Source organism: Ranitomeya imitator, chromosome 4 (genome assembly GCF_032444005.1).
Source record: "Ranitomeya imitator isolate aRanImi1 chromosome 4, aRanImi1.pri, whole genome shotgun sequence".
NCBI lineage: Eukaryota > Metazoa > Chordata > Amphibia > Anura > Dendrobatidae > Ranitomeya > Ranitomeya imitator.
The window spans coordinates 639,034,731-639,178,909 of NC_091285.1; the positions used below are offsets into that span (position 1 = coordinate 639,034,731).

The window sequence follows — 144,179 nt, forward strand, 5'->3', positions numbered from 1 at the left end:
TGCAGTACTTTGCTCTGCAAATCGGTACGCCTGCGCAGGAGCCGCGGCATGAAGTAAGGAAGAGGATGTCATTGCATAAAGATGGGAGGCGCCTGATCCCGACCGCGACACCCATCGGACCTCCCCCCCCCAGGTGAGCATAATAAAACCTTTTTTTCTTATCTTTCAGGTTACATTGGGGGGCTTATCTACAGCATTACAGAATGCTGTAGATAAGTCCCTAATGGCGGTGGCAGCAGCTTATATGTGAAAAAGTAGGTGACAGGTTCCCTTTAAAGAGAGGTGAGACTAGTCCAGCTTCATTTCGGCCTGGTTCTTTCCACACTGCTTTAGTCGATTGACAGGTCTCTCCCTATGTACACCCGGGTGCTCTGTGATCGATCTTCACAGCTCCCTGTGGCTGCATCACCAGCGATCACACTGTGGGTCCAAAGTCAATGTGACTGATCTTCTCCAGTGAACCATTTTTAGTTAATCTCAAACTACAATCCATGTCATCATTTCGCAGTCTAATTTCCATTTGTGGACTTTTCTTCCACTGCAAAGAGAATACAAATGCCAAATAAATGTCAAACAGGAGAATGTTCAAGGGTTTTATAAAGTGATTGCTAGGATATTCCATCACTTTTTGATTGATGGTTGATCGCCAATCAATTAAGTAACTACAAAATGCTATTTCTTAGTGGTCAGAGACTGCTCCTGCCAGCAATTCTGCAGCCTCTGCTGAGGCCTCGTTAACAGAGCAACAGCTTCTTTTCCGCCCTTCTCTGTTGACGGGGCGTGACTACTGACATCATACTGATTGACAGCCCTCTCTCCCACTGCCTGACTGCGAGAAGCCCACTGCCAATCAGCAGTCACCCCTGATGATGGCGCAACCTGGAAGAGGAAGAAATGCTTTATTGACATGGAGCAGCTGAATCACTGGCAGGAGCGGTCAAAAATCAATTTTTAGGCACATAACAAAGCAAAAAACATCCTGGATAATCTCTTTAAGGCCACGTTCACACGTTCAGTATTTGGTCAGTATTTTACATCAGTATTTTTCAGCCCAAACCAGCTTACACCTATCTCTGACAGCAGCAATTGGCTCTATCTCTGATTGCTGGCATTTAACCACTTAAAAGCTGCTGTCAGTTTCCGACAGTGGCATTTAAGTGTTGTGATCCCAATAGGAAGCCCGCTTAGGCACCCATCGCCCCTTTGTGACATGATCGTGGAGAACCAATGGGTATCGTGGCAGCTCCGTGCCTACTGAAGATCCCCATTGCCGTCACTTTTGTATTCTTAGATTATGATCCTGACTATGTACAGTCTATAGTACATGTAATTAAACTATCACAAACTCAAGACTGAATGAAACAAATAAACAGAAAGTAATAGAAAAAAGCTTTAAAATAAATGACATAATTAAAAAATAAAACAAACTGATTTGATTCACACCTCACCTTTTCCCAAGACAAAAAATAGAGAAATTTAAAAAAATAAACATATCCTGCATCACTACATCCATAAAGAACCAATCTGCAAAGTATGAAACTGTTCAACCTCGTATAGCAACTATTGCAAAGACACCAGATTTCTTGTTTTTTCATCTCTGCAACTTTCCCCAAAAATGTAATAAAAAGGATCAAACAATATGTACCGCAAAATGATACAAATAAAAACTACATAAAAAAATCAAATCTTCACGCAACTCAAAAGATGGAAAAATAAACAAGTAGGTTATGGATTTTAAAAAATGGTAACACAAACCAATTTTTTTAGAATTGTTTTGTTTTTTTTTACATTTTTTCAGTGCATTATATGATAAAGTGAAGGGTGTCTTTCAAAACTACAACTCGTCGCTCCTCAAAAATACAGCCCTTTAGTGCAACAAATAAAAATTGTCCGCAGCAGTAAGATATTAAATAACATGGTTCCATTGACTGTTAAGTCAGAAAAGTAAATTTAGAAATCTGTTGGATCAGTCCACAAGCGGGCAGAGAATTTTTCGTCTCTTCCTGGTCACCGGATGTGGGATGTTTTCTGGCAGCCTCTTTTTCACCGCAGTCTTATGTGGTCACTACGGCTCTTAAATGGAGAGGGTTCCTTCTTTGGATTTTCTGGGACCACACATGATCAATGATTTTAAAGAGATTGCCCTCACTTTATCATTGATGAACTGTCCTTGGAGTAGGTCATCAATGTCTGATTGGTCGGGGTCCGACATGCAGCACCCCCGCTGATCCGCAGTTCTTGGTGTTGGCGTTGACTGCTCAGTCTTCTGCAAATGAGCATTTCTGCATGGCGTCCGAGAACAGCGGGGGTGTCGGGTGTCTAATCTTGACCAAGCAGATATTGATGACCTATCCCAAGGACAGGACATCAATGATAAAGTAGTCAACAACATCTTTAACATATGAATCTTATAATAACAGTAATATAATAACTCACCAGCACTGCCAGAAGAATGATGGAAAACACTATGGCCACTGGTATGGTAATCAAAGCAAAGTGATGACGACTTCTGTAACCTCCGGAGTGGGGATCATCCATCTTGTCTGTAAAATAAAGAGAAGTCATCACTTTCCAATATACGGATGCATTTGCAGGACAGGAAATCACATCACAGAGCAATAACTACATACAAGGTGCACCGCCCTGTTACCCAGTCACATAGTGTATGGAGGCCTTACGTGATACTTCCAATAGTTGGCATAATATGTACTAAGCACTATAGCCACAAGAATAGGGGTCACAAGGTCCAGTGTGAATAAAATACTGCATGTGTGGACACTAGTCCATTCACTTCTACGGGAGTAGAAGCGCTCATGTGGGACCACCGTTAAATTCACTTCATTGAGGTTGGTCGTGCGTATGCATGACCACCCCTCTATTCACATCTATGGCTTTGTAAGAGCAGTAATGCTCATGCATAACTTATACTCATTTCGTTTTTTTTTCTTTGAATCCGCATGCTCGACCGCCACTCCATTCACTTCTATGGGATATGTAGTGAAAATGTGTGACTACTCCTCTATTCACTACTACTGGTCCATAGTAGTGCCCATGCGCCACCATCGCTCCATTCGTTTCAGTAAATCAGAAGCAGGGAATGGTCCCCAAATGCACCAAGGGTACACCAAAACCCCGTCACTTGCATGCAAATTATAAGGTATTTTCTCATGCACCATACCAGTAATAGGTGCAGTGCTAGTGTGCTTGTTATAGGGGCTAAGTCCCCCACAGCACTGTATTGTCCACTTAAAATGCATTTTGGTGGTGACGGACTCCCTCTAAGGCGCTGTCACATAATCTGTAAACGAGCCTTCACAAGAACACTTGTTCCCGTCGTTCGGCTGCCACGTTCTTATGTAAATCTACACACCCCCAAGCCATGAAGAAGTTTTCATAATAAAGGAACCTGTGTGCGAAGATTGGTGAGTGCCGCTGTCATTATTCTCCTTCTTATTACTTGTTCCCAATTATTGACTTTTACGTTTCACCAGGAGGTGCAGACTAGATTTTGTATAGCCCAGTAAAGTGAACACCAAAGACCAGAAATATCACAAGCATCACATTCCTACCTGACGGGATCAGGACACATATGTTAGTGATGTTTCTTGGGAGAATCGGCGTGCCATTACCAGTATGGCCTTCACTTTCACCCCATATCACTTTGGCTGTATTCAGGCGCATTATTTGATCACAACGACCGTGTGTTCCATTAAGGTCTAGAGATGAAGCAGAAACAGAAAGACGTGTAACAATAAGGAAATAAAAGCCTGTAAAACAAATGGTATAATGGGAAGACGGGTGCCAGGGCACTGCCCTACATATATGGGTCTGTCCTTACAAACTAACATTGCCCCTACAAACTGGCACACTATGCTTGAGGCAGAGAATGGTAATGCCCAGATGTCAAATTATTAATACTTTTCCAGGAGAAGTAACAAGGGGGACAACAACACACTTGAAAATGGACTTATCTTAAATAATTTAACTCCTTAGTGACATCTGCCATAGCCCATTTCATATAGTGCAGATGGCGGATGTGTTATATAACTGGTATATGAGAGTAACTACTGAGAACAAAGCTAGTTTGGTCACCTTTTGGCTCCCCATGACACGACGTTGGGGGTGCAATGGTGTTGACTTTGCAACCTTGGATTTGCCTTGACCATCCGTTTGCCTAGCCCTTTTTGTCATGGTCTGCTATCATCTTGGAATTCTGACCTTGGACTACGTCTTTGTCTCACCGCTTTGTCTATGACATACCCTCCTGGCTTTTGACCTCAGACCACTTGACTACCCATCATTACGGCTTGGCCATGAGCAGTGACTAGCGACACACCTTTTGATATATTTTCTGTATTTAACCTCCAATGGAGAGACTTGACTGTGAAACCGTTACCAAGGAAAAGTCAGAGACCATAGCAATGACATGGCCTTCCTGAGGGTCATGGTGGAGTTCTTTATTGCCTTCAACACCTGATTCGACACCTTTTCTATCTTTTCCCTTGAAAGGTGACTGGGAAGATTTGGAGTCTCAAGGGAACCAGTCTCAACTTTTTCAGGGTGAAAAGCCAACCCAGATTTGTTAAGGGTGTTCTGATACCTTTTGTAACAATTCACGGAGTCATTGATAAACCAAAGGAAAGGGCCCTGAGCTGAAAATGCCTGATCCTCTCATTGGCTAGATCCATTCTTAGGAACTTCTGATCTTCTGTGTGGATTAGAATATGATAATATGCATCCTGTAAGACTAGAATGATAATATAACAGCCCGGAAAGCTTAATGGTCGATTTTATAGTTTCCATGTTGAAAGGACTGATTTTTAGGAACTTGTTTAGCTTTTTTCAGGCTGATAACAGTCCTGTAGGAGGTGTCAGGTTTGCTTATCAGTAAAAGAGGAGAATAGAATGGAATCCCTCTCCTTCCTCTTCTACTGGATCCTCTATAAGGACTGATTTTTTTTTTACCACTTCCTGAATTTCCATTTCCAGGATTAATTGTCCCTCCCCGACCTCCAAGGGCCAGTACCACAGAACTGGGGAGGAATGCCAGAGTCATCACTCTTTCGGCAGTCTTAAACTGCATTTAAATGCCAGACCAGCCTGAACATCACCTCCTACCCCAATGGCTGCCTCCTCCAGACCTCTCCCAGAAGGACTGATGTGTCGAATGTCACCAGGGCATGCCACTACAGTACGCCCTGTGCATGCACAGACCCAGGGCGACACGGTAGCCAGCAGACACGCAGAGATGCTGCCTCCGCTTGCACTCCAGCCAAGCCCCAAATGGAGCCCCTGCGGCGCTTACAGACCCCGTACAATGGCTCAGCAGACCTCATGACCTCCTAGGCCACTGGGCAGGACCTTTTCTTTGGTCCGCACCTGACACTCTTTGTATAGGTTCCCCGTCAAGGACAAGAAAACAACTGATGCAAGGGAGAAGCACCGTGCTTTTATTCTGTAGGTTTCTTGTCCTTGATGGGTGGATCCCTTCTTGATCAGGTGGTGCTGTCAAGCTTGTTAGGAAAATTTAAAACATACTCTTGGTAGAGCAGTGAAAAAAAGATGGTCTTTAAAAATTAAAGTAATATATTAAAAAATATTTAGAATTGAGAGTCCTCAGTGGTTGATACCATTTAATGGCTAACTGAAAAGATGGTAACAAATTGCAAGCTTTCGAGACTACACAGGTCTCTTCATCAGGCAAAGACTAAAACAAATTCTGAAGAATCACATATTTATGCACAACAGCATTCTGTTGTGATGACCCCACATGGTCTGAGGGGCAAGTTCCTTAGTTGATGTAAAAAGACATAAATCCTTGTTCCTGAGGAACTTGCCCCTCAGACCATGTGAGGTCATCACAACAGAACAAGACCCCAATAAAACAATCCTTATCTAAGAACTGGCCCAATATTTATGGACATACCTGTTTATCACCCATGGTAATTCTGCTTCATGTCACCTGTCTTATCCATGGTTTTTCCCTTTTTTTTTCTATGCTGTTGTGCATAAATATGTGATTCTTCAGAATTTGTTTTAGTCTTTGCCTGATGAAGAGACCTGTGTAGTCTCGAAAGCTTGCAATTTGTTACCATCTTTTCAGTTAGCCATTAAAAGGTATCAACCACTGAGGACTCTCAATTCTAAATATTTTTCTATCTACTGGCTAACACGGTACCCAGATATATTTCTTTCCTGTAGTAATATATTCATGCTTTTATCGTATGGAAGTTATACCTAGGCCTTACCCCTTATTGGAGTAATAGATTTTCTATCTGAACTGACTAGATTAGAGACAGAGACCATGATGTCTTGAGTATAATTGTATGGAATAGTCAGTGTCCGGTTATCAGGGCTCAGCCAGCGTCGGTCTAGCAAATCTCTTCCATTCACTGTCCAGTTGAATGCCCCTGGGTCTTCAACAGGGAACACAGTGAAGGATATGGTTCTTTCTGTGTCATTATGGTACAGTTCCGCGATCCAGACAGGATCTATAGGTGGAGAAAGTTTCTAATTAGATTTTTGTTATATTCGCATAATGAACATATTGTACTGGCATATATCTATATCCCACAATGCTATGCCGATCTAGAAAATGGCATAATAGGCATTAGCCCCGAAAAGCCATTAGGTCCTTTATTTAGCACCCTCCTTATTAAAAGGAATCTACTGGAAAATAAATGTTTCTACTTGCAGTAAGAAGAGGATTGCACATTGCTTGTGATATACCTCCACATCTGTGGACCAAGACTGTCCTACAAAATTCATTAAGTCCACAGACTGGGCCACAAAATCAATTCAGACCCAAGACCAGGCCCCTAAAAATCAATTAGGTCACCGGCTCATCCCACACCCTCCCAAAAAAAGGAAAGAAAAAAAGAGTTTGGACCCCAGACTGGGCCCAGAAAATGTATTCAGACCGCCGGCCAAGTACCATAATCAACTCAGACTCCAGACTGTGCCCCTAATAATCAAATAACGATTTACCATAAATGTCTACAATGTGGATTCCTTTGGGACACGCAGATTTCTTCAGAACTATGCCATATGTATGTGTCATGAGACAACCTATAGATCAGCAATGGGCACTTAATGAAGCATATGTGACCATTGTTCCATTAAGGCTCCAGCCGTGTAGGAGACTTTGGACCCCTGTTCTCATGATCATTGGAGTTCCCAGCAGTCAGGCCCCCAGCTATTACACATCTATTTTGTTTGTTGAAGACAGAATACAAGGGACTCTTAGTTAGGAGTCTGCTGTATTCATGAGCCATATGTTCAGCCTTGCAGAGTAAAAGCAGTTTCCCCACAGTAAGAAGAGAAGAGACTTGTTATAGTGATCTGTTGATTCTCACTTACCCAAAACCCGAACTGTCACCCCTGACAATTTTTCGTTTTTTCCATTTCTGTTAGTACGCACCAGTGTATAGTATCCTTCATCGCTCCTGGTCACATTGTGTAAGGTGATGGATCCGGTGGTTTTATTGATGTCTCTCCTGTCCTCCCACCTGTGTGGTATCTGGGGGCTAGAATCACAGGGGATGTGGGCGGTCACACCGCCATATTGGAGCTTAAATACGCTGTTGAGTTCACAGGGACCAAAATGAAATGTCACATCTGAGGACCTCGCTATGTACTCGATTTTTTGGCTTCTGGACAAATTGATGCAGGTAAAAAGGAGAAGCACTGCAAAATACAAAACAAATATATATATATATTAACACATGCAGAAAAATCAGCAAATATAATATGCGTGCCCTCAGAGTTTATGACCAAATTTCTGAACTATGACTAGCATTGAGCCTATCCCTGTACATCTACAAGACAATAAATCACTGGACTCATAACTTTCAGGCTGGGGCTATGCGTCAATTTCGGCTGGGGCCAAAGACCAATGGCTGTTGCTGCTACTTCACAATGCAATACAAATGAATGGGGCCACACTGCGAGCTCAACAGGCCAGTCGGAAAAATATCAGACAAGGTTGGACTTATTGCGAATTGATTATCACAGTCACAATACTCTTGGGATCACCAAGGAATTTTTAGTCATGAGATAGCTGTATTGGTATCATTTAAAAATTGCACAGGACAATGGCAAAGTAGACTATCCCCAGGAGTGCGCTGGAGCTAGAGGGGTACATGCCCCCCAGGGTGGTCCCCAATCAGCCGTATAGGCTGTCTGCTGCATGAGAGCATGTGAACACGTGCTGGTCTGGGGTTGGCCGCAGCACAGTATTGCACACAGGGCCGGCGTCAGCACCCGGCACAGCGGGCAAATGCCGGGGCCCTGGGGAGAGAGGGGGGCCCACTCATGCTGTGATAGATACAGCTGGGAGAGCAGAGCAGGAGATAACATGCTCTCTCCGCCTACAAAGTCACTGCTGGCTGCGTTCTCTTAACCCCTATGTGCCAGCTCTGACATAAGCATCTTATCACTCAGTGAGTGCAGCCAGGCAGGCACACATAGGGGTTAAGAGAAGGCAGCCAGCGTGACATTGTTTGTGGGGGGAGAGAGCATGTTCTCTGCTCTGATCTCCGCCCCTGGCTGGCTGCCGTGCTGCTGAACTTATGAGGCAGATTCAGGAGGAGCTCCTAGTCCTACCAGTGCATGAGTGAGTGGCGCTGCTATATACTATGTGGGCTGCGCTGCTATATAATACGTGGGCTGCTATATGCTACGTGGGCTGCTATATACTACATGGGCTGCTATATACTACGTGGGCAGTGTTATATACTACATGGCTGTGTTTATATGCGATCATGAATTGGGGCATGTGTTAAAGGGGGGGGCCCACTGAGACTCTTTCGCCCGCGGCCCTCAAAAACCTGGAGCCGGCCCTGATTGCACACTCCCACGCGGAACATTGTGTGCGGCCACGTCTGCTTAAGTAACGTCACAGACCTAATAAGTCCGGGGTAGGCTCCTGTATTGTCGGCGGCTGCTCTATCAGACCGGATAAAGCACAGTGCACCATGCTTTACTACACTTTGTGTGTCTGTCTATACCGATTTATTCTTCTTGTTCAGCCCTATAGGCCACTATAAAAATCATTTCTGTAGTATAGATTTTACTTTAGCTTTTTAAGAAATTAGTTTTATTTTATATATTAATAAAGTCTCCTCAGTGCACCCCTAGTGTGGCCAAAGGCTCATTGCACCATTCCCCCCTCAGCATGCTGCGTGCTTCACATTAGCTTAAGTGACAGCGCTCACCTCCCCTGAACGAACGCTGCCTGAATTAAACTACTTGCGCTGTGTTTGCGCAATAACACTGCAGGAGGCCGAGGGCTGACACTGTACATTGCAGGAGTCCAGCCACAGTGTCAGTGTGTATGCGCTCTCATCCCTCTCTTCTCTCCTCTTTCATTCCTCTGAATCAGTCGCCCACTACTGTGCAACCTGTATGTAGTGAGTGGGTCATATAGACAGAACAGAGCAAGTGAGGGGCCCACGCAGACATTGAGTGCAATGTCACTTGGCTAGTGCAGTTTCAGGAACGTGCAGGGCTGGTGATTCAGTTTTGCCAGTGGATCGCCCCTCAAGGGCTGTGGGGTACTCGGTACCGGGCCCTGCGGTTCACAGGGGGATGTCACGGTGGCTGACTCGGTCCGTGGCCCTGGGACGTCCGGGTAAAAGGGAAAGGTCTTTAAAGGGGAAATGTTCATGACGCCACCTGTGGTATTCGGTCAGGGTGACCGACGCTGCTTAGGGGTCCGCTCGGGTGATGTTATGGCAGCTAGATGGTATACCTTCCCACAGGTGAAGTGTATCCCCAGGGCTTCCCGGTGTGTAGATGGTGAATGATGAATGGCGCAGTGAAGAACGAGGACACAGGGTTGCAGTCTCTTTAGCTTTACTGAAGACTTCAGCATCCACAGTCCAGGGCACCAGATCACAGGGCACTCAGAGTCCGGCCGGTTTGGAGGCAAGTCCAGAGCGCCCTTATCCAGGGGGAAATCAGTAGCCTTCCCTTGCGCTGCGGTGGTGTTGTCGCTTACTGCCTATGGCTTCACATAAGGTCCTCACAGATGCGATGATTCACTCTCTCTGTCCCCCATATAGGATAGGACAATACCCATATGACTGGTGACTTGAGCCTGTTTACAGGGTCTCTTAGATAACCCGGCTCTGTAGGTGTCACCGTGCCTCCTGGGTGTAGGTGCGGACAGGTAACCTCCAATTAGCTGTCCTGCTGGTCTCTGAAATAAGGCGTAGAGGTCCTTACTCCCTCGGTGTTCCAGCTACCGGGATTTTGCGCCTCAGAAGGAGACAGCTTGAGCGGGGCTGGTCCCCTTCTGGTATCCTCTCCTTTGCTTTGACTTACTTCACGCTGGCTGCAATACAATTCTGCCTTTCAATGTCTCTTTCTGGAAGCTGCAGCTCTGAGGGCATGCACAGCTCCTTTAACCTTCCATCCTCCTCAGACCTTGGTCTGAAACTAACAGAACTCCTCTCGGGAGCTCTGCCAGGAACTGAACTCACTTTCCCTACAGACTACCAGTTATATATATATATATATATATATATATATATATATATATATATAGGGAGTGTCCTAATAAATAGGAGCAGAAGCTCCCCCTGGTGGCCTGGAGTGTGAACTGTGTTGCATGTTTGTGATACCTGGATGCAGTTATCCTTCTTTGCCTCCAAACATAGCATCACTCTTCCCGAGAAGAAAGCAATACCACTGCGACAACCAGGACCCTGGAGAGCTGCACCAGTGCTTGTCCTGATTTTATAGTGGCTAGGTCTCCTGCAGGACTGTGTAAGTAGTTTAAATTGAATTTTGATGGTGACAGACCCCCTATATGCCAGGTATACCTTTTTGTAGTGCATGCAGTGCTTGTCTACACTCTTAAAGCTAATTATACATAATATCAGGTGTACTACATACGACCACAGTGTTTGGCTCTGCAAAACAGTGACACAAGTTTTGGCATTTTAGCCATTTACCAAAACATATTCCAGATACAGTTATATAATCAATATGTGTTTAAAGCGCAGACTCTCAGCTTTATTTATTCACGTCTTAATTGACATAAGAGTCTAGGGATTACAGCTCCTAAGGCCTACATTTCACTTTCCTGTTTCCAGTACGTGTGGTATCCTTTTTTTTAAAGGATACCACTTATATCCATTATAACCTATGGTGCTATGCTCACGTTCAAATTTTTACATGGATAGTGTGCCCTTGCAGCAGACATGAAGGTATAAATCACACAGATCATACAATAGTAGTCATGTGCTTCAGTTGAATCAATTTATATGCCACTAGAAAGAAGCAACAGCAAAACGCGCGTCGGGGTGAGGGGAGACAGTGTGCAGCTTTGCATATGTCCTGTTAGCCACGGCGACTATGCTGCTCTTTATATTGAATCCTCAGTTTTATTACCTTGGTTTAATATGTATTATCTTTTGTTCTTTACAAGCAAGGTTAGACTTTAAATGCATAACTATAGGCTGCAATAACAATTATAGGGCATGTATATCATTTGTAATATACATGTTTTTTTCACTGTTCTCCCCTCTTGTTTTGGTTCGAGGCACCTTTTTAAGAAATCTATATGTATGATTTTTATGTGGAAATAATAAAATATTGAATTTTAATGATTCTGTTTAATAATAACACTTCTTGATCTGTGTATGACAGGGGTGTCAAACTGCATTTCAAGAGGGCTGCAAACAGGTCATGTTTTCAGGATTTCCTTCCATTGCACAGGTGATAATTTAATCACCTGCAGAGAATGATTCCAGCACCGTGTGCAATGCTAAGGAAATCTTGAAAACACTCATGGTTTGAGGCCCTCGAGGAATGCAGTTTGACACCCCTGGTCTATGATTCACTGATCGTATGATCTGTGTGATTTATCCTATTATGGGATGTTGGCCCGTCCTGTAGGTGAGAGAGGGTGGTTTGGGTAGTATGTTAAACACATGAAGATATGTCGGTTTTCTTATGGCAGCACGGATGACAAGGCCCAATAAAGACTATGACTCCGTGAAAAACATGTACAGCAAATGGATGTGTGCCATCCATGGGCTGTATGTCTTTAACACTGTAAAGTGTAGGAGAAGATTTGTAATAATTTCTTTCTTTATAAATACTGCAAAAAGACACTGATGACAGACTGATGGTAAAAATGAACACATTGATGACATCACTACCATTCAAAATTCACCGAACTTAAGATTTGCCAAACTCCCGAACTCAAGATTCGCCGAACTCGAGATTCGCCAAACTCGAGGTTCGCCGAAGTCAAGATTCGACCAACTCAAGATTCGACCAACTCAAGATTCGACCAACTCAAGATTCGCCCAACTCGAGATCTCAAGATTCGCCGAACTCTAGATTTGCCGAACTCGAGATTCGCCGAACTCGAGGTTCGCTGAACTTGAGATTCGCCGAACTTGAGATTTGCCGAACTCGAGGTTCGCCAAACTCGAAGTTTGCCGAACTCGAGATTCGCCAAACTTGGGGTTCACTGAACTCGAGAACTCAAGATTCGCCGAACTTAAGATTCGCCCAACTCATGATTCGCCCAACTCAAGATTCGCCCAACTCAAGATTCGCCCAACTCAAGATTCGCCCAACTCAAGATTCGCCCAACTCAAGATTCGCCCAACTCAAGATTCGCCCAACTCAAGATTCGCCCAACTCAAGATTCGCCCAACTCGAGGTTCGCCGAACTCGAGATTCGCCAAACTCGAGGTTCGCTGAACTCGAGATCTTAAGATTCGCCGAACTCGAGTTTCGCCGAACTCGAGGTTCGCCGAACTCGAGATTCGCTGAACTCGAGGTTCGCTGAACTTGAGATTTGCCAAACTCGAGGTTCGCCGAACTTGAAGTTTGCCGAACTTGAGATTCGCCGAACTCGGTGTTCACCGAACTCAAGATTCACCGAAATCGAGGTTCACTGAACTCGAGAACTTAAGATTCGCCCAACTCATGATTTGCCCAACTCAAGATTCACCGAACTCGAGGTTCGCCCAACTCGAAGTTTGCCAAACTTGGGGTTCACTGAACTCGAGAACTCAAGATTCGCCGAACTTAAGATTCGCCCAACTCATGATTCGCCCAACTCATGATTCTCCCAACTCATGATTCGCCCAACTCAAGATTCGCCCAACTCAAGATTCGCCCAACTCAAGATTCGCCCAACTCAAGATTCGCCCAACTCAAGATTCGCCCAACTCGAGGTTCGCCGAACTCGAGATTCGCCGAACTCGTGATTCGCCGAACTCGAGGTTCGCCGAACTTGAGATTCGCTGAACTCAAGTTTCGCCGCCGAACTCAAAAAGGATAAATGATCCTTTACCCTTTTAGAATTACAGCTATACAGTTTAATGCTACATACCTGTGGATACCAGTTGCATTCTGTAGTCTTCTCCACTCCACTCCTCTTTGTAAATGTGAAGATCACTGCCCTCAGTGCATAACTGCAGCTGGTTTTATTCTCAAAATATGCCCTCCCACTGCTGGTGTCATTGCCTGAAGGAAGTTGTAACAGTTTCCCAACAACTGGTGTAGTGTGTCTTTGTGTCTTCAGATAGCAAGAGAATTTGTTCTCTAGTGCCACCTCTTGGGAGTAGGAAGTCTTCTACTTCTACTTCAATTCTTTAATGAGCCTTCCCACATGACATGGAATAAGAACCCAAACCAGGCACTCTATTTGTAGTCACAAGTTTTCTTTAGTGCAAAACAATAGGTCTAATCTGCATTCCTCGAGGGCTGCAAACAGGTCATGTTTTCAGGATTTCCTTGCATTGCACAGGTGATAATTTAATCACCTGCAGAGAATGATTCCAGCACCGTGTGCAATGCTAAAGAAATCTTGAAAACACTCATGGTTTGAGGCCCTCGAGGAATGCAGTTTGACACCCCTGGTCTATGATTCACTGATCGTATGATCTGTGTGATTTATCCTATTATGGGATGTTGGCCCGCCCTTTAGGTGAGAGAGGGTGGTTTGGGTAGTATGTTAAACACATGAAGATTTGTCGGTTTTCTTATGGCAGCACGGATGACAAGGCCCAATAAAGACTATGACTCCGTGAAAAACATGTACAGCAAATGGATGTGTGCCATCCATGGGCTGTATGTCTTTAACACTGTAAAGTGTAGGAGAAGATTTGTAATAATTTTTTTCTTTATAAATACTGCAAAAAGACACTGATGACAGACTGATGGTAAAAATGAACACATTGATGACATCACTACCATTCAAAATTCACCGAACTTAAGATTTGCCAAACTCCCGAACTCAAGATTCGCCGATCTCGAGGCTCGCTGAAATCGAGAACTCAAGATTCGCCCAACTCGAGATTCGCCCAACTCGAGATTCGCCCAACTCGAGATTTTCCCAACTCGAGATTCGCCCAACTCGAGATTCGCCCAACTCGAGATTCGCCCAACTCGAGATTCGGCCAACTCGAGATTCGCCCAACTCGAGATTCGCCCAACTCGAGATTCGCCCAACTCGAGATTCGCCCAACTCAAGATTCGTCCAACTCAAGATTCGCCCAACTCAAGATTCGCCCAACTCAAGATTTGCGGAACCTAAGATTCGCCCAACTCAAGATTCACCGAACTCGAGATTCGCCGAACTTGAGATTCGCCCAACTCAAGATTCGCCCAACTCAAGATTCGCCCAACTCAAGATTCGCCCAACTCAAGATTCGCCCAACTCAAGATTCGCCCAACTCAAGATTCGCCCAACTCAAGATTCGCCCAACTCAAGATTCGCCCAACTCAAGATTCGCCCAACTCAAGATTTGCGGAACCTAAGATTCGCCCAACTCAAGATTCACTGAACTCGAGATTCGCCGAACTCGAGGTTCGCTGAATTCGAGAACTCAAGATTTGCCAAACTCGAGATTTGCCGAACTTGAGATTCTCCGAACTCGAGATTCGCCGAACTTAAGATTCGCCCAACTCATGATTTGCCCAACTCGAGGTTCGCCCAACTCAAGATTCGCCCAACTCAAGATTCGCCCAACTCAAGATTTGCGAACCTAAGATTCGCCCAACTCAAGATTCACTGAACTCGAGATTCGCCGAACTCGAGGTTCGCTGAATTCGAGAACTCAAGATTCGCCAAACTCGAGGTTCACTGAACTCGAGAACTCAAGATTCGCCAAACTCGAGATTCGCCGAACTTGAGATTCTCTGAACTCGAGATTCGCCGAACTCGAGATTCGCCGAACTCGAGGTTCACTGAATTCGAGAACTCAAGATTCGCCAAACTCGAGATTCGCCGAACTCATGATTTGCCCAACTCGAGGTTCGCCCAACTCGAGGTTCGCCCAACTCGAGATTTGCGGAACCTAAGATTCGCCCAACTCAAGATTCGCCGAACTCGAGGTTCGCCGAACTCGAGATTCGCCGAACTCGGGGTTCGCCGAACTCGAGGTTCGCTGAACTCGAGAACTCGAGGTTCGCCGAACTTGGGGTTCTCTGAAGTCGAGATTCGCCGAACTCGAGGTTCGCCGAACTCGAGATTCGCCGAACTCGGGGTTCGCCGAACTCGTGATTCGCCGAACTCGAGGTTCGCTGAACTCGTGATTCGCCGAACTCGAGGTTCGCTGAACTCGAGAACTCGAGGTTCGCCGAACTTGGGGTTTGCTGAACTCGAGATTCGCCGAACTCGAGGTTCGCCGAACTCGAGATTCGCCGAACTCGGGGTTCGCCGAACTTGAGATTCGCCGAACTCGAGATTCGCCGAACTCGAGATTTGCCGAACTCGGGGTTCACCGAACTTGAGATTCGCCGAACTCGAGATTCGTCGAACTCGAGGCTCGCCGAACTCGAGATTCACCGAACTTGAGATTCGCCAAACTCATGATTCGCCGAACTCAAGATTCGCCGAACCTAAGATTTGCCCAACTCAAGATTCGTCGAACTCAAGATTCGCCAAACTCGAGTTTCACTGAACTCGAGAACTCAAGATTCGCCGAACTCGAGGTTCGCTGAACTTGAGATTTGCCGAACTTGAGATTCGCCAAACTCAGGGTTCGCCAAACTCAGGGTTCGCCGAACTCAGGGTTCGCCGAACTCGAGAACTCAAAATTTGCCGAACTCGAGATTCGCTGAACTTAAGATTCGCCCAACTCATGATTCGCCGAACTCGGGGTTCGCCGAACTCGAGATTCGACGAACTCGAGATTCGCCAAACTCGGGGTTCACCGAACTCGAGATTCGACGAACTCGGGGTTCGCCAAACTCGGGGTTCGCCGAACTCGAGGTTCGCTGAACTTGGGGTTTGCCGAAGTCGAGATTCGCCGAACTCAAGGTTCGCCGAACTCGAGATTCGCCGAACTCGGGGTTCGCCGAACTCGAGATTCGCCGAACTCGAGGTTCGCCGAACTCGAGGTTCGCCGAACTCGGGGTTCGCCGAACTCGAGGTTCGCCGAACTCGAGGTTCGCCGAACTTGAGATTCGCTGAACTCAAGTTTCGCCGCCGAAATCAAAAAGGATAAATGATCCTTTACCCTTTTAGAATTACAGCTGTACAGTTTAATGCTACACACCTGTGGATACCAGTTGCATTCTGTAGTCTTCTCCACTCCACTCCTCTTTGTAAACGTGAAGATCACTGCCCTCAGTGCATAACTGCAGCTGGTTTTATTCTCAAAATATGCCCTCCCACTGCTGGTGTCATTGCCTGAAGGAAGTTGTAACAGTTTCCCAACAACTGGTGTAGTGTGTCTTTGTGTCTTCAGATAGCAAGAGAATTTGTTCTCTAGTGCCACCTCTTGGAAGTAGGAAGTCTTCTACTTCTACTTCAATTCTTTAATGAGCCTTCCCACATGACATGGAATAAGAACCCAAATCAGGCACTCTATTTGTAGTCACAAGTTTTCTTTAGAGCAAAACAATAGGTCTGATCTGCATTCCTCGAGGGCTGCAAACAGGTCATGTTTTCAGGATTTCCTTGCATTGCACAGGTGATAATTTAATCACCTGCAGAGAATGATTCCAGCACCGTGTGCAATGCTAAGGAAATCTTGAAAACACTCATGGTTTGAGGCCCTCGAGGAATGCAGTTTGACACCCCTGGTCTATGATTCACTGATCGTATGATCTGTGTGATTTATCCTATTATGGGATGTTGGCCCGTCCTGTAGGTGAGAGAGGGTGGTTTGGGTAGTATGTTAAACACATGAAGATATGTCGGTTTTCTTATGGCAGCACGGATGACAAGGCCCAATAAAGACTATGACTCCGTGAAAAACATGTACAGCAAATGGATGTGTGCCATCCATGGGCTGTATGTCTTTAACACTGTAAAGTGTAGGAGAAGATTTGTAATAATTTCTTTCTTTATAAATACTGCAAAAAGACACTGATGACAGACTGATGGTAAAAATGAACACATTGATGACATCACTACCATTCAAAATTCACCGAACTTAAGATTTGCCAAACTCCCGAACTCAAGATTCGCCGAACTCGAGATTCGCCAAACTCGAGGTTCGCCGAAGTCAAGATTCGACCAACTCAAGATTCGACCAACTCAAGATTCGACCAACTCAAGATTCGCCCAACTCGAGATCTCAAGATTCGCCGAACTCTAGATTTGCCGAACTCGAGATTCGCCGAACTCGAGGTTCGCTGAACTTGAGATTCGCCGAACTTGAGATTTGCCGAACTCGAGGTTCGCCAAACTCGAAGTTTGCCGAACTCGAGATTCGCCAAACTTGGGGTTCACTGAACTCGAGAACTCAAGATTCGCCGAACTTAAGATTCGCCCAACTCATGATTCGCCCAACTCAAGATTCGCCCAACTCAAGATTCGCCCAACTCAAGATTCGCCCAACTCAAGATTCGCCCAACTCAAGATTCGCCCAACTCAAGATTCGCCCAACTCAAGATTCGCCCAACTCAAGATTCGCCCAACTCGAGGTTCGCCGAACTCGAGATTCGCCAAACTCGAGGTTCGCTGAACTCGAGATCTTAAGATTCGCCGAACTCGAGTTTCGCCGAACTCGAGGTTCGCCGAACTCGAGATTCGCTGAACTCGAGGTTCGCTGAACTTGAGATTTGCCAAACTCGAGGTTCGCCGAACTTGAAGTTTGCCGAACTTGAGATTCGCCGAACTCGGTGTTCACCGAACTCAAGATTCACCGAAATCGAGGTTCACTGAACTCGAGAACTTAAGATTCGCCCAACTCATGATTTGCCCAACTCAAGATTCACCGAACTCGAGGTTCGCCCAACTCGAAGTTTGCCAAACTTGGGGTTCACTGAACTCGAGAACTCAAGATTCGCCGAACTTAAGATTCGCCCAACTCATGATTCGCCCAACTCATGATTCGCCCAACTCATGATTCGCCCAACTCAAGATTCGCCCAACTCAAGATTCGCCCAACTCAAGATTCGCCCAACTCAAGATTCGCCCAACTCAAGATTCGCCCAACTCGAGGTTCGCCGAACTCGAGATTCGCCGAACTCGTGATTCGCCGAACTCGAGGTTCGCCGAACTTGAGATTCGCTGAACTCAAGTTTCGCCGCCGAACTCAAAAAGGATAAATGATCCTTTACCCTTTTAGAATTACAGCTATACAGTTTAATGCTACATACCTGTGGATACCAGTTGCATTCTGTAGTCTTCTCCACTCCACTCCTCTTTGTAAATGTGAAGATCACTGCCCTCAGTGCATAACTGCAGCTGGTTTTATTCTCAAAATATGCCCTCCCACTGCTGGTGTCATTGCCTGAAGGAAGTTGTAACAGTTTCCCAACAACTGGTGTAGTGTGTCTTTGTGTCTTCAGATAGCAAGAGAATTTGTTCTCTAGTGCCACCTCTTGGGAGTAGGAAGTCTTCTACTTCTACTTCAATTCTTTAATGAGCCTTCCCACATGACATGGAATAAGAACCCAAACCAGGCACTCTATTTGTAGTCACAAGTTTTCTTTAGTGCAAAACAATAGGTCTAATCTGCATTCCTCGAGGGCTGCAAACAGGTCATGTTTTCAGGATTTCCTTGCATTGCACAGGTGATAATTTAATCACCTGCAGAGAATGATTCCAGCACCGTGTGCAATGCTAAAGAAATCTTGAAAACACTCATGGTTTGAGGCCCTCGAGGAATGCAGTTTGACACCCCTGGTCTATGATTCACTGATCGTATGATCTGTGTGATTTATCCTATTATGGGATGTTGGCCCGCCCTTTAGGTGAGAGAGGGTGGTTTGGGTAGTATGTTAAACACATGAAGATTTGTCGGTTTTCTTATGGCAGCACGGATGACAAGGCCCAATAAAGACTATGACTCCGTGAAAAACATGTACAGCAAATGGATGTGTGTCATCCATGGGCTGTATGTCTTTAACACTGTAAAGTGTAGGAGAAGATTTGTAATAATTTTTTTCTTTATAAATACTGCAAAAAGACACTGATGACAGACTGATGGTAAAAATGAACACATTGATGACATCACTACCATTCAAAATTCACCGAACTTAAGATTTGCCAAACTCCCGAACTCAAGATTCGCCGATCTCGAGGCTCGCTGAAATCGAGAACTCAAGATTCGCCCAACTCGAGATTCGCCCAACTCGAGATTCGCCCAACTCGAGATTTTCCCAACTCGAGATTCGCCCAACTCGAGATTCGCCCAACTCGAGATTCGCCCAACTCGAGATTCGGCCAACTCGAGATTCGCCCAACTCGAGATTCGCCCAACTCGAGATTCGCCCAACTCAAGATTCGTCCAACTCAAGATTCGCCCAACTCAAGATTCGCCCAACTCAAGATTTGCGGAACCTAAGATTCGCCCAACTCAAGATTCACCGAACTCGAGATTCGCCGAACTTGAGATTCGCCCAACTCAAGATTCGCCCAACTCAAGATTCGCCCAACTCAAGATTCGCCCAACTCAAGATTCGCCCAACTCAAGATTCGCCCAACTCAAGATTCGCCCAACTCAAGATTCGCCCAACTCAAGATTCGCCCAACTCAAGATTTGCGGAACCTAAGATTCGCCCAACTCAAGATTCACTGAACTCGAGATTCGCCGAACTCGAGGTTCGCTGAATTCGAGAACTCAAGATTTGCCAAACTCGAGATTTGCCGAACTTGAGATTCTCCGAACTCGAGATTCGCCGAACTTAAGATTCGCCCAACTCATGATTTGCCCAACTCGAGGTTCGCCCAACTCAAGATTCGCCCAACTCAAGATTCGCCCAACTCAAGATTTGCGAACCTAAGATTCGCCCAACTCAAGATTCACTGAACTCGAGATTCGCCGAACTCGAGGTTCGCTGAATTCGAGAACTCAAGATTCGCCAAACTCGAGGTTCACTGAACTCGAGAACTCAAGATTCGCCAAACTCGAGATTCGCCGAACTTGAGATTCTCTGAACTCGAGATTCGCCGAACTCGAGATTCGCCGAACTCGAGGTTCACTGAATTCGAGAACTCAAGATTCGCCAAACTCGAGATTCGCCGAACTCATGATTTGCCCAACTCGAGGTTCGCCCAACTCGAGGTTCGCCCAACTCGAGATTTGCGGAACCTAAGATTCGCCCAACTCAAGATTCGCCGAACTCGAGGTTCGCCGAACTCGAGATTCGCCGAACTCGGGGTTCGCCGAACTCGAGGTTCGCTGAACTCGAGAACTCGAGGTTCGCCGAACTTGGGGTTCTCTGAAGTCGAGATTCGCCGAACTCGAGGTTCGCCGAACTCGAGATTCGCCGAACTCGGGGTTCGCCGAACTCGTGATTCGCCGAACTCGAGGTTCGCTGAACTCGTGATTTGCCGAACTCGAGGTTCGCTGAACTCGAGAACTCGAGGTTCGCCGAACTTGGGGTTTGCTGAACTCGAGATTCGCCGAACTCGAGGTTCGCCGAACTCGAGATTCGCCGAACTCGGGGTTCGCCGAACTTGAGATTCGCCGAACTCGAGATTCGGCGAACTCGAGGTTCGCCGAACTCGAGGTTTGCCGAACTCGAGATTCGCCCAACTCGAGGTTCGCCCAACTCAAGATTCGCCCAACTCAAGATTCGCCCAACTCAAGATTTGCGGAACCTAAGATTCGCCCAACTCAAGATTCACTGAACTCGAGATTCGCCGAACTCGAGGTTCGCTGAATTCTAGAACTCAAGATTCGCCAAACTCGAGATTCGCCGAACTTGAGATTCTCCGAACTCGAGATTCGCCGAACTTGAGATTCGCCGAACTCGAGATACGCCGAATTCGAGATTCCCCGAACTCGAGATTCACTGAACTTGAGATTCGCCAAACTCAGGGTTCGCCGAACTCGAGATTCGCCGAACTCGAGGTTCGCTGAACTCAAGAACTCAAGATTCGCCGAACTCGAGATTCGCCGAACTCGAGGTTCGCTGAACTGAAGAACTCAAGATATGCCGAACTTGAGATTTGCCGAACTCGGGGTTCGCCGAACTCGAGGATCGCTGACCTCAAGAACTCAAGATTCGCCGAACTCGAGATTCGCCGAACTCGAGATTCGCCGAACTCGAGGTTCGCTGAATTCGAGAACTCAAGATTCGCCAAACTCGAGGTTCACTGAACTTAAGATTTACCGAAGTCGAGATTCGCCAAACTTAAGATTCGCCCAACTCAAGATTCGCCCAACTCAAGATTCGCCCAACTCAAGATTCGCGGAACCTAAGATTCGCCCAACGCAAGATTCACCGAACTCGAGATTTGCCGAACTCGAGGTTCGCTGAACTCGAGAACTCAAGATTCACCGAACTCGAGGTTCGCCCAACTCGAGATTCGCCCAACTCGAGATTCGCCCAACTCGAGATTCGCCCAACTCGAGATTCGCCCAACTCAAGATTCGCCCAACTCAAGATTCGCCCAACTCAAGATTCGCCCAACTCAAGATTCGCCCAACTCATGATTTGCCCAACTCAAGATTCGCCCAACTCGAGGTTCGCCCAACTCGAGATTCGCCCAACTCAAGATTCGCCCAACTCAAGATTCGCCCAACTCAAGATTCGCCCAACTCAAGATTCGCCCAACTCAAGATTCGCCCAACTCAAGATTCGCCCAACTCAAGATTTGCGGAACCTAAGATTCGCCCAACTCAAGATTCACCGAACTCGAGTTTCGCCGAACTCGAGGTTCGCCGAACTCGAGATTCGCTGAACTCGAGGTTCGCTGAACTTGAGCTTTGCCAAACTCGAGGTTCGCCGAACTTGAAGTTTGCCGAACTTGAGATTCGCCGAACTCGGGGTTCACCGAACTCAAGATTCACCGAAATCGAGGTTCACTGAACTCGAGAACTTAAGATTCGCCCAACTCATGATTTGCCCAACTCAAGATTCACCGAACTCGAGGTTCGCCCAACTCAAGATTCGCCCAACTCAAGATTCGCCCAACTCAAGATTCGCCCAACTCAAGATTCGCCCAACTCAAGATTCGCCCAACTCAAGATTCGCCCAACTCAAGATTCGCCCAACTCAAGATTCGCCCAACTCAAGATTCGCCCAACTCAAGATTCGCCCAACTCAAGATTCGCCCAACTCGAGGTTCGCCGAACTCGAGATTCGCCGAACTCGGGGTTCGCCGAACTCGAGATTCGCCGAACTCGAGATTCGCCGAACTTGAGGTTCGCCGAACTCGAGGTTCGCCGAACTTGGGGTTCGCCGAACTCGAGATTCGCCGAACTGGATGTTCGCCAAACTCAAGATTCGCGTAGAAGGACGTAGATCTGGGTATTTATTATGATGGAATATAGGCTGAACTGGATGGACAAATGTCTTTTTTTGGCCTTACTAACTATGTTACTATGTTACTATGTTACTATGAGATTCGCCGAACTTGGGGTTCGCCGAACTCGTGATTCGCCGAACTCGAGGTTAGCTGAACTCGAGAACTCAAGATTCGCCGAACTTGGGGTTCGCTGAAGTCGAGATTCACCGAACTCGAGGTTCGCCGAACTCGTGATTCGCCGAACTCGAGATTCTCCGAACTCGAGATTCGCCGAACTCGATATTCGCCGAACTCGGGGTTTGCCGAACTCGTGATTCGCCGAACTCGAGGTTCGCCGAACTTGAGATTCGCTGAACTCAAGTTTCGCCGCCGAACTCAAAAAGGATAAATGATCCTTTACCCTTTTAGAATTACAGCTATACAGTTTAATGCTACATACCTGTGGATACCAGTTGCATTCTGTAGTCTTCTCCACTCCACTCCTCTTTGTAAATGTGAAGATCACTGCCCTCAGTGCATAACTGCAGCTGGTTTTATTCTCAAAATATGCCCTCCCACTGCTGGTGTCATTGCCTGAAGGAAGTTGTAACAGTTTCCCAACAACTGGTGTAGTGTGTCTTTGTGTCTTCAGATAGCAAGAGAATTTGTTCTCTAGTGCCACCTCTTGGGAGTAGGAAGTCTTCTACTTCTACTTCAATTCTTTAATGAGCCTTCCCACATGACATGGAATAAGAACCCAAACCAGGCACTCTATTTGTAGTCACAAGTTTTCTTTAGTGCAAAACAATAGGTCTGATCTGCATTCCTCGAGGGCTGCAAACAGGTCATGTTTTCAGGATTTCCTTGCATTGCACAGGTGATAATTTAATCACCTGCAGAGAATGATTCCAGCACCGTGTGCAATGCTAAAGAAATCTTGAAAACACTCATGGTTTGAGGCCCTCGAGGAATGCAGTTTGACACCCCTGGTCTATGATTCACTGATCGTATGATCTGTGTGATTTATCCTATTATGGGATGTTGGCCCGCCCTTTAGGTGAGAGAGGGTGGTTTGGGTAGTATGTTAAACACATGAAGATTTGTCGGTTTTCTTATGGCAGCACGGATGACAAGGCCCAATAAAGACTATGACTCCGTGAAAAACATGTACAGCAAATGGATGTGTGCCATCCATGGGCTGTATGTCTTTAACACTGTAAAGTGTAGGAGAAGATTTGTAATAATTTCTTTCTTTATAAATACTGCAAAAAGACACTGATGACAGACTGATGGTAAAAATGAACACATTGATGACATCACTACCATTCAAAATTCACCGAACTTAAGATTTGCCAAACTCCCGAACTCAAGATTCGCCGATCTCGAGGCTCGCTGAAATCGAGAACTCAAGATTCGCCCAAATCGAGATTCGCCCAAATCGAGATTCGCCCAACTCGAGATTTTCCCAACTCGAGATTCGCCCAACTCGAGATTCGCCCAACTCGAGATTCGCCCAACTCAAGATTCGCCCAACTCAAGATTCACCGAACTCAAGATTCACCGAACTCAAGATTCGCCGAACTCAAGATTCGCCGAACTCGAGGTTCACTGAATTCGAGAACTCAAGATTCGCCAAACTCGAGGTTCACTGAACTCGAGAACTCAAGATTCGCCGAACTCGAGATTCGCCAAACTTAAGATTCGCCCAACTCATGATTTGCCCAACTCAAGATTCGCCCAACTCGAGGTTCGCCCAACTCAAGATTCGCCCAACTCAAGATTCGCCCAACTCAAGATTCGCCCAACTCAAGATTCGCCCAACTCAAGATTCGCCCAACTCAAGATTCGCCCAACTCAAGATTCGCCCAACTCAAGATTTGCGGAACCTAAGATTCGCCCAACTCAAGATTCACTGAACTCGAGATTCGCCGAACTCGAGGTTCGCTGAATTCGAGAACTCAAGATTCGCCAAACTCGAGATTCGCCGAACTTGAGATTATCCGAACTCGAGATTCGCCGAACTCGAGATTCACTGAACTTGAGATTCGCCAAACTCAGGGTTCGCCGAACTCGAGATTCGCCGAACTCGAGGTTCGCTGAACTCAAGAACTCAAGATTCGCCGAACTCGAGATTCGCCGAACTCGAGGTTCGCTGAACTGAAGAACTCAAGATATGCCGAACTTGAGATTTGCCGAACTCGGGGTTCGCCGAACTCGAGGATCGCTGACCTCAAGAACTCAAGATTCGCCAAACTCGAGGTTCGCTGAACTGAAGAACTCAAGATATGCCGAACTCGAGATATGCCGAACTTGAGATTTGCCGAACTCGAGATTCGCCGAACTCGAGGTTCGCTGAATTCGAGAACTCAAGATTCGCCAAACTCGAGGTTCACTGAACTCGAGAACTCAAGATTCGCCGAACTCGAGATTCGCCGAACTTAAGATTCACCGAACTGGAGGTTCGCCCAACTCAAGATTCACCGAACTCAAGATTTACCGAAGTCGAGATTCGCCCAACTCAAGATTCACCGAACTCGAGATTCGCCGAACTCGAGGTTCGCTGAACTCGAGAACTCAAGATTCACCGAACTCGAGATTCGCCAAACTCGAGGTTCGCTGAACTCGAGAACTCAAGATTCACCGAACTCGAGATTCGCCGAACTTAAGATTCGCCCAACTCATGATTTGCCCAACTCAAGATTCGCCCAACTCGAGGTTCGCCCAACTCGAGATTCGCCGAACTCAAGGTTCGCTGAACTGAACAACTCAAGATTCGCCGAACTCGAGATTCGCCGAACTTGAGGTTCGCTGAACTAGGGGTTCGCCGAACTCGAGGTTCGCTGACCTCAAGAACTCAAGATTCGCCGAACTCGAGATTCGCCGAACTTGAGATTCGCCGAACTCGGGGTTCGCCGAACTCGAGATTCGCCGAACTCGAGGTTCGCCGAACTCGAGGTTTGCCGAACTCGAGATTCACTGAACTTGAGATTCGCCAAACTCAGGGTTCGCCGAACTCGAGATTCGCCGAACTCAAGGTTCGCTGAACTGAACAACTCAAGATTCGCCGAACTTGAGATTCGCCCAACTCAGGGTTCGCCCAACTCAAGGTTCGCCCAACTCAAGATTCGACCAACTCAAGATTCGCCCAACTCGAGGTTCGCTGAACTCAAGAACTCAAGATTCGCCGAACTCAAGATTCGCCGAACTCAAGATTCGCCGAACTCAAGATTCGCCCAACTCAAGATTCGCCCAACTCAAGATTCGCCCAACTCAAGATTCGCCCAACTCAAGATTCGCCCAACTCAAGATTCGCCCAACTCAAGATTCGCCCAACTCAAGATTCGCCCAACTCAAGATTCGCCCAACTCAAGATTCGCCCAACTCAAGATTCGCCCAACTCAAGATTCGCCCAACTCAAGATTCGCCCAACTCAAGATTCGCCCAACTCAAGATTCGCCCAACTCAAGATTCGCCCAACTCAAGATTCGCCCAACTCAAGATTCGCCCAACTCAAGATTCGCCCAACTCAAGATTCGCCCAACTCAAGATTCGCCCAACTCAAGATTCGCCCAACTCAAGATTCGCCCAACTCAAGATTCGCCCAACTCGAGATTCGCCAAACTCGAGGTTCGCTGAACTCAAGAACTCAAGATTCGCCCAACTCAAGATTCGCCCAACTCAAGATTCGCCCAACTCAAGATTCGCCCAACTCAAGATTCGCCCAACTCAAGATTCGCCCAACTCGAGGTTCGCTGAACTGAACAACTCAAGATTCGCCGAACTCGAGATTCGCCGAACTTGAGATTCGCCGAACTCGGGGTTCGCCGAACTCGAGATTTGCCGAACTAGGGGTTCGCCGAATTCGAGGTTCGCTGACCTCAAGAACTCAAGATTCGCCGAACTCGAGATTCGCCGAACTCGAGATTCGCCGAACTCGAGGTTCGCCGAACTCGAGATTCACTGAACTTGAGATTCGCCGAACTTGAGATTCGCCAAACTCAGGGTTCGCTGAACTCTAGATTCGCCGAACTCGAGGTTCGCTGAGCTCAAGAACTCAAGATTCGCCGAACTCGAGGTTCGCTGAACTCAAGAACTCAAGATTCGCCCAACTCAAGATTCGCCCAACTCAAGATTCGCCCAACTCAAGATTCGCCCAACTCAAGATTCGCCCAACTCAAGATTCGCCCAACTCAAGATTCGCCCAACTCAAGATTCGCCGAACTCGAGGTTCGCTGAACTCGAGATCTCAAGATTCGCCGAACTCGAGATTCGCCGAACTCGAGATTCGCCAAACTCGAGATTCGCCAAACTCGAGATTTGCCAAACTCGAGGTTCGCCAAACTCGAGGTTCGCCAAACTCGAGGTTCGCTGAACTCGAGAACTCAAGATTCGCTGAACTCGAGAATCGCCGAACTCGAGGTTCGCTGAACTCGAGATCTCAAGATTCGCCGAACTCGAGAATCGCCGAACTCGAGATTCACTGAACTCGAGATCTCAAGATTCGCCGAACTCGAGATTCGCCGAACTCGAGATTCACTGAACTTGAGATTCGCCAAACTCAGGGTTCGCCGAACTCGAGATTCGCCGAACTCGAGGTTCGCTGAACTCAAGAACTCAAGATTCGCCGAACTCGAGATTCGCCGAACTCGAGGTTCGCTGAACTGAAGAACTCAAGATATGCCGAACTTGAGATTTGCCGAACTCGGGGTTCGCCGAACTCGAGGATCGCTGACCTCAAGAACTCAAGATTCGCCAAACTCGAGGTTCGCTGAACTGAAGAACTCAAGATATGCCGAACTCGAGATATGCCGAACTTGAGATTTGCCGAACTCGAGATTCGCCGAACTCGAGGTTCGCTGAATTCGAGAACTCAAGATTCGCCAAACTCGAGGTTCACTGAACTCGAGAACTCAAGATTCGCCGAACTCGAGATTCGCCGAACTTAAGATTCACCGAACTGGAGGTTCGCCCAACTCAAGATTCACCGAACTCAAGATTTACCGAAGTCGAGATTCGCCCAACTCAAGATTCACCGAACTCGAGATTCGCCGAACTCGAGGTTCGCTGAACTCGAGAACTCAAGATTCACCGAACTCGAGATTCGCCAAACTCGAGGTTCGCTGAACTCGAGAACTCAAGATTCACCGAACTCGAGATTCGCCGAACTTAAGATTCGCCCAACTCATGATTTGCCCAACTCAAGATTCGCCCAACTCGAGGTTCGCCCAACTCGAGATTCGCCGAACTCAAGGTTCGCTGAACTGAACAACTCAAGATTCGCCGAACTCGAGATTCGCCGAACTTGAGGTTCGCTGAACTAGGGGTTCGCCGAACTCGAGGTTCGCTGACCTCAAGAACTCAAGATTCGCCGAACTCGAGATTCGCCGAACTTGAGATTCGCCGAACTCGGGGTTCGCCGAACTCGAGATTCGCCGAACTCGAGGTTCGCCGAACTCGAGGTTTGCCGAACTCGAGATTCACTGAACTTGAGATTCGCCAAACTCAGGGTTCGCCGAACTCGAGATTCGCCGAACTCAAGGTTCGCTGAACTGAACAACTCAAGATTCGCCGAACTCAAGATTCGCCCAACTCGAGGTTCGCTGAACTCAAGAACTCAAGATTCGCCGAACTCAAGATTCGCCCAACTCAAGATTCGCCCAACTCAAGATTCGCCCAACTCAAGATTCGCCCAACTCAAGATTCGCCCAACTCAAGATTCGCCCAACTCAAGATTCGCCCAACTCAAGATTCGCCCAACTCAAGATTCGCCCAACTCAAGATTCGCCCAACTCAAGATTCGCCCAACTCAAGATTCGCCCAACTCAAGATTCGCCCAACTCAAGATTCGCCCAACTCAAGATTCGCCCAACTCAAGATTCGCCCAACTCAAGATTCGCCCAACTCAAGATTCGCCCAACTCAAGATTCGCCCAACTCAAGATTCGCCCAACTCAAGATTCGCCCAACTCAAGATTCGCCCAACTCGAGATTCGCCAAACTCGAGGTTCGCTGAACTCAAGAACTCAAGATTCGCCCAACTCAAGATTCGCCCAACTCAAGATTCGCCCAACTCAAGATTCGCCCAACTCAAGATTCGCCCAACTCGAGGTTCGCTGAACTGAACAACTCAAGATTCGCCGAACTCGAGATTCGCCGAACTTGAGATTCGCCGAACTCGGGGTTCGCCGAACTCGAGATTTGCCGAACTAGGGGTTCGCCGAATTCGAGGTTCGCTGACCTCAAGAACTCAAGATTCGCCGAACTCGAGATTCGCCGAACTCGAGATTCGCCGAACTCGAGATTCACTGAACTTGAGATTCGCCGAACTTGAGATTCGCCAAACTCAGGGTTCGCTGAACTCTAGATTCGCCGAACTCGAGGTTCGCTGAGCTCAAGAACTCAAGATTCGCCGAACTCGAGGTTCGCTGAACTCAAGAACTCAAGATTCGCCCAACTCAAGATTCGCCCAACTCAAGATTCGCCCAACTCAAGATTCGCCCAACTCAAGATTCGCCCAACTCAAGATTCGCCCAACTCAAGATTCGCCGAACTCGAGGTTCGCTGAACTCGAGATCTCAAGATTCGCCGAACTCGAGATTCGCCGAACTCGAGATTCGCCAAACTCGAGATTTGCCAAACTCGAGGTTCGCCAAACTCGAGGTTCGCCAAACTCGAGGTTCGCTGAACTCGAGAACTCAAGATTCGCTGAACTCGAGAATCGCCGAACTCGAGGTTCGCTGAACTCGAGATCTCAAGATTCGCCGAACTCGAGAATCGCCGAACTCGAGATTCACTGAACTCGAGATCTCAAGATTCGCCGAACTCGAGATTCGCCGAACTCGAGGTTCACTGAACTCGAGATCTCAAGATTCGCCGAACTCGAGATTCGGCGAACTCGAGATTTGCTGAACTCGAGAACTCAAGATTCGCTGAACTCGAGAATCGCCGAACTCGAGGTTCGCTGAACTCGAGATCTCAAGATTCGCCAAACTCGAGATTCGCCGAACTCGAGGTTCGCTGAACTCGAGAACTCAAGATTCGCCGAACTCGAGATTCGCCGAATTTGAGATTCGCCGAACTTGAGATTTGCCGAACTCGAGGTTCGCCGAACTCGAGGTTTGCCAAACTCGAGGTTCGCTGAAGTCGAGATCTCAAGATTCGCCGAACTCGAGATTCGCTGAACTCAAGATTCGCCCAACTCAAGATTCGCCCAACTCAAGATTCGCCCAACTCAAGATTCGCCCAACTCAAGATTCGCCCAACTCAAGATTCGCCCAACTCAAGATTCGCCGAACTCGAGATCTCAAGATTCGCCCAACTCAAGATTCGCCCAACTCAAGATTCGCCCAACTCAAGATTCGCCGAACTCAAGATTCGCCCAACTCAAGATTTGCCCATCTCAAGATTTGCCCAACTCAAGATTCGCCCAACTCAAGATTCGCCCAACTCAAGATTCGCCGAACTCGAGATCTCAAGATTCGCCCAACTCAAGATTCGCCCAACTCAAGATTCGCCCAACTCAAGATTCGCCCAACTCAAGATTCGCCCAACTCAAGATTCGCCCAACTCAAGATTCGCCCAACTCAAGATTCGCCCAACTCAAGATTCGCCCAACTCAAGATTCGCCCAACTCAAGATTCGCCCAACTCAAGATTCGCCCAACTCAAGATTCGCCCAACTCAAGATTCGCCCAACTCAAGATTCGCCCAACTCAAGATTCGCCCAACTCGAGATTCGCCAAACTCGAGGTTCGCTGAACTCAAGAACTCAAGATTCGCCCAACTCAAGATTCGCCCAACTCAAGATTCGCCCAACTCAAGATTCGCCCAACTCAAGATTCGCCCAACTCAAGATTCGCCCAACTCGAGGTTCGCTGAACTGAACAACTCAAGATTCGCCGAACTCGAGATTCGCCGAACTTGAGATTCGCCGAACTCGGGGTTCGCCGAACTCGAGATTTGCCGAACTAGGGGTTCGCCGAATTCGAGGTTCGCTGACCTCAAGAACTCAAGATTCGCCGAACTCGAGATTCGCCGAACTCGAGATTCGCCGAACTCGAGGTTCGCCGAACTCGAGATTCACTGAACTTGAGATTCGCCGAACTTGAGATTCGCCAAACTCAGGGTTCGCTGAACTCTAGATTAGCCGAACTCGAGGTTCGCTGAGCTCAAGAACTCAAGATTCGCCGAACTCGAGGTTCGCTGAACTCAAGAACTCAAGATTCGCCCAACTCAAGATTCGCCCAACTCAAGATTCGCCCAACTCAAGATTCGCCCAACTCAAGATTCGCCCAACTCAAGATTCGCCCAACTCAAGATTCGCCCAACTCAAGATTCGCCGAACTCGAGGTTCGCTGAACTCGAGATCTCAAGATTCGCCGAACTCGAGATTCGCCGAACTCGAGATTCGCCAAACTCGAGATTTGCCAAACTCGATGTTCGCCAAACTCGAGGTTCGCCAAACTCGAGGTTCGCTGAACTCGAGAACTCAAGATTCGCTGAACTCGAGAATCGCCGAACTCGAGGTTCGCTGAACTCGAGATCTCAAGATTCGCCGAACTCGAGAATCGCCGAACTCGAGATTCACTGAACTCGAGATCTCAAGATTCGCCGAACTCGAGATTCGCCGAACTCAAGATTTGCCGAACTCGAGGTTCGCCGAACTCGAGATTCGCCAAACTCGAGGTTCACCGAACTCGAGGTTCACCTAACTCAAGATTCGTCGAACTCGAGGTTCGCCGAACTCGAGATTCGCCAAACTCGAGGTTCACCGAACTCGAGGTTCACCTAACTCAAGATTCGTCGAACTCAAGATTCACCGAACTCGAGGTTCACCTAACTCAAGATTCGTCGAACTCAAGATTCACCGAACTCGAGGTTCACGTAACTCAAGATTCGTCGAACTCAAGATTCACCAAACTCGAAGTTCACCTAACTCAAGATTCGTCGAACTCAAGATTCACCGAACTCGAGGTTCGCTGAACTCGAGGTTCGCCGAACTTGAGATTCGCCGAACTTGAGATTTGCCGAACTCAAGGTTCGCCGAACTCGAGGTTTGCCAAACTTGAGATTCGCCGAACTCAAGATTCGCCAAACTCGAGTTTCGCTGAACTCGAGAACTCAAGATTCGCCGAACTCGAGGTTTGCTGAACTTGAGATTTGCCGAACTTGAGATTCGCCGTACTTGGGGTTTGCCGAACTTGAGATTCGTCGAACTTGAAATTCGCCAAACTCAGGGTTCGCCAAACTCGAGATTCGCTGAACTGAACAACTCAAGATTCGCCGAACTCGAGATTCGCCGAACTTGAGATTTGCCGAACTAGGGGTTCGCCGAATTCGAGGTTCGCTGACCTCAAGAACTCAAGATTCGCCGAACTCGAGATTCGCCGAACTCGAGATTCGCCGAACTCGAGGTTCGCCGAACTCGAGATTCACTGAACTTGAGATTCGCCGAACTTGAGATTCGCCAAACTCAGGGTTCGCTGAACTCTAGATTCGCCGAACTCGAGGTTCGCTGAGCTCAAGAACTCAAGATTCGCCGAACTCGAGGTTCGCTGAACTCAAGAACTCAAGATTCGCCCAACTCAAGATTCGCCCAACTCAAGATTCGCCCAACTCAAGATTCGCCCAACTCAAGATTCGCCCAACTCAAGATTCGCCCAACTCAAGATTCGCCCAACTCGAGATCTCAAGATTCGCCCAACTCAAGATTCGCCCAACTCAAGATTCGCCCAACTCAAGATTCGCCCATCTCAAGATTCGCCCATCTCAAGATTCGCCCAACTCAAGATTCGCCCAACTCAAGATTCGCCCAACTCAAGATTCGCCCAACTCAAGATTCGCCCAACTCAAGATTCGCCCAACTCAAGATTCGCCCAACTCAAGATTCGCCCAACTCGAGATCTCAAGATTCGCCGAACTCGAGATTCGCCGAACTCAAGATTTGCTGAAGTCGAGATCTCAAGATTCGCCGAACTCGAGATTCGCCGAACTCAAGATTTGCCGAACTCGAGGTTCGCCGAACTCGAGATTCGCCAAACTCGAGGTTCACCGAACTCGAGGTTCACCTAACTCAAGATTCGTCGAACTCAAGATTCACCGAACTCGAGGTTCACCTAACTCAAGATTCGTCGAACTCAAGATTCACCGAACTCGAGGTTCACGTAACTCAAGATTCGTCGAACTCAAGATTCACCAAACTCGAAGTTCACCTAACTCAAGATTCGTCGAACTCAAGATTCACCGAACTCGAGGTTCGCTGAACTCGAGGTTCGCCGAACTTGAGATTCGCCGAACTTGAGATTTGCCGAACTCGAGGTTCGCCGAACTCGAGGTTTGCCAAACTTGAGATTCGCCGAACTCAAGATTCGCCAAACTCGAGGTTTGCTGAACTTGAGATTTGCCGAACTTGAGATTCGCCGTACTTGGGGTTTGCCGAACTTGAGATTCGTCGAACTTGAAATTCGCCAAACTCAGGGTTCGCCAAACTCGAGATTCGCCGAACTCGAGGTTTGCTGAACTCGAGATCTCAAGATTCGCCCAACTCGTGATTCGCCGAACTCGAGGTTCGCTCAACTCGAGAACTCGAGGTTCGCCGAACTTGGGGTTTGCTGAAGTCGAGATTCGCCGAACTCGAGGTTCGCCGAACTCGAGATTCGCCCGAACTCGGGGTTCGCTGAACTCGAGATTCGCCGAACTCGAGATTCGCCAAACTCGAGATTCGCCGAACTCGAGATTCGCCGAACTCGAGAATCGCCGAACTCGAGGTTCGCCGAACTCGAGGTTCGCTCAACTCGAGAACTCGAGGTTCGCCGCACTTGGGGTTTGCTGAAGTCGAGATTCGCCGAACTCGAGGTTCGCCGAACTCGAGATTCGCCCGAACTCGGGGTTCGCCGAACTTGAGATTCGCCGAACTCGAGATTCGCCGAACTCGAGATTCGCTGAACTCGAGTTCTCAAGATTCGCCGAACTCGAGAATCGCCGAACTCGAGGTTCGCCGAACTCGAAGTTCACCGAACTCGAGATTCGCCGAACTCAAGATTCGCCAAACTCGAGGTTCGCTGAACTCGAGATCTCAAGATTCGCCGAACTCGAGATTCGCCGAACTCGAGGTTCACCGAACTCAAGATTCGCCAAACTCGAGGTTCGCCGAACTCGAGGTTTGCTGAACTTAAGATTTGCCGAACTTGAGATTCGCCGAACTTGGGGTTCACCGAACTTGAGATTCGTCGAACTTGAAATTCGCCAAACTCAGGGTTCGCCAAACTCGAGATTCGCCGAACTTGAGGTTCGCTGAACTCGAGAACTCAAAATTTGCCGAACTCGAGATTCGCTGAACTTAAGATTCGCCCAACTCATGATTCGCCGAACTCAAGATTCGCCGGACTCGAGATTCGCCGAACTCGGGGTTCGCCGAACTCGGGGTTCGCCGAACTCGAGATTCGCCGAACTTGAGATTCGCTGAACTCAAGTTTCGCCACCGAACTCAAAAAGGATAAATGATCCTTTACCCTTTTAGAATTACAGCTATACCGTTTAATGCTACATACCTGTGGATACCAGTTGCATTCTGTAGTCTTCTCCACTCCACTCCTCTTTGTAAATGTGAAGATCACTGCCCTCAGTGCATAACTGCAGCTGGTTTTATTCTCAAAATATGCCCTCCCACTGCTGGTGTCATTGCCTGAAGGAAGTTGTAACAGTTTCCCAACAACTGGTGTAGTGTGTCTTTGTGTCTTCAGATAGCAAGAGAATTTGTTCTCTAGTGCCACCTCTTGGAAGTAGGAAGTCTTCTACTTCTACTTCAATTCTTTAATGAGCCTTCCCACATGACATGGAATAAGAACCCAAACCAGGCACTCTATTTGTAGTCACAAGTTTTCATTAGTGCAAAACAATAGGTCTGATCTGCATTCCTCGAGGGCTGCAAACAGGTCATGTTTTCAGGATTTCCTTGCATTGCACAGGTGATAATTTAATCACCTGCAGAGAATGATTCCAGCACCGTGTGCAATGCTAAGGAAATCTTGAAAACACTCATGGTTTGAGGCCCTCGAGGAATGCAGTTTGACACCCCTGGTCTATGATTCACTGATCGTATGATCTGTGTGATTTATCCTATTATGGGATGTTGGCCCGCCGTGCAGGTGAGAGAGGGTAGTTTGGGTAGTATGTTAAACACATGAAGATATGTCGGTTTTCTTATGGCAGCACGGATGACAAGGCCCAATAAAGACTATGACTCCGTGAAAAACATGTACAGCAAATGGATGTGTGCCATCCATGGGCTGTATGTCTTTAACACTGTAAAGTGTAGGAGAAGATTTGTAATAATTTCTTTCTTTATAAATACTGCAAAAAGACACTGATGACAGACTGATGGTACTCCCGAACTCAAGATTCGCCGAACTCGAGGTTCACTGAACTCGAGAACTCAAGATTCGCCCAACTCAAGATTCGCCCAACTCAAGATTCGCCCAACTCAAGATTCGCCCAACTCAAGATTCGCCCAACTCAAGATTCGCCCAACTCAAGATTCGCCCAACTCAAGATTCGCCCAACTCGAGGTTCGCTGAACTCAAGATCTCAAGATTCGCCTAATCGAGATTCGCCGAACTCAAGATTTGCCGAACTCGAGGTTCGCCAAACTCGAGGTTCACCGAACTCAAGATTCGCCGAACCCAAGATTCGCCGAACTCGAGGTTCGCTGAACTCAAGATCTCAAGATTCGCCGAACTCGAGATTCGCGGAACTCAAGATTTGCCGAACTCGAGGTTCGCCAAACTCGAGGTTCACCGAACTCAAGATTCGCCGAACCCAAGATTCGCCGAACTCGAGATTCGCCGAAATCGAGGTTCGCTGAACTCGAGATCTCAAGATTTGCCGAACTCGAGAATCGCCGAACTCGAGGTTCGCCGAACTCGAGGTTCACCGAACTCAATATTCGCCGAACTCAATATTCGCCGAACTCGAGGTTCGCTGAACTCGAGATCTCAAGATTTGCCGAACTCGAGGTTCGCTGAACTCGAGAACTCAAGATTCGCCGAACTCGAAATTCACTGAACTTGAGATTCGCCAAACTTGAGATTTGCCGAACTCGAGGTTTGCCAAACTTGAGATTCGCCGAACTCGGGGTTCACCAAACTCAAGATTTGCCGAACTCGAGGTTTGCTGAACTCGAGATCTCAAGATTCGCCGAACTCGAGATTCGCGGAACTCAAGATTTGCCGAGCTCGAGGTTCGCCAAACTCGAGGTTCACCGAACTCAAGATTCGCCAAACTCGAGATTTGCCGAACTCGAGATTCGCCGAAATCGAGGTTCGCTGAACTCGAGATCTCAAGATTCGCCGAACTCGAGATTCGCCGAACTCGAGATTTGCCGAACTCGAGATTCGCCGAATTCGAGGTTCGCTGAACTCGAGATCTCAAGATTCGCCGAACTCAAGATTCGCTGAACTCAAAATTCGTCGAACTCGAGGTTCGCTGAACTCGAGGTTCGCCGAACTTGAGATTCGCCGAACTTGAGATTTGCTGAACTCGAGGTTTGCCAAACTTGAGATTCGCCGAACTCGGGGTTCACCGAACTCATGATTTGCCGAACTCAAGATTCGCTGAACTCAAAATTCGTCGAACTCGAGGTTCGCTGAACTCGAGGTTCGCCGAACTTGAGATTCGCCGAACTTGAGATTTGCTGAACTCCAGGTTTGCCAAACTTGAGATTCGCCGAACTCGGGGTTCACCGAACTCAAGATTCGCCGAACTCGAGATTCACCGAACTCGAGATTTGCCGAATTCGAGGTTCGCTGAACTCGAGATCTCAAGATTCGCCGAACTCAAGATTCGCTGAACTCAAGATTCGCCGAACTCGAGATTCACCGAACTCGAGATTTGCCGAATTCGAGGTTCGCAGAACTCGAGATCTCAAGATTCGCCGAACTCGAGAATCGCCGAACTCGAGGCTCGCCGAACTCGAGGTTCACCGAACTCAAGATTCGCCGAACTCAAAATTCGTCGAACTCGAGGTTCGCTGAACTCGAGGTTCGTCGAACTTGAGATTCGCCGAACTTGAGATTTGCTGAACTCGAGGTTTGCCAAACTTGAGATTCGCCGAACTCGGGGTTCACCGAACTCAAGATTTGCCGAACTCGAGGTTCACTGAATTCGAGATCTCAAGATTCGCCGAACTCAAGATTCGCCGAAGTCAAGATTCGCCGAACTCAAGATTCGCCGAACTCAAGATTTGCCGAACTCGAGGTTCGCTGAACTCGAGAACTCAAGATTCGCCGAACTCGAGATTCACCGAACTCGAGATTTGCCGAATTCGAGGTTCGCTGAACTCGAGATCTCAAGATTCGCCGAACTCAAGATTCGCCGAACTCAAGATTTGCCGAACTCGAGGTTCGCTGAACTCGAGAACTCAAGATTCGCCGAACTCGAGATTCACCGAACTCGAGATTTGCCGAATTCGAGGTTCGCTGAACTCGAGATCTCAAGATTCGCCGAACTCAAGATTCGCCGAACTCAAGATTCGCCGAACTCGAGGTTCGCTGAACTCGAGAACTCAAGATTCGCCGAACTCAAGATTCGCCAAACTCGAGGTTCGCTGAACTCGAGAACTCAAGATTCGCCGAACTCAAGATTCGCCAAACTCAAGATTCGCCAAACTCAAGATTCGCCAAACTCAAGATTCGCCAAACTCAAGATTCGCCAAACTCAAGATTCGCCAAACTCAAGATTCGCCAAACTCGAGGTTTGCTGAACTTGAGATTTGCCGAACTTGAGATTCGCCGTACTTGGGGTTCGCCGAACTTGAGATTCGCCGTACTTGGGGTTCGCCGAACTTGAGATTCGTCGAACTTGAAATTCGCCAAACTCAGGGTTCGCCAAACTCGAGATTTGCCGAACTCGAGATTTGCTGAACTCGAGATCTCAAGATTCGCCGAACTCGAGATTCGCCGAACTCAAGATTCGCCAAACTCGAGGTTCGCCAAACTCGAGGTTCGCCAAACTCAAGATTCGCCAAACTCAAGATTCGCCCAACTCAAGATTCGCCCAACTCAAGATTCGCCCAACTCGAGGTTCGCTGAACTCAAGATCTCAAGATTCGCCTAATCGAGATTCGCCGAACTCAAGATTTGCCGAACTCGAGGTTCGCCAAACTAGAGGTTCACCGAACTCAAGATTCGCCGAACCCAAGATTCGCCGAACTCGAGGTTCGCTGAACTCAAGATCTCAAGATTCGCCGAACTCGAGATTCGCGGAACTCAAGATTTGCCGAACTCGAGGTTCGCCAAACTCGAGGTTCACCGAACTCAAGATTCGCCGAACCCAAGATTCGCCGAACTCGAGATTCGCCGAAATCGAGGTTCGCTGAACTCGAGATCTCAAGATTTGCCGAACTCGAGAATCGCCGAACTCGAGGTTCGCCGAACTCGAGGTTCACCGAACTCAATATTCGCCGAACTCAATATTCGCCGAACTCGAGGTTCGCTGAACTCGAGATCTCAAGATTTGCCGAACTCGAGGTTCGCTGAACTCGAGAACTCAAGATTCGCCGAACTCGAAATTCACTGAACTTGAGATTCACCAAACTTGAGATTTGCCGAACTCGAGGTTTGCCAAACTTGAGATTCGCCGAACTCGGGGTTCACCAAACTCAAGATTTGCCGAACTCGAGGTTTGCTGAACTCGAGATCTCAAGATTCGCCGAACTCGAGATTCGCGGAACTCAAGATTTGCCGAGCTCGAGGTTCGCCAAACTCGAGGTTCACCGAACTCAAGATTCGCCAAACTCGAGATTTGCCGAACTCGAGATTCGCCGAAATCGAGGTTCGCTGAACTCGAGATCTCAAGATTCGCCGAACTCGAGATTCGCCGAACTCGAGATTTGCCGAACTCGAGATTCGCCGAATTCGAGGTTCGCTGAACTCGAGATCTCAAGATTCGCCGAACTCAAGATTCGCTGAACTCAAAATTCGTCGAACTCGAGGTTCGCTGAACTCGAGGTTCGCCGAACTTGAGATTCGCCGAACTTGAGATTTGCTGAACTCGAGGTTTGCCAAACTTGAGATTCGCCGAACTCGGGGTTCACCGAACTCATGATTTGCCGAACTCAAGATTCGCTGAACTCAAAATTCGTCGAACTCGAGGTTCGCTGAACTCGAGGTTCGCCGAACTTGAGATTCGCCGAACTTGAGATTTGCTGAACTCCAGGTTTGCCAAACTTGAGATTCGCCGAACTCGGGGTTCACCGAACTCAAGATTCGCCGAACTCGAGATTCACCGAACTCGAGATTTGCCGAATTCGAGGTTCGCTGAACTCGAGATCTCAAGATTCGCCGAACTCAAGATTCGCTGAACTCAAGATTCGCCGAACTCGAGATTCACCGAACTCGAGATTTGCCGAATTCGAGGTTCGCAGAACTCGAGATCTCAAGATTCGCCGAACTCGAGAATCGCCGAACTCGAGGCTCGCCGAACTCGAGGTTCACCGAACTCAAGATTCGCCGAACTCAAAATTCGTCGAACTCGAGGTTCGCTGAACTCGAGGTTCGTCGAACTTGAGATTCGCCGAACTCGAGGTTTGCTGAACTTGAGATTTGCCGAACTTGAGATTCGCCGTACTTGGGGTTCGCCGAACTTGAGATTCGCCGTACTTGGGGTTCGCCGAACTTGAGATTCGTCGAACTTGAAATTCGCCAAACTCAGGGTTCGCCAAACTCGAGATTTGCCGAACTCGAGATTTGCTGAACTCGAGATCTCAAGATTCGCCGAACTCGAGATTCGCCGAACTCAAGATTCGCCAAACTCGAGGTTCGCCAAACTCGAGGTTCGCCAAACTCAAGATTCGCCAAACTCAAGATTCGCCAAACTCAAGATTCGCCAAACTCAAGATTCGCCAAACTCAAGATTCGCCAAACTCGAGGTTCGCCGAACTCGAGGTTTGCTGAACTTGAGATTTGCCGAACTTGAGATTCGCAGAACTTGGGGTTCGCCGAACTTGAGATTCGTCGAACTTGAAATTCGCCAAACTCAGGGTTCGCCAAACTCGAGATTCGCCGAACTTGAGGTTCGCTGAACTCGAGAACTCAAAATTTGCCGAACTCGAGATTAGCTGAACTTAAGATTCGCCCAACTCATGATTCGCCGAACTCGAGATTCGCCGAACTTGGGGTTCGCTGAAGTCGAGATTCGCCGAACTCGAGGTTCGCTGAACTCGAGATCTCAAGATTCGCCGAACTCGAGATTCACCGAACTCAAGATTTGCCGAACTCGAGGTTCGCTGAACTCGAGAACTCAAGATTCGCCGAACTCGAGGTTCACCGAACTCAAGATTCGCCAAACTCAAGATTCGCCAAACTCAAGATTCGCCAAACTCAAGATTCGCCAAACTCAAGATTCGCCAAACTCGAGGTTCGCTGAACTTGAGATTTGCCGAACTTGAGATTCGCCGTACTTGGGGTTCGCCGAACTCAAGATTCGCCAAACTCAAGATTCGCCAAACTCAAGATTCGCCAAACTCGAGGTTCGCCGAACTCGAGGTTTGCTGAACTTGAGATTTGCCGAACTTGAGATTCGCCGTACTTGGGGTTCGCCGAACTCAAGATTCGCCAAACTCAAGACTCGCTGAACTTAAAATTTGCCGAACTCGAGGTTCGCTGAACTCGAGAACTCAAGATTCGCCGAACTCGAGATTCGCCGAACTCGAGGTTCGCCGAACTTGAGATTCGCCGAACTTGAGATTTGCCGAACTCGAGGTTCGCCGAACTCGAGGTTTGCCAAACTTGAGATTCGCTGAACTCGAGATCTCAAGATTCGCCGAACTCGAGATTCGCCGAACTCGAGGTTCGCCAAACTCGAGGTTCACTGAACTCAAGATTCGCCGAACTCAAGATTCGCCGAACTCAAGATTCGCCGAACTCAAGATTCGCCAAACTCAAGATTCGCCAAACTCAAGATTCGCCAAACTCAAGATTCGCCAAACTCAAGATTCGCCAAACTCAAGATTCGCCAAACTCAAGATTCGCCGAACTCAAGATCTCAAGATTCGCCGAACTCGAGATTCGCCGAACTCAAGATTTGCCGAACTGGAGGTTCGCTGAACTCGAGAACTCAAGATTCGCCGAACTCGAGATTCGCCGAACTCGAGGTTCACCGAACTCAAGATTCGCCAAACTCGAGGTTCGCCGAACTCGAGGTTTGCTGAACTTAAGATTTGCCGAACTTGAGATTCGCCGAACTTGGGGTTCGCCGAACTTGAGATTCGTCGAACTTGAAATTCGCCAAACTCAGGGTTCGCCAAACTCGAGATTCGCCGAACTTGAGGTTCGCTGAACTCGAGAACTCAAAATTTGCCGAACTCGAGATTCGCTGAACTTAAGATTCGCCCAACTCATGATTCGCCAAACTCGAGATTCGCCAAACTTGGGGTTCGCTGAAGTCGAGATTCGCCGAACTCGAGGTTCGCCGAACTCAGAGTTCGCCGAACTCAAGATTCACCGGACTCGAGATTCGCCGAACTCGAGATTCGCCGGACTCGAGATTCGCCGAACTCGTGGTTCTCCGAACTCAAGATTCGCTGAACTCAAGATTCGCCGAACTCGAGGTTCGCTGAACTCAAGATCTCAAGATTCGCCGAACTCGAGATTCGCCGAACTCAAGATTTGCCGAACTCAAGATTCGCCGAATTCGAGGTTCGCTGAACTCGAGATCTCAAGATTCGCCGAACTCGAGAATCGCCGAACTCGAGGTTCGCCGAACTCGAGGTTCGCCGAACTCGAGGTTCACCGAACTCGAGGTTCACCGAACTCGAGGTTCGCTGAACTCGAGATCTCAAGATTCGCCGAACTCGAGATTCGCCGAACTCAAGATTTGCCAAACTCGAGGTTCGCTGAACTCGAGAACTCAAGATTCGCCGAACTCGAGATTCACTGAACTTGAGATTCGCCAAACTTGAGATTTGCCGAACTCGAGGTTCGCCGAACTTGAGGTTTGCCAAACTTGAGATTCGCCGAACTCGGGGTTCACCAAACTCAAGATTTGCCGAACTCGAGGTTCGCTGAACTCGAGATCTCAAGATTCGCCAAACTCTAGGTTCACCTAACTCAAGATTCGCCGAACTCAAGATTCGCCGAACTCGAGATTCGCCGAACTCGAGAATCGCCGAACTCGAGGTTCGCCGAACTCGAGGTTCACCGAACTCGAGGTTCACCGAACTCAAGATTCGCCGAACTCAAGATTCGCCGAACTCAAGATTCGCTGAACTCGAGGTTCGCTGAACTCGAGATCTCAAGATTCGCCGAACTCGAGGTTCGCCGAACTCGAGGTTTGCTGAACTTGAGATTTGCCGAACTTGAGATTCGCCGAACTTGGGGTTTGCCGAACTTGAGATTCGTCGAACTTGAAATTCGCCAAACTCAGGGTTCGCCAAACTCGAGAACTCAAAATTTGCCGAACTCGAGATTCGCTGAACTTAAGATTCGCCCAACTCATGATTCGCCGAACTCAAGATTCGCCGGACTCGAGATTCGCCGAACTCGGGGTTCGCCGAACTCGGGGTTCGCCGAACTCGAGATTCGCCGAACTTGAGATTCGCTGAACTCAAGTTTCGCCACCGAACTCAAAAAGGATAAATGATCCTTTACCCTTTTAGAATTACAGCTATACCGTTTAATGCTACATACCTGTGGATACCAGTTGCATTCTGTAGTCTTCTCCACTCCACTCCTCTTTGTAAATGTGAAGATCACTGCCCTCAGTGCATAACTGCAGCTGGTTTTATTCTCAAAATATGCCCTCCCACTGCTGGTGTCATTGCCTGAAGGAAGTTGTAACAGTTTCCCAACAACTGGTGTAGTGTGTCTTTGTGTCTTCAGATAGCAAGAGAATTTGTTCTCTAGTGCCACCTCTTGGAAGTAGGAAGTCTTCTACTTCTACTTCAATTCTTTAATGAGCCTTCCCACATGACATGGAATAAGAACCCAAACCAGGCACTCTATTTGTAGTCACAAGTTTTCATTAGTGCAAAACAATAGGTCTGATCTGCATTCCTCGAGGGCTGCAAACAGGTCATGTTTTCAGGATTTCCTTGCATTGCACAGGTGATAATTTAATCACCTGCAGAGAATGATTCCAGCACCGTGTGCAATGCTAAGGAAATCTTGAAAACACTCATGGTTTGAGGCCCTCGAGGAATGCAGTTTGACACCCCTGGTCTATGATTCACTGATCGTATGATCTGTGTGATTTATCCTATTATGGGATGTTGGCCCGCCGTGCAGGTGAGAGAGGGTAGTTTGGGTAGTATGTTAAACACATGAAGATATGTCGGTTTTCTTATGGCAGCACGGATGACAAGGCCCAATAAAGACTATGACTCTGTGAAAAACATGTACAGCAAATGGATGTGTGCCATCCATGGGCTGTATGTCTTTAACACTGTAAAGTGTAGGAGAAGATTTGTAATAATTTCTTTCTTTATAAATACTGCAAAAAGACACTGATGACAGACTGATGGTACTCCCGAACTCAAAAGATTTGCCGAACTCGAGATTCGCTGAACTCAAGAACTCAAGATTCGCCGAACTCGAGATTCGCCGAACTTAAGATTCGCCCAACTCATGATTCGCCCAACTCAAGATTCACCGAACTCGAGGTTCACCCAACTCAAGATTCGCGCAACTCAAGATTCGCGCAACTCAAGATTCGCCCAACTCAAGATTCGCTGAACTCAAGATTTGCGGAACCTAAGATTCGCCCAACTCAAGATTCACCGAACTCGAGATTCGCTGAACTCGAGGTTCGCCGAACTTGAGATTTGCCGAACTTGAGATTCACCGAACTCGAGATTCGCCAAACTCGAGGTTCGCCGAACTCGAGATTCACTGAACTTGAGATTCGCCGAACTTGAGATTCGTTAAACTCAGGGTTCGCCAAACTCGAGATTCGCCCAACTCGAGATTCGCCCAACTCGAGATTCGCCCAACTCGAGATTCGCCCAACTCATGATTCGCCCATCACAAGATTCACCGAACTGGAGGTTCGCCCAACTCAAGATTCGACGAACTCAAGATTTACCGAACTCGAGATTCGCCAAACTTGAGGTTCGCCGAAGTCAAGATTCGGCGAACTCGAGGTTCACTGAACTCGAGAACTCAAGATTCGCTGAACTTAAGATTCGCCCAACTCATGATTCGCCCAACTCAAGATTCACCCAACTCGAGGTTCGCCCAACTCAAAATTCGCCCAACTCAAGATTCTCCGAACTCGAGATTTGCCGAACTCGAGTTTTGCTGAATTCGAGAACACAAGATTCGCCAAACTCGAGATTCGCCGAACTTGAGATTCGCCAAACTTGGGGTTCGCCGAACTCGAGATTCGCCGATCTCGAGATTCGCCGAACTCGAGGTTCGACAAATTCGAGATTCACTGAACTTGAGATTCGCCGAACTTGAGATTCGCCAAACTCAGGGTTCGCCGAACTCGAGATTCGCTAAACTCGAGAACTCAAGATTCGCCCAACTCGAGATTCGCCCAACTCGAGATTCGCCCAACTCGAGATTCGCCCAACTCGAGATTCGCCCAACTCGTGATTCGCCCAACTCAAGATTCACCGAACTCAAGATTCACCGAACTGGAGGTTCGCCCAACTCAAGATTCGACGAAATCAAGATTTACCGAACTCGAGATTCGCCAAACTTGAGGTTCGCCGAAGTCAAGATTCGCCGAACTCAAGATTCGCCAAACTCGAGGTTAGCTGAACACGAGATCTCAAGATTCGCCGAACTCGAGGTTCGATATTCGCCGAACTCAAGATTCGCCGAACTCGAGGTTCTCTGAACTCGAGAACTCAAAATTCGCCGAACTCGAGATTCGCCGAACTCGAGGTTCGCCGAACTTGAGATTCGCCGAACTCAAGATTCGCCGAACTCAAGATTCGCCGAACTCGAGGTTCGCTGAACTTGAGATATCAAGATTCGCCGAACTCGAGATTCGCCGAACTCGAGGTTCGCCGAACTCGAGGTTCGCCGAACTCGAGGTTCGCCGAACTCAAGATTCGCCGAACTCAAGATTCGCCGAACTCGAGGTTCGCCAAACTCGAGAACTCAAGATTCGCCGAACTCGAGAACTCAAGATTCGCCGAACTCAAGATTCGCCGAACTCCACATTCGCCGAACTCAAGATTCGCCAAACTCGAGAACTCAAGATTCGCCGAACTCGAGGTTCGCTGAACTCGAGATCTCAAGATTCGCCGAACTCGAGGTTCGCCGAACTCGAGGATCGCCGAACTCGAGATTTGCCGAACTCAAGATTCACCGAACTCGAGGTTCGCTGAACTCGAGAACTCAAGATTCGCCGACCTCGAGATTCGCCGAAGTCGAGGTTCGCCGAACTTGAGATTCGCCGAACTTGAGATTTGCCGAACTCGAGGTTCGCCGAACTCGAGGTTTGCCGAACTTGAGATTCGCCGAACTCGGGGTTCACCGAACTCAAGATTCGCCGAACTCGAGGTTCGCTGAACTCGAGATTCGCCAAACTTAAGATTCGCCCAACTCAAGATTCACTGAACTCGAGGTTCGCCCAAATCAAGATTTGCGCAACTCAAGATTCGCCGAACTCAAGATTCGCCCAACTCAATATTCACCGAACTCGAGATTCGCCAAACTCGAGATTCGCCGAACTCGAGATTCGCCGAACTCGAGATTCGTCGAACTTGAGATTCGCTGAACTCGGGGTCCGCCGAACTCGAGATTCGCCGAACTCGATTTTCGCTGAACTTGAGGTTCGCCGAACTCGAGATTCACTGAACTTGAGATTCGCCAAACGTGAGATTCGCCAAACTCAGGGTTCGCTAAACTCGAGATTCGCCGAACTCGAGAACTCAAGATTCGCCGCACTCGAGATTCGCCCAACTCGAGATTCGCCCACCTCGAGATTCGCCCACCTCGTGATTTGCCCAACTCAAGATTTACCGAACTCGAGATTTGCCAAACTTGAGGTTCGCCGAAGTCAAGAATCGGCGAACTCGAGGTTCGCTGAACTCGAGAACTCAAGATTCGCCGAACTTAAGATTCGCCCAACTCAAGATTCGCCCAACTCAAGATTCACCAAAATCAAGATTCACCGAAATCGAGATTCGCCGAACTCGAGATTCTCCGAACTCGAGGTTCGCCGAACTCAAGATTCGCCAAACTCGAGGTTTGCTGAACTCGAGATCTCAAGATTCGCCGAACTCGAGGTTCGCCGAACTTGAGATTCGCCGAACTTGAGATTTGCCGAACTCGAGGCTCGCCGAACTCGAGATTCGCCGAACTCGAGATTTGCCGAACTCGAGGTTCGCCGAACTTAAGATTCGCCCAACTCATGATTCGCCCAACTCAAGATTCACCGAACTCATGATTCGCCCAACTCAAGATTTGCGGAACCTAAGATTCGCCCAACTCAAGATTCACCGAATTCGAGATTCGCCGAACTCGAGGTTCGCTGAATTCGAGAACTCAAGATTCGCCAAACTCGAGATTCGCCGAACTCGAGATTCGCCGAACTTGAGATTCGCCAAACTTGATATTTGCCGAACTCGGGGTTTCGCCGAACTCGAGATTCGTCCGAACTCGAGATTCGCCGAACTCGAGGTTCGCCGAACTCGAGATTCACTGAACTTGAGATTCGCCAAACTTGAGATTCGCCAAACTCAGGGTTCGCCGAACTTGAGATTCGCCGAACTTGAGATTCGCCGAACTCGGGGTTCACCGAACTCAAGATTCGCCGAACTCGAGGTTCGCTGAACTCGAGAACTCAAGATTCACCGAACTCGAGGTTCACCCAACTCAAGATTCGCCCAACTCAAGATTCACCGAACTCGAGATTAGCCGAACTCAAGATTCGCCGAGCTCAAGATTCACCGAACTCGACATTCGCCGAACTCGAGGTTCACCGAACTCAACATTCGCTGAACTCAAGATTCGCCGAACTCGAGGTTCGCTGAACTCGAGAACTCAAGATTCGCCGAACTCGAGGTTCGCTGAACTCGAGATCTCAAGATTCGCCAAACTCGAGGTTCGCCGAACTCGAGGTTCGCCGAACTCGAGATTCGCCGAACTCAAGATTCGCCGAACTCGAGGTTCGCCGAACTCAAGATTCGCCGAACTCGAGATTCGCCGAACTTGAGATTTGCCGAACTCGAGGTTCGCTGAACTCGAGGTTTGCCGAACTTGAGATTTGCCGAACTCGGGGTTGACCGAACTCAAGATTCGCCGAACTCGAGGTTCGCCCAACTCATGATTCGCCCAACTCAAGATTCACCGAACTCGAGGTTCACCCAACTCAAGATTCGCCCAACTCAAGATTTGCCCAACTCAAGATTCGCCCAACTCAAGATTCGCCCAACTCAAGATTCGCCCAACTCAAGATTTGCCCAACTCAAGATTCGCCCAACTCAAGATTCGCCCAACTCAAGATTCGCCCAACTCAAGATTTGCCCAACTCAAGATTCGCCCAACTCAAGATTTGCGGAACCTAAGATTCGCCCAACTCAAGATTCACCGAACTCGAGATTCGCCGAACTCGAGTTTCGCTGAATTCGAGAACTCAAGATTCGCCAAACTCGAGAATTGCCAAACTCGAGATTTGCCGAACTTGAGATTCGCCGAACTTGAGATTCGCCAAACTCGGGGTTCGCCGAACTCGAGATTCGCCGAACTCGAGATTCGCCAAACTCGAGGTTCGCCGAACTCGAGATTCACTGAACTTGAGATTCGCCAAACTTGAGATTCGCCAAACTCAGGGTTCACCAAACTCGAGATTCGCCGAACTCGAGAACTCAAGATTCGCCGCACTCGAGATTCGCCCAACTCGAGATTCGCCCAACTCGAGATTCGCCCAACTCGTGATTCGCCCAACTCGTGATTCGCCCAACTCGAGGTTCGCTGAACTCGAGATCTCAAGATTTGCCGAACTCGAGGTTCGCCGAACTCGAGACTCGCCGAACTCGAGGTTCTCTGAACTCGAGAACTCAAGATTCGCCGAACTCGAGATTCGCCGAACTCGAGGTTCGCCGAACTTGAGATTCGCCAAACTTGAGATTTGCCGAACTCGAGGTTCGCCAAACTCAAGATTCGCCCAACTCAAGATTCGCCCACCTCAAGATTCTCCGAACACAAGATTTGCAGAACCTAAGATTCACCCAACTCAAGATTCATCGAACTCGAGATTCGCCGAACTCGAGGTTCGCTGAATTCGAGAACTCAAGATTCGCCAAACTCGAGATTCGCCGAACTCGAGATTCGCCGAACTTGAGATTCGCCGAACTTGAGATTCGCCGAACTCAGGGTTCGCCGAACTCGAGATTCGCCGAACTCGAGGTTCACCAATCTCGAGATTCACTGAACTCGAGAACTCAAGATTCGCCGCACTCGAGATTCGCCCAACTCGAGATTGGCCCAACTCAAGATTCACCGAACTGGAGGTTCGCCCAACTCAAAATTCGACGAACTCAAGATTCACCGAACTCAAGATTCACCGAACTCAAGATTTACCGAACTCAAGATTCGCCCAACTCAAGATTCGCCCAACTCAAGATTCGCCCAACTCAAGATTCGCCACACTCGAGGTTAGCTGAATTCGAGAACACAAGATTCGCCAAACTCGAGATTCGCCGAACTCGGGGTTCGCCGAACTCGAGATTCGCCGAACTCAAGATTCGCCGAACTCAAGATTCGCCGAACTCGAGGTTCGCTGAACTTGAGATATCAAGATTCGCCGAACTCGAGATTCGCCGAACTCGAGGTTCGCCGAACTCGAGGTTCGCCGAACTCAAGATTCGCCGAACTCGAGGTTCGCCAAACTCGAGAACTCAAGATTCGCCGAACTCGAGAACTCAAGATTCGCCGAACTCAAGATTCGCCGAACTCCACATTCGCCGAACTCAAGATTCGCCAAACTCGAGAACTCAAGATTCGCCGAACTCGAGGTTCGCTGAACTCGAGATCTCAAGATTCGCCGAACTCGAGGTTCGCCGAACTCGAGGATCGCCGAACTCGAGATTTGCCGAACTCAAGATTCACCGAACTCGAGGTTCGCTGAACTCGAGAACTCAAGATTCGCCGACCTCGAGATTCGCCGAAGTCGAGGTTCGCCGAACTTGAGATTCGCCGAACTTGAGATTTGCCGAACTCGAGGTTCGCCGAACTCGAGGTTTGCCGAACTTGAGATTCGCCGAACTCGGGGTTCACCGAACTCAAGATTCGCCGAACTCGAGGTTCGCTGAACTCGAGATTCGCCAAACTTAAGATTCGCCCAACTCAAGATTCACTGAACTCAAGGTTCGCCCAAATCAAGATTTGCGCAACTCAAGATTCGCCGAACTCAAGATTCGCCCAACTCAATATTCACCGAACTCGAGATTCGCCAAACTCGAGATTCGCCGAACTCGAGATTCGTCGAACTTGAGATTCGCTGAACTCGGGGTCCGCCGAACTCGAGATTCGCCGAACTCGATTTTCGCTGAACTTGAGGTTCGCCGAACTCGAGATTCACTGAACTTGAGATTCGCCAAACGTGAGATTCGCCAAACTCAGGGTTCGCTAAACTCGAGATTCGCCGAACTCGTGAACTCAAGATTCGCCGCACTCGAGATTCGCCCAACTCGAGATTCGCCCACCTCGAGATTCGCCCACCTCGTGATTTGCCCAACTCAAGATTTACCGAACTCGAGATTTGCCAAACTTGAGGTTCGCCGAAGTCAAGAATCGGCGAACTCGAGGTTCGCTGAACTCGAGAACTCAAGATTCGCCGAACTTAAGATTCGCCCAACTCAAGATTCGCCCAACTCAAGATTCACCAAAATCAAGATTCACCGAAATCGAGATTCGCCGAACTCGAGATTCTCCGAACTCGAGGTTCGCCGAACTCAAGATTCGCCAAACTCGAGGTTTGCTGAACTCGAGATCTCAAGATTCGCCGAACTCGAGGTTCGCCGAACTTGAGATTCGCCGAACTTGAGATTTGCCGAACTCGAGGCTCGCCGAACTCGAGATTCGCCGAACTCGAGATTTGCCGAACTCGAGGTTCGCCGAACTTAAGATTCGCCCAACTCATGATTCGCCCAACTCAAGATTCACCGAACTCATGATTCGCCCAACTCAAGATTTGCGGAACCTGAGATTCGCCCAACTCAAGATTCACCGAATTCGAGATTCGCCGAACTCGAGGTTCGCTGAATTCGAGAACTCAAGATTCGCCAAACTCGAGATTCGCCGAACTCGAGATTCGCCGAACTTGAGATTCGCCAAACTTGATATTTGCCGAACTCGGGGTTTCGCCGAACTCGAGATTCGTCCGAACTCGAGATTCGCCGAACTCGAGGTTCGCCGAACTCGAGATTCACTGAACTTGAGATTCGCCAAACTTGAGATTCGCCAAACTCAGGGTTCGCCGAACTTGAGATTCGCCGAACTTGAGATTCGCCGAACTCGGGGTTCACCGAACTCAAGATTCGCCGAACTCGAGGTTCGCTGAACTCGAGAACTCAAGATTCGCCGAACTCGAGATTCGCCCAACTCATGATTCGCCCAACTCAAGATTCACCGAACTCGAGGTTCACCCAACTCAAGATTCGCCCAACTCAAGATTCACCGAACTCGAGATTAGCCGAACTCAAGATTCGCCGAGCTCAAGATTCACCGAACTCGACATTCGCCGAACTCGAGGTTCACCGAACTCAACATTCGCTGAACTCAAGATTCGCCGAACTCGAGGTTCGCTGAACTCGAGAACTCAAGATTCGCCGAACTCGAGGTTCGCTGAACTCGAGATCTCAAGATTCGCCAAACTCGAGGTTCGCCGAACTCGAGGTTCGCCGAACTCGAGATTCGCCGAACTCAAGATTCGCCGAACTCGAGGTTCGCCGAACTCAAGATTCGCCGAACTCGAGATTCGCCGAACTTGAGATTTGCCGAACTCGAGGTTCGCTGAACTCGAGGTTTGCCGAACTTGAGATTTGCCGAACTCGGGGTTCACCGAACTCAAGATTCGCCGAACTCGAGGTTCGCCCAACTCATGATTCGCCCAACTCAAGATTCACCGAACTCGAGGTTCACCCAACTCAAGATTCGCCCAACTCAAGATTCGCCCAACTCAAGATTTGCCCAACTCAAGATTCGCCCAACTCAAGATTCGCCCAACTCAAGATTCGCCCAACTCAAGATTCGCCCAACTCAAGATTTGCCCAACTCAAGATTCGCCCAACTCAAGATTTGCCCAACTCAAGATTCGCCCAACTCAAGATTCGCCCAACTCAAGATTCGCCCAACTCAAGATTTGCGGAACCTAAGATTCGCCCAACTCAAGATTCACCGAACTCGAGATTCGCCGAACTCGAGTTTCGCTGAATTCGAGAACTCAAGATTCGCCAAACTCGAGAATTGCCAAACTCGAGATTTGCCGAACTTGAGATTCGCCGAACTTGAGATTCGCCAAACTCGGGGTTCGCCGAACTCGAGATTCGCCGAACTCGAGATTCGCCAAACTCGAGATTCGCCGAACTCGAGATTCACTGAACTTGAGATTCGCCAAACTTGAGATTCGCCAAACTCAGGGTTCACCAAACTCGAGATTCGCCGAACTCGAGAACTCAAGATTCGCCGCACTCGAGATTCGCCCAACTCGAGATTCGCCCAACTCGAGATTCGCCCAACTCGTGATTCGCCCAACTCGTGATTCGCCCAACTCGAGGTTCGCTGAACTCGAGATCTCAAGATTTGCCGAACTCGAGGTTCGCCGAACTCGAGACTCGCCGAACTCGAGGTTCTCTGAACTCGAGAACTCAAGATTCGCCGAACTCGAGATTCGCCGAACTCGAGGTTCGCCGAACTTGAGATTCGCCAAACTTGAGATTTGCCGAACTCGAGGTTCGCCAAACTCAAGATTCGCCCAACTCAAGATTCGCCCACCTCAAGATTCTCCGAACACAAGATTTGCAGAACCTAAGATTCACCCAACTCAAGATTCACCGAACTCGAGATTCGCCGAACTCGAGGTTCGCTGAATTCGAGAACTCAAGATTCGCCAAACTCGAGATTCGCCGAACTCGAGATTCGCCGAACTTGAGATTCACCGAACTTGAGATTCGCCGAACTCAGGGTTCGCCGAACTCGAGATTCGCCGAACTCGAGGTTCACCAATCTCGAGATTCACTGAACTCGAGAACTCAAGATTTGCCGCACTCGAGATTCGCCCAACTCGAGATTGGCCCAACTCAAGATTCACCGAACTGGAGGTTCGCCCAACTCAAAATTCGACGAACTCAAGATTCACCGAACTCAAGATTCACCGAACTCAAGATTTACCGAACTCAAGATTCGCCCAACTCAAGATTCGCCCAACTCAAGATTCGCCCAACTCAAGATTCGCCACACTCGAGGTTAGCTGAATTCGAGAACACAAGATTCGCCAAACTCGAGATTCGCCGAACTCGGGGTTCGCCGAACTCGAGATTCGCCGAACTCGAGGTTTGCCGAACTCGAGGTTCACCGAACTCGAGGTTCACCGAACTCAAGATTCGCCGAACTCAAGATTCGCCAAACTCGAAGTTCGCTGAACTCGAGATCTCAATATTCGCCGAACTCGAGATTCGCCGATCTCGAGATTCGCCGAACTCGAGGTTCGCCGAATTCGAGATTCACTGAACTTGAGATTCGCCGAACTTGAGATTCGCCTAACTCAGGGTTGGCCGAACTCGAGATTCGCTGAACTCGAGAACTCAAGATTCGCCCAACTCGAGATTCGCCCAACTCGAGATTCGCCCAACTCGAGATTCGCCCAACTCGAGATTCGCCCAACTCGAGATTCACTGAACTCGAGAACTCAAGATTCGCCGCACTCGAGATTCGCCCAACTCGAGATTGGCCCAACTCAAGATTCACCGAACTGGAGGTTCGCCCAACTCAAAATTCGACGAACTCAAGATTTACCGAACTCAAGATTCACCGAACTCAAGATTCACCGAACTCAAGATTCACCGAACTCAAGATTCACTGAACTCAAGATTCACCGAACTCAAGATTCGCCCAACTCAAGATTCGCCCAACTCAAGATTCGCCCAACTCAAGATTCGCCACACTCGAGGTTAGCTGAATTCGAGAACACAAGATTCGCCAAACTCGAGATTCGCCGAACTCGGGGTTCGCCGAACTCGAGATTCGCCGAACTCGAGGTTTGCCGAACTCGAGGTTCACCGAACTCAAGATTCGCCGAACTCAAGATTCGCCAAACTCGAGGTTCGCTGAACTCGAGATCTCAATATTCGCCGAACTCGAGATTCGCCGATCTCGAGATTCGCCGAACTCGAGGTTCGCCGAATTCGAGATTCACTGAACTTGAGATTCGCCGAACTTGAGATTCGCCTAACTCAGGGTTCGCCGAACTCGAGATTCGCTGAACTCGAGAACTCAAGATTCGCCCAACTCGAGATTCGCCCAACTCGAGATTCGCCCAACTCGAGATTCGCCCAACTCGAGATTCGCCCAACTCAAGATTCACCGAACTGGAGGTTCGCCCAACTCAAGATTCGACGAAATCAAGATTTACCGAACTCGAGATTCGCCAAACTCGAGGTTAGCTGAACACGAGATCTCAAGATTCGCCGAACTCGAGGTTCGCCGAACTCGATATTCGCCGAACTCGAGGTTCTCTGAACTCGAGAACTCAAAATTCGCCGAACTCGAGATTCACCGAACTCGAGGTTCGCCGAACTTGAGATTCGCCGAACTCGAGATTCGCCAAACTCAAGATTCGCCGAACTCAAGATTTGCCGAAATCGAGGTTCGCCGAACTCGAGGTTCGCCGAACTCGAGGTTCACCGAATTCGAGATTCGCTGAACTCAAGATTCGCCGAACTCAAGATTCGCCGAACTCGAGGTTCGCTGAACTCGAGAACTCAAGATTCGCCGACCTCGAGATTTGCTGAAGTCGAGGTTCGCCGAACTTGAGATTCGCCGAACTTGAGATTTGCCGAACTTGAGATTTGCCGAACTTGAGATTTGCCGAACTCGAGGTTCGCCGAACTCGAGGTTTGCCGAACTTGAGATTCGCCGAACTCGGGGTTCACTGAACTCAAGATTCGCCGAACTCGAGGTTCGCTGAACTCGAGAACTCAAGATTCGCCGAACTCGAGATTCGCCAAACTTAAGATTTGCCCAACTCATGATTCGCCCAACTCAAGATTCACCGAACTCGAGGTTCGCCCTACTCAAGATTTGCGCAACTCAATATTCACCGAACTCAAGATTCGCCGAACTCGAGGTTCGCTGAATTCGAGAACTCAAGATTCGCCAAACTCGAGATTCGCCGAACTCGAGATTCGTCGAACTTGAGATTCGCCGAACTTGAGATTCGCCAAACTCTGGGTTCGCCGAACTCGAGATTCGCCGAACTCGAGATTCGCTGAACTCGAGGTTCGCCGAACTCGAGGTTCGCTGAATTCGAGAACTCAAGATTCGCCGAACTCGGGATTCACTGAACTTGAGATTTGCCGAACTTGAGATTCACCAAACTCAGGGTTCGCCGAACTCGAAATTCGCCGAACTCGAGGTTCGCTGATCTCAAGAACTCAAGATTCGCCGAACTCGAGATTCGCCGAACTTGAGATTCGCCGAACTTGGGGTTCGCCGAACTCGAGGTTCGCTGAACTCAAGATTCACTGAACTTGACATTCGCCGAACTTGAGATTCGCCAAACTCGAGGTTCGCCGAACTCGAGATTCACTGAACTTGAGATTCGCTGAACTTGAGATTCGCCCAACTCAAGATTCGCCCAACTCAAGATTCGCCCAACTCAAGATTCGCCCAACTCAAGATTCGCCCAACTCAAGATTTGCCCAACTCAAGATTCGCCCAACTCAAGATTCGCTCAACTCAAGATTTGCCCAACTCAAGATTCGCCCAACTCAAGATTTGCGGAACCTAAGATTCGCCCAACTCAAGATTCACCAAACTCGAGATTCGCCGAACTCGAGGTTCGCTGAATTTGAGAACTCAAGATTCGCCAAACTCGAGATTCGCCCAACTCAAGATTCGCCCAACTCAAGATTTGCGGAACCTAAGATTCGCCCAACTCAAGATTCACCGAACTCGAGATTCGCCGAACTCGAGGTTCGCTGAATTTGAGAACTCAAGATTCGCCAAACTCGAGATTCGCCCAACTCAAGATTCGCCCAACTCAAGATTTGCGGAACCTAAGATTCGACCAACTCAAGATTCACCGAACTCGAGATTCGCCGAACTCGAGGTTCGCTGAATTTGAGAACTCAAGATTCGCCAAACTCGAGATTCGCCGAACTCGAGAATTGCCGACCTTGAGATTCGACGAACTCAGGGTTCGCCAAACTCGAGATTCGCCAAACTCGAGGTTCGCCGAACTCGAGATTCGCTGAACTCAAGAACTCAAGATTCGCCCATCTCGAGATTCGCCCAACTCGAGATTCGCCCAACTCGAGATTCGCCCAACTCGAGATTCACCGAACTGGAGGTTCGCCAAACTCAAGATTCGATGAACTCAAGATTTACCGAACTCGAGATTCGCCAAACTTGAGGTTCGCCCAACTCAAGATTCGCCCAACTCAAGATTCGCCGAACTCAAGATTCGCCGAACTCGAGGTTCGCTGAACTCAAGAACTCAAGATTCGCCGAACTCGAGATTCACTGAACTTGAGATTCGCCGAACTTGAGATTCGCCAAACTCAGGGTTCACCGAACTCGAGATTCGCCGAACTCGAGGTTCGCTGAACTCAAGAACTGAAGATTCGCCGAAATCAAGATTCGACGAACTCAAGATTTGCCCAACTCAAGATTCGCCGAACCTAAGATTCGCCCAACTCAGGATTCACCGAACTCGAGATTCGCCAATCTCGAGGTTCGCCAAACTCAAGATTTGCCCAACTCAACATTCACCAAACTCGAGGTTCGCCGAACTCAAGATTTGCCGAACTCAAGATTCGCCGAACTCAAGATTCGCCAAACTCGAGGTTCACTGAACTCGAGAACTCAAGATTCGCCGAACTCGAGGTTCGCCAAACTTGAGAATCGCCGAACTTGGGGTTCGCCGAACTCGAGATTCGCCGAACTTGAGATTCGCCAAACTCAGGGTTCACCAAACTCGAGATTCGCCGAACTTGAGGTTCACTGAACTCGAGAACTCAAGATTCGCCGAACTCGAGGTTTGCCAAACTTGAGAGTTGCCGAACTTGAGATTCGCCGAACTCGGGATTCGCCCAACTCAAGATTCGCCAAACTCAAGATTCGCCGAACTCGAGGTTTGCTGAACTCGAGAACTCAAGATTCGCCGAACTCGAAGTTCGCCGAACTTGAGGTTCGCCGAACTCGAGATTCGCCAAACTCGAGATTCGCCGAACTCGGGGTTCGCCGAACTCGAGATTCGCCGAACTCGGGGTTCGCCGAACTCGAGGTTCGCCGAACTTGGGGTTCGCCGAAGTCGAGATTCGCCGAACTCATGGTTCGCCGAACTCGGAGTTCGCCGAACTTGAGATTCGCCGAACTCGAGATTCGCCGAAATCGGGGTTCGCCGAACTCGAGGTTCGCCGATCTCGGGGTTCGCCGAACTCGAGATTCGCCGAACTGAAGGTTCGCCGAACTCGAGATTCACCGAACTCGAGATTCACCCAACTCATGATTCGCCGAACTTGAGATTCGCTGAACTCGGGGTTCGCCGAACTCGAGATTCGCTGAACTCGAGATTCGCCCAACTCAAGATTCACCGAACTCGAGATTCGCCGAACTCGAGGTTCGCTGAATTTGAGAACTCAAGATTCGCCAAACTCGAGATTCGCCGAACTCGAGAATTGCCGAACTTGAGATTCGACGAACTCGGGGTTCGCCAAACTCGAGATTCGCCAAACTCGAGGTTCGACGAACTCGAGATTCCCTGAACTCAAGAACTCAAGATTCGCCCATCTCGAGATTCGCCCAACTCGAGATTCGCCCAACTCGAGATTCACCGAACTGGAGGTTCGCCAAACTCAAGATTCGATGAACTCAAGATTTACCGAACTCGAGATTCGCCAAACTTGAGGTTCGCCCAACTCAAGATTCGCCCAACTCAAGATTCGCCGAACTCAAGATTCGCCGAACTCGAGGTTCGCTGAACTCAAGAACTCAAGATTCGCCGAACTCGTGATTCGCCGAACTTGAGATTCGCCGAACTTGGGGTTCGCCGAACTCGAGGTTCGCCGAACTCGAGATTCACTGAACTTGAGATTCGCCGAACTTGAGATTCGCCAAACTCAGGGTTCACCGAACTCGAGATTCGCCGAACTCGAGGTTCGCTGAACTCAAGAACTGAAGATTCGCTGAAATCAAGATTCGACGAACTCAAGATTTGCCCAACTCAAGATTCGCCGAACCTAAGATTCGCCCAACTCAGGATTCACCGAACTCAAGATTCGCCGAACTCGAGGTTCGCTGAACTCAAGAACTCAAGATTCGCCGAACTCGTGATTCGCCGAACTTGAGATTCGCCGAACTTGGGGTTCGCCGAACTCGAGGTTCGCCGAACTCGAGATTCACTGAACTTGAGATTCGCCGAACTTGAGATTCGCCAAACTCAGGGTTCACCGAACTCGAGATTCGCCGAACTCGAGGTTCGCTGAACTCAAGAACTGAAGATTCGCCGAAATCAAGATTCGACGAACTCAAGATTTGCCCAACTCAAGATTCGCCGAACCTAAGATTCGCCCAACTCAGGATTCACCGAACTCGAGATTCGCCAATCTCGAGGTTCGCCGAACTCAAGATTTGCCCAACTCAACATTCACCAAACTCGAGGTTCGCCGAACTCAAGATTTGCCGAACTCAAGATTCGCCGAACTCAAGATTCGCCAAACTCGAGGTTCACTGAACTCGAGAACTCAAGATTCGCCGAACTCGAGGTTCGCTAAACTTGAGAATCGCCGAACTTGGGGTTTGCCGAACTCGAGATTCGCCGAACTTGAGATTCGCCAAACTCAGGGTTCACCAAACTCGAGATTCGCCGAACTTGAGGTTCACTGAACTCGAGAACTCAAGATTCGCCGAACTCGAGGTTTGCCAAACTTGAGAGTTGCCGAACTTGAGATTCGCCGAACTCGGGATTCGCCCAACTCAAGATTTGCCAAACTCAAGATTCGCCGAACTCGAGGTTTGCTGAACTCGAGAACTCAAGATTCGCCGAACTCGAAGTTCGCCGAACTTGAGGTTCGCCGAACTCGAGATTCGCCAAACTCGAGATTCGCCGAACTCGGGGTTCGCCGAACTCGAGATTCGCCGAACTCGGGGTTCGCCGAACTCGAGGTTCGCCGAACTCGGGGTTCGCCGAAGTCGAGATTCGCCGAACTCAAGGTTCGCCGAACTCGGAGTTCGCCGAACTTGAGATTCGCCGAACTCGAGATTCGCCGAAATCGGGGTTCGCCGAACTCGAGGTTCGCCGATCTCGGGGTTCGCCGAACTCGAGATTCGCCGAACTGAAGGTTCGCCGAACTCGAGATTCACCGAACTCGAGATTCACCCAACTCATGATTCGCCGAACTTGAGATTCGCTGAACTCGGGGTTCGCCGAACTCGAGATTCGCTGAACTCGAGATTCGCCCAACTCGAGATTCACCGAACTCGGGGTTCGCCGTACTCGAGATTCGCTGAACTCGAGATTCGCCGAACTCTGGGTTCGCCGAACTCGAGGTTCGCCGATCTCGGGGTTCGCCGAATTCGAGATTCGCCGAACTCAAGGTTCGCCGAACTCGAGATTCGCCGAACTTGAGATTCGCTGAACTCAAGTTTCGCCGCCGAACTCAAAAAGGATAAATGATCCTTTACCCTTTTAGAATTACAGCTATACAGTTTAATGCTACATACCTGTGGATACCAGTTGCATTCTGTAGTCTTCTCCACTCCACTCCTCTTTGTAAATGTGAAGATCACTGCCCTCAGTGCATAACTGCAGCTGGTTTTATTCTCAAAATATGCCCTCCCACTGCTAGTGTCATTGCCTGAAGGAAGTTGTAACAGTTTCCCAACAACTGGTGTAGTGTGTCTTTGTGTCTTCAGATAGCAAGAGAATTTGTTCTCTAGTGCCACCTCTTGGAAGTAGGAAGTCTTCTACTTCTACTTCAATTCTTTAATGAGCCTTCCCACATGACATGGAATAAGAACCCAAACCAGACACTCTATTTGTAGTCACAAGTTTTCATTAGTGCAAAACAATAGGTCTGATCTGGCTAGGTGAGAGGTCTCGGACATGATCTCTAAGTCATCCTGTAGACAGGAGATAACTTTCACTGCACAATCCATAGACATGTTCAGTGCTTCATCGATTCTCCCGTGCATCTAAAATGTGGCAACTTGCCATATAGTTCTTATTCTATGCCTCCTTTTGTTCTGCGCCTACAGCTCTTATTCAGACCGGTATAATTAATGCTGTTGTGCATAAGCACTGATGATATACAGAAATTTCCGCTTTCTGTCTATCAGACAGGAATGATAGTATATTGTGCATGCGCAAAAATGCAGAATGCGCAGTGTGGTTATGTGTTGCTGGATTTGGGACAAAGCACATCCAAAAGATAAAACATGCATCGGTTACTAATCTAAAGCCGATTACCTATTATATATGTAGACACTCCTATGGTCTCTCTATTTTCCCCTGATGAAGCTGCAGCTAATAGCGATTCGCATGGGGCTCATATCCATGACATTATAACTTTGCTCTATTGATGCCTTTTTTAATACTCTTTCTGCTCTTTGGATATCACATAATTGGTTTTGCATGCTTTCTTTGCTATTCTTAGTTTATAATTTTGGCAATATAGTTAATCTCTCTTTATGAGTACTTAATATACCTTCATATTTACCAATACCACATGTATAGCGTCAATATATTTTATTATATTTCTGTACTTTATTACTGCACTTTATTATTCAGGCTTTTGTTAGTGTTTATTGGTTTATTACTTCATATTCCATTATACTCATAGTTTCTATATGAAGGCTCAAACTTTAGGGTATACAGTGGGTAGGGAAAGTATTCAGACCCCTTTTAAGTTTTTCACTCTGTTTCATTGCAGCCATTTGGTAAATTTAAAAAAGTTATTTTTTTCTCATTAATGTACACTCTGCACCCCATCTTGACTGAAAAAAAAACAGTAATGTAGTAATTTTTGCAAATTTCATAAAAAAGAAAAACTGAAATATCACATGGTCATAAGTATTCAGAGACCTGAACAGGGTCGGCGTCAGCACCCGGCGTACCCGGGCAAGTGCCGGGGCCCTGGCGAGACAGGGGGGCCCATTCAGGGCCGGCGTAAGGGGCAGGCAGCTGCCAGTGCCTAGGGCCCCCGCTCCCTCAGGGGCCCTCAGCTAGTGGCACATCATGCAGCTGCTATAGGGCCCCTGTGAAGCAGGGGGGGCCGCCTGTCGCAAGCGCCAACTCCCCCATCTGCCGGTAAAGTTCAAAGCAAATGATGGAGGAGAGAGCGTCAGCTGATGCTCCCTCTCCCATCATTCCCCACTCTGCTTCTGACACTGCCGCTGCAGGTGCGCGATGACGTCATCGCGCACTCGCTGTGTGTCAGGCAGTGCAGCGTTAGCCGCTGAGACCGGAGCAGGGAGGGAGCAGAGCGGCGCGCAAACGTTGAGAGGTGAGGAGTGTTTTTTTTCTTTCTGTAACTAACAGTGAGTACTGGACTATGGGGCCATTCTTGGGGGGAGGAGGGGGCTGTGCTGTATACTACATGTCTGTGTTATATACTACATGGCTGTTCTATATACTACGTGGGCTGTGTTATATATTACATGGCTGTGTTTATATGCGATCATGAATCGTGGTATGTGTTAAAGGTGGGGGGGCCCACTGAGACTCTTTCGCCCGGGGCCCTCAAAAACCTGGAGCTGGCCCTGGACCTGAATATGGCTGTCCACCAACGTTCACCATCCAACCTGACGGAACTGGAGAGGATCTGCAGGGAAGAATGGCAGAGGATCCTCAAATCCAGGTGTGAAAAACTTGTATCATTCCCAAGAAGACTCATGGCTGTACTAGCTCAAAGGGGGCTTCTACTCAATACTGAGCAAAGGGTCTGAATACTTATCACCATGTGATATTTCAGTTTTTCTTTTTCAATAAATTTGCAAAAATTTCTACATTTCAGTTTTTTTCAGTCAAGATGGGGTGCAGAGTGTACATTAATGAGAAAAAAATGAACTTTTTTAAATTTACCAAATGGCTGCAATGAAACAAAGAGTGAAAAATTTAAAGGGGTCTGAATATTTTCCGTACCCACTGTATATTCTCTTTATTAGAAAATATATATTTTTTCTACATTTTTACTAACTGAAACTGATCTATAAGTCTACATCAAACTCTCGTATTTCTCGTATTGAGATTATTCCAATTATCTTTTTAATGGTTGCACAGCACTTGTCTATATTCATCTATTTACAATAAAATTATAGAAACGTCATATAGATGTGCACACTGCAATGTTTATTGTCTTTTTAATTTTTTTTTAATATTTATTTTTAATACTTGTGTAGCACCCTAATGTGATCCGACTTTGCATCCTCTTCCTTTGTTCATGCCTGTACTGCTGCCATCTTTCTATGAGCCACCAGAGGGCAGTATTGCTCCTCTCAGTATCACAATAGTTGTGTCAGTCTTGACAATGAAGTCACTGCCACAATGAATTTTTTCTAGCGAACCATATGTAAATACTTTTATGCTCCAAAAGACAAAAGTAGGCTATGGTCACACGTTGCGTTCTTGCTGCATTTTTTTTCTGCAGGCAAAACCTACTCTCTTGACAGTAAAATAGCCGCTTACAAAAAGCAGGTTTTGCTGCGTTTTTGGCCATGCTACATTTGGCTCTTGTGCATGAGGTTTTTGCACCAAAAAGCAACAAAACATTACTCAAAATGGGTAAATAATCGCTGATAGAAGTGACATGCTGAAGTTTGCGAAAACGCAGCAGTTTTCCAAAATAGTCAAGAAGAAAAACAATGTGTGCATGAGATTTATGAGATCCCAGAGAATTTGCTGATAATGTAAAATGCAGCTTAAAATTTGCATTAAGGAAAGCAGCAAAAACTCAATGTGTGAACAGAGCCTACGAGTGAAACCTTTACTGGCTGCCCAGAAGAAAGACATCTGCAAGTTTCCCGAGCATAGAGGCGGCTTCATCAGAGAACTTTACAAGTGAATTGCTGAAAGAAGAGCACAACATTTACGCAAACCAAACACAAACACTATATAGGACTAACTGACCTAATTGCCCCCACTATATAGGACTAACTAACCTAATTGCCCCCACTATATGGGACTAACTGATCTAATTGCCCCCACTATATAGGACTAACTGACCTAATTGCCCCCACTATATAGGACTAACTAACCTAATTGCCCCCACTATATGGGACTAACTGATCTAATTGCCCCCACTATATAGGACTAACTGACCTAATTGCCCCCACTATATAGGACTAACTGACCTAATTGCCCCCACTATATAGGACTAACTAACCTAATTGCCCCCACTATATGGGACTAACTGACCTAATTGCCCCCACTATATAGGACTAACTGACCTAATTGCCCCCACTATATAGGACTAACTAACCTAATTGCCCCCACTATATGGGACTAACTGATCTAATTGCCCCCACTATATAGGACTAACCGATCTAATTACCCTCATTATATGGGACTAACTGATCTAATTGCCCCACTATATGGGACTAACTGACCTAATTGCCCCCACTATAAAGGACTAACTAACCTAATTGCCCTCACTATATGTGACTAACTGATCTAATTGCCCCCACTATATGGGAGTAACTGATCTAATTACCCTCACTATATGGGACTAACTGATCTAATTGCCCCCACTATATGGGAGTAACTGATCTAATTGCCCCACTATATAGGACTAACCGATCTAATTGCCCCCACTATATAGGACTAACCGATCTAATTGCCCCCACTATATAGGACTAACCAATCTAATTGCCCCCACTATATAGGACTAACCTATATAATTGCCCCCACTATATATGACTAACCGATCTAATTGCCCCCACTATATAGGACTAACCTATATAATTGCCCCCACTATATAGGACTAACCGATCTAATTGCCCCCACTATATAGGACTAACTGATCTAATTGCCCCCACTATATGGGACTAACTGATCTAATTGCCCCCACTATATGGGAGTAACTGATCTAATTGCCCCCACTATATGGGAGTAACTGATCTAATTGCCCCCACTATATGGGACTAATTGATCTAATTGCCATCACTATATGGGACTAACTGATCTAATTGCCCCCGCTATATGGGAGTAACTGATCTAATTGTCCCCGCTATATGGGAGTAACTGATCTAATTGCCCCCACTATATGGGACTAACAGGACTAACTGATCTAATTGCCCCCACTATATGGGACTAACTGATCTAATTGCCCCCACTATATAGGACTAACTGATCTAATTGCCCCCACTATATGGGACTAACTGATCTAATTGCCCCCATTATATAGGACTAACTGATCTAATTGCCCCCACTCTATGGGACTAACTGATATAATTGCCCCCACTATATGGGACTAACTGATATAATTGCCCTCACTATATGGGACTAACTGATCTAATTACCCCCACTATATGGGACTAACTGATCTAATTGCCCCCACTATATAGGACTAACGGATCTAATTGCCCCCACTATATAGGACTAACGGATCTAATTGCCCCCACTATATGGGACTAACTGATCTAATTGCCCCCACTATATAGGACTAACTGCTCTAATTGCCCCCACTATATAGGAGTAACTGATCTAATTGCCCCCACTATATGGGACTAACTGATCTAATTGCCCCCACTATATGGGACTAACGGATCTAATTGCCCCCACTATATAGGACTAACGGATCTAATTGCCCCCACTATATGGGACTAACTGATCTAATTGCCCCCACTATATAGGACTAACTGCTCTAATTGCCCCCACTATATGGGAGTAACTGATCTAATTGCCCCCACTATATGGGAGTAACTGATCTAATTGCCCCCACTATATAGGACTAACTGATCTAATTGCCCCCACTATATAGGACTAACCGATCTAATTGCCCCTACTATATTGGACTAACTGATCTAATTACCCCCACTATATGGGAGTAACTGATCTAATTGCCCCACTATATGCGACTAACTGATCTAATTGCCCCCACTATATAGGACTAACCGATCTAATTGCCACCACTATATGGGACTAACTGATCTAATTACCCCCACTATATGGGAGTAACTGATCTAATTGCCCCATTATATGGGACTAACTGATCTAATTGCCCCCACTATATAGGACTAACGGATCTAATTGCCCCCACTATATAGGACTAACGGATCTAATTGCCCCCACTATATGGGACTAACGGATCTAATTGCCCCCACTATATAGGACTAACTGATCTAATTGCCCCACGATATAGGACTAACTGATCTAATTGCCCCCACTATATGGGAGTAACTGATCTAATTGCCCCCACTGTATAGGACTAACGGATCTAATTGCCCCCACTATATAGGACTAACTGATCTAATTGCCCCCACTATATGGGACTGATATAATTGCCCCCACTATATAGGACTAACTGATCTAATTGCCCCCACTATATGGGACTAACTGATATAATTGCCCCCACTATATGGGACTAACTGATCTAATTGCCCCCACTATAAAGGACTAACTGATCTAATTGCCCCCACTATATGGGACTAACTGATCTAATTGCCCCCACTATAAAGGACTAACTGATATAATTGCCCTCACTATATGGGACTAACTGATCTAATTACCCCCACTATATGGGAGTAACTGATCTAATTGCCCCACTATATGGGACTAACTGATCTAATTGCCCCCACTATATAGGACTAACGGATCTAATTGCCCCCACTATATAGGACTAACGGATCTAATTGCCCCCACTATATGGGACTAACTTATCTAATTGCCCCCACTATATAGGACTAACTGCTCTAATTGCCCCCACTATATAGGAGTAACTGATCTAATTGCCCCACTATATGGGAGTAACTGATCTAATTGCCCCACTATATGGGACTAACTGATCTAATTACCCCCACTATATGGGAGTAACTGATCTAATTGCCCCACTATATGGGACTAACTGATCTAATTGCCCCCACTATATGGGACTAACGGATCTAATTGCCCCCACTATATAGGACTAACGGATCTAATTGCCCCCACTATATGGGACTAACCGATCTAATTGCCCCCACTATATAGGACTAACTGCTCTAATTGCCCCCACTATATAGGAGTAACTGATCTAATTGCCCCCACTATATGGGAGTAACTGATCTAATTGCCCCCACTATATAGGACTAACCGATCTAATTGCCCCCACTATATAGGACTAACCGATCTAATTGCCCCCACTATATTGGACTAACTGATCTAATTACCCCCACTATATGGGAGTAACTGATCTAATTGCCCCACTATACGGGACTAACCGATCTAATTGCCCCCACTATATGGGACTAACTGATCTAGTTTCCCCCACTATATGGGAGTAACTGATCTAATTGCCCCACTATATGGGACTAACTGATCTAATTGCCCCCACTATATAGGACTAACGGATCTAATTGCCCCCACTATATAGGACTAACGGATCTAATTGCCCCCACTATATGGGACTAACGGATCGAATTGCCCCCACTATGTAGGACTAACTGATCTAATTGCCCCCACTATATAGGACTAACTGATCTAATTGCCCCCACTATATGGGAGTAACTGATCTAATTGCCCCCACTATATAGGACTAACGGATCTAATTGCCCCCACTATATAGGACAAACTGATCTAATTGCCCCCACTATATAGGACTAACCGATCTAATTGCCACCACTATATGGGACTAACTGATCTAATTACCCCCACTATATGGGAGTAACTGATCTAATTGCCCCATTATATGGGACTAACTGATCTAATTGCCCCCACTATATAGGACTAACGGATCTAATTGCCCCCACTATATAGGACTAACGGATCTAATTGCCCCCACTATATGGGACTAACGGATCTAATTGCCCCCACTATATAGGACTAACTGATCTAATTGCCCCACGATATAGGACTAACTGATCTAATTGCCCCCACTATATGGGAGTAACTGATCTAATTGCCCCCACTGTATAGGACTAACGGATCTAATTGCCCCCACTATATAGGACTAACTGATCTAATTGCCCCCACTATATGGGACTGATATAATTGCCCCCACTATATAGGACTAACTGATCTAATTGCCCCCACTATATGGGACTAACTGATATAATTGCCCCCACTATATGGGACTAACTGATCTAATTGCCCCCACTATAAAGGACTAACTGATCTAATTGCCCCCACTATATGGGACTAACTGATCTAATTGCCCCCACTATAAAGGACTAACTGATATAATTGCCCTCACTATATGGGACTAACTGATCTAATTACCCCCACTATATGGGAGTAACTGATCTAATTGCCCCACTATATGGGACTAACTGATCTAATTGCCCCCACTATATAGGACTAACGGATCTAATTGCCCCCACTATATAGGACTAACGGATCTAATTGCCCCCACTATATGGGACTAACTTATCTAATTGCCCCCACTATATAGGACTAACTGCTCTAATTGCCCCCACTATATAGGAGTAACTGATCTAATTGCCCCACTATATGGGAGTAACTGATCTAATTGCCCCACTATATGGGACTAACTGATCTAATTACCCCCACTATATGGGAGTAACTGATCTAATTGCCCCACTATATGGGACTAACTGATCTAATTGCCCCCACTATATGGGACTAACGGATCTAATTGCCCCCACTATATAGGACTAACGGATCTAATTGCCCCCACTATATGGGACTAACCGATCTAATTGCCCCCACTATATAGGACTAACTGCTCTAATTGCCCCCACTATATAGGAGTAACTGATCTAATTGCCCCCACTATATGGGAGTAACTGATCTAATTGCCCCCACTATATAGGACTAACCGATCTAATTGCCCCCACTATATAGGACTAACCGATCTAATTGCCCCCACTATATTGGACTAACTGATCTAATTACCCCCACTATATGGGAGTAACTGATCTAATTGCCCCACTATACGGGACTAACCGATCTAATTGCCCCCACTATATGGGACTAACTGATCTAGTTTCCCCCACTATATGGGAGTAACTGATCTAATTGCCCCACTATATGGGACTAACTGATCTAATTGCCCCCACTATATAGGACTAACGGATCTAATTGCCCCCACTATATAGGACTAACGGATCTAATTGCCCCCACTATATGGGACTAACGGATCGAATTGCCCCCACTATGTAGGACTAACTGATCTAATTGCCCCCACTATATAGGACTAACTGATCTAATTGCCCCCACTATATGGGAGTAACTGATCTAATTGCCCCCACTATATAGGACTAACGGATCTAATTGCCCCCACTATATAGGACAAACTGATCTAATTGCCCCCACTATATAGGACTAACTGATCTAATTGCCCCCACTATATGGGACTAACTGATATAATTGCCCCCACTATATGGGACTAACTGATATAATTGCCCCCACTATATTGGATTGATCTAATTGCCCCCACTATATGGGACTAACTGATATAATTGCCCCCACTATATAGGACTAACTGATCTAATTGCCCCCACTATATAGGACTAACTGATCTAATTGCCCCCACTATATAGGACTAACTGATCTAATTGCCCCCACTATATGGGACTAACTGATATAATTGCCCCCACTATATGGGACTAACTGATATAATTGCCCCCACTATATTGGATTGATCTAATTGCCCCCACTATATGGGACTAACTGATATAATTGCCCCCACTATATGGGACTAACCTATATAATTGCCCCCACTATATAGGACTAACCTATATAATTGCCCCCACTATATAGGACTAACCAATCTAATTGTCCCCACTATATAGGACTAACCTATATAATTGCCCCCACTATATAGGACTAACCGATCTAATTGCCCCCACTATATAGGACTAACCGATCTAATTGCCCCCACTATATAGGACTAACCAATCTAATTGCCCCCACTATATAGGACTAACTGATCTAATTGCCCCCACTATATGAGACTAACTGATCTAATTGCCCAAACTATAAAGGACTAACTGATGTAATTGCCCCCACTACAAGGGACTAATTGATCTAATTGCCCCCACTATATAGGACTAACTGATCTAATTGCCCCCACTATATAGGACTAACTGATCTAATTGCCCCCACTATAAGGGACTAACTGATATAATTGCCCCCACTATATGGGACTAACTGATATAATTGCCCTCACTATATAGGACTAACTGATCTAATTGCCCCCACTATATATTACTAACCGATCTAATTGCCCCACTATATAGGACTAACCGATCTAATTGCCCCCACTATATAGGACAAACCAATCTAACTGCCCCCACTATATAGGACTAACCTGTATTATTGTCCCCACTATATAGGACTAACCGATCTAATTGCCCCCACTATATAGGACTAACCTATATAATTGTCCCCACTATATAGGACTAACTGATCTAATTGCCCCCACTATATGGGACTAACTGATCTAATTGCCCCCACTATATGGGAGTAACTGATCTAATTGCCCCCACTATATGGGAGTAACTGATCTAATTGCCCCCACTATATAGGACTAACTGATCTAATTGCCCCCACTATATGGGACTAACTGATCTAATTGCCCCCACTATATGGGACTAACTGATCTAATTGCCCCCACTCTATGGGACTAACTGATCTAGTTGCCCCCACTATATGGGACTAACTGATCTAATTGCCCCCACTATATAGGACTAACTGATCTAATTGCCCCCACTATATGGGACTAACTGATCTAATTGCCCCCACTATATAGGACTAACTAATCTAATTGCCCCCACTCTATGGGACTAACTGATCTAATTGCCCCCACTATATGGGACCGATCTAATTGCCCCCACTATATGGGACTAACTGATATAATTGCCCCCACTATACCAGACTAACTGATCTAATTGCCCCCACTATGTGGGACTGATCTAATTGCCCCCACTATACAGGACTGATCTAATTGCCCCCACTATGTGGGACTGATCTAACTGCCCCCACTATACAGGACTGATATAATTGCCCCCACTACTTTACCTACATTCACTGAATGCTCTCTGCTTGAATTCTCAGGATCATTAATCAACTCAACTAAATTGTAACTTAGGGCAAAAGAAGATTTCCAATAGAAACTTGTGTTTTTAATATCAAACATCATTTTATTGAGTTAATAAATAAAGTTTGTATTTTATTCACAATAGAATCTTTAGTTGGGGATTATTTGTCTTATTTGAATACCAGCTTGGGGTAGATAAAATGTTTTTATTGCCCTTTATTGCATTTTATTACAATGTTGCGGCTACTGAAAAATATAATTCTGGCGTTTTGATTTTTTTTCTCATTATGCCGTTTACCAATCAGATTAATTTATTTTATTACTTGGCAATACTAAAAAAAATTTGTTTTATTTTTATGGGGCAAAGTGAGGTGATTTGAACTTTTATTTATTTATTTTTTTAAAACTTTTTTCTATCACTTTTTACTTACTTCAATAGTCTCCTTAGGTGACTTGAAGCTACATTCCTTACGATCGCCTGTGCTATACATAGCAGGGCTTCTGCAAAAGAAACAAATCCGGGGGCGCCACCCGGTAATCCGACGCCAAGGAAAGTGCAATACTGATCCTTTTGAACAGGTCCTCTAATCCAGGGGTCCCCAACTCCAGTCCTCAAGGCCCACCAACATGTCATGTTTTCAGGATTTCCTTAGTCTTGCCCAGGCATCACCTGTGCAATGCAAAGGAAATCCTGAAAACATGACCTGTTGGTGGGCCTTGAGGACTGGAGTTGGGGACCCCTGCTCTAATCCAGCAGGGTATCTAAGGTGGGTGACAATACTACGTGGCAGATGATCTCCAGTTCCTAATTCTCCGTCCAGTCTGTAAGAAAATGCCAACGGAGGTGTAATTACATTATGGTCCATAGAGACCGGCTGAGGTGACATATTGATACATTCATAATTTTTTATTAAAAATTAGAACGTTAATATGAAAAAAAAAAACAACAATCACCATTGTACATGAAAAAGACTAGGCAGAAGAGTCAGTGACTGGTAGGAGGGAGGAGTGTACAGGGTTGGTTAGGCACAGATATATCTCTCAGAGGGTGCAGGTTTGAAAAAGAGAAGTGTAAGTGTAATTTCTCACCTTCTGGAAATTTCCCCTGGTTTCGCCGAACTGATCTTTTTGTTTGCAGACTGTAAAAACTCTGTACAAACTCTGTGGAAGTCCGAGTTCTAAAAACTCCGCCCCCATTCCGCAATGTATCACTGGCTGACAGCCAATCCGGAGGGACATCCTGTTTGCTCAACACTCAGTACACTCCTTTCAGTTGGGCCATATTTTTTTAATCAGACAACACACAAACCTCCAAGATCGTTCTTTTCTGACTCTCAACATAGGATCAGTATAGGACATACTCTGCGTTTCACCAATCTCATTCCTGTAGAGCCCCAAAATCCGCCAGGCAATTAACCCAAATCCAAACATAAAGGGGAGGTACCAAGATATACAGTATATCTTCCTATTCTAAGTTCACATATATGCTAGCCACCTTAAGGAGAGACCCAAGTTGGGCTAAATGTAGCGGGACGAAAGAGACCGAAAAGCCCTCTACTTAAAGGAAATACATAGTGGATGCTTTCCTGAAACGGAAATTACTTGCAAGCAGCATAATACAAAGAATAGCAGGTTTACCCAGAATCCTTTGCAGTAGTTCAGTCATTTTCAAATATGTGTGAATGGATGTGTGAGACTCTAAGGCTGTGTGCACACGTTGCGTTTTTTTTTGCGGTTTTTCCCGATAAAAAACGCTATAAAACCGCACAAAAAACGCATACAATAAGCATCCCATCATTTAGAATGAATTCTGCATATTTTGTGCACATGATGCGTTTTTTTTCCGTGAAAAAAACGCATCGCGGTAAAAACCGCAGCATGTTCATTAATTTTGCGGGGTTTTTTTGCGGATTTCACACTCCAAAATGCATTGGGAAGTGTCCGGAAGAAAACGCGGCAAAAACGCGGCAAAATCGCGGCAAAAACGCATGCGGTTTTCTTGCGGATTTCTTGCAGAAAATGTCCGGAATTCTCAGGAATTTTCTGCGAGAAATCCTGAACGTGTGCACATAGCCTAAGGGTATGTGCATACGTCAGGATTTTTTCCTGACAAAATCCGGAGAATTCTGCCAGAAATCCGCGTGCTTTTTCCGCGCGGATTTCTCGCAGAATTTGCGCGTTTTTGACGCGCTTTTTGTGCGGATTTTTTGCAGAATTTTTGCGGATTTTTCCGGAATGTCCATTTTGATAGGAAATCCGCAGAAAATCCGCAAAAAGATAGAGCATGTCCGGATTTTTTGCAGTATGCGTTTTTTTTTTGCTGAAAAAACCGCTAACATATGCACAAAAATGCGGAATGCATTCTAAATGATAGGATGCATAATGTTAGCGTTTTTTAGCGGATTTATGGCGAAATTCCGCAAAAAAAACGCTAAAAATCTGGACGTGTGCACATACCCTAAGGGTCCAAGTACTGTCCGATAAGAAATCAGACAGTACTTGGACATTTCACACAGATGTGTGAGTCTGTACAACATGTGATACGAGCCCATACATTGCAGATAACTGCATAAAAGCTTATTTAGCTGACAGCTATCTTTTGACACCTTTATTAGAGATTCTGTTTATTCGGATATTCATGAAGTTGCTCCAAAATTATATATGGACTTTTGATTTATAAAAATTCTCATAGACAATGAGTGAAGTGCTGAGGGTCCACGCTCTTCATTCTCGGGATCAGTGAGTGTCCCAGCGGTCAGGATATTACCTTGCCAAGTTTGGACAACTGTTAAAGATTGTATTGTGTTTTATGAATATAACAAAGTATGACACTTATTACACAACTTCAGTACTTTAGTAGGAATCATGTTACAGCAAACGTAAAAGAAAACAATGACAGATATAACATGAGCACAGAATACAAAAATTAGGACTAGAAAGTGAAAAAATCAATAAAAGAAGTGGATGGTGTAGGTAAGAGGGGGATAAGGGAAGGATGTTGCACACTGAAAATGAGAAGGAAGGAACCGGGAGTGGCAGATATAATGTATTATGGTCAAGAAATGATTCTTTCGTTTCTGCTGCCTGAGGTGAGAATTGAAATAACGCACCTCCCCGAAGTGCAATATAAGGCTGGGGTCACACACAGCGAGATACGGCCGAGTCTCGCAGGTTAAAACCAAGCTCTGGCACCGGCACTCCGGAGCGGAGCGTGCGGCCGCACAGCAATACATGGAGCCGCACGTTCTGCTCCGGAGTGCCGGTGCCAGAGCTGGGTTTTAACCTGCGAGACGCGGCCGTATTTCGCTGTAGTGTGACTCCGGCCTACGAGTATGCACACACATCTGCTTGTAAAAATGACATTGCTCTGCATATGTTCAGTCTTTTTTTTTTTTACATCTTTTAACACCTTCAGGGCTCAGAAAATGTGAAACAGTTAACATGGTCATTCTTCAGGAGGCTTTTTTTGAAAGCCACGTGCTCCTTATAGTTGAATGTACAGAGAAAAGATGCAGGTGGTGGAGCCACCACAAAAAAATGATGGCAAGACCACCACAAAGCCTTTAGAGGAAAAACAGCTCTGGCATTTTCCTGAAGTGTCTTTGCTTTGGAAAACTTGGCAGATACGCCATCAGCTTGAAGACACCGTAGGCGCAAACCCGAAGCCTGCAGTGAATAAACAGAAAGTCATTCTCCTTTGAGAGTACAGGAACCACAGACTGATTTAGATGTAGTCACAAATAAATGTGATGTTTTCTCTTATTGGAATCATTTCTTTTCTATCTTGTCCAATCCCATGATGGCTTTTTACCTACATGGCTCATCTCTGCAGACTTCTCTCTTTTCCAGTCTTCTGTAGCACATCCGAACATGGTACCGTTAAACAATCGTGCCATCATAATGCCCCTTGTATAAAAAATATCTGCCTATACTGGGTGCTGAATAAACAATGGACATTTACTGCGCTTTCTGCACAAAATATGACCCCCACCCTGTCCCTCTTATGGTACATGACCTCCACATTGTCCTCTCCTATAAAATATTGTGTCCACATTTTCTGCTTTAATGAACTATAACTGCAGCACTGTGTGCCCATATGAATTATAACTGCAATACCGTGTGCCCATATGAACTATAGCTGCAACACTGTGTGTCCATATTATTATTATTATTTATTTCTATAGCACCATTGATTCCATCAGTGGCGTATCCAGGGGGGGGCAGCCGGGGCATGTGCCTCGGGCGCAGCCGACAGGGGGGCGCCAGCGGGCCGCCTGATGATGCGGCGGCCCAAGGAGGCGCCTCGTCGAGTCATACTCAGGGTCGGCAGGGGAGGGGGAGCGGGGGCTGTCTAATTATACTCACCTGCTCCTGGCGCGGTCCCTGGCTCCCGGGCGCCCCAGCTTCTTCCTGCACTGAGCGGTCACATGGTACCGCTCATTACAGTAATGAATATGCGGCTCCACCTCCCATAGGGTGGAGCCGCATATTCATTACTGTAATGAGCGGTAACGGTGACCACTCAGTACAGGAAGAAGCTGTCGGCGCCGGGGAAGCAGGGACTACACCGCGCCAGGAGCAGGTGAGTATAACGGGGAGGAGAGTGCTGCGCTGAGCGATATTCACCTGCTCTTCGTTCTGCCGCTCCGCTCTGTCTTCAGCATCTTCTGCAGTGACGCTCAGGTCAGAGGGCGCTGTGACGTGGTTAGTGCGCGCCCTCTACCTGAAAGTCAGTGCAGAAGACGCTGAAGATGGAGCGGTGGCTGGAACGAGGAGCAGGTGAATATTGAAAGTGCTGGGGGCCTGAGCGACGAGAGGCGAGTATGTGATTTTTATTTTATCGCAGCAACAGCAAATGGGGCAAGTGTCTGTATGGGGCATCTTATGAGACGATAACGTTTGTGCAGCACTATAACAGGGCAAATATCTGTATGGGGCATCTTATGGGGCCATAACATTTGTGCAGCACTATATTGGGCAAGTGTCTGTATAGAGCATCTTATGGGGCCATAACGTTTGTGCAGCACTATATTGGGCAAGTGTCTGTATAGAGCATCTTATGGGGCCATAACGTTTGTGCAGCACTATATGGCGCAAGTGTCTGTATAGAGCATCTTATGGGGCCATAACGTTTGTGCAGCACTATCTTGGGCAAGTGTCTGTATAGAGCATCTTATGGGGCCATAACGTTTGTGCAGCACTATATGGGGCAAGTGTCTGTATAGAGCATCTTATGAGACAATAACGTTTGTGCAGCACTATAACGGGGCAAATATCTGTATGGGGCATCTTATGGGGCCATAACATTTGTGCAGCACTATATTGGGCAAGTGTCTGTATAGAGCATCTTATGGGGCCATAACGTTTGTGCAGCACTATATGGGGCAAGTGTCTGTATAGAGCATCTTATGGGGCCATAACGTTTGTGCAGCACTATATTGGGCAAGTGTCTGTATAGAGCATCTTATGGGGCCATAACGTTTGTGCAGCACTATATGGCGCAAGTGTCTGTATAGAGCATCTTATGGGGCCATAACGTTTGTGCAGCACTATATTGGGCAAGTGTCTGTATGGAGCATCTTATGGGGCCATAACGTTTGTGCAGCACTATATGGCGCAAGTGTCTGTATAGAGCATCTTATGGGGCCATAACGTTTGTGCAGCACTATATGGGGCAAGTGTCTGTATAGAGCATCTTATGGGGCCATAACATTTGTGCAGCACTATAACGGGGTAAGTGTCTGTATAGAGCATCTTATGGGGCCATAACGTTTGTGCAGCACTATATGGGGCAAGTGTCTGTATGGAGCATCTTATGGGGCCATAATTAATGTTTGTGCAGCACTATATGGGGCAAATATGTTTATAGAGCATCTTCTGGGGCCATAATCAATGTTTCTGCAGCACTATATGGGGCAAATGTGTCTATGGAGCATCTTATGGGGCCATTATTAACCTTTACGCAGGATTATATGGGGCTCCTGATTCAATATGGATATTCAAAAACACTTAACCTACTGATATCTCAATTAATTTTACTTTTAGTGGTATCTATTTTAATATTATGGGGAATCAGGAATGTACCTTGGCTTGGCCATACAGTTTCAATAGAGTTAATGTTCAAATGGGGGAGGTTTGGGGGGGGGGGCAAACTGATCCTTTGCCCCGGGTGCAGGAAAGGCTAGATACACCTCTGGATTCCATGGTGCTGTACATGAGAAGGGGTTACATACAAGTTACAGATATCACTTACAGTAAGCAACCTAACAATTACAGACTGATACAGAGGGGCGAGGACCCTGCCCTTGCGGACTTACATTCTACAGGATGGTGGGGATGGAGACAATAGGTTCAGGGTTGTAGGAGCTCCGGTGTTGGTGAGGCCGTAGCTTCAGTATGAACTATAACTGCAACACTGTGTGCCAATATGAATTATATATGCAACACTTTGCTCTAGTGAGCTGTAAGTACCACACAGTATTCTCTAATGAGCTGCGGCCTGAATAGGTCTGTGGATCAAATTAACCCAGTCTCCTTGACCTGCTTAAAAGGTACAAAAACTGGGCAATGCCCCCCCACCATTATTTTTTACCAAAATGTATACATTTTAAGGGAAGCGACAGTTTAATAAAGATACACAAGTCTCATTTAGGAGCCTTTAAAAGCCAGCAATGGTCTTTGTCCAGCACCGGACAATGTAAAGTGCTAACAAATATGTCTTCCCTATCTAACAATTTTGGAAGAGACATATATGTTGGCAAGGGAGAACTGAACGCTGCGCTGAAACAACAAACTGGACGTGGTTGCTGACTGTTGAGTCTGTGCTACTGCAGGTTGTGGGCAAGAGGCATCAGCGCCTTCTTACTGGACAGCAGATTGGGAAGGACGTAATACAGGTGAAGGACCAGTGGTTTCACACTCAGTCACAAATTTTGTACACAGGCATTCTGCTCACCCACTGGGGTGCTGCGTATGTCAGTAGTATATGGCATATGCTAACAGAGGTATAATGTCGAATTTCCCTTTATAATAGAATGTGTGGGTAAGATTTTCTAACTAGTAGCGCATATATAGACCAGGTTTCATTATATTACTTATATTATCATTCTGTGTAAGGCTGACACCTGAAGAAGTGTATGGAGCATATTAATGCTTTGATGTTCCACAATGTCCAAGTGCAGACCCAAAAATCAACATCAGGCTACCGATTAAAAAGACCGTGAGAAGGGCAACACAATAAAAAAAATCGTAATAGAATATATAGAGATTGAGAGTATAAAATTGACCATTGCACAATAGAAAGAGACCGTAATGGGGACCTCACAATACATTATTATTATTATTATTATTTATTGTTATAGCGCCATTTATTCCATGGCGCTTTACATGTAAGGAGGGGTATACATAATAAAAACAAGTACAATAATCTTAAACAATACAAGTCATAACTGCTACAGGAGGAGTGAGGACCCTGCCCGCGAGGGCTCACAATCTGCAAGGGATGGGTGAGGATACAGTAGGTGAGGATAGAGCTGGTTATGCAGCGGTTTGGTCAATCGGTGGTTACTGCAGGTTGTAGGCTTGTCGGAAGAGGTGGGTCTTTAGGCTCTTTTTGAAGGTTTCGATGGTAGGCGAGAGTCTGATGTGTTGTGGTAGAGGGTTCCAGAGTAGGGGTGATACGCGAGATAAATCTTGTATACGATTGTGGGAAAAGGAGATAAGAGGGGAGTAGAGAAGGAGATCTTGTGAGGATCGGAGGTTGCGTGTAGGTAAGTACCGGGAGACGAGGTCACAGATGTATGGAGGAGACAGGTTGTGGATGGCTTTGTACGTCATGGTTAGGGTTTTGTACTGGAGTCTCTGGGCAATGGGAAGCCATTGAAGGGATTGACAGAGAAGAGGCCAGGGAATAGAATGGGGACAGGTGGATTAGTCGGGCAGCAGAGTTTGGAATAGATTGGAGGGGTGTGAGAGTGTTAGAGGGGATGCCACAGAGCAGGAGGTTGCAGTAGTCAAGGCGAGAGATGATGAGGGCATGGACTAGGGTTTTTGCAGATTCTTGGTTGAGGAATGAACGGATTTGTGAAATACTTTTGAGTTGAAGTCGGCAGGAAGTGGAAAGGGCTTGGATATGTGGTTTGAAGGAGAGATCAGCGTTAAGGACTACCCCAAGGCAGCTAGCTTGTGGGACTGGGGAGAGTGGGCAGCCATTTACTGTAATGGATAGGTTCGTTGGGGGGGTCGCGTGAGATGGGGGAAAGATGATGAATTCTGTTTTGTCCATGTTAAGTTTCAGAAATCTAGCAGAGAAGAAGGATGAAATAGCGGATAGACATTGAGGGATTCTGGTTAGTAGGGAGGTGATATCTGGTCCAGAGATGTAGATCTGTGTGTCATCAGCATAGAGGTGATACTGAAAGCCATGAGACTCTATGAGCTGTCCCAGGCCAAAGGTGTAAATGGAGAAGAGCAGGGGCCCTAGGACTGAACCTTATGGGACTTCGACAGATAGGAGGTGAGGTGAGGAGATGGTGTGCGAGTGGAAAACGCTTAATGTCCGGTCTGTTAGGTATGATGAGATCCAGGATAGGGCCAAGTCTGTGATGCCAAGGGATGAGAGAGTCTGTAGTAATAGGGAATGGTCCACTGTGTCAAAGGCAGCCGACAGGTCGAGGAGGACAGAGTAGTGTCGCTTGCTTTTGGTGGTTAAGAGGTCATTGGTGACCTTAGTTAGGGTAGTTTCAGTGGAATGGTGTGACCAGAAGCCAGATTGTAAGCGGTCAAAGAGGGAGCAAGAAGAGAGATGGGAGGACAGTTCAAGGTAGACGTGTTGTTCCAGTAGTTTGAAGACATAGGAGAGAAGTGATATAGGGCGGTAGCTAGATACAGAGGATGGGTCAAGAAAAGGCTGTTTGAGGATAGGTGTGATGGAGGCATGTTTAAAGCTTGAGGGGAAAACACCAGTTGTTAGTGATAGGTTGAAGAGATGGGTTAGGGTTGGGGTGAAGACTGTGGTGAGGTTTGGGATGAAGTGGGATGGGAGCGGGTCAAGTGCACAGGTGGTGAGATGCGATCTTGAGAGTAGAGTGGAGAGTTGATCTTCTGTAATGGTGGAGAAGTGGGTTTTGGAGGTGGAGGGCTGAGAAGTCGGGAGGAAGGGCTCTGGGAGTTGTTGACCAAAACTCTCTCTGATGTTATCAATCTTCTGCTTGAAATATAAGGCAAAGTCTTCAGCTGGGATAAGTGGGGAGGGAGGAGGTGCTGGGGGACGGAGGAGAGAATTGAAGGTGTTGAATAACTGTTTAGGGTTGTGAGATAGGGAGGATATGAGAGATGAGAAGTAGGTTTGTTTAGCTGTGGCAAGTGTGGTCTTGAAAGTAGTGAGGGACTGTTTGAATGCGATGAAGTGTTCGTTGGAGAGGGATCTTTTCCATCTGCGCTCAGCAGCCCTGGAAGCTCGCCTCAGTTCTTTGGTCAGGCTGGTGGGCCAGGGCTGTCTGTTGATTTTGCGAGCTTTGGTATGTGTAAGTGGGGCAGCAGATTCCAAAGCTACAGCTGCATTTTGCAGTTATTATCATTGCCAGAGATAGGGAATACAAGCAGGGGCGGATTATCAGAGGGTCAATATGGGCGGTAGCCCAGGGCCCAGTGGTCTGGGGGGGCCCTGGGCTACCGCACAGATTGACCCTCTGATGATCATCTGTGAATGCCGCTGCCGGCGGCCGCCGCCGCCGGCATTTATGTGCCCCTGCCGTACCCGGTGGGCAGAGAGAGGGGGCCCGCATCGGGCCCCTTCTCATCTGCTCACCGGGCCCCTTCCGGCGCTGCGGCGGTTTCCTATTGATGTGCGGGCGTGCGCCCGCACGTCAATAGTTAACAACAGCCGCCAGCCAATTGGAGGCTGGCGGCTGATGTCGGCTGCAGGCGCACACGTCGCCGGCGTCTGACGTCATTGTCAGTTGCCGGCGAGTGTGCTCTGTTGGAGGGAGCTCGTCGCTGGAGCGAGGACAGGTGAGGAGACTTTGTTTTTTTTTGTTTTTTTTATAACGGTGGACACACTGAGGGCAATGCTGGAGGACACTGGGGCAGATTGCTGGAGGACACTGGGGCAGATTGCTGGAGGACACTGGGGCAGATTGCTGGAGGACACGGGCAGATTGCTGGAGGACACTGGGGCGGATTGCTGGAGGACACTGGGGCACTGCTGGAGGACACTGGGGCAGATTGCTGGAGGACACTGGGGCAATACTGGAGGACACTGGGGCAGATTGCTGGAGGACACTGGGGCAGATTGCTGGAGGACACTGGGGCAGATTGCTGGAGGACACTGGGGCAGATTGCTGGAGGACACTGGGGCAGATTGCTGGAGGACACTGGGGCAGATTGCTGGAGGACACGGGCAATGCTGGAGGACACTGGGGCAGATTGCTGGAGGACACTGGGGCAGATTGCTGGAGGACACTGGGGCAATGCTGGAGGACACTGGGGCAATGCTGGAGGACACTGGGGCAATGCTGGAGGACACTGGGGCAGATGGCTGGAGGACACTGGGGCAGATGGCTGGAGGACACTGGGGCAGATGACTGGAGGACACTGGGGCAGATGGCTGGAGGACACTGGGGCAATGCTGGAGGACACTGGGGCAATGCTGGAGGACACTGGGGCAATGCTGGAGGACACTGGGGCAGATGGCTGGAGGACACTGGGGCAGATGGCTGGAGGACACTGGGGCAGATGGCTGGAGAACACTGGGGCAGATGGCTGGAGGACACTGGGGCAGATGGCTGGAGGACACTGGGGCAGATTGCTGGAGGACACTGGGGCAATGCTGGAGGACACTGGGGCAGATTGCTGGATGACACTGGGGCAGATTGCTGGAGGACACTGGGGCAATGCTGGAGGACACTGGGGCAATGCTGGAGGACACTGGGGCAGATTGCTGGAGGACACTGGGGCAATGCTGGAGACACTGGGGGAAATGCTGGACATACTGGGGGAAATGCTGGACATACTGGGGCAGATTGCTGGACACACTGGTGGTAATATTCTGGACACACTGTCTGGGGGCAATGCTGGACGCACTGGGGCAGATTGCTGGACACACTGTCTGGGGGCAATATGCTGGACACACTGGGGGTAATATGCTGGACACACTGGGGCAGATTGCTGGGCACACTGGGGCAGATTGCTGGACACACTGTCTGGGGGCAATGCTGGACACACTGGGGGCAATATGCTGGAGACACTGGGGCAGATTGCTGGACACTGGGGCAATATGCTGGACATACTGGGTCAGATTGCTGGACACAATGGGGGCAGGACTGGAGGCATGGGTAGAATGTAGACACGGGGCATGATTGGAGACACGGGGCAGAATTAAAGACATGGGGCAGGATTGGATCATGGGGCAGGATGGATACGATGGAGACATATGGGGCAGGATGTGGAGATCATATGGGGTAGAATGGATACTCATGAGGGCAGGATGCGAGAACATATGGCTGGAGCCAGGAATGAGACACACGGGGCCAGGATGTGGAATATTATTACCATAGGGGCTAATTAAGGGATATTATTACTGCAGTGATGTGTTTATTTTATTTTTTGAGTATACTGTTTTAAATGGGGGTCGGTCCTGTTACTGTGCAGAGTGACACTATATCGCCTTTTTTTCTTCATGTGGTGTAATGTAGAAGTTGTGAAAAATTAAGTAATGTGTTCTGCAAGCGGAGCTCGAGATAACTGTGTTATTTCCTGCAGAAACGAGTCCTGGCTGGAAGAAATGATGGCGGTCTGTGCTGGCTGAAAGATGAAGGACTTCACCTAGAGACGTCACTGGTGAGTCAGTGTTACCTATACACTGACACTATACACTGTATACTATATAGAGCTCCTGTGTATAATACCACCAGTGATCTCTGTATTACCTCTACACAGACACTGCATACTAAGTACAGATCTCCTGTGAATACTGGCACTTATGGTGATAGTATTGTGTTGTTGTTTATTACTGATCAGTATTGTAGTATTCAGTAACTATGTGGTGGTAATATGTGGTCTGGAAATGGTGTTGTGGTATTTGTCCCTTGTATGTGATATTTGGTCACCAAGTGGTGGTAATATGTGGTCTTGACATGGTGCGGTGGTATTTGTTCCTTGTATGTGATATTATTCGATCACTGTGGTTGTAATTTGTGGTCTGGTCATGGTGCGGTGGTATTTGTTCCTTGTATGTGATATTATTCGATCACTGTGGTTGTAATTTGTGGTCTGGTCATGGTGCGGTGGTATTTGTTCCTTGTATGTGATATTATTGGTCAAAATATACCTAAATTGTATTGCAGATTCTAACAAATATTTAATAGGTTACAGTAGAGTAGGGCCCGGCCATTTTTCTGGAATAATCTGGTTCGGGTATATCATGACCCCCGTCACATGACCCCCGTCACATGACCGGGGTGGGGGGGCCCACAGTGTCTGAACAGCCCAGGGCCCTGGCTACCCTTAATCCACCCCTGGTGTCTAGAATCTGTGCAGGGTACAATGAAATCTCAAGACTATCAAGGGATTCTAGAGAGAAATGTGCTGCTTGGTCTCAGTCACAGACCATGGGTCTTGCAACTTTATAATGACCCAAAACACACATCTAAAAACACCCAAGAATGGCTAAGAGTAAAACATTGGGCTATTCTGAAGTGGCCTTCTATGAGACCTGACCTAAATCCTATTGAGCATCTATGGAAAGAGCTGAAACATGCCGTCTGGAAAAGGCAATCTTCAAACATGAGACAACTGGAGCAGTTTGCTCTTGAGGAGTGGGCCAAAATACCTGTCAAGAGGTGCAGAAGTCTCATTGACAGTTACATGAATCATTTGATTGCAGTGATTGCCTCAAAAGGTTGTGCAACAAAATATTAAGTTAAGGGTACCATCATTTCTGTCCAGGCCTATTTCATGAGTTTTATTTTATTTATTTTTTAATTCTGTGGAAGCATGGCTGAAAAGCAATGTTTGACTTTCATTTGTTCATTTTCATAGATTTTTTATTTATTATTACTTTTGTCAGATTCAAGTTATTTCTGTGACCACTGACGGTATTTCTGCAATTAACCAAGGGGAACCAACAATTTTGACCACGAGTGTATGTCAGTGATCCACACCCACTCGACAGTTATGTGTGGGGCTACTCTGACGGGTACTGAGAAGCTGGAATTCAGTCACTACCCTCTTCTGCTCACTAAGCCTTGCCAACATATGAAAGGTTGAATTCCAGCATGTGGTTGTGGACAGGAGGCAACAGCACCTGCTTCCTGGACAGCAGATTGGGAAGGCCATAACACAAGGGAAGTGGCAGTGGTTTCACCCTCAGATATAGATTTTGTAACAAGGCGTTCCACACACCTACTGGAGTGCTTGGCTGCCATGTGCTTCTGCATTCTGGTGGTGCTCAGGCTGGCAATCTTCTTGTCTCTACTCAGCTTGGTATGGCAGATGCTGCAAATTACAGTTGCTTTGTCTGAAGGACTTTCAGAAAAACTGCCATACTGGGGAACAAGGCACGCTTGGCCTGTTATCAATCTGAGAGTGGGGGAGCTCTGTGGAACAGTTGACTGAGTTCTCCCTCTGGTCAAACGACCACCTCTTCTTGCCTGTTTTCGTGCTATGGATCCATCCCTCTCTGCAGTGCTGTGTTCGCTAGATGTGCCACCATGCCAGGTTGGATCAGTGGCCTCATCAACGACCACATCGTCTTCCAATTCATCAATCTGATCCTCCTTCTGAGTTGCAATTTCAGGCTGACCTGATGGCAACTGTGCGTCATGATTATCCTCCACTTCTGCAGACATAAATTAACCTTCCCCAAAGTGGCTTTCTCCTGGCCGTGGGTGCTCAAATGTTTGTGCTGCACTCCACCTCCTCCTGATACTCTTTAATTGTGCACATGGAGAGGCCTGAATAATTACAAGGGAACATAAACAGTTCCTCAGAGTGGCCAGTGCTGATATCATATATCTACTGGGACTCTTGATGGGGGTGGGGGGGAGAAAGGAGGGCCAGGTTCAGGATTCTGAGGCCCAGCCTCTTGGCTACTGAGACTGACTGGACTGTGTGGAAGACTTTATGGTGCTGCTTGTCAATACACTGGAGCCTTTGTCTGCTATCCAACCCACATCCTTGCACTTGTCTGGGTTCGACAGTGGTGTAATGCACTGACCGAATTTTAACAGGAAGCTAGAACGAGATACAGTCACCTTCTGATCTGTCACATGGCCTTGGCGGGCACACCACATCCACATTCCTTAACATCACCCTTTCACATATTGAATGTGTTATGAAAAAAAAAATTCTGGCTTTATTTTTTCACAAGTACCCTCACAGAGGTGTTATGTACAAATTCACTGTTTCTAGCAATGTGTGGGTATTTTTTCAGATATCACTGTTATTACACAAGGCAACAGCAGACTCAGGAAAATTACAGGAAAATAGTCACGTTTGCATATCTCGTATGCTTTGCGTCAGTCGCACAACTGCTAGATAAAGAGACGCTATTTAACCAATAGCAGAGTAATTTTTTGTTCAATCCCCTTTATGACACATGTCAACAGCAGAGTAAGAAAAATTATTGGCACTGGTAAATAATGACATTTGCATATCTATGCAGGCTTTGCGCCAGTCGCACAACTGCCAGTTAAAGATACGCCACTTATTTAACTAATAGCAAAGCAATTTTTTGTTTAATTGCCTTTATGACACATGCCAACAGCAGAGTTAGGAAATTGATTGGCACTGGTTAATAGTGACATTTGCATATCTATGCAGGCTTTGCGCCAGTCGCACAACTGCTAGATAAATATACACTATTTATTTAACCAATAGAATTTTTTTATATCGCCTTTATGACACATGCCAACAACAGACTCAGGAAAATTACTAGTAAATAGTGACAATTGCGTATCTGCAGATTTTGCGCCAGTCGCTCAAATGCTAGATAAATATTAGCTATTTCAGCAATAGGAGAGAAATATTATTTAGCAATTTTTAAAAAAGAAGTTTACTGTATGCTAGCACTGATGAATATTATTTAGCTGTAAAAAAAAAAAAGCATTTTTTTTATAATGCTGGTATACAGGAATATTATGCAGGTAAAAAAAAAAATTGGTTTGGTATAACCTGGAACTTAGTAATATTATTTCACTCTAAAAAGAGCTGTTTGTATATTATGGGAGTGGATGAAACCCTGCCTATCTCTCCCTAATCCCACAGTCTGTGCCTACACTATTACAACAAATTGGAACTAGCAGAGATCTGCAGCATGTATTTGCAATGATAACACCTAGGTGCCTGCCTTTTTCTCTCCCTCGTATTAAATCTCTTTTTCCGCTTTGTATATTATGGGAGTGGATGAAACCCTGCCTATCTCTCCCTAATCCCACAGTCTGTGCCTACACTATTTCAACAAATTGGAACTAGCAGAGATCTGCAGCATGTATTTGCAATGATAACACCTAGGTGCCTGCCTTTTTCTCTCCCTCGTATTAAATCTCTTTTTCCGCTTTGTATATTATGGGAGTGGATGAAACCCTGCCTATCTCTCCCTAATCCCACAGTCTCTTACTGCACTATACAACACCATTCTCTGCAGCATGTGTGAAGGGTTAAACTAAGAAAAATGAAAGCAGGCTTCATTTTGTGCTTTTCGACTCTATCTTGCTGTTTTAAGATAAATTTTGTTACTAGGTAAAGTTCACAGCTGTTATGAGACCTTGATTGTTTCAACCTGGACAGGACATGAGACTGAAGGTGTATTGTTCTACGAGACTTTGACGTACAGACTGTTCCTGCATTCTTATAAGTTAAGAACTGTGAGCATGTTCTTATGCTGATTGGTTGAAGTATAATTTCTATGATTATGAAAAGTGATACACAATAAATGGGGGCCAGAGATCTGCTCGATCTTCCCAAACAGAGACACACGTCTCCGTCTGGTCATTTTCAGTTGCCGGCAATGGCCTGTTAATTAATTTCAAAATCACTAGGTCAACCATGAAGGGTCACTTTAGATTCTCCCTCAACACATGTACTTTCAATGATAACACCCAGATGCCTGCCTTTCCCTCTCCCTCATATTAAATCTCTCTCTATGCTATCTCCACCTAACAGGGAACTAATCAACACTCTCAGTAGCTCTTAAAAGAGCTTTTTGTAATCAGAAACTCTCCCGATATTCTGTTTTCAGTCTCCCTACTCTTATACTATGCTCTCACCACGCTGTTTCCAGCTGAATTTTGTGCAAGATGGTGCCAGCAGGGATTAAATATCCCCTATGATGCTGTAAAGGTACCGTCACACATAACTATATCGTTAACGATATCGTTGCTTTTTGTGACGTAGCAACGATATCGTTAATGAAATCGTTATGCGTGACAGCGACCAACGATCAGGCCCCTGCTGGGAGATCGTTGGTCGCTGGGGAAAGTCCAGGACTTTATTTCGTCGCTGGATCTCCCGCTGACATCGCTGAATTGGCGTGTGTGATGCCGATTCAGCGATGTCTTCACTGGTAACCAGGGTAAACATCGGGTTACTAAGCGCAGGGCCGCGCTTAGTAACCCGATGTTTACCCTGGTTACCATTGTAAATGTAAAAAAAAAACCACTACATACTTACATTCCGGTGTCTGGTCACGTCCCTCGCCTTCAGCTTCCCACACTGACTGAGTGCCGGCCGGCCGTAAAGCAGAGCACAGCGGTGACGTCACCGCTCTGCTTTACGGCCGGCGCTCACAGTCAGTGCGGGAAGCTGAAGGCGAGGGACGTGACCAGACACCGGAATGTAAGTATGTAGTGTTTTTTTTTTTACATTTACAATGGTAACCATCGGGTTACTAAGCGCGGCCCTGCGCTTAGTAACCCGATGTTTACCCTGGTTACCCGGGGACCTCGGCATCGTTGGTCGCTGGAGATCTGTCTGTGTGACAGCTCTCTAGCAACCAAACAGCGACGCTGCAGCGATCGACATCGTTGTCTATATCGCTGCAGCGTCGCTTAATGTGACGGGACCTTAAGGCCAGCTAATCACAATAATGCCACACTAAAGATGACGACAGCATTACTGTGATTGGCAATCAATCCCAGCATGTTAATTGGTTGCAACTAAAAAGCCAAACATGTTGCAAATTAATCGCCATATAACGAATAGCCCGAATACCAAACTATTCGTGTGAGTAATGAATAGTGCTGAATGTATTAGCTCATGACTCATTATAATGTTACTTCCTTTTTCTTTATGTGATGCCCACTTTTGTTCGCTGCCGAAGTTTGTTGTGCAAGAATCAACGTGTCATGGGGCAACATATTCACTACAAAGTTTTTGTTACTTTGTTTACCCCGATTAAAACATGTTTACAGGTTCACATGCAAAGTTTCTCAATATACGCATGTGATGTAAAACTCCTATAATTCTACTAGTGTTGTGCACTAGTCCCTACCCCTTAAATCTTTGATGTGGAAGAAAAGGGCTAATTCTGACATCGACAGATTAGTGACCAGTAGTCTACACACAGCATGCTCTGGGTATGATATTTTTCTCCAGGACCCATAAAATTAAGTGCTATTTGTTGCTAGCACCTATATCAGTATCGTGATTTCCTCATAAGACCTAAATCTCCTGTTCAAATGAAGAACACAGAATTGGCAGAACTTAATAGAGAAATAATATGTACTTCAAAAATTGTTCAATCAACAAATACAACTCATCTTAAATAAAGAGCCCCAAAATGTTTGTCAGGAAAAAAATATGGCTTTAGGTAGGCTCGGACTGGCTCACGGGAGAACAGGTAAATCCTTTGGTGGACCCCCCCATCAATCTATATGAGGAGTAGTTTGCACAATATATTGGATTCACTATGTACAGACAAAAGCTACAACTCTTAAATTGTTTAACAAACCGCCCAGTTTATTATTATGTAGAAGAGTAGATAAACTTGTGACTGAGGGTGACGTATTATTTCCAAATAGCTGAACAGTGGTATCCCAGAGTCATTTTTACTGGTGGGCCCTTCACACCTTATTCATTCATTGCCTATAGGAATATCTAAAAGCTATACACCACTACACCACCTGAAGTGAGTTTCTGTCCAGACGCTGACTAATGTAAGGCGGGACTTTGACATATACTGTTTTTATAGGGTCCATCTTACTATAAGACGCATCACAGGTTTGAATATTGGAAAATTGGAAAAAAATGTTACCTACTGACTAAAACTTGCCTGATTTTATAAGTAACTAGAGAGGTCAAAATCACTAATGGTCATACTCTAAGTCAGAATGGGGAAATATTAGTCAGTGATTCTGTGCACTTGAGTGCCTGTTTCTGTGCTACGGATCCATCCCTCTCTGCACTGCTGTGCTCGCTAGGCATGCCACCGTGCCAGGTTGGATCAGTGACCTCATCATTGACTATGTAGTCTTCCAATTCATCAATCTGATCCTCCATCTGAGTTGCAATTGTAGGCTGACCTGATGGAGACTGTGTGTCATGATTATCCTTCATCTCTTCAGACATGAATTGACCTTTCCCAAAGTGGCTTTCTCCTGACCGTGGGTGCTCAAATGTTTCTGCATCACTGCACTCCACCTCCTCATGACTCTCTTTAAGGGTGCACATTGAAATGCCTGAATAATTACAAGGGAACATAAACAGTTCCTTAGAGTGACCAGAGTTGGGGTCATATGTCGCCTGGGACTCTTGATGGGGTGGAGAAAGAAGGACCAGGTTGAGGATTCTGAGGCCCAGCTTCTTGGCTACTGAGACAGGACTGTGTGGACGACTTGGTAGTGCTGCTTGTCAACATACTGGTGTCTTTGTCTGCCATCCAACCCATATCCTCGAACTTGTCTGGGTTCGACATTAGAGTAGCCTGCTGACCAAATTTTAACAGGAAGCTAGAACGAGATACAGTCACCTTCTGATCTGTCACATGGCCTTGGCGGGCACCACCACATCCATGTCCCCGTTCCCTAACATCACCCATTCCCATATTGAATGCGTTATGAAAACAAAAATATCCTGGCTTTATTTTTCACAAGTGCCCTCACAGAGGTGTTATGTACAAATTCACTGTTTCTAGTAATGTGTGGGTATTTTTTTTCAGATATCACCTTTGTTATGCAAGGCAACAGCAGACTCAGGAAAATTATAGGTAAATTGTCACGTTTGCGTATATCAGTAGACTTTGCGCCAGTCGTACAACAGCCAGTTAAAGATACGCCACTTATTTAACTAATAGCAAAGCAATTTTTTGTTCAATTGCCTTTATGACACATGCCAACAGCATAGTTAGGAAATTGATTGGCACTGGTAAATAGTGACATTTGTGTATCTCTGCAGGCTTTGCGCAAGTTGCACAACTGCTAGATAAAGATACGCTATTTATTTAACCTATAGAAATATTTTTTTATATCGCCTTTATGACACATGCCAACAGCAGACTCAGGGAAATTACTGGTAAGTAGTGAGGGAAATTACTGGTAAGTAGTGACATTTGCGTTTCTCAGCAGGTTTTGCACCAGTCGCACAACTGCTAGATAAATATTAGTTATTTTTGCAATAGGCGAGGAATATTATTTAGCAATTAGCTTTTTAAAAAAAATGTTTACTGTATGCTGGCACCGATGAATATTATTTAGCTGTAAAACAAAGTGGGTTTTTTTTTTATATCAAGGAAAATAGAAAAAAATGGAGTCTGGCTCAACAAGACTGGATTTTCCTTTTCTTTTTCTTTTTCAAAAGAAAATATAGTGCATACAAAAGAAAAATGTACATGGTCGACATGACCCAGTTGACGCGCTTCGACTGCACTAGGCAGTCTTACTCATGACTCATGTTTTTTTATATGCTGGTATGCAGGAATATTATGCAGCTCCAAAAAATGGTTTAGTGTATGCTAGCACTGAGTAATATTTATTTGTCTCTAAAAAGAGCTGCTTTGTATATCATGGGAGTGGATGAAACCCTGCTTATATCGCCCTAATCCCACAGTCTGTTCTTACACTATACAACACAATGCAAACTAGCAGAGATCTGCAGCATGTACTTGCAATGATAACACCCAGGTGCCTGCCTCTCTCTTGTACTACATCTCTCCCTACGCTATCTCCACCTAACAGAGAACTAATCATCACTCTCAGTGGTTCTTAAAAGAGCTTTTTATAATCACAAACTCTCCCTATACTCTGCTTTCACTCTCCCTAAGCTCACACTATGCCCTCACTAAGCTGTTTCCGGCTGTAATGTGCGCAAGATGATGCCGGTAGATATTAAATATCCCCTATGATGCTGTAAGGCCAGCTAATCACAGTAATGCCACACCAAAGATGGCACCATGGCATCATGCTGGGCGGGTCACTCGAATATACCGAGGTGAATAGCAGATTACTCCCCAAGTAAGGAATAGACCGAATACCAAACTATTTGTGAACGTAATGAATAGTGCCGAATGGATTAGCTCATGGCTCGTTATAATGTTACTTCCTTTTTCTTTATGTGACGCCCACTTTTGTTCGCTGCCGAAGTCTGTTGTGCAAGAATCAACTTGGCATGGGGCAACATATTCACTGTAAAGTTTTTGCTACTTTGTTTAACCCATTGAAAACAGTTGAAAACATGTTTACAGGTTCACATGCAAAGTATCTCAATATACGCATGTGATGTAAAACTCCTATGATTCCTCTAGTGTTGTGCACTAGTCCCTACCCCTTACATCTTTGATGTGGAAGGAAAGGGTTAATTCTAACATCGACAGATTAGTGACCAGTGATCTACACACAGCATGCTCTGGGTATGATATTTTTCTCCAGGACCCATAAAATTAAGTGCTATTTTTTACTACCATCTGTCTCAGTATCGTGATTTCCTCACAAGACCTAAATCTCCTGTTCAAATGAAGAACACAGAATTAGCAGAAGTTAATCGAGAAATAATATGTACCTCAAAATTGTTCAATCGACAAATAGAACTCATCTTAAAAAAAGAGCCCCAAAATGTTTGCCAGCGAAAAAATATATTAACAAACCGCCCAGTTTATCATTATGTAGAAGTACAGATAAACTTGTGACTGAGGGTGACGTATTATTTGCATGTAGCTGAACAGTGGTATCCCAGAGTCATTTTTACTGGTGGGCCCTTCACACCTTATTCCATCATTGCCTATAAGAATATCTAAAAGCTATACACCACTACACCACCTGAAGTGAGTTTCTGTCCAGACGCTGATAATGTAAGGCGGGACTTTGACATATACTGTTTTTATAGGGTACATCTTACTATAAGACGCATCACAGGTTTGGATATTGGAAAATTGAAAAAAATGTTACCTACTGACTAAAACTTGCCTGATTTTATAAGTAACTGGAGAGGTCAATATCACTAATGGTCATACTCTAAGTCAGAATAGGGAAATAATAGTCAGTGATTCTGTGCACTTGAGTGCCTGTTTCTGTGCTACGGATCCATCCCTCTCTGCACTGCTGTGCTCGCTAGGCATGCCACCGTGCCAGGTTGGATTAGTGACCGAATCATCGACCATGTAGTCTTCCAATTCATCAATCTGATCCTAATGATGAGTTGCAATTTTAGGCTGACCTGATGGCGACTGTGTGTCATGATTATCCTTCATCTCTTCAGACATGTATTGACCTCTCCCAAAGTGGCTTTCTCCTGACCGTGGGTGCTCAAATGTTTCTGCATCACTGTACTCCTCCTCCTCATGACTCTCTTTAATGATGCACATTGAAATGCCTGAATAATTACAAGGGAACATAAACAGTTCCTTAGAGTGACCAGAGTTGGGGTCATATGTCGCCTGGGACTCTTGATGGGGTGGAGAAAGAATGACCAGGTTGAGGATTCTGAGGCCCAGCTTCTTGGCTACTGAGACAGGACTGTGTGGACGACTTGGTAGTGCTGCTTGTCAACATCCTGGTGTCTTTGTCTGCCATCCAACCCATATCCTCGAACTTGTCTGGGTTCGACATTAGAGTAGCCTGCTGACCAAATTTTAACAGGAAGCTAGAACGAGATACAGTCACCTTCTGATCTGTCACATGGCCTTGACGGGCACCACCACATCCATGTCCCCGTTCCCTAACATCACCCCTTCCCATATTGAATGCGTTATGAAAACAAAAATATCCTGGCTATATTTTTCACAGAGGTGTTATGTACAAATTCACTGTTTCTAGCAATATGTGAGTATTTTTTTCAGATATCACCTTTATTAAGCAAGGCAACAGCAGACTCAGGAAAATTATAGGTAAATTGTCATGTTTGCTTATATCAGTAGACTTTGCGCCAGTCGCACAACAGCTAGTTAAATATACGCTACTTATTTAACCAATAGCAGAGCAATTTTTTGTTCAATTGCCTTTATGACACATACCAAGAGCAGAGTTAGGAAATTGATTGGCTCTGGTAAATAGTGACATTTGTGTATCTCTGCAGGCTTTGCGCAAGTCGCACAACTGCTAGATAAAGATACGCTATTTATTTAACCTATAGAAATATTTTTTTATATCGCCTCTATGACACATACCAACAGCAGACTCAGGGAAATTACTGGTAAATAGTGACATTTGCGTTTCTCAGCAGGTTTTGAGACAGTCGCACAACTGCTAGATAAATATTAGCTATTTCAGCAATAGGCAAGGAATATTATTTAGCAATTAGCTTTGAAAAAAAATGTTTACTGTATGCTGGCTGTTGTGAATTCTGTTGTCGGGCTCCCTCCTGTGGTCATGAATGGTACTTCGGCTGGTTCTGTCCATGGACTTCCTCTGGTGGGTGTTTCTGAGTTTCCTTTCACAGGTGACGAGGTTAATTCGTTAGCTGCTGCTCTATTTAACTCCACTTAGATCTTTGCTCCACGCCACTTGTCAATGTTTCAGTATTGGTCTAGTTCACTCCTGGATCGTTCTTGTGACCTGTCTTCCCATCAGAAGCTAAGTTCCAGCTTGTATTTCTTTGGTTTGCTATTTTTCTGTCCAGCTTGCTATTTAATTTGTTGTCTTGCTTGCTGGAAGCTCTGGAACGCAGAGGGAGCGCCTCCGCACCGTGAGTCGGTGCGGAGGGTCTTTTTGCGCCCTCTGCGTGGTATTTTTGTAGGTTTTTGTGCTGACCACAAAGTAACCTTTCCTATCCTCGGTCTGTTCAGTAAGTCGGGCCTCACTTTGCTTAATCTATTTCATCTCTGTGTTTGTATTTTCATCTTTACTCACAGTCATTATATGTGGGGGGCTGCCTTTTCCTTTGGGGAATTTCTCTGAGGCAAGGTAGGCTTTATTTTCCTATCTTCAGGGCTAGCTAGTTTCTTAGGCTGTGCCGAGTTGCATAGGGAGCGTTAGGCGCAATCCACGGCTATTTCTAGTGTGGTTGATAGGTTTAGGGATTGCGGTCAGCAGAGTTCCCACGTCCCAGAGCTCGTCTTTTATTATCAGTAACTATCAGGTCATTCCTTGTGCTCTTAACCACCAGGTCCATTATTGTCTTGACCACCAGGTCATAACAGTACAGGTGGCCCAAAGTACTAATGCATCTCAATAGAGGGATAAGAGAAGTTCTGAGACCATTTTTTTTTCTTTGCAGTGTGTTTTGTCTCAATTTTCCCCTTTACCTCTGGGTGGTTCAGGACACTGGTGTAAACATGGACATTCAAGGTCTGTCCTCTTGGATGGATAATCTCACTACAAGGATACAAAACATTCAAGATTTTGTGGTTCAGAATCCGATGTCAGAGCCTAAGATTCCTATTCCTGATTTGTTTTTTGGTGATAGATCTAAGTTCTTGAATTTCAAAAATAATTGTAAATTGTTTCTTGCCTTGAAACCTCGCTCCTCAGGTGACCCTGTTCAACAAGTAAAGATCATTATTTCTTTGTTACGTGGAGACCCTCAAGACTGGGCATTTTCCCTTGCGCCAGGAGATCCGGCATTGCGTGATGTTGATGCGTTTTTCCTGGCGCTTGGATTGCTTTATGACGAACCTAATTCAGTGGATCAGGCAGAGAAAATCTTGCTGGCTCTGTGTCAGGGTCAGGATGAAGTGGAGATATATTGTCAGAAGTTTAGAAAGTGGTCTGTGTTCACTCAGTGGAATGAATGCGCCCTGGCAGCAATCTTCAGAAAGGGTCTCTCTGAAGCCCTTAAGGATGTCATGGTGGGGTTTCCCATGCCTGCTGGTCTGAATGAGTCTATGTCCTTGGCCATTCAGATCGATCGACGCTTGCGTGAGCGTAAAGCTGTGCACCATTTGGCGGTACTATCTGAGCATGGGCCTGAGCCTATGCAATGTGATAGGACTTTGACCAGAGCTGAACGGCAAGAACACAGACGTCGGAATGGGCTGTGTTTTTACTGTGGTGAATCCACTCATGCTATCTCCGATTGTCATAAGCGCACTAAGCGGTTCGCTAGGTCTGCCACCATTAGTACTGTACAGTCTAAATTTCTATTGTCTGTTACTCTGATTTGCTCTTTGTCATCCTATTCTGTTATGGCATTTGTGGATTCAGGCGCTGCCCTGAATTTGATGGACTTGGAGTATGCTAGGCGCTGTGGTTTTTTCTTGGAGCCCTTGCAGTATCCTATTCCATTGAGAGGAATTGATGCTACGCCTTTGGCCAAGAATAAGCCTCAGTATTGGACCCAATTGACCATGTGCATGGCTCCTGCACATCAGGAGGATATCCGCTTTCTGGTGTTGCATAATCTGCATGATGTGGTCGTTTTGGGGTTGCCATGGCTACAGGTTCATAATCCAGTATTGGACTGGAAATCTATGTCTGTGTCCAGCTGGGGTTGCCAGGGGGTACATGGTGATGTTCCATTTTTGTCTATTTCGTCTTCCACTCCTTCTGAAGTTCCAGAGTTTTTGTCAGATTATCAGGATGTATTTGATGAGCCCAAAGCCAGTGCCCTACCTCCTCATAGGGATTGCGATTGTGCAATTAATTTGATTCCTGGTAGTAAGTTTCCTAAGGGCCGATTGTTCAATTTATCTGTGCCAGAACACGCCGCTATGCGGAGTTATATAAAGGAATCCTTGGAGAAAGGCCATATTCGCCCGTCGTCATCACCGTTAGGAGCAGGGTTCTTTTTTGTGGCTAAGAAGGATGGTTCTTTGAGACCTTGCATTGATTACCGCCTTCTTAATAAAATTACAGTCAAATTTCAGTATCCTTTGCCGTTGCTCTCTGATTTGTTTGCTCGTATTAAAGGGGCTAGTTGGTTCACCAAGATAGATCTTCGAGGGGCGTATAATCTTGTGCGTATTAAACAAGGCGATGAATGGAAAATAGCATTTAATACGCCCGAGGGCCATTTTGAGTACCTGGTTATGCCATTCGGGCTTTCCAATGGTCCATCAGTATTTCAGTCCTTTATGCATGACATCTTCCGAGAGTACCTGGATAAATTCCTGATTGTGTATTTGGATGATATTTTGGTCTTTTCGGATGATTGGGAGTCTCATGTGAAGCAGGTCAGAATGGTGTTCCAGGTCCTTTGTGCGAATTCCTTGTTTGTGAAGGGGTCAAAGTGTCTCTTTGGAGTTCAGAAGGTTTCATTTTTGGGGTTCATTTTTTCCCCTTCTACTATCGAGATGGACCCTGTTAAAGTCCAGGCCATTTACGATTGGACTCAACCGACATCTGTGAAGAGCCTGCAGAAGTTCCTGGGCTTTGCTAATTTTTATCGGCGCTTCATCGCTAATTTTTCTACTGTTGCTAAACCGTTGACTGATTTGACCAAGAAGGGTGCTGATGTGGTCAATTGGTCTTCTGCGGCTGTAGAGGGTTTTCAGGAGTTGAAGCGTCGTTTTTCTTCTGCCTCTGTGTTGTGCCAGCCAGATGTTTCGCTTCCGTTTCAGGTTGAGGTTGATGCTTCTGAGATTGGAGCAGGGGCTGTTTTGTCGCAAAGAAGTTCTGATGGCTCGGTGATGAAGCCATGTGCTTTCTTTTCTAGAAAGTTTTCGCCTGTTGAGCGTAACTATGATGTTGGTAATCGTGAATTGTTGGCCATGAAGTGGGAATTCGAGGAGTGGTGTCATTGGCTGGAAGGAGCCAAGCATCGCGTGGTGGTCTTGACAGATCACAAGAATTTGACTTATCTTGAGTCTGCCAAACGGTTGAATCCGAGACAGGCTCGATGGTCGTTATTGTTCTCCCGTTTTGATTTTGTGGTTTCGTACCTTCCGGGCTCTAAGAATGTGAAGGCTGATGCCCTGTCAAGGAGTTTGGTGCCTGACTCTCCGGGTGTTCCTGAGCCGGCGGGTATTCTCAAAGAGGGGGTAATTTTGTCTGCCATCTCCCCTGATTTGCGGCGGGTGCTGCAAAAATTTCAGGCTGATAGACCTGACCGTTGCCCAGCGGAGAAACTGTTTGTCCCTGATAGATGGACTAGTAGAGTTATCTCTGAGATTCATTGTTCTGTGTTGGCTGGGCATCCTGGAATCTTTGGTACCAGAGATTTGGTGGCTAGATCCTTCTGGTGGCCGTCTTTGTCACGGGATGTGCGTTCTTTTGTGCAGTCCTGTGGGACATGTGCTCGGGCTAAGCCCTGCTATTCTCGTGCCAGTGGGTTGCTTTTGCCCTTGCCGGTCCTGAAGAGGCCCTGGACGCATATTTCTATGGATTTTATTTCGGATCTCCCCGTCTCTCAAAAGATGTAGGTCATTTGGGTGGTTTGTGATCGCTTTTCTAAGATGGTCCATTTGGTACCTTTGACTAAATTGCCTTCCTCCTCTGAATTGGTGCCATTATTTTTCCAGCATGTGGTTCGTTTACATGGTATCCCGGAGAACATCGTTTCTGACAGAGGTTCCCAGTTTGTTTCGAGGTTTTGGCGATCCTTTTGTGCTAGGATGGGCATTGATTTGTCTTTTTCCTCGGCTTTCCATCCTCAGACAAATGGCCAAACCGAACGAACTAATCAAACTTTGGAAACATATCTGAGATGCTTTGTTTCTGCTGATCAGGATGATTGGGTGTCCTTTTTGCCGTTGGCTGAGTTCGCCCTTAATAATCGGGCCAGCTCGGCTACTTTGGTTTCGCCGTTTTTCTGCAATTCTGGTTTCCATCCTCGTTTCTCTTCAGGGCAGGTTGAGTCTTCAGACTGTCCTGTTGTAGATACTGTGGTGGATAGGTTGCAGCAGATTTGGACTCATGTGGTGGACAATTTGACATTGTCCCAGGAGAAGGCTCAACGTTTCGCTAACCGCCGGCGCTGTGTGGGTCCCCGACTTCGTGTTGGGGATTTGGTTTGGTTGTCGTCTCGTTATGTTCCTATGAAGGTTTCCTCTCCTAAGTTTAAGCCTCGTTTCATTGGTCTGTATAAGATTTCTGAGGTTATCAATCCTGTGTCATTTCGTTTGGCCCTTCCTATCTTCTTTTGCCATCCATAATGTGTTCCATAGGTCGTTATTGCGGAGATACGTGGCGCCTGTGGTTCCATCCGTTGATCCTCCTGCCCCGGTGTTAGTTGAGGGGGAGTTGGAGTATGTGGTGGAGAAGATTTTGGATTCTCGTGTTTCGAGACGGAAACTCCAGTACCTGGTTAAGTGGAAGGGTTATGGTCAGGAAGATAATTCCTGGGTTTTTGCCTCTGATGTTCATGCTGCCGATCTGGTTCGTGCCTTTCATTTGGCTCATCCTGGTCGGCCTGGGGGCTCTGGTGAGGGTTCGGTGACCCCTCCTCAAGGGGGGGGTACTGTTGTGAATTCTGTTGTCGGGCTCCCTCCTGTGGTCATGAATGGTACTTCGGCTGGTTCTGTCCATGGACTTCCTCTGGTGGGTGTTTCTGAGTTTCCTTTCACAGGTGACGAGGTTAATTCGTTAGCTGCTGCTCTATTTAACTCCACTTAGATCTTTGCTCCACGCCACCTGTCAATGTTTCAGTATTGGTCTAGTTCACTCCTGGATCGTTCTTGTGACCTGTCTTCCCATCAGAAGCTAAGTTCCAGCTTGTATTTCTTTGGTTTGCTATTTTTCTGTCCAGCTTCCTATTTAATTTGTTGTCTTGCTTACTGGAAGCTCTGGGACGCATAGGGAGCGCCTCCGCACCGTGAGTCGGTGCGGAGGGTCTTTTTGCGCCCTCTGCGTGGTCTTTTTGTAGGTTTTTGTGCTGACCACAAAGTAACCTTTCCTATCCTCGGTCTGTTCAGTAAGTCGGGCCTCACTTTGCTTAATCTATTTAATCTCTGTGTTTGTATTTTCATCTTTACTCACAGTCATTATATGTGGGGGACTGCCTTTTCCTTTGGGGAATTTCTCTGAGGCAAGGTAGGCTTTATTTTCCTATCTTCAGGGCTAGCTAGCTTCTTAGGCTGTGCCGAGTTGCATAGGGAGCGTTAGGCGCAATCCACGGCTATTTCTAGTGTGGTTGATAGGTTTAGGGATTGCGGTCAGCAGAGTTCCCACGTCCCAGAGCTCGTCCTTTATTATCAGTAACTATCAGGTCATTCCTTGTGCTCTTAACCACCAGGTCCATTATTGTCTTGACCACCATGTCATAACAGCTGGCACTGATGAATATTATTTAGCTGTAAAACAAAGTGGGTTTTTTTATATCAAGGAAAATAGAAAAAATTGGAGTCTGGATCAACAGGACTGGATTTTCCTTTTCTTTTTCAAAAGAAAATATAGTGCATACAAAAGAAAAATTTCCATGGTCGACATGACCCAGTCAACGCGTTTCGACTGCACTAGGCAGTCTTACTCATGACTCTTGTTTTTTTTATATGCTGGTATGCAGGAATATTATGTAGCTCCAAAAAAATTGCTTTAGTATATGCTAGCACTGAGTAATATTTATTTGGCTCTAAAAAGAGCTGCTCTGTATATTATGGGAGTGGATGAAACCCTGCTTATGTCGCCCTAATCCCACAGTCTGTTCTTACACTAAACAACACAATGCAAAGTAGCAGAGATCTGCAGCATGTACTTGTAATGATAACACCCAGGTGCCTGCCTCTCCCTTGTACTACATCTCTCCCTAAGCTATCTCCACCTAACAGAGAACTAATCATCACTCTCAGTGGCTCTTAAAAGAGCTTTTTATAATCGCAAACTCTCCCTACGCTCACACTATGCCCTCACTACGCTGTTTCCGGCTGTAATGTGCGAAAGATGATGCCGGTAGATATTAAATATCCCCTATGATGCTGTAAGGCCAGCTAATCACAGTAATGCCACACCAAAGATGGCGCCATGGCATCATGCTGGGCGGGTTACTCGAATATACCGAGGTGAATAGCAGATTACTCCTCGAGTAAGGAATAGACCGAATACCAAACTATTTGTGAACGTAATGAATAGTGCCGAATGGATTAGCTCATCACTCGTTATAATGTTACTTCCTTTTTCTTTATGTGACGCCCACTTTTGTTCGCTGCCGAAGTCTGTTGTGCAAGAATCAACTTGGCATGGGGCAACATATTCACTACAAAGTTTTTGTTACTTTGTTTAACCCGTTGAAAACAGTTGAAAACATGTTACAGGTTCACATGCAAAGTATCTCAATATACGCATGTGATGTAAAACTCCTATGATTCCTCTAGTGTTGTGCAGTAGTCGCTACCCCTTACAACTTTGATGTGGAAGGAAAGGGTTAATTCTAACAACGACATGTTAGTGACCAGTGGTCTACTCACAGCATGCTCTAGGTATGATATTTTTCTCCAGGACTCATAAAACTAAGCGCTATTTTTTTACTAGCATCTGTCTAAGTATTGTGGTTTCCTTGCGAGACCTAAATCTCATGTTCAAATGAAGAACACAAAATTAGCAGAAATTAATCGAGAAATTATATATACCGTACCTCAAAATTGTTCAATCGACAAATACAACTCATCTTAAAAAAAGAGCCCCAAAATGTTTGCCAGCAAAAAAAAAAATATGGCTTTAGGTAGGCTCGGACTGCCTCATGGCAGAATAGGTAAATCCTCTGGTGGGCCACCCCATCAATCTATATGAGGAGTAGTTTGGACAATACATTGGATTCACTATGTACAGACAAAAGCAGCAACTCTTTTTCATTTAACAAACCGCCCAGTTTATTACTATGTAGAAGTATAGGTAAACTTGTGACTGAGGGTGACGTATTATTTCCATGTAGCTGAACAGTGGTCTCCCAGAGTCATTATTAATGGTGGGCCCTTCACACCTTGTTTCTTCTTTGCCTATAGGAATGAATGTCTAAAAGCTATACACCAGTACACCACCTGAAGTGAGTTTCTGTCCAGACGCTGATAATGTAAGGCGGGACTTTGACATATACTGTTTTTGTAGGGTCCATCTTACTATAAGACGCATCACAGGTTTGGATATTGGAAAATTGAAAAAAAATGTTACCTACTGACTAAAACTTGCCTGATTTTATAAGAAACTGGAGAGGTCAATATCACTAATGGTCATACTCTAAGTCAGAATAGGGAAATAATAGTCAGTGATTCTGTGCACTTGAGTGCCTGTTTCTGTGCTACGGATCCATCCCTCTCTGCACTGCTGTGCTCGCTAGGCATGCCACCGTGCCAGGTTGGATCAGTGACCTCATCATTGACTATGTAGTCTTCCAATTCATAAATCTGATCCTCCTTCTGAGTTGCAATTGTAGGCTGACCTGATGGCAACTGTGTTTCATGATTATCCTCCACCTCTGCAGACATAAATTGACCTTTCCCAATGTGGTTTTCTCCTGGCGGTGGGTGCTTAAATGTTTCTGCATCACTGCACTCCTCCTCCTCATGGCCCTCTTTAATGGTGCACATTGAAATGCCTGAATAATTACAAGGGAACATAAACAGTTCCTCAGAGTGGCCAGAGTTGGGGTCACATGTCGCCTGGGACTCTTGAATGGGGAGAGAAAGGAGGTATATATGAAGCCAGGAGAAACCTACTAAATCTAAAACATAACCTTTAATGGCAACCTTCACCTCATCATAGTCCACACCCAAAGCCAGGTGCACTGGACACATAGGAGCTACCTGCCAATGCTGGGGCTCTATCTTTCTAAATAGAATATTCCATCATATCTATACCCCCGTTTTTTTCGTTCCCCTGATGAATCTCCCCTATGGGAGAGGAAACGCGTAGGGAAGTTGACTTGGTTGTGGTGGGTACAACAATTTAGCCTGACTTGGGGACTGCCCTTGTCAGGGCGGGAGCAACACAGGGGCACGACTGGGTAGCATAGTTACTATTTGTTTCCATTCCCCCTAAGAATATATCAGGACGCTCCCGTGAGAAAAACAACTTATTTGGTGAGATCAAACCATTTTTTTATTGAGCACTGTTGTTTTGGAGAACTATATATGCACTTTATCACTGTTCGGTCCATGGAAATTGCTTTTAGAAGGTTGCCATTAAAGGTTATGTTTTAGATTTAGTAGGTTTCTCCTGGCTTCATATATACTTTCTATTAGAGAACCTTATAGGGGTACCAGATGTGGTTACACCTTAAGTAATTGGCTATTATTCGGAGAGAAAGGAGGACCAGGTCGAGGATTCTGAGGCCCAGCCTCTTGGATACTGAGATTGGACTGTGTGGAAGACTTGGTAGTGCTGCTTATCAACACACTGGAGCCTTTGTCTGCCATCCAACCCATATCCTTACACTTGTCTGGGTTCAACAGTGGTGTAGCGCGCTGACCAAATTTTAACAGGAAGCTAGAACGAGATAGTCACCTTCTGATCTGTCACATGGCCTTGGCAGGCACCACCACATCCCCATTCCCTAACATCACCCCTTCCCATATTGAATATGTTATGACAACAAAAATATCCTGGCTTTATTTTTCACAAGTACCCTCACAGAGGTGTTATGTACAAATTCACTGTTTCTAGCAATGTGTGAGTATTTTTTTCAGATATCACCTTTATTAAGCAAGGCAACATCGGACTCAGGAAAATTATAGGTAAACTAGATGGTGGCCCGATTCTAACACATCGGGTATTCTAGAATATGCATGTCCACATAGTATATAGCACAGCCACATAGTATATTGCACAGCCCACGTAGTATATTGCCCAGCCACGTAGTATATTGCCCAGTTACGTAGTATATTGCCCAGTGACGTAGTATACAGCACAGAGCCACATAGTATATTGCACAGCCCACGTAGAATATTGCCCAGCCATGTAGTATATTGCCCAGTGACATAGTATATTGCCCATTCACGTAGTATATTGCCCAGCCACGTAGTATATTGCCCAGCGATGTAGTATACAGCAGAGCATATTGCCCAGCCACGTAGTATATTGCCCAGTGACGTAGTATACAGCACAGAGCCACGTAGTATATTGCACAGCGACGTAGTATACAGCACAGAGCCACATAGCATATTGCCCAGCCACGTATGTCACAGGTTAAAAAATAAAAAATAAACATACTCACCTTCCAATCCGAGGGCCCCTTGTAGTTCTGTCGGCAGCTTCCGGTCCCAGGGTGTAATGACGTCGCGGTCACATGACCGTGACGTCATGGCAGGTCCTTCTCCCATACCTGTTATGACCTGGTGGTTAGGACAATAATGGACCTGGTGGTTAAGAGCACACGGAAGGCCCTGATAGTTACAATAATGCAGGACAAGCTCTGGGACGTGGGAACTCTGCTGACCGCAATCCCTAATCCTATCACACACACTAGAAATAGCCGTGGATTGCTCCTAGCGCTCCCTATGCAACTTGTCACAGCCTAAGAACTAGCTAACCCTACAGATAGAAAAATAAAGCCTACCTTGCCTCAGAGAAATTCCCCAAAGGAAAAGGCAGCCCCCCACATATAATGACTGTGAGTTAAGATGAAAATCACAAACACAGAGATGAAATAGATTTTAGCAAAGAGAGGCCCGACTTACTGAACAGACAGAGGATAGGAAAGGTAACTTTGCGGTCAGCACAAAAACTACAAAAAACCACGCAGAGGGCGCAAAAAGACCCTCCGCACCGACTCACGGTGCTCAGGCGTCCCTCTGCATCCCAGAGCTTCCAGCAAGCAAGACAAAAATCAAAATAGCAAGCTGGACAGAAAAATAGCAAACAAGAGAAAAACAAGCAGGAACTTAGCTTCTGCTGGAGAATACAGGTCACCAGAACGATCCAGGAGCGAACTAGACCAATACTAGAACATTGACAGGTGGCATGGAGCAATGATCTAAGTGGAGTTAAATAGAGCAGCCAGCTAACGAATTAACCTCGTCACCTGTGGAAGGAAACTCAGAAGCCGCAGCCCCACTCACAACCACCAGAGGAAGCCCATGGACAGAACCAGCCGAAGTACCATTCATGACCACAGGAGGGAGCTTGACAACAGAATTCACAACACATACCATCGTTGGCACCGGAACTTGCCGCTTGCATGGAGCGGTTACCGGAGTGTGGCGAGGAGCGGGAAAGGTGGCGGAAGGTGAGTATATAATGATTTTTTATTTTTTTAAATTATTTTTAACATAAGACCCTTTTACTATTGACGCTGCATAGGCAGTATCAATAGTAAAAACTTGGTCACACACGGTTAACAGCGGCGGTAATGGAGTGAGTTACCCGCGGCATAACGCGGTCCGTTACCGCCGGCATTAACCCTGTGTGAGCAGTGACCGGAGGGGAGTATGCGGGCGCCGGGCGCTGACTGCGGGGAGTAAGGAGTGGCCATTTTCTTCCGGACTGTGCCCGTCGCTGATTGGTCGTGGCTGTTTTGCCGCGACCAATCAGCGATTTGGATTTCCTTGACAGACAGAGGCCACGACCAATGAATATCCGTGACAGACAGAAGGACAGACAGACGAAAGTGACCCTTAGACAATTATATAGTAGATTGTCACGTATGCTTATATCAGTAGACTTTGCGCCAGTCGCACAACAGCTAGTTAAATATACGCTACTTATTTAACCAATAGCAGAGCAATTTTTTGTTCAATAGCCTTTATGACACATACCAACAGCAAAGTTAGGAAATTGATTGGCTCTGGTAAATAGTGACATTTGTGTATCTCTGCAGGCTTTGCGCAAGTCGCACAACTGCTAGATAAAGATACGCTATTTATTTAACCTACAGAAATATTTTTTTATATCGCCTCTATGACATATGCCAACAGCAGACTCAGGGAAATTACTGGTAAATAGTGACATTTGCGTTTCTCAGCAGGTTTTGAGACAGTCGCACAACTGCTAGATAAATATTAGCTATTTCAGCAATAGGCAAGGAATATTATTTAGCAATTAGCTTTTAAAAAAATATTTACTGTATGCTGGCACTGATGAATATTATTTAGCTGTAAAATAAAGTGTTTTTTTGTTTATATCAAGGAAAATAGAAAAAATTGGAGACCGGCTCAACAGGACTGGATTTTCCTTTTCTTTTTCTTTTTCAAAAGAAAATATAGTGCATAGAAAAGAAAAATGTACATGGTCGACATGACGCAGTCGACGCGTTTCGACTGCACTAGGCAGTCTTTCTCATGACTCATGTTTTTTTTATATGCTGGTATGCAGGAATATTATGTAGCTCCAAAAAAATTGCTTTAGTATATGCTAGCACTGAGTAATATTTATTTGGCTCTAAAAAGAGCTGCTTTGTATATTATGGGAGTGGATGAAACCCTGCTTATATCGCCCTAATCCCACAGTCTGTTCTTACACTATACAACACAATGCAAACTAGCAGCGATCTGCAACATGTACTTGCAATGATAACACCCAGGTGCCTGCCTCTCCCTTGTACTACATCTCTCCCTACGCTATCTCAACCTAACAGAGAACTAATCATCACTCTCAGTGGCTCTTAAAAGAGCTTTTTATAATCGCAAACTCTCCCTACGCTCACACTATGCCTTCACTACGCTGTTTCCGGCTGTAATGTGCGCAAGATGGTGCCGGTAGAGATTAAATATTCCCTATGATGCTGTAAGGCCAGCTAATCACAGTAATGCCACACCAAAGATGGCACCATGGCATCATGCTGGGCGGGTTACTCGAATATACCGAGGTGAATAGCAGATTACTCCCCGAGTAAGGAATAGACCGAATACCAAACTATTTGTGAACGTAATGAATAGTGCCGAATGGATTTGTTCATCGCTCCTTATAATGTTACTTCCTTTTTCTTTATGTGACGCCCACTTTTGTTCGCTGCCGAAGTCTGTTGTGCAAGAATCAACTTGGCATGGGGCAACATATTCACTGTAAAGTTTTTGTTACTTTGTTTAATCCATTGAAAACAGATGAAAACATGTTACAGGTTCACATGCAAAGTATCTCAATATACGCATGTGATGTAAAACTCCTATGATTCCTCTAGTGTTGTGCACTAGTCCCTACCCCTTACAACTTTGATGTGGAAGGAAAGGGTTAATTCTAACAACGACATGTTAGTGACCATTGGTCTACTCACAATATGCTCTAGGTACAGTGGGGCAAAAAAGTATTTAGTCAGTGAGCAATAGTGCAAGTTCCACCACTTAAAAAGATGAGAGGCGTCTGTAATTTACATCATAGGTAGACCTCAACTATGGGAGACAAACTGAGAAAAAAAAATCCAGAAAATCACATTGTCTGTTTTTTTAACAATTTATTTGCATATTATGGTGGAAAATAAGTATTTGGTCAGAAACAAAATTTCATCTCAACACTTTGTAATATATCCTTTGTTGGCAATGACAGAGGTCAAACGTTTTCTGTAAGTCTTCACAAGGTTGCCACACACTGTTGTTGGTATGTTGGCCCATTCCTCCATGCAGATCTCCTCTAGAGCAGTGATGTTTTTGGCTTTTCGCTTGGCAACACGGACTTTCAACTCCCTCCAAAGGTTTTCTATAGGGTTGAGATCTGGAGACTGGCTAGGCCACTCCAGGACCTTGAAATGCTTCTTGCGAAGCCACTCCTTCATTGCCCTGGTGGTGTGCTTTGGATCATTGTCATGTTGAAAGACCCAGCCACGTTTCATCTTCAATGCCCTTGCTGATGGAAGGAGGTTTGCACTCAAAATCTCACGATACATGGCCCCATTCATTCTTTCATGTACCCGGATCAGTCGTCCTGGCCCCTTTGCAGAGAAACAGCCCCAAAGCATAATGTTTCCACCACCATGCTTTACAGTAGGTATGGTGTTTGATGGATGCAACTCAGTATTCTTTTTCCTCCAAACACGACAAGTTGTGTTTCTACCAAACAGTTCCAGTTTGGTTTCATCAGACCATAGGACATTCTCCCAAAACTCCTCTGGATCATCCAAATGCTCTCTAGCAAACTTCAGACGGGCCCGGACATGTACTGGCTTAAGCAGTGGGACATGTCTGGCACTGCAGGATCTGAGTCCATGGTGGCGTAGTGTGTTACTTATGGTAGGCCTTGTTACATTGGTCCCAGCTCTCTGCAGTTCATTCACTAGGTCCCCCCGCGGGGTTCTGGGATTTTTGCTCACCGTTCTTGTGATCATTCTGACCCCACGGGGTGGGATTTTGCGTGGAGCCCCAGATCGAGGGAGATTATCAGTGGTCTTGTATGTCTTCCATTTTCTAATTATTGCTCCCACTGTTGATTTCTTCACTCCAAGCTGGTTGGCTATTGCAGATTCAGTCTTCCCAGCCTGGTGCAGGGCTACAATTTTGTTTCTGGTGTCCTTTGACAGCTCTTTAGTCTTCACCATAGTGGAGCTTGGAGTCAGACTGTTTGAGGGTGTGCACAGGTGTATTTTTATACTGATAACAAGTTTAAACAGGTGCCATTACTACAGGTAATGAGTGGAGGAAAGAGGAGACTCTTAAAGAAGAAGTTACAGGTCTGTAAGAGCCAGAAATCTTGATTGTTTGTTTCTGACCAAATACTTATTTTCCACCATAATATGCAAATAAATTGTTAAAAAAACAGACAATGTGATTTTCTGGATTTTTTTTCTCAGTTTGTCTCCCATAGTTGAGGTCTACCTATGATGTAAATTACAGACGCCTCTCATCTTTTTAAGTGGTGGAACTTGCACTATTGCTGACTGACTAAATACTTTTTAGCCCCACTGTATGTTATTTTTCTCCAGGACCCATAAAACTAAGCGCTATTTTTTTACTAGCATCTGTCTAAGTATTGTGGTTTCCTTGCGAGACCTACATCTCATGTTCAAATGAAGAACACAAAATTAGCAGAAGTTAATCGAGAAATTATATATACCGTACCTCAAAATTGTTCAATCGACAAATACAACTCATCTTAAAAAAAGAGCCCCAAAATGTTTGCCAGCAAAAAAAAAATATGGCTTTAGGTAGGCTCGGACTGCCTCATGTGTCATGATCCCAATGGCAGGGGACCACAAAAGAACAAGCGCAAAAAACAAGACGAGCTCTAGGGTGATGGAAACTGAGCTGACCGCGATCCTGAACCTAAACACACAACTAGCAGTAGCCGGGGAACGTGCCTACGATGATTCCTAGACGTCTCGCGCCAGCCGAAGGATTAACTTCCCCTATTAGAAGAAACACAGACCTCTCTTGCCTCCAGAGAAACACCCCACAGAAATAGCAGCCCCCCACATGTAATGACGGTGAAATGAGAGGAAAGCACATACGTAGATATGAAAACAGATTCAGCAAAATGAGGCCCGCTAAAGCTAGATAGCAGAGGATACAAAAGTGAACTGCGCGGTCAGCGAAAAACCCTACAAAAAACCATCCTGAAATTACTTGAACTCATGTGCCAACTCATGGAACATGAGGAGTAATATCAGCCCACTAGAGCAACCAGCAAAAAGGAATCACATATCTGCAAGCTGGACTAAGACTAAAATTAAGCAAAACGTGAAATAGAAAAATCAAAACTTAGCTTGTCCGGAAGATAACAGAAGCGGGACGCAGAGGTAACAAGACACACTGATTACATTGATCGCCGGCGAGGAAATGACAAGAAGGCCAGGTTAAATAGGAAACTCCCATATCCTGATAGAACAGGTGGACACCAGAGACAGCAGAGAACACAAGTCACCCAGTACCATCTGTAACCACCAGAGGGAGCCCAAAAACAGAATCCACAACAGTACCCCCCCCTTGAGGAGGGGTCACCGAACCCTCACGAGAACCACCAGGGCGACCAGGATGAGCCCTATGAAATGCACGGACCAAATCAGCAGCATGAACATCAGAGGCAACCACCCAAGAATTATCCTCCTGACCATAACCCTTCCACTTGACCAAATATTGGAGTTTCTGTCTGGAAACACGAGAATCCAAGATCTTCTCCACAACATACTCCAATTCTCCCTCCACCAGCACCGGAGCAGGAGGCTCAAGCGAAGGAACAACAGGTACCTCATACTTCCGCAACAACGACCGATGGAACACATTATGAATAGCAAACGATGGCGGGAGATCCAAACGAAACGACACAGGGTTAAGAATTTCCAAGAACCTATAGGGACCGATGAACCGAGGCTTGAGCTTAGGAGAAGAGACCTTCATAGGAACAAAACGAGAAGACAACCACACCAAGTCCCCAACACGAAGTCGAGGACCCACGCGGCGACGGCGATTAGCAAACTGCTGAGCCCTCTCCTGGGACAACTTCAAATTGTCCACCACATGACTCCAAATCTGATGCAACCTATCCACCACCATGTCCACTCCAGGACAATCAGAAGGCTCCACCTGACCAGAGGAAAAACGAGGATGAAACCCCGAATTACAAAAGAAAGGAGAAACCAAGGTAGCAGAACTAGCCCGATTATTAAGGGCAAACTCGGCAAGCGGCAAAAAGGTAACCCAGTCATCTTGATCAGCAGAAACAAAACACCTTAAATAAGTTTCTAAGGTCTGATTAGTTCGTTCCGTCTGGCCATTCGTCTGAGGATGGAATGCAGACGAAAAGGACAAATCAATGCCCATTTTAGCACAGAACGTCCGCCAAAATCTAGACACAAACTGGGATCCCCTATCAGAAACGATGTTCTCCGGAATCCCATGCAAACGAACCACGTTCTGAAAAAACAGAGGGACCAACTCAGAGGAGGAAGGTAACTTAGGCAAGGGTACCAGATGAACCATCTTAGAAAAGCGGTCACACACAACCCAGATGACGGACATCTTTTGAGAGACAGGGAGATCCGAAATAAAGTCCATGGAAATGTGCATTCAAGGCCTCTTCGGGATAGGCAAAGGTGACAACAATCCACTGGCCCGAGAACAGCAAGGCTTAGCCCGAGCGCAAACTTCACAAGACTGCACAAAAGAACGCACATCCCTCGACAAGGAAGGCCACCAAAAAGACCTGGCCACCAAGTCTCTAGTACCAATGGACCTCGGAGATGACTCTACTGGTCCAATTATCCGTAACAAACAGTCTTTCAGGCGGACAACGATCAGGTTTATCCACCTGAAACTCCTGCAAAGCACGTCGCAAGTCTGGGGAGACAGCCGACAAAATCACCCCATCCCTAAGGATACCAGTGGGCTCAGAATTTCCAGGGGAGTCAGGCACAAAACTCCTAGAAAGAGCATCCGCCTTCACATTCTTTGAACCTGGCAGGTATGAAACCACAAAATCGAAACGGGAGAAAAACAGTGACCAACGAGCCTGTCTAGGATTCAGACGCTTGGCAGACTCAAGGTAAATCAGATTTTTGTGATCAGTCAAGACCACCACACGATGTCTAGCACCCTCAAGCCAATGACGCCACTCCTCAAATGCCCACTTCACGGCCAAAAGCTCCCGATTACCAACATCATAATTCCGCTCAGTGGGCGAAAACTTTCTAGAAAAGAACGCACATGGCTTCATCACTGAGCTATCGGAGCTTCTCTGTGACAAAACCGCCCCCGCTCCAATCTCGGAAGCATCAACCTCAACCTGAAAAGGAAGCGAAACATCTGGCTGACGCAACACAGGAGCAGAAGAAAACCGGCGCTTAAGTTCCTGAAAGGCCTCCACAGCCGCAGGAGACCAATCAGCAACATCAGCACCCTTCTTAGTCAAATCCGTCAAAGGCTTAACAACACTAGAAAAATTAGTTATGAAACGACGATAAAAATTAGCAAAGCCCAAGAACTTCTGTAGACTCTTAAGAGATGTAGGCTGCGTCCAGTCACAAATAGCCTGAACCTTGACGGGATCTGTTGTGAATTCTGTGGCTGAATTCACTCATGTGGTCACAAGTGGTACTGCGGCTTCTGAGCTTCCTCCCTCAGGTGTTCTGGTGAGCTCGTTGGCTTCTTTGTTATTTAACTCCGCCTGATTCTGTCTTCCTTGCTCCTTGTCAATGTTCCAGTGTTGGATCTGAGCTCCTGGATTTTTCCTGTGGCCTGCAGCTCTGCTTAGATAAGTGCTTCTTTGCTTTTGTTGCTACTTTTTCTGTCCAGCTTGTCTATTCGTTTTGCTGGAAGCTCTGAGACGCAAAGGGTGTACCGCCGTGCCGTTAGTTCGGCACGGTGGGTCTTTTTGCCCCCTTTGCGTGGTTTTTTGCTTTAGGGTTTTTTGTAGACTGCAAAGTTCTCTTTGCTATCCTCGCACTATCTAGAATATCGGGCTTCACTTTGCTGAATCTATTTCATCCCTACGTTTGTCTTTTCATCTTGCTAACAGTCATTATATGTGAGGGGCTGTCTTTTCCTTTGGGGTATTTCTCTGAGGCAAGTCAGGCTTGTGTTTCTATCTTCAGGCTAGTCAGCTCCTCAGGCTGTGCCGAGTTGCATAGGTAGTGTCAGGCGCAATCCACAGCCACCTTTAGTTGTGTTTAGGATAGGTTCAGGTTTGCAGTCTACAGAGATTCCACGTCTCAGAGCTCGTTCTATTGTTTTTTGGTTATTGTCTGATCACTGTATGTGCTCTGATTTCTGGCACACTGTGTCACTGGATTGCCTTCATAACAGGGATCCATCTCAATAGTAGAAGGGGAAAAAAGAGACACTTTGAACCTTTTACAAACAAAGAATTGGCCCGCAGAACCTGAAACACCTTCCTGACCTGCTGAACATGGGACTCCCAGTCATCAGAAAAAACCAAAACATCATCCAAATACACAATCATAAATTTATCCAGATATTCACGGAAAATATCGTGCATAAAGGACTGGAAGACAGAAGGAGCATTAGAAAGACCAAAAGGCATCACCAAATACTCAAAATGGCCCTCAGGCGTATTAAATGCGGTTTTCCACTCATCACCCTGCTTTATCCGCACAAGATTATACGCACCCCGAAGATCAATCTTAGTGAACCATTTAGCCCCCTTAATGCGAGCGAACAAATCAGTCAACAATGGCAAAGGATACTGATATTTGACTGTAATCTTATTCAAAAGACGGTAATCTATACAAGGCCTCAAGGAACCATCTTTTTTGGCCACGAAAAAAAAAAAAAACCTGCTCCCAAAGGGGACGAAGATGGACGGATATGTCCCTTTTCCAAGGACTCCTTAACATAATCCCGCATAGCAGTATGCTCTGGCACTGACAGATTGAACAAACGACCTTTAGGAAATTTACTGCCAGGAATCAAATCTATAGCACAATCGCAATCCCTGTAAGGAGGAAGCGAATTGAGCTTAGGCTCCTCAAAAACATCCCGATAATCAGACAAAAATACAGGAACCTCAGAAGGAGTAGATGAAGCGATAGAAATCGGAGGTGCATCATCATGAACCCCCTGACATCCCCAGCATAACACAGACATTGTTTTCCAGTCCAAGACTGGGTTATGAGTTTGTAACCATGGCAGACCAAGCACTAAGACATCATGTAAATTATACAGTACCAGGAAGCGAATCACCTCCTGATGAACGGGAGACATACGCATGGTCACTTGTGTCCAGTACTGAGGTTTATTCATAGCCAAAGGTGTAGAGTCAATTCCTTTCAAAGGAATAGGGACTTTCAGAGGCTCCAGACTAAACCCACAGCGGTTGGCAAATGACCAATCCATAAGACTCAGGGCAGCGCCTGAATCCACATAGGCATCGACGGAAATGGCTGATAATGAACAAATCAGAGTCACCGACAGAATGAACTTAGACTGTAAAGTACTAATGGCTACAGACTTATCAACCTTTTTTGTGCGTTTAGAGCATGCTGATATAACATGAGCTGAATCACCACAATAAAAACACAACCCATTTTTCCACCTATAGTTTTGCCGTTCACTTCTGGACTGAATTCTATCACATTGCATTGTCTCAGGTGCCTGTTCAGAAGACATCGCCAAATGGTGCACAGGTTTGCACTCCCGTAAACGCCGATCAATCTGAATAGCCATAGTCATAGACTCATTCAGACCTGTAGGCGCAGGGAACCCCACCATAACATCTTTAATGGCCTCAGAAAGGCCATCTCTGAATTTTGCAGCCAGGGCGCACTCATTCCACTGAGTAAGCACCGACCATTTCCGAAATTTCTGACAATCTATTTCTGCTTCATCTTGCCCCTGAGAGAGAGCCAATAAAGCTTTTTCAGCCTGAATCTCTAGGTTAGGTTCCTCATAGAGCAAACCCAATGCCAGAAAAAATGCATCCACATTGAGCAACGCAGGATCCCCTGGTGCCAATGCAAATGCCCAATTTTGAGGGTCACCCCGCAGGAAAGATATAACAATCTTGACCTGCTGAGCAGGGTCTCCAGAGGAACGAGATTTCAAAGAAAGAAACAACTTCCAATTGTTCCTAAAATTCAGAAAACTAGATCTATCTCCAGAAAAAAAACTCTGGGATAGGAATTCTAGGTTCAAACATAGGAGCATGTACAACAAAATCTTGTATATTTTGAACCTTAGCAGCAAGATTATTCAGGCTGGAAGCCAAACTCTGGATGTCCATGATAAACAGCTGAGGTCAGAGCCATTCAAGGATTAAGAGGAGGTAAGAAGCAGCCAGGCTGCAATTAAGGCTAGGCAGCAAACACTGAGGGAAAAAAAAAAAAAACTTCCTCAGACTACTTTTCGTCCTACTTCAGCCAATACGATTACCACATTTTGGGCCGGCGATACTGTCATGATCCCAATGGCAGGGGACCACAAAAGAACAAGCGCAAAAAACAAGATGAGCTCTAGGGTGATAGAAACTGAGCTGACCGCGATCCTGAACCTAAACACACAACTAGCAGTAGCCGGGGAACGTGCCTACGATGATTCCTAGACGTCTCGCGCCAGCCGAAGGATTAACTTCCCCTATTAGAAGAAACACAGACCTCTCTTGCCTCCAGAGAAACACCCCACAGAAATAGCAGCCCCCCACATGTAATGACGGTGAAATGAGAGGAAAGCACATACGTAGATATGAAAACAGATTCAGCAAAATGAGGCCCGCTAAAGCTAGATAGCAGAGGATACAAAAGTGAACTGCGCGGTCAGCGAAAAACCCTACAAAAAACCATCCTGAAATTACTTGAACTCATGTGCCAACTCATGGAACATGAGGAGTAATATCAGCCCACTAGAGCAACCAGCAAAAAGGAATCACATATCTGCAAGCTGGACTAAGACTAAAATTAAGCAAAACGTGAAATAGAAAAATCTAAACTTAGCTTGTCTTGAAGATAACAGAAGCGGGACGCAGAGGTAACAAGACACACTGATTACATTGATCGCCGGCGAGGAAATGACAAGAAGGCCAGGTTAAATAGGAAACTCCCATATCCTGATAGAACAGGTGGACACCAGAGACAGCAGAGAACACAAGTCACCCAGTACCATCTGTAACCACCAGAGGGAGCCCAAAAACAGAATCCACAACACTCATGGCAGAATAGGTAAATCCTCTGGTGGGCCACCCCATCAATCTATATGAGGAGTAGTTTGGACAATACATTGGATTCACTATGTACAGACAAAAGCAGCAACTCTTTTTCATTTAACAAACCGCCCAGTTTATTACTATGTAGAAGTATAGGTAAACTTGTGACTGAGGGTGATGTATTATTTCCATGTAGCTGAACAGTGGTCTCCCAGAGTCATTATTAATGGTGGGCCCTTCACACCTTGTTTCTTCTTTGCCTATAGGAATGAATGTCTAAAAGCTATACACCAGTACATCACCTGAAGTGAGTTTCTGTCCAGACGCTGACTAATGTAAGGCAGGACTTTGACATATACTGTTTTTGTAGGGTCCATCTTACAATAAGACACACCACAGGTTTGGATATTGAAAAATTGGAAAAAAATGTTACCTACTGACTAAAACTTGCCTGATTTTATAAGTAACTGGAGAGCTCAATATCACTAATGGTCATACTCTAAGTCAGAATAGGGAAGTAAGGGTATGTGCACACGTCAGGATTTCTAGCAGAAATTTCCTGACAAAAACCAGACATTTCTGCCAGAAATCCGCATGCGATTTTTTTGCGTTTTTTAAGCGTTTTTGACGCGTTTTTTGCACGTGTTTTTTTTTTGCGTTTTTTTCCAAATGCATAAAGTAGCGGGAAAAATGCAAAAAAATCTGCAAAATTAATGAACATGTTGCTTTGCGAAAAAAACGCAAAAAAACCTGAACGTGTGCACATATCCTAATAGTCAGTGATTCTGTGCACTTGAGTGCATTATACACACTGAGCATTCACATTGCGTCCACAAACTTTGCACCGCACATATACACACAACACTTCTGCACACATAGTCTGCTGCCTGGCCAATACACACAAAACTGCAAAAATAGGTAAAGACTGACCAGCAGTTAAAGCAGATAAAACTGAACTGTAAAAAAATATAGTTTCCTCTAACAAATCACGTAGCATCCAAAAGAGGAAAACAAAAAGCTTTACCAGCATCTGTAAAGTGCAGCAAATAAGCTTTAACTGGGAGTCACATCAGGTCACCATGTATCGGCCCACACCAGGGCTTTTCTCAAGGTGCTATCCAAAAACACACCTAGGGCAGGACCGGCCTTCCGGCAAATCTGACAAATGCCAGATGGGAAGGTCTGGCCTGGGCCGCACTGACTGTGACACTGTAAAAAGCATCCACAGTATGCCCCTACTGTTAGCAGCTGTGGTGGAGCACGCAGCCATCATCTGTGTGCTCCATCACTTTTGCCAGCATGGATGCGCAACCTACGATTTGCGTGAGTCCACGAAACGCAGGAAATGCCAGATAGCCAGCATTCATTATTATGGGGGTTTGTGGTAACCAGCAGACATTAAGGGGGCCTTTGTGGAGACCACCAAACTCTTTGGGTGATTGCGTGGAGACTATCATACTCTATGGAGACCTGTGGTTGGCATCACACTATATTAGGAGCTTTGGTGGATATCTTCCTGTGTGGGTGTGGGGGGCTGTGGTGACCATCTTACTGTGTGGGTGTGGGGGGGCTGTGGTGACCATCTTACTGTGTGGGTGTGGGGGGCTGTGGTGACCATCTTACTGTGTGGGTGTGGGGGGCTGTGGTGACCATCTTACTGTGTGGGTGTGGGGGGCTGTGGTGACCATCTTACTGTGTGGGGGGTACTTTTGGGCTTTAACCCCTCTGTGACCTTAGACGTACTATCCCGTCGAGGTGCCCTGGGCTTATCTGACCCTGGACGGGATAGTACGTCATAGCCGATCGGCCGCGCTCACGGGGGGAGCGCGGCCGATCGCGGCCGGGTGTCAGCTGCTTATCGCAGCTGACATCCGGCACTATGTGCCAGGAGCGGTCACGGACCGCCCCCGGCACATTAACCCCTGGCACACCGCGATCAAACATGATCGCGATGTGCCGGCGGTGCAGGGAAGCATCGCGCAGGGAGGGGGCTCCCTGCGGGCTTCCCTGAGACCCCCGGAGCAATGCGATGTGATCGCGTTGCTGCGAGGGTCTCACCTCCCTCCCTGCTCCCTCCAGCCCCGGATCCAAGATGGCCGCGGATCCGGGTCCTGCAGGGAGGGAGGTGGCTTCACAGAGCCTGCTCAGAGCAGGCACTGTGAAGGCTGCAGCGCTGCATGTCAGATCAGTGATCTGACAGAGTGCTGTGCAAACTGTCAGATCACTGATCTGTGATGTCCCCCCCTGGGACAAAGTAAAAAAGTAAAAAAAAAATTTTCCAAATGTGTAAAAAAAAAAAAAAAAAAATATTCCAAAATAATGAAAAAAAAAAAAAAATATTATTCCCATAAATACATTTCTTCATCTAAATAAAAAAAAAAACAATAAAAGTACACATATTTAGTATTGCCGCGTCCGTAACGACCCGACCTATAAAACTGTCCCACTAGTTAACCCCTTCAGTAAACACCGTAAGGAAAAAAAAAAAAAACGAGGCAAAAAACAACGCTTTATTATCATACCGCCGAACAAAAAGTGGAATAACACGCGATCAAAAAGACAGATATAAATAACCATGGTACCGCTGAAAGCGTCATCTTGTCCCGCGAAAAAGGAGCCGCCATACAGCATCATCAGCAAAAAAATAAAAAAGTTATAGTCCTGAGAATAAAGCGATGCAAAAATAATTATTTTTTCTGTAAAATAGTTTTTATCGTATAAAAGGGCCAAACCATAAAAAAATGATATAAATGAGGTATCGCTGTAATCGTACTGACCCGAAGAATAAAACTGATTTATCAATTTTACCAAACGCGGAACGGTATAAACGCCTCCCCCAATAGAAATTCATGAATAGCTGGTTTTTGGTCATTCTTCCTCACAAAAATCGGAATAAAAAGCGATCAAAAAATGTCACGTGCCCGAAAATGTTTTCAGTAAAAACATCAACTCGTCCCGCAAAAAACAAGACCTCACATGACTCTGTGGACCAAAATATGGAAAAATTATAGCTCTCAAAATGTGGTATTGCAAAAAATATTTTTTGCAATAAAAAGCGTCTTTCAGTGTGTGACGGCTGCCAATCATAAAAATCCGCTAAAAAACTCGCTATAAAAGTAAATCAAACCCCCCTTCATCACCCCCTTAGTTAGGGAAAAATAAAAAAAAAATGTATTTATTTCCATTTTCCCATTAGGGTTAGGGCTAGGGCTAGGGTTAGGGCTAGGGTTAGGGTTAGGGCTAGGGTTAGGGTTAGGGCTAGGGTTAGGGTTAGGGCTAGGGTTAGGGCTAGGGTTAGGGCTAGGGTTAGGGCTAGGGTTAGAGCTAGGGTTAGGGTTAGGGCTAGGGTTAGGGTTAGGGCTAGGGTTAGGGCTAGGGCTAGGGTTAGGGCTAGGGTTAGGGTTGGGGCTACAGTTAGGGTTGGGGCTAAAGTTAGGGTTAGGGTTTAGATTACATTTACAGTTGGGAATAGGGTTGGGATTAGGGTTAGGGGTGTGTCAGGGTTAGGAGGTGTGGTTAGGGTTACCGTTGGAATTAGGGTTAGGGGTGTGTTTAGATTAGGGTTTCAGTTATAATTGGGGGGTTTCCACTGTTTCGGCACATCAGGGGCTCTCCAAACACGACATGGCGTCCGATCTCAATTCCAGCCAATTCTGCGTTGAAAAAGTAAAACAGTGCTCCTTCCCTTCCGAGCTCTCCCGTGTGCCCAAACAGGGGTTTACCCTCACATATGAGGTATCAGCGTACTCAGGACAAATTGGACAACAACTTTTGTGGACCAATTTCTCCTGCTAACCTTGGAAAAATACAAAACTGGGGGCTAAAAAATAATTTTTGTGGGAAAAAAATTTTGTTTTATTTTTATGGCTCTGCATTATAAACTTCTGTGAAGCCCTTGGTGGGTCAAAGTGCTCACCACACATCCAGATAAGTTCCTTAGGGGGTCTACTTTCCAAAATGGTGTCACTTGTGGGGGGTTTCAATGTTTAGGAACATCAGTGGCTCTCCAAACGCAACATGGCGTCCCATCTCAATTCCTGTCAATTTTGCATTGAAAAGTCAAACGGCGCTCCTTCCCTTCCGAGCTCTCCCATGCGCCCAAACAGTGGTTTACTGCCACATATGGGGTATCAGCGTACTCAGGACAAATTGGACAACAACTTTTGAGGTCCAATTTCTTCTCTTACCCTTGGAAAAATAAAAAATTGGGGGCAAAAATATAATTTTTGTGAAAAAATATGATTTTTTATTTTTACGGTTCTGCATTATAAACTTCTGTGAAGCACTTGGTGGGTCAAAGTGCTCACCACACATCCAGATAAGTTCTTTAGGGGGTCTACTTTCCAAAATGGTGTCACTTGTGGGGGGTTTCAATGTTTAGGCACATCAGTGGCTCTCCAAACGCAACATGACGTCCCATCTCAATTCCTGTCAATTTTGCATTGAAAAGTCAAACGGCGCTCCTTCGCTTCCGAGCTCTCCCATGCGCCCAAACAGTGGTTTACTGCCACATATGGGGTATCAGCGTACTCAGGACAAATTGGACAACAACTTTTGGGGTCCATTTTCTCCTGTTACCCTTGGTAAAATAAAACAAATTGGAGCTGAAGTAAATTTTTTGTGTAAAAAAGTTAAATGTTAATTTTAATTTAAACATTCCAAAAATTCCTATTAAACACCTGAAGGGTTAATAAACTTCTTGAATGTGGTTTTGAGCACCTTGAGGGGTGCAGTTTTTAGAATGGTGACACACGGGCATTTTCTATCATATAGACCCCTCAAAATGACTTCAAATGAGACGTGGTCCCTAAAAAAAAAATGGTGTTGTAAAAATGAGAAATTGCTGGTCAACTTTTAACCCTTATAACTCCCTAACAAAAAAAAAATTTGGTTCCAAAATTATGCTGATGTAAAGGAGACATGTGGGAAATGTTACTTATTAAGTATTTTGTGTGACATATCTCTGTGATTTAATTGCATAAAAATTCAAAGTTTGAAAATTGCAAAATTATCAAAATTTTCGCCAAATTTCCGTTTTTTTCACAAATAAACGCAGGTACTATCAAAGAAATTTTACCACTATCATGAAGTACAATATGTCACGAGAAAACAATGTCAGAATCACCAGGATCCGTTGAAGCGTTTTGGAGTTATAACCTCATAAAGGGACAGTGGTCAGAATTGTAAAAATTGGCCTGGTCATTGACGTGCAAACCACCCTTGGGGGTAAAGGGGTTAAGGTGAAATGATAAGGTGTAGGAATGAGGGGACATCATACTGTGTGGAGGCATTTTTAGGTGCTCCACACTCTATGGGGGCCATGGAAGAATTGTGAGAACAGTAAAGGTTTTGAGAAGGAGCAAAATAACTTTGTAAGTGCCACAATACATATCCCTCTCCGTATTTTGAAAGGTTGGGAAGTATGTCTGTCTGTGACTGTGCCTATGGGCTTCTTGTCCAGGAGAGGTGTCATATAAGGACAGGAACCCAACAGTGAAGGACGCCTAGACATTGGCTATTGGGCTCACATATATTAGGACAACCAAAAAGAAACGCAATATCCTAAAAGAATACTTTATTAATAATATCTAAAAATCTCGTAGACAATTAAATATACTTAAATGTATGCTACCAACATCAACCACCTGGGTTCGGGTAGGGTAGGAAAAATTCAGGAAATAGTAACAAATGTATTCCTGACACAGTCCCTGTAAGGTTGCCCTATAGTAGCTTTCGCCTACCTAACAGCGGAGGTTGGCACCCTAAATTTCGATGTGGCGCCCCCGCTCCACGTTGACTGTCCCTTCTTGCCCTACTAGGCTCTACCAACTACCCACGCCCAGGTCCCCACACACATACACACAAATTGACCAAAAGGTCACACTAACCAAAAACGTGAAAAAAAGTGTAAAAAAGAAGTGAAAAAGGTGTAACAAAACATACTAAAAACAACGCGGCAAAAAATACTGCTGCGTAAAAGTCCACTAAATTACATGTACCCCATAGGCTATATCAGCAAATGGTATAGATATTGCTCAATGAAAATGTTCTTATAGTATAAATAATGGTACACAAGTAATAATCAAGAACCAAAATTTTGGGGTACAATAGAGCACAGATATATTGTGCTCATAAATACTCAGAGGTCATAAAAAATACGAACCTCTAGTATGTATACCAATGTGTCACTGTCTTTGTTAGCACATCATGACCTACATGTCATTAGAGGCAGACCTATACATAAGACTTATACAAAAAGTAGATACCTCGACAGGGTGTCTCAAATCCGGAATAGCAGATACACAGGCTCACTCAGTAGGTGTTCATATGTGCATGCCCTCAAAGTCATATATAGAACAGTTCAAATGCATGCTATACAATTACAAAAAACAGTGGCAATGCTAATTATTCGTTGTTATATTTCACATGAAGCCGTCTGCTAACTCAGAGTGTCATGTGTGGTGTGTTTCCCACATAGTTAGTCAGTACAATTAATCCACCTGATGTCGATGCCTCATTATTGTGCGATACCTGATCCAAAGTATCTCTTATGAGAGCTCGTTTGTATGGGTGATATATACGTTTACACCCTAGATACCATACGGGTTCAGCATCAGGTATCAGAGATAAAAAATAAGCAAAATATTCAACAAAACAAGAAAAAAAAAATAAAACACAAATGAAAAAATGTCTGCTATATCAGGTATCGCATATAATGTCTCTCATTTAGATTGGGCCAATGCATATAAGAGCCCAAAACAGCTGAGGCCAATCCCTCATTACTTTCTTATAGATAAGTGCTATGCTTGGTCTGCCGTGACAAATAAAAAGAAAACTTATCTGAGTATGTGAAGTGATATCCACTTCCTAAGCCATTGCTGCTATACCCTAATTTATCCCCTGATGAGCCCCTATACTGGGAAGGGGCGAAACGCGTAGGGATGGCGAGATGGGACGAACTACGTCACATACTCAGATAAGTTTTCTTTTTATTTGTCTTTTTATTACTAAGAGAACTAAGTAATGTAATAGATAAACCATTATTTCTTATTTTTAGTGACTCTATAGCGACAGGGTCTGTTCCGCAGGACTGGCGCATAGCAAATGTGGTGCCAATATTCAAAAAGGGCTCTAAAAGTGAACCTGGAAATTATAGGCCAGTAAGTCTAACCTCTATTGTTGGTAAAATATTTGAAGGGTTTCTGAGGGATGTTATTCTGGATTATCTCAATGAGAATAACTGTTTAACTCCATATCAGCATGGGTTTATGAGAAATCGCTCCTGTCAAACCAATCTAATCAGTTTTTATGAAGAGGTAAGCTATAGACTGGACCACGGTGAGTCATTGGACGTGGTATATCTCGATTTTTCCAAAGCGTTTGATACCGTGCCGCACAAGAGGTTGGTACACAAAATGAGAATGCTTGGTCTGGGGGAAAATGTGTGTAAATGGGTTAGTAACTGGCTTAGTGATAGAAAGCAGAGGGTGGTTATAAATGGTATAGTCTCTAACTGGGTCGCTGTGACCAGTGGGGTACCGCAGGGGTCAGTATTGGGACCTGTTCTCTTCAACATATTCATTAATGATCTGGTAGAAGGTTTACACAGTAAAATATCGATATTTGCAGATGATACAAAACTATGTAAAGCAGTTAATACAAGAGAAGATAGTATTCTGCTACAGATGGATCTGGATAAGTTGGAAACTTGGGCTGAAAGGTGGCAGATGAGGTTTAACAATGATAAATGTAAGGTTATACACATGGGAAGAGGGAATCAATATCACCATTACACACTGAACGGGAAACCACTGGGTAAATCTGACAGGGAGAAGGACTTGGGGATCCTAGTTAATGATAAACTTACCTGGAGCAGCCAGTGCCAGGCAGCAGCTGCCAAGGCAAACAGGATCATGGGGTGCATTAAAAGAGGTCTGGATACACATGATGAGAGCATTATACTGCCTCTGTACAAATCCCTAGTTAGACCGCACATGGAGTACTGTGTCCAGTTTTGGGCACCGGTGCTCAGGAAGGATATAATGGAACTAGAGAGAGTACAAAGGAGGGCAACAAAATTAATAAAGGGGATGGGAGAACTACAATACCCAGATAGATTAGCGAAATTAGGATTATTTAGTCTAGAAAAAAGACGACTGAGGGGCGATCTAATAACCATGTATAAGTATATAAGGGGACAATACAAATATCTTGCTGAGGATCTGTTTATACCAAGGAAGGTGACGGGCACAAGGGGGCATTCTTTGCGTCTGGAGGAGAGAAGGTTTTTCCACCAACACAGAAGAGGATTCTTTACTGTTAGGGCAGTGAGAATCTGGAATTGCTTGCCTGAGGAGGTGGTGATGGCGAACTCAGTCGAGGGGTTCAAGAGAGGCCTGGATGTCTTCCTGGAGCAGAACAATATTGTATCATACAATTATTAGGTTCTGTAGAAGGACGTAGATCTGGGTATTTATTATGATGGAATATAGGCTGAACTGGATGGACAAATGTCTTTTTTCGGCCTTACTAACTATGTTACTATGTTACTATGTCATGGCAGACCGAGCATTTAAGTATATTTAATTGTCTACGAGATTTTTAGATATTATTAATAAAGTATTCTTTTAGGATATTGCGTTTCTTTTTGGTTGTCCAATTAAGTATATCCTTACATTATTCTAGTTGGTTGTTTGCTCACATATATTAGACAGTCTATGCACTAAGTACCTTCTTTTTTACTGGAATTTTTCATAACATTTTTGCTTTTTTTTTCCAATATTCCATGTCTATATTTGCCCCGTACTCACATGTAAAGCGCCATGGAATAAATGTCGCTATAAAAATGTATAATAATAATAATGTACAAATATGTACATTTTATGAAATATGAAAAAAACAAACAAATAACTTAGATTTACTCAAGAAAAATGTTAAGAACACCCCATAAAAAAACCAAAAAGGCAGTGTGATTAATGGTAAGTCACACAATGGCATAATATTGTGTTAATTATAGGACTATAAATTATACCAATAAAGCAGTAAGGGTACAGTAGAAATGGACAACTTAAACAAACGTGACACAGAAGTTTACAGATCCGTGATCATAATAAATTTCAACAGACTCAATGCAAAAAATGTAGAAATCCATGATTGGAATATGAGTAGATGAATACCTGAAATCAACACATCAAACAATAATATTAAATGGATCGACCGTCATGGAACAGCACCAGGACAAAGGAGGGGGGTATCATAAACAAGGATCCTACATTAAAAGTACATTTCTGAAACACAGAGTATCCAGATGCTGCACACTTTCCACCCAAACCACCTTAACCCCTTAATCCCATATGACGTACTATCCCGTCCAGGTGACCTGGGACTTAATTCCCATGGACGGGATAGTACGTCATATGCGATCGGCCGCGCTCACGGGGGGAGCGCGGCCGATCGCGGCCGGGTGTCAGCTGCCTATCGCAGCTGACATCCGGCACTATGTGCCAGGAGCGGTCACGGACCGCTCCCGACACATTAACCCCCGGCACACCGCGATCAAAGATGATCGCGGTGTGCCGGCGGTGCAGGGAAGCATCGCGCAGGGAGGGGGCTCCCTGCGGGCTTCCCTGAGACGATCGGTACACGGTGATGTGCTCACCGTGTACCGAGCGTCTTCTCCCTGCAGTCCCCGGATCCAAAATGGCCGCCGGGCTGCATCCGGGTCCTGCAGGGAGCACTTCCGGGTCAGGATCAGGCTGCAGCTGCAGCTCTAATCCTGCCCGGCTGTATGTTAGATCACCGATCTAACAGAGTGCTGTGCACACTGTCAGATCGGTGATCTGTGATGTCCCCCCCTGGGACAAAGTGAAAAAGTAAAAAAAAAAATTTCCACACTTGTAAAAAAAAAAATAAAAAAAAAATTCCTAAATAAAGCAGAAAAAAAAAAAATATTATTCCCATAAATACATTTCTTTACATAAAAAAAAAACAAAAAAACAATAAAAGTACACATATTTAGTATCGCCGCGTCCGTAACGACCCGACCTATAAAACTGGCCCACTAGTTAACCCCTTCAGTGAACACCGTAAGAAAAAAAAAAAAAAAACGAGCCAAAAAACAACGCTTTATTATCATAACGCTGAACAAAGAGTGGAATAACACGCGATCAAAAAGACGGATATAAATAACCATGTTACCTCTGAAAACGTCATCTTGTCCCGCAAAAAACGAGCCGCCATAAAGCATCATAACCAAAAAAATAAAAAAGTTATAGTCCTCTGAATAAAGCGATGCCAAAATAATTATTTTTTCTATAAAATAGCTTTTATCGTATAAAAGCGCCAAAACATAAAAAAAATGATATAAATGAGGTGTCGCTGTAATCGTACTGACCCGAAGAATAAAACTGCTTCATCAATTTTACCAAACGCGGAACGGTATAAACGCCTCCCCCAAAAGAAATTCATGAATAGCTGGTTTTTGGTCATTCTGCCTCACAAAAAATCGGAATAAAAAGCGATCAAAAATTGTCACGTGCCCGAAAATATTACCAATAAAAACGTCAACTCGTCCCGCAAAAAACAAGACCTCACATGACTCTGTGGACCAAAATATGGAAAAATTATAGGTCTCAAAATGTGGAGACGCAAAAACTTTTTTGCTATAAAAAGCGTCTTTTAGTGTGTGACGGCTGCCAATCATAAAAATCCGCTAAAAAACTCGCTATAAAAGTAAATCAAACCCCCCTTCATCACCCCCTTAGTTAGGCTAGGTTCACATTGCGTTAATGGGTTAACGCTAACGGACAGCGTTGCACGGCGAAAATGTCACAATTAACGCCGTGCAACGGGTCCGTTAGCACAACCATTGACAGCAATGTGATTTTCAGGTGTAGCGCATCGCTAGAGCGTGCCATTTTCGGCTCGCGCTAGCAAGGTGCCATTCTTTTGTGGCGCGCCTCAGACGCTGCTTGCAGCGTCCGCGGCGCGCCCGAGGTCCGATCCCCGATCTTCCAGAGCGGGGACGTTAACGCGACCACTAAACACGACACCTAAAAAGACATTGTGTTAGCGCAATCCGCTAGTGCTAAACGGATTTCCCTAACGCAATGTGAACCTAGCCTTAGGGAAAAATAATAAAATTAAAAAAAATGTATTTATTTCCATTTTCCGGTTAGGGTTAGGGTTAGGGTTAGGGCTAGGGTTGGGGCTAGGGTTAGGGTTTGGATTACATTTACGGTTGGGATTAGGGTTGGGATTAGAATTAGGGGTGTGTCTGGGTTAGGTGTGTGGTTAGGGTTACAGTTGGGATTAGGGTTAGTGGTGCGTTTGGATTAGGGTTTCATTTATAATTGGGGGGTTTCCACTGTTTAGACACATCAGGGGCTCTCCAAACGCGACATGGCGTCCGATCTCAATTCCAGCCAATTCTGCATTGAAAAAGTAAAACAGTGCTCCTTCACTTCCGAGCTCTCCCGTGCGCCCAAACAGGGGTTTACCCCAACATATGGGGTATCAGCGTACTCGAGACAAATTGGACAACAACTTTTTGGGTCCAAGTTCTCTTGTTATCCTTGGGAAAATAAAAATTTGGGGGGCTAAAAATCATTTTTGTGGGAAAAAAAAGGATTTTTATTTTCACGGCTCTGCGTTGTAAACTGTAGTGAAACACTTGGGGGTTCAAAGTTTTCACAACACATCTAGATAAGTTCCATGGGAGGTCTAGTTTCCAATATGGGGTCACTTGTGGGTGGTTTCTACTGTTTGGGTACATCAGGGGCTCTGCAAATGCAACGTGACGCCTGCAGACCAATCCATCTAAGTCTGCATTCCAAATGGCGCTCCTTCCCTTCCGAGCTCTGCCATGAGCCCAAACAGTGGTTCCCCCCCACATATGGGGTATCAGCGTACTCAGGACAAATTGAACAACAACTTTTGGGGTCCAATTTATTCTGTTACCCTTGTAAAAATACAAAGCTGGGGGCTAAAAAATCATTTTTGTGAAAAAAAAAAGAATTTTTATTTTCACGGGTCTGCGTTATAAACTGTAGTGAAACACTTAGGGGTTCAAAGTTCTCACAACACATCTAGATAAGTTCCATGGGAGGTCTAGTTTCTAATATGGGGTCACTTGTGGGGGGTTTGTACTGTTTGGGTACATCAGGGGCTCTGCAAATGCAACGTGACTCCTGCAGACCAATCCATCTAAGTCTGCATTCCAAATGGCGCTCCTTCCCTTCCGAGCTCTGCCATGCGCCCAAACAGTGGTTCCCCCCCACATATGGGGTATCAGCGTACTCAGGACAAATTGGACAACAACTTTTGGGGTCCAATTTATTATGTTACCCTTGTGAAAATACAAAACTGGGGGCTAAAAAATTTTTGCGAAAAAAAAATAAATTTATTTTAACGGCTCTGCGTTATAAACTGTAGTGAAACACTTGGGGGTTCAAAGCTCTCAAAACACATCTAGATAAGTTCCTTAGAGGGTCTAGTTTCCAAAATGGTGTCACTTGTGGGGGTTTTTAATGTTTAGGCACATCAGGGGCTCTCCAAACCAACATGGCGTCCCATCTTAATTCCAGTCAATTTTGCATTGAAAAGTCAAATGGCGCTCCTTCCCTTCCGAGCTCTGCTATGCACCCAAAAAGTGGTTTACCCCCACATATGGGGTATCGTCGCACTCAGGACAAATTGCACAACAACTTTTGTGGTCTAATTTCTTCTCTTACCCTTGGGAAAATAAAAAATTGGTGGCGAAAAGATCATTTTTGTGAAAAAATAAGATTTTTTATTTTTACGGCTCTGCATTATAAACTTCTGTGAAGCACTTGTTGGGTCAAAGTGCTCACCACACATCTAGATAAGTTCCTTAAGGGGTCTACTTTTCAAAATGGTGTCACTTGTGAGGGGTTCCAATGTTTAGGCACATCAGGGGCTCTCCAAACGCAACATGGCGTCCCATCTCAATTCCAGTCAATTTTGCATTGAAAAGTCAAATGGCGCTCCTTTCCTTCCGAGCTCTGCCATGCGCCCAAACAGTGGTTTACCCCCACATATGGGGTATCGTCGCACTCAGGACAAATTGCACAACAACTTTTGTGGTCTAATTTCTTCTCTTACCCTTGGGAAAATAAAAAATTGGTGGCGAAAAGATTATTTTTGTGAAAAAATATGATTTTTTATTTTTACGGCTCTGCATTATAAACTTCTGTGAAGCACTTGTTGGGTCAAAGTGCTCACCACACCTCTAGATAAGTTCCTTAAGGGGTCTACTTTCCAAAATGGTGTCACTTGTGGGGATTTCAATGTTTAGGCACATCAGGGGCTCTCCAAACGCAACATGGCATCCCATCTCAATTCCAGTCAATTTTGCATTGAAAAGTAAAATGGCGCTCCTTCCCTTCCGAGCTCTGCAATACGCCCAAACAATGGTTTACACCCATATACGGGGTATCAGCGTACTCAGGACAAATTGGCCAACAATTTTTGAGGTTCAATTTCTTCTCTTACTCTTGGGAAAATAAAAAATTGGGGGCGAAAAGATCATTTTTGTGAAAAAATATGATTTTTTATTTTTACGGCTCTGCATTATAAACTTCTGTGAAGCAATTGGTGGGTCAAAGTGGTCACCACACATCTAGATAAGTTCCTTAGGGTGTCTACTTTCCAAAATGGTGTCACTTGTGGGGGGTTTCAATGTTTAGGCACATCAGTGGCTCTCCAAACGCAACATGGTGTCCCATCTCAATTCCTGTCAATTTTGCATTTAAAAGTCAAATGGCGCTCCTTCCCTTCCGAGCTCTGCCATGCGCCCAAACAGTGGTTTACCCCCACATATGGGGTATCAGCGTACTCAGTACAGATTGTACAACAATGTTTGGCATCCATTTTATCCTGTTACCCTTGGTAAAATAAAACAAATTGGAGCTGAAATAAATTTTGTGTGAAAAAAAGTTAAATATTCATTTTTATTTAAACATTCCAAAAATTCCTGTGAAACCCCTGAAGGGTTAATAAACTTCTTGAATGTGGTTTTGAGCACCTTGAGGGGTGCAGTTTTTAGAATGGTGTCACACTTGGGTATTTTCTATCATATAGACCCCTCAAAATGACATCAAATGAGATGTGGTCCCTAAAAAAAAATGGTGTTGTAAAAATGAGAAATTGCTGGTCAACTTTGAACCCTTATAACTCCCTAACAAAAAAAAATTTTGGTTCCAAAATTGTGCTGATGTAAAGGAGACATGTGGGAAATGTTACTTATTAAGTATTTTGCGTGACATATCTCTGTGATTTAAGGGCATAAAAATTTAAAGTTGGAAAATTGCGAAATTTTCAAAATTTTCGCCAAATTTCCGTTTTTTTCACAAATAAACGCAAGTTATATCGAATAAATGTTACTACTAAAATGAAGTACAATATGTCACGAGAAAACAATGTCAGAATCGCCAAGATCCGTTGAAGCGTTCCAGAGTTATAACCTCATAAAGGGACAGTGGTCAGAATTGTAAAAATTGGCCCGGTCATTAACGTGCAAACCACCCTCGGGGCTTAAGGGGTTAATCCCATTTCCACGCCAATAGATCTAATATCCGAATTTACGCAGATCTATTCTGAAATGTTAAAAAGAAGAAACATTTTCCGGAGGTATCAACTGGAGACCATTTGCCGCACAAAGGGAAGCCGTTCTCTGTAAAATGGAAAATAAATGACATCTATTGGAAAAAAGGTGAATTACAACAGACTTGATACTAATGCAATACTAAAATTTGTTAGTATCAGGAAAAAAAAATGTTTCCCAAAAGAGACTGATAATCAATGAAAAAGAAAAGGACATTGTCATATGACATTATTCTATTACACTATGTACTGTATTTTATCTGTATTTGATTTATAATAATTTTATGTGTTATACTATCAACTATTTAATTGACGTAATCGTGTTAATATTAATATAATATTATCATAATTATTTGAGCATAATATCAAACCAACGTCGAGGTACGACTGTTACAAAGGTTCAAATTTTAACGCCAAAACGTTAATTTAACCTGTTCTGAATCCTCGCCTGATGAAGCTCCAATCCAGAGCCGAAAATCGGTTTGCATCTGAAGAATCAATAATTAAATATTACTTTTACAACCTTCTACGGGACATTTTGATAGAGCGGCGGACAGCGCACTATTACATTCCCGCAGCTCAGCTTTTTAATTTTTGAAAAGGGAAAGGAGAAGGGAAAAAGTAAATGATCCGATTAAGCATGGATGTGAGCGGGGAAATACACACAGGAAAAGCATTGGCCAAGTCCCTAAATAGGAAAATGTAATTAATAAAAGTGAATTAAATTATAAATGTGTTAGCTCCATCTAGTGATATATAACTGATGATAATACAAGAATATATGAATAAAAATATTAAATTATTAAATAATGAATGATAATATGAAAAGAAGCAGTAAAAAAAATAATAAAAAGTATGAAAATATTAAAAATAAATAAAAAAAACAAATACAAATGTGAAAATTTGATTTAGAGAAGGTAAAACTACACTATATAGTGATAAATATAATGATGACATGTGAAAACAAGTATAATTAATTTAGGAATAAATACAGTTGTGGCCAAAAGTATTGACACCCCTGCAATTCTGTCAGATAATATTCAGTTTCTTCCTGAAAATGATTGCAAACACAAATTCTTTGTTATTATTATCATCATTTAATTTGTCTTAAATGAAAAAACACAAAAATTATTGTCCTAAAGCCAAATTGGATATAATTCCACACCAAACATAAAAAAGGGGGTGGACAAAAGTATTGGCACTGTTCTAAAAATCATGTGATGCTTCTCTAATTTGTGTAATTAACAGCACCTGTAACTTACCTGTGGCACCTAACTAAATCACACTTGCAGCCAGTTGACATGGATTAAAGTTGACTCATCCTCTGTCCTGTGTCCTTGTGTGTACCACATTGAGCATGGAGAAAAGAAAGAAGAGCAAAGAACTGTCTGAGGACTTGAGAAACCAAATTGTGAGGAAGGATGAGCAATCTCAAGGCTACAAGTCCATCTCCAAAGACCTGAATGTTCCTGTGTCTACCGTGCGCGGTGTCATCAAGAAGTTTAAAGCCCATGGCACTGTGGCTAACCTTCCTAGATGTGGACGGAAAAGAAAAATTGACAAGAGATTTCAACGCAAGATTGTGCGGATGTTGGATAAAGAACCTCGACTAACATCTAAACAAGTTCAAGCTGCCCTGCAGTCCGAGGGTACAACAGTGTCAACCCATACTATCCGTCGGCGTCTGAATGAAATGGGACTGTATGGTAGGAGACCCAGGAAGACCCCACTTCTTACCCCGAGACATAAAAAAGCCAGGCTGGAGTTTGCCAAAACTTACCTGAAAAAGCCTAAAACGTTTTGGAAGAGTGTTCTCTGGTCATATGAAACAAAAGTAGAGCTTTTTGGGCAAAGGCATCAACATAGCATTTACAGGAGATAAAAAGAAGCCTTCAAAGAAAAGAGCACGGTCCCTACAGTCAAACATGGCGGAGGTTCCCTGATGTTTTGGGGTTGCTTTGCTGCCTCTGGCACTGGACTGCTTGACAGTGTGCATGGCATTATGAAGTCTGAAGACTACCAACAAATTTTGCAGCATAATGTAGAGCCCAGTGTGAGAAAGCTGGGTCTCCCTCAGAGGTCATGGGTCTTCCAGCAGGACAATGACCCAAAAAACACTTCAAAAAGCACTAGAAAATGGTTTTGTCATGATCCGTTCCAGGGTTTATTATTGTCTGCCCTTTTTTCTGGACGGATCATGTCAAGGGTTAACTTTGCTCTGCCTCATTCTGGGTTCAGGTTTGCTATATAGCTCCCATGAATCTTGCTGGCAGCGTCAGCTATAGTTCTGCCTTTGGCGTGTTAACCTGACCCTGCTGGTAGCTCTTGATTAACCCTGTTGTGAACCCTGACTTGTCCTGTGTCTGTTAACTCCCTCTGTCTGCCCTTTTCCCAGTGTTTCTCTGTCTGTTTGCCTGCTTGAATCTCCAGTTATGATCCCCTGGCTTGGTTATTTACTTAGTTGCTGTTTGATCCTACTGTACTGTATACTGCCCGTTCTGGTTTACTGATCTCTGGCTATGTTCTGACTATCCATCTGTCTAATTCTATTATTTTGTCGTGCTATCTCGTGCTTTTGACTCGACTTGTCTGACCACTCTCTCGCCACTTGGTGGCGTCTGTTCTGCTGTCCTGTGTGTGCAGTCTCACTTTCCTCTCAAGCTCCCCCTGGTGGAGGTTGCACTGTACTGCACTGCAGCAGCCTGACAGGTTTGAGAGAAAGCACTGGAGACTTCTAAGGTGGCCAGCAATGAGTCCAGACCTGAATCCCATAGAACACCTGTGGAGAGATCTAAAAATGGCAGTTTGGAGAAGGCACCCTTCAAATATCAGGGACCTGGAGCAGTTTGCCAAAGAAGAATGGTCTAAAATTCCAGCAGAGCACTGTAAGAAATTCATTGATGGTTACCGGAAGCGGTTGGTCGCAGTTATTTTGGCTAAAGGTTGTGCAACCAAGTATTAGGCTGAGGGTGCCAATACTTTTGTCTGGCCCATTTTTGGAGTTTTGTGTAAAATTATCAATGTTTTGCTTTTTTGCTTCATTCTCTTTTGTGTTTCTTTTATTTAAGACAAATTAAATGAAGATAGTAATACCAAAGAATTTGTGATTGCAATCATTTTCTGGAAGAAACTGAGTATTATCTGACAGAATTGCAGGGGTGTCAATACTTTTGGCCACAACTGTATATATGCAGAATTAATATAAATAAATATGCTAAACCAATATATTTATTAATGTTCAAGTAAAAAAAAAATATTTTTTTACTTTTTCTTCCTTTTATCCATTTCTTTTAGATTTTAGTAATTGATAATAAATCCAGCGATCTACACTAGTAGACAATTCACTCCAGCAGATTATGCTTTGGGGTGCCAGAAGTTCGCTCTGCTTGGCTCTATGTTCCCTCACACAGCCTGAGCTTTTGCAGAGCCGTCTGCTCTGCAACCCTCAAACTCCACACTGACACACCCATCCCTCTGCTGCAGGGTTTTTTACAAAAACCTGTGGCCAGCGTCGGACTGGGGTGCCAAGGGCCCACCAGTAACATTGTCTTTGGGGGCCCAGTTGCATACAAATATTACACTACCCTCGTTCACAAATTTACCTATATCCCTATATAATAATAAACTGGGTAGTTTGGTTAATGAATGATGAGATGCTGCTTTTTTTCTATACAGAATCAATTGAATTATGCCAAGTACTGCTCATACAGTGGGGTTGGGGGCCCAGATCTGCACAGGGGCCCACCGGGTGATTACCCTGTTACCATATGAGCCAGTCTCAGCCTGCCTGTGGCCGTAGGCCACATGGAAAACCCGGCCCGTGGAGGAAGCGGACTGCCCCACTACCTTCCTGTAACATAGTAACATAGTAACATAGTAACATAGTTAGTAAGGCCGAAAAAAGACATTTGTCCATCCAGTTCAGCCTATATTCCATCATAATACATACCCAGATCTACGTCCTTCTACAGAACCTAATAATTGTATGATACAATATTGTTCTGCTCCAGGAAGACATCCAGGCCTCTCTTGAACCCCTCGACTGAGTTCGCCATCACCACTGTAGCCCATTTAAAAAATAAAAGCCCATGAAAGGTTTTCCTAAATCTGCCCTGGACAAATACCTTGCCCAAGACTACACTTACTTTTACTCTGCTTTGCAATCACAGCTATGCCTGTGACTGCAATGCACTCCCATGGCCTCAATATGCTTGTGTGCGCATCCTGTGGGCAGGGCTGCCACTAGGAATTTCGGGGCCCCATACTGGCAAAATTTTCAGGGCCCCCTTGAGACTCTGCCCAGGCTCCACCCCAGCCCCGCCTCCAGGCTCCACCCCAGCCCCACCTCCAGGCTCCACCCCTCGAACTGTCCACAGTCCCACCGCTCTCTCTTGGAAAAACTCCACTTCTCACCTATCACTCATTGACAGTTCCCATCACCAGATCACATACATAGCAGGCAGCTTTTGTTTTGGCCAAAAGATTTTTTAAGCCGCCACCGTAACACGGTAGACACTTTTGGCCGGGCCCTACTCTGCTGTAACCTATTCAATATTTGTTAAAATATGCAATACAATTTAGGTATATTTTTATTTATTTTTCAATTTTTAAAAGGAAGGAAGGAACAAATACCACAACACCATGACCAGATGACATATTACCACCACAGTGATCGAATAATATCACATACAAGGAACAAATACCACAACACCATGACCAGACCACATATTACCACCACAGGGATCGAATAATATCACATACAAGGAACAAATACCACAACACCATGACCAGACTACATATTACCACCACAGGGATCGAATAATATCACATACAAGGAACAAATAAAACAACACCATGTCCAGACCACATATTACCACCACATAGTGACTGAATACTACAATTCTGATCAGTAATTTAAAAAAAAGCACCATACTATCACCATAAGTGCCATTATACACAGGAGATCTGTAATTAGTAAGCAGTGTCTGTGTACAGATAATATAGTGATCACTAGTGAAATTATACACAGGAGCTCTGTATACAGTATACAGTGTATAGTGTCAGTGTATAGGTAACACACTGACTCACCAGTGACGTCCCTAGGTGAAGTCCTTCATCTTTCATCCAGCACAGACCACCATCATTTCATCCAGCCAGGACTTCTCTCTGCAGGAAATAACACAGTTATCTCGAGCTCCGCTTGCAGAACACATTACTTAATTTTTCACAACTTCTACATTACACCACATGAAGAAGGCGACATAGTATCACTCTATACAGTAACAGGACCGCCCCCCATTTAAAACAGTATACTCAAAAAATAAAATAAATACATCACTGCAGTAATAATATCCCTAAATTAGCCCCTATGGTATTAATAATATCCCCCATCCTGGCCCCGTGTGTCTCATTCCTGGCGTCAGCCAGATGTTCTCCCATCCTGCCCTCATGAGTATCCATTCTGCCCCATATGATCTCCCCATCCTGCCCCATATGATCGCCCCATGTGATCTCTCCATCCGGTCCCATCTGTCTCCATCATATCCATCCTGCCCCATGATCCTGCACGCTCTGTCTCCAATTCTGCCCCCAGTGTCTCCAATCATGCCCCATGTCTCCATTCTGCCCCCTATGTCTCCAACCATGCCCCCATGTCTGCAATCCTGACACTTGTCTCCAATCATGCCCCCTGTGTCTCCATTCTGACCCATCTGTCTCCAATCCTGCCCCATCTGTCTCCAGTCATGCCCCCATGTCTTTCATCCTGCCCCGTGTCTCCAATCATGCCCCGTATCTCCATTTTGCCCCGTGTCTCGCATTCTGCCCCAATGTCCAGCATTCTGCCCCTGGGTCTCACAGTCTGCCCCTGTGTCCAGCATTCTGCCCCACTGTGTCCAGCATTCTGCCCCACTGTGTCCAGCATTTCTGCCTCACTGTGTCCAGCATTCTTGCCCCACTGTGTCCAGCATTCTTGCCCACTGTGTCCAGCATTCCTGCCCCACTGTGTCCAGCATTCTGCCCCACTGTGTCCAGCATTTCTGCCCCACTGTGTCCAGCATTTCTGCCCCTGTGTGTCCAGCATTTCTGCCCCACTGTGTCCAGCATTTCTGCCCTACTGTGTCCAGCATTCTGCCCCACTGTGTCCAGCATTCTGCCCCACTGTGTCCAGCATTCTGCCCCACTGTGTCCAGCATTCTGCCCCACTGTGTCCAGCATTTCTGCCCCACTATGTGTCCAGCATTTCTGCCCCACTGTGTGTCCAGCATTCTGCCCCACTGTGTGTCCAGCATTCTGCCCCACTGTGTGTCCAGCATTCTGCCCCACTGTGTGTCCAGCATTCTGCCCCACTGTGTGTCCAGCATTCTGCCCCACTGTGTCCAGCATTCTGCCCCACTGTGTCCAGCATTCTGCCCCACTGTGTCCAGCATTCTGCCCCACTGTGTGTCCAGCATTTCTGCCCCACTGTGTGTCCAGCATTTCTGCCCCACTGTGTCCAGCATTCTGCCCCACTGTGTCCAGCATTTCTGCCCCACTGTGTCCAGCATTCTGCCCCACTGTGTCCAGCATTCTGCCCCACTGTGTCCAGCATTTCTGCCCCACTGTGTCCAGCATTTCTGCCCCACTGTGTCCAGCATTTCTGCCCCCACTCTGTCCAGCATTCTGCCCCCACTGTGTCCAGCATTCTGCCCCCACTGTGTCCAGCATTCCTGCCCCACTGTGTCCAGCATTCCTGCCCCACTGTGTCCAGCATTCTGCCTCACTGTGTCCAGCATTCTGCCCCACTGTGTCCAGCATTCTTGCCCACTGTGTGCAGCATTCCTGCCCCACTGTGTCCAGCATTTCTGCCCCATTGTGTTCAGCATTCTGCCCCACTGTGTCCAGCATTCTGCCCCACTGTGTCCAGCATTCTGCCCCACTGTGTCCAGCATTTCTGCCCCACTGTGTCCAGCATTCCTGCCCCACTGTGTCCAGCATTTCTGCCCCACTGTGTCCAGCATTCTGCCCCACTGTGTCTAGCATTTCTGCCCCTGTGTGTCCAGCATTCTGCCCCCCGGGCCCCCCTGGATGCCGCTCTCAAAAAAAAAAAAAAACCACGACTTCTTACCTGGCCATGCTCCAGCGCTGGGCGAAGATCCCCCCAGGCTCCACACAGACGCACTCGCCGCCGCCGCCGGGCCCGGCGGCTGACAATGACGTCAGACGCCGGCGACGCCGGCGAGTGCGCACTGCGGTCCTATTCAGCCGCCAGCCTCAGACTGGCTGGCGGCTGTTAACTATTGACGTGCGGGCGCGGGCCCGCACGTCAATAGTGTGCCGCCCGCAGCGCCTGCAGGGGGGGCCCGGTGAGCAGATGAGACGGGGCCCGATGCGGGCCCCCTCTGCTCACCGGGCCCCATACGCCAGTCACGGCTGTCATGCTCTGATGGCGGCCCTACCTGTGGGACACATAGCGACCCTCTAATATGACCCCGGTCACTGCCTCACATCATATAACATGTTCATGCTCCATAAACAGCAAAAATAAATAAATAAATTGGGAAAATATTAACCCCTTAGTGACAGAGCCAATTTGGTACTTAATGAGCGAGCCAATTTTTACAATTCTGACCACTGTCACTTTATGAGGTTATAACTCTGGAACGCTTCAACAGATCCCGCTGATTCTAAGATTGTTTTTTCGTGACATATTGTACTTCATGTCAGTGGTAACATTTCTTCGATATTACTTGTGATTATTTATGAAAAAAAGGGAATATTGCGAAAAATTTTAAAATTTTCAAACTTTGTATTTTTATGCCCTTAACTCAGAGACATATGTCACAAAAAATAGTTAATAAATAACATTTCCCACATGTCTACTTTACATCAGCACAATTTTGGAAACAAAATTTTTTTTTGTTAGGGAGTTATAAGGGTTAAAAGTTGACCAGCAATTTCTCATTTTTACAACACCATTTTTTTTTTAGGGACCACATCACATTTGAAGTCAATTTGAGGGGTCTATATGATAGAAAATAACGAAGTGTGACACCATTCTAAAAACTGCACCCCTCAAGGTTCTCAAAACCACATTCAAGAAGTTTATTAACCCTTTACGTGCTTCACAGGAACTGAAACAATGTGGAAGGAAAAAATGAACATTTAACTTTTTTTTGCAAACATCTTAATTCAGAACCATTTTTTTTATTTTCACATGTGTAAAAACAGAAATGTAACCATAAATTTTGTTACGCAATTTCTCCTGAATACGCCAATACCCCATATGTGGGGGTAAACCACTTTTTGGGCGCACCGCAGAACTTAGAAGTGAAGGAGCGCCGTTTGACTTTTTCAATGCAGAATTGGCTGGAATTGAGATCGGACGCCATGTCACGTTTAGAGAGCCCCTGATGTGCCTAAACAGTGGAAACTCCCCACAAGTGACACCATTTTGGAAACTAGACCCCTTAAGGAACTTATCTAGATGTGTGGTGAGCACTTTGAACCCCCAAGTGCTTCACAGAAGTTTATAACGTAGAGCCGTGAAAATAAAAAATCGCTTTTGTTTACACAAAAATGATTTTTTCGCCCACAAATTCTTATTTTCACAAGGGTAACAGGAGAAATTAGACCACAAAAGTTGTTGTGCGATTTCTCCAGAATACGTTGATACCCCATATGTGAGGGTAAACCACTGTTTGGGCGCACCGCAGAGCTTGGAAGGGAAGGAGTGCCGTTTTACTTTTTCAATGTAGAATTGTCTGGAATTGAGATCGGACGCCATGTCGCGTTTGGAGAGCCCCTGATGTGCCTAAACAGTGTAAACCCCCACAAGTGACACCATTTTGGAAACTAGACCCCTTAAGGAACTTATCTAGATGTGTGGTGAGCACTTTCAACCCCCATGTGCTTCACAGAAGTTTATAACGTAGAGCCGTGAAAATAAAAAAAATCACATTTTTTCTACAAAAATGATTTTTTGCCCCCAAATTTTTATTTTCACAAGGGTAACAGGAGAAATTAGACCACAAAAGTTGTTGTGCAATTTCTCCTGAGTACGTCAATACCCAATATGTGGGGGTAAACTACTGTTTGGGCGCACCGCAGAGCTTGGAAGAGAAGGAGTGCCGTTTTACTTTTTCAGTGTAGAATTGTCTGGAATTGAGATCGGACGCCATGTCACGTTTGGAGAGCCCCTGATGTGCCTAAACAGTAGAAATCCCCCACAAGTGACTCCATTTTGGAAACTAGACCCCCCATGGAACTTATCTAGATGTGTAGTGAGAACTTTGAATGCCCAAGTGCTTCACAGAAGTTTATAATGCAGAGTCGTGAAAATAAAAAAAAAAAATTTTTCCACAAAAAAGATTTTTTAGCCCCCAAGTTTTTATTTTCACAAGGGTAACAGGAGAAATTGGACTGCAATAGTTGTTGTCAATTTATCACGAGTACGCTGATGCGCCATATGTGGGGGTAAACCACTGTTTGGGCGCACGGCAGAGCTCAGAAGGGAAGGAGCGCTGTTGTGAATTCTGTGGCAGAGCTCCCTCCTGTGGTCACAAGTGGTACTTCAGCTGATTCTCTCTATGAGCTTCCGTTGGTGGAGGAGAGTGGTACTGCGGCTTCTGAGTTTCCTTCCTCAGGTTAGGTGGTGAAGTCGTTAGGTGCTGCTCTATTTAACTCCACCTAGTGCTCTGATCCTGGCCTCCAGTCAATGTTCTAGTATTGGACTTGCTTCCTCCTGGATCGTTCCTGTGGCCTGCTGCTCTGCATAGCTAAGTTCCGCTTTTGTTATTTTTGTTTGCTGTTTTTTTCTGTCCAGCTTGCTTATTTGGTTTTTCTTGCTTGCTGGAAGCTCTGGGACGCAGAGGGTTTACCTCCGTGCCGTTAGTCGGTACGGAGGGTCTTTTTGCCCCCTTTGCGTGGTTGTTTGTAGGGTTTTGTGTTGACTGCAAAGTTACCTTTCCTATCCTCGCTCTGTTCAGAAAGTCGGGCCTCACTTTGCTAAATCTATTTCATCTCTACGTTTGTCTTTTCATCTTAACTCACAGTCATTATATGTGGGGGCTGCCTTTTCCTTTGGGGTATTTCTCTGAGGCAAGGTAGGCTTATTTTCTATCTTCAGGCTAGCTAGTTTCTCAGGCTGTGCCGAGTTGCATAGGGAGCGTTAGGCGCAATCCACGGCTGCTTCTAGTGTGGTTGGAGAGGATTAGGGATTGCGGTCAGCAGAGTTCCCACGTCTCAGAGCTCGTTCTATGTTTTTGGGTTATTGTCAGGTCACAAACCAGGGATTCAAGCTTCAGGAGGCTAATTTGCATATTCCAGGTGCCTTCTGGGAGAAGCGAAGTCTCCCTAAGCTAGAAGATCGTTGGGTACAGCCGGGACCAGCTGCTTCGAAAGCATCACCAAACCAGGGATTCAAGCTTCAGGAGGCTAATTTGCATATTCCAGGTGCCTTCTGGGAGAAGCGAAGTCTCCCTAAGCTAGAAGATCGTTGGGTACAGCCGGGACCAGCTGCTTCGAAAGCATCACCAAACCAGGGATTCAAGCTTCAGGAGGCTAATTTGCATATTCCAGGTGCCTTCTGGGAGAAGCGAAGTCTCCCTAAGCTAGAAGATCGTTGGGTACAGCCGGGACCAGCTGCTTCGAAAGCATCACCAAACCAGGGATTCAAGCTTCAGGAGGCTAATTTGCATATTCCAGGTGCCTTCTGGGAGAAGCGAAGTCTCCCTAAGCTAGAAGATCGTTGGGTACAGCCGGGACCAGCTGCTTCGAAAGCATCACCAAACCAGGGATTCAAGCTTCAGGAGGCTAATTTGCATATTCCAGGTGCCTTCTGGGAGAAGCGAAGTCTCCCTAAGCTAGAAGATCGTTGGGTACAGCCGGGACCAGCTGCTTCGAAAGCATCACCAAACCAGGGATTCAAGCTTCAGGAGGCTAATTTGCATATTCCAGGTGCCTTCTGGGAGAAGCGAAGTCTCCCTAAGCTAGAAGATCGTTGGGTACAGCCGGGACCAGCTGCTTCGAAAGCATCACCAAACCAGGGATTCAAGCTTCAGGAGGCTAATTTGCATATTCCAGGTGCCTTCTGGGAGAAGCGAAGTCTCCCTAAGCTAGAAGATCGTTGGGTATAGCCGGGACCAGCTGCTTCGAAAGCATCACCAAACCAGGGATTCAAGCTTCAGGAGGCTAATTTGCATATTCCAGGTGCCTTCTGGGAGAAGCAAAGTCTCCCTAAGCTAGAAGATCGTTGGGTACAGCCGGGACCAGCTGCTTCGAAAGCATCACCAAACCAGGGATTCAAGCTTCAGGAGGCTAATTTGCATATTCCAGGTGCCTTCTGGGAGAAGCGAAGTCTCCCTAAGCTAGAAGATCGTTGGGTACAGCCGGGACCAGCTGCTTCGAAAGCATCACCAAACCAGGGATTCAAGCTTCAGGAGGCTAATTTGCATATTCCAGGTGCCTTCTGGGAGAAGCGAAGTCTCCCTAAGCTAGAAGATCGTTGGATACAGCCGGGACCAGCTGCTTCGAAAGCATCACCAAACCAGGGATTCAAGCTTCAGGAGGCTAATTTGCATATTCCAGGTGCCTTCTGGGAGAAGCGAAGTCTCCCTAAGCTAGAAGATCGTTGGGTACAGCCGGGACCAGCTGCTTCGAAAGCATCACCAAACCAGGGATTCAAGCTTCAGGAGGCTAATTTGCATATTCCAGGTGCCTTCTGGGAGAAGCGAAGTCTCCCTAAGCTAGAAGATCGTTGGGTACAGCTGGGACCAGCTGCTTCGAAAGCATCACCAAACCAGGGATTCAAGCTTCAGGAGGCTAATTTGCATATTCCAGGTGCCTTCTGGGAGAAGCGAAGTCTCCCTAAGCTAGAAGATCGTTGGGTACAGCCGGGACCAGCTGCTTCGAAAGCATCACCAAACCAGGGATTCAAGCTTCAGGAGGCTAATTTGCATATTCCAGGTGCCTTCTGGGAGAAGCGAAGTCTCCCTAAGCTAGAAGATCGTTGGGTACAGCCGGGACCAGCTGCTTCGAAAGCATCACCAAACCAGGGATTCAAGCTTCAGGAGGCTAATTTGCATATTCCAGGTGCCTTCTGGGAGAAGCGAAGTCTCCCTAAGCTAGAAGATCGTTGGGTACAGCCGGGACCAGCTGCTTCGAAAGCATCACCAAACCAGGGATTCAAGCTTCAGGAGGCTAATTTGCATATTCCAGGTGCCTTCTGGGAGAAGCGAAGTCTCCCTAAGCTAGAAGATCGTTGGGTACAGCCGGGACCAGCTGCTTCGAAAGCATCACCAAACCAGGGATTCAAGCTTCAGGAGGCTAATTTGCATATTCCAGGTGCCTTCTGGGAGAAGCGAAGTCTCCCTAAGCTAGAAGATCGTTGGGTACAGCCGGGACCAGCTGCTTCGAAAGCATCACCAAACCAGGGATTCAAGCTTCAGGAGGCTAATTTGCATATTCCAGGTGCCTTCTGGGAGAAGCGAAGTCTCCCTAAGCTAGAAGATCGTTGGGTACAGCCGGGACCAGCTGCTTCGAAAGCATCACCAAACCAGGGATTCAAGCTTCAGGAGGCTAATTTGCATATTCCAGGTGCCTTCTGGGAGAAGCGAAGTCTCCCTAAGCTAGAAGATCGTTGGGTACAGCCGGGACCAGCTGCTTCGAAAGCATCACCAAACCAGGGATTCAAGCTTCAGGAGGCTAATTTGCATATTCCAGGTGCCTTCTGGGAGAAGCGAAGTCTCCCTAAGCTAGAAGATCGTTGGGTACAGCCGGGACCAGCTGCTTCGAAAGCATCACCAAACCAGGGATTCAAGCTTCAGGAGGCTAATTTGCATATTCCAGGTGCCTTCTGGGAGAAGCGAAGTCTCCCTAAGCTAGAAGATCGTTGGGTACAGCCGGGACCAGCTGCTTCGAAAGCATCACCAAACCAGGGATTCAAGCTTCAGGAGGCTAATTTGCATATTCCAGGTGCCTTCTGGGAGAAGCGAAGTCTCCCTAAGCTAGAAGATCGTTGGGTACAGCCGGGACCAGCTGCTTCGAAAGCATCACCAAACCAGGGATTCAAGCTTCAGGAGGCTAATTTGCATATTCCAGGTGCCTTCTGGGAGAAGCGAAGTCTCCCTAAGCTAGAAGATCGTTGGGTACAGCCGGGACCAGCTGCTTCGAAAGCATCACCAAACCAGGGATTCAAGCTTCAGGAGGCTAATTTGCATATTCCAGGTGCCTTCTGGGAGAAGCGAAGTCTCCCTAAGCTAGAAGATCGTTGGGTACAGCCGGGACCAGCTGCTTCGAAAGCATCACCAAACCAGGGATTCAAGCTTCAGGAGGCTAATTTGCATATTCCAGGTGCCTTCTGGGAGAAGCGAAGTCTCCCTAAGCTAAAATTTTTGCCTGTAGGACATTATTGCAAGAGAGCTTGGCTGAGTAGATTACACAAGAAGGAAAACACACAGCAAGTCAGCAGGATCTAGGAGCAACATGGCAGATGTGACAACCTACATGGTGAGCTGCAGCATGTGCTACATGTTCACAGATCGACCAGAAGAAGAATCCAATTTCACCTGTCAGAAGTGTAGACTAGTGGCCCTTTTAGAAGAAAAGGTGCGGGGTCTGGAAGAAAGAATAGCAACTTTGAAACTCATCAAAGAGAATGAAGACTTTCTAGACAGAACAGAAGCATCTCTACTGGTCACAGAAGGTGCAAAAAGTGTCAGAGAACCTCCAAAAGCAGATGAGTGGAAGCATGTGACCAAAAGAAGCAAGAAGACCATGGAGAAATTACCAACCACACAACTGAAGAACCAATATCAAATCTTTGTAGAGGATGAAGATGGCACACCTAAGAATGAAGCAATACCAGCAAGCAAAAAAGAAAAGGGCACACAGCAACAAGTGACAGCAAAAAGTACAGCCAAGAAGCAACGAAGAGTGGTGGTGGTGGGAGACTCACTACTGAGAGGCACCGAAGCAGCCATCTGCAGACCGGACATAACTGCAAGAGAAGTATGCTGCCTTCCAGGTGCGATGATCAAGGATGTGACCGATAGGATACCAAAGCTCTTCAGCTCCAAGGACGTCCACCCATTTCTTCTGATACATGTTGGCACCAATGACACGGCAAGGAAGGACCTACCGACAATCTGCAAGGACTTTGAAGAGTTGGGGAAGAAAGTAAAGGAACTGGATGCACAGGTAGTTTTTTCTTCTATCCTTCCAGTAGACGGGCATGGCACCAGGAGATGGAACAGGATCCTTGATGCAAACAACTGGCTAAGACGATGGTGCAGACAACAAGGATTTGGATTCCTGGACCACGGTGTGAATTACTGGTATGATGGACTCCTCGCCAGAGACGGACTACACCTCAACAAACCTGGGAAACACACATTCGCCAGAAGACTCGCTACACTCATCAGGAGGGCGTTAAACTAGAAGAAGAGGGGACGGGAAGAAAAACATTAGACTCGAACAAAGACGACCCAGGAAAACATACTCAGAAGGGAGGTAAGAACATTTCTAAAACAATCCACAGTGAGGAGATTGGAACAAAACAAAATCCTCTAAACTGCATGCTCGCAAACGCCAGAAGCCTGACAAACAAGATGGAAGAACTAGAAGCAGAAATATCTACAGGTAACTTTGACATAGTGGGAATAACCGAGACATGGTTAGATGAAAGCTATGACTGGGCAGTTAACTTACAGGGTTACAGTCTGTTTAGAAAGGATCGTAAAAATCGGAGAGGAGGAGGGGTTTGTCTCTATGTAAAGTCTTGTCTAAAGTCCACTTTAAGGGAGGATATTAGCGAAGGGAATGAGGATGTCGAGTCCATATGGGTTGAAATTCATGGAGGGAAAAATGGTAACAAAATTCTCATTGGGGTCTGTTACAAACCCCCAAATATAACAGAAAGCATGGAAAGTCTACTTCTAAAGCAGATAGATGAAGCTGCAACCCATAATGAGGTCCTGGTTATGGGGGACTTTAACTACCCGGATATTAACTGGGAAACAGAAACCTGTGAAACCCATAAAGGCAACAGGTTTCTGCTAATAACCAAGAAAAATTATCTTTCACAATTGGTGCAGAATCCAACCAGAGGAGCAGCACTTTTAGACCTAATACTATCTAATAGACCTGACAGAATAACAAATCTGCAGGTGGTTGGGCATTTAGGAAATAGCGACCACAATATTGTGCAGTTTCACCTGTCTTTCACTAGGGGGACTTGTCAGGGAGTCACAAAATCATTGAACTTTAGGAAGGCAAAGTTTGAACAGCTTAGAGATGCCCTTAATCTGGTAGACTGGGACAATAGCCTCAGAAATAAGAATACAGATAATAAATGGGAAATGTTTAAGAACATCCTAAATAGGCAGTGTAAGCGGTTTATACCTTGTGGGAATAAAAGGACTAGAAATAGGAAAAACCCAATGTGGCTAAACAAAGAAGTAAGACAGGCAATTAACAGTAAAAAGAAAGCATTTGCACTACTAAAGCAGGATGGCACCATTGAAGCTCTAAAAAACTATAGGGAGAAAAATACTTTATCTAAAAAACTAATTAAAGCTGCCAAAAAGGAAACAGAGAAGCACATTGCTAAGGAGAGTAAAACTAATCCCAAACTGTTCTTCAACTATATCAATAGTAAAAGAATAAAAACTGAAAATGTAGGCCCCTTAAAAAATAGTGAGGAAAGAATGGTTGTAGATGACGAGGAAAAAGCTAACATATTAAACACCTTCTTTTCCACGGTATTCACGGTGGAAAATGAAATGCTAGGTGAAATCCCAAGAAACAATGAAAACCCTATATTAAGGGTCACCAATCTAACCCAAGAAGAGGTGCGAAACCGGCTAAATAAGATTAAAATAGATAAATCTCCGGGTCCGGATGGCATACACCCACGAGTACTAAGAGAACTAAGTAATGTAATAGATAAACCATTATTTCTTATTTTTAGTGACTCTATAGCGACAGGGTCTGTTCCGCAGGACTGGCGCATAGCAAATGTGGTGCCAATATTCAAAAAGGGCTCTAAAAGTGAACCTGGAAATTATAGGCCAGTAAGTCTAACCTCTATTGTTGGTAAAATATTTGAAGGGTTTCTGAGGGATGTTATTCTGGATTATCTCAATGAGAATAACTGTTTAACTCCATATCAGCATGGGTTTATGAGAAATCGCTCCTGTCAAACCAATCTAATCAGTTTTTATGAAGAGGTAAGCTATAGACTGGACCACGGTGAGTCATTGGACGTGGTATATCTCGATTTTTCCAAAGCGTTTGATACCGTGCCGCACAAGAGGTTGGTACACAAAATGTGAATGCTTGGTCTGGGGGAAAATGTGTGTAAATGGGTTAGTAACTGGCTTAGTGATAGAAAGCAGAGGGTGGTTATAAATGGTATAGTCTCTAACTGGGTCGCTGTGACCAGTGGGGTACCGCAGGGGTCAGTATTGGGACCTGTTCTCTTCAACATATTCATTAATGATCTGGTAGAAGGTTTACACAGTAAAATATCGATATTTGCAGATGATACAAAACTATGTAAAGCAGTTAATACAAGAGAAGATAGTATTCTGCTACAGATGGATCTGGATAAGTTGGAAACTTGGGCTGAAAGGTGGCAGATGAGGTTTAACAATGATAAATGTAAGGTTATACACATGGGAAGAGGGAATCAATATCACCATTACACACTGAACGGGAAACCACTGGGTAAATCTGACAGGGAGAAGGACTTGGGGATCCTAGTTAATGATAAACTTACCTGGAGCAGCCAGTGCCAGGCAGCAGCTGCCAAGG

The 144,179-nt window shown here is 45.8% G+C and overlaps 1 protein-coding gene across 1 annotated transcript; it reads right to left on the reverse strand.

Moving 5' to 3' along the window:
* Positions 1 to 229: 229 nt before the first annotated feature.
* Positions 230 to 82,874, reverse strand: LOC138674632 (uncharacterized). Its single transcript, XM_069762448.1, has 8 exons — positions 82,677 to 82,874; positions 82,433 to 82,571; positions 70,117 to 70,188; positions 7,360 to 7,686; positions 6,249 to 6,491; positions 3,570 to 3,716; positions 2,437 to 2,543; positions 230 to 538 (listed from the first exon to the last, which is right to left on the reverse strand). Exons 1-8 carry the CDS (start codon positions 82,872 to 82,874, stop codon positions 416 to 418), a joined length of 1,356 nt encoding a protein of 451 aa, XP_069618549.1. The 3' UTR covers positions 230 to 415.
* Between the last annotated feature and the right edge of the window lie 61,305 nt (positions 82,875 to 144,179).

Excerpts from the sequence above, each read along its gene's own strand:
- LOC138674632 (XM_069762448.1), bottom strand. The coding sequence starts at position 82,874 with ATGTCTGCAGAAGTGGAGGATAATCATGACGCACAGTTGCCATCAGGT. Across the intron at positions 6,492-7,359 it reads GGTGACAGTTCGGGTTTTGG|ATCCTGTCTGGATCGCGGAA; the intron begins GTAAGTGAGAAT and ends CTCCACCTATAG. Across the intron at positions 3,717-6,248 it reads ATCTATTACTCCAATAAGGG|ACCTTAATGGAACACACGGT; the intron begins GTAAGGCCTAGG and ends CTTCATCTCTAG.